Source organism: Periophthalmus magnuspinnatus, chromosome 3 (genome assembly GCF_009829125.3).
Source record: "Periophthalmus magnuspinnatus isolate fPerMag1 chromosome 3, fPerMag1.2.pri, whole genome shotgun sequence".
In the NCBI taxonomy this organism is placed as follows: domain Eukaryota; kingdom Metazoa; phylum Chordata; class Actinopteri; order Gobiiformes; family Gobiidae; genus Periophthalmus; species Periophthalmus magnuspinnatus.
In genome coordinates, this window is record NC_047128.1 from 1,280,896 (window position 1) to 1,391,929 (window position 111,034).

A 111,034-nucleotide genomic window follows, 5' to 3' on the forward strand; every position below is an offset into this window, starting at 1 on the left:
TACGATGGAACCTGTGATAAATGAGTCACATTTTAATAAAAGTGACCGTTAGCTTTGACACACATGAGCTAGCCTGTTAGCCGTGTGTGTGTCATTTACGTTTTCCACGTCCAACCAAAAAGTCACCCCTAACCTCACAGTTTTATGGTGTTTATAAAAGTGATTTTGGGGCGTTTGAAGGGTCCGCCGGCGCCCCCTGCTGTCTCTAAGCGGAAAAACAGACATTCAGCTGCTCTGATCATTATATTAAAAAGGAATAAACTGCAATTCATGTTCTTATTTTTAGTTTTTTATCCCTCGGTGCAGCATTTTTGAGCAGATCTAAAGATGTGTAGATGTGGTACTTTAGACGTCTGAGTTGTTTTATTTGGATAAACTTGATGCTAATTGCAAAAAAGAGCTTGAATATCATGATGTGACCTTAAATCAAACAAAGAAATGGTTAAAACGCAGAGGCAAAACATGGAAAAAGACTGGGTAGAAACAGAAAAAAAATTGAGTCTATGGAAACACTGGCTGGACTTTGTAAAACCAGTAAGATTTTTATTTTATTTTATTTTTATTGATTTATTTTTTGAGTTGTTATTGCAAATTTTCTTAATCAATAAAAACATGTACGTGTGTCAAAATATTTCTGATTGCACGCTGTATGTATATTTTGTCCTGCAAGATCAATAAAAATATAATAAAAAATAAAAAACAGAGAAAATGTTGATACAGTTTGCATTTATTCAAACATGCTGTAGTTCACACATACATGCCCTGTCACAAAAACAACAGAAATTAACACAAACTACAGTACAATTATTTGGATAGACTGATTGATTAGGAGGTATATAATAAACAAACAAACAAAAACAAAAAAATGTAAAAAACAACTAAACTAACGCACCCAAATCCCATTCATTTGCATTGTCAGGTTCAGGGCATGTTTACCAGCGGATCAAAACTTCAAGATAATTTGTCAAACTTTGCCCAAAATAATAAATTCTAACTCACAAATCTCGTAATAAACTGTAAATTTTCAGAACGTCATGGCGAGGGTTCGTGGTCACTGACGGGCAGTTCAGTTCGGCCCTGACAAAGGCGTTAAAACGTACATGAAATACTGTTACGAGGGAATGTGGGTCTGTCCTGTTACATTTATTTAACGTTAAGGAGAGGCCAATATGACACGACATTCAAACTAGGGATAATTTATCTATTTTTTGAGTATCCGATTTGTTTTAAATTGGTAGCTGCTACGGCAACGGCGCAATTTATTGATTTTTTTATCCCCGTGTGTATGAGTCGCGGGCTTATATCTGTGCGTAGAGCAGCGTTTAACAGAAAAATACTAAATAATAACAACATCCATGGGTTTCGGAGTAGTGAAAGTGGTTTTAAATAATCCAAAACAGTACTCAAAATGGCGCCCATGAACAGAAAACTAAAACTAGACCAAGAAATTAGCAAAACATCGCCGGGTCCGATTACAGTCAGTCATATTGGCCACTCCCCTGTCGACTTCACGCTATTTTACACGTACGCCGTCTCCCTATTGAACTGTAGACGAGGTAGAAACCAGAAGAGACCGATAACGAGAGCGTTTTCTCCCAACCTGGCACCTGAGCGAAGCACCGGCGTGGTCCATTTGAGTTTATGGTCGTTTAGCGTATGTGCGTGTGCAGTTTGGATCCAGGGCTGGGGACTGTTACAGCGTAAAAGATTCAGAGTTTGATGTTAACGTCACGACATTTGGAGCTGTTATTAGTGAGTCGGCGTGTCCCTCAGTCGTCCAGGTTTTCTTTAAGTCTCCTCTCAAACCGTTTCTTTTCTCTGACTCAGATCTGAACGTCACTCTTTTCAAAAGCAGACGTACAGCCGACTGCGGTCCTGAGCTGCTCTCTCGACGGCGTTGGTTCATTTTCTCCAGTGTGACTCAAATTTCATCTTTTTCTATGGATCAGACCTGAACGACTGACATTTTGCATAATCGTTCAGGCCCCTAATGGCTGCGCTCACGCCTATTAGCATACTGGCTATTAGCACGCGGGCTTTTTCTATGTATGAGCGCGTGGCAATGATATTTTCTCCCGCAAAAAGCTCAAAACAGTAAATTTAAAATGTGACAGAGCTGCTACAATTTAATAACAAATACAAAAGTCACAGCTCTGAAACAGTTTTAGTTTGTACCCGACGTTTAAAACAGGAAAATTTATGTTTGTGGAGTGAAAACAGCAGCGCCACAAACAGAAATGAGACTGAAAAGCAAATAAATACATTGCGTTTGTTGTTCAGGGGCGTTTTTCAAAATAAAATAAGAGCTTAAACTTTATATAAACGCGGGTTTTAAATGTGTAATGCCTGAACCGAACTATAGAAAAGTTACTGTTCCAGCGTGAGCAAGACAATAAAAAAGTAGGAACGCACTTGATCAGCACTTAATTTTGAGTACTCACCGATACCGAGTCCTGTTACCGAGTCTCGATACCAATAACATACATTATTTTTACAGAGATTCTATGTAATATCAAATACAGTTTATTATTTAGCCTATTCTTACATCATTTATCGTTTAATTAGCATCTAGCCTACTTTTTCACTGGAATACTGCGCTTATTTTCAGAGGCAGTTTCAAATTTCCGCTAAATTTAAATAACCGTTAGCATAACAGTGAGCGTGTATTTTCCCGCGGTCGCATTTTGACTCGTAACTTCAGACTGTTCCTCTTTTAAAAGCGCAATTCAGTCTCTACATTTGTGTGTCAATTACAATAAGTTAGCATGAATGAAGAAGCTAATAATCCCCAGTGCCACTTAGCGACGTTAGCATGATATCTGCCGTAAACTATAAAAAAAAGTCACTTGTGATTAAAGTTGTGATTTGCTACAGTGGTATCGGCTCTTGGTATCGGCTGCACATTGATGAGTACGAGGAATCAGTGATCTAATAAATACCGTAAATTTGGGACTATAGAGCGCACCGGAATATAAGCTAACCAGCTAAATTTGAAAAGAAAATCAATTTTGTCCATATATAAGCCGCAGGTTTTTGTGTCGTAACATGTGACATTTACACAAAAAGACGGTACACAGAAGGTTTTTTTAGTTTTAATTTAGGAAACGCTTTTGTTTTTTAAACTGTGTCTGAAAACCAGTTCAGCTCATAATCTTTCCCCATGTCTCACTTTTGCATTTACTGTTAGAGCGCCCCCAGTGGCCGTTAGCTGCGCTGTTGTATAAGCCGCGGGGTTCAAAGTGTGGGAAAAAAAAGTAGCGGCTTATAGTCTGAAATTTACGGTAAATAAAAGTAGTAAATACAAACACTTTTAATGTATTTTTAACATTAGCATTGTTCAAACTTGATTAACTCCATGATTGGTGTAAAAATAAACAGTCCTCAGCCCAAACTGGATCCATCTGCGGTAAATACGAAAAAACAAAACTAAAATAACGATTCAGCAGCAGTTTGTAACATCGATAACATGCTTTTGTCTCGGTCGGACTCTGAAAAGAGGCAGTGAACGCACCACGAACAATGACAAAACTGACACACGTTTAAAAATAAAACGACTGAATCCAGCTGCGGCGTAACAGACGAGAGTTCGGTTTGACGTGCGCGCCACAGAACGCCCAGGAACGAACGATTTAAAGCGGCGCAAACAACACGGGTACAACAGGAGGCACTGCCATGTCTAGAGCTGCAGGAGGTGAAGATGCGTTTGAGTTTAGGACGTCAAAAACTGCAGGAGCGGTGAACGTAAGGCGGAGGATTACGGCGTAAAGTAAAAACAAAAAAACTGTTCAAAATCGTCTAAATAAAATGCATAGTTGAATATTCCCACGGTGACGAGAGGGGGCGCTGTGGAGCCGCGGGCGTTCATCACAGCACGTGATCGCAGAGGTGGAAGAAGTACTCGGTTTTGTTACTTGAGTAAAAGTATCACATGAAAAAATGTACTGAAGTAAAAGTATTAAAGTACCTGTTTAAAAATGTACTTCAAGAGAAAAAAGTAAAAGTATTTTGCGTGAATTTTGAGGTCAAATGTGGTGATTTTCTGCTGATTTTTTTCAACAGAAACAATTAAATCAATCTTTTTTTTTTTTTTTCAATCTGATTTTATTTGTTATTTTTTTCCATTTTGTTCAAATTATGAAAATATTTTAAATAAACCCTCAGCCTTTTCAGCGGCTCTCACACAATAATAAGAAAAAGTACTTTTACTTTTCAGTCCTGTTCAAAAATGTACTTACGTAAAGTACAGATACTGCTCTCAAATGAAGTAAAAGTTAAAATATCCAGTTTAAAATGTACTCACGTAAAGTACAGATACCTAAAAATATACTAAAGTACTTTACTACTTTTACTTTTACTTACTTCACTGTAATAGTTTAATTTTTTATCGACATTCAAACTCGTCGTAGGCAGTGGGCAATATGAATAAACAAAAATAAAAATATCTCTATTATTTGGAGTGTCCCGAGAACGATATTTTGATATTTAGACGATATTTTGTAAATGCAACAGATTTGTTTTGAATTGTTACCGTATTTTCCGGAGTATAAGTCGCACCAGCCAAAAAATACATAATAATGAAGGAAAAAAAATCACATATTTCACATATAAGTCGCACCCTCGGCCAAACTATGGGAAAAAAGTGACACTTATACTCTGGAAAATACAGTAATTGCCATGACAACGATGCTAACACCACGTCTGACACCTGCGTTTGAGAACAGAGCTGCATTAAACTGAAACAAAACACAATATCCATGAGTTTCAGAGTAGTGAAAATGTCGAAAAGTCCTCAAAATGGCGCCTATAAGCAAGAAACTGAAGCCAAGCCGACACATTAGCGGGTCATCGCGGGGTCAAATTACACTTAGCCATATTGCCCACCGCTACTGGACACTAGTTTACGCCATAGACTGTATATACAAATGGACAGAGCTAACATGCTAGCTGCCGCGCGCCAAACACAGACTGGAAAAACGACTTAAAAACTGTAATTGCTGCTGTCGGGCTCGTTAATATGTGCTTAAAATGTTCGTATTAACCCGCTCTACATGATCCTGGGGTTGTTTGTTTGCTATTTTGTTCGGAAATCAAGATATGAACATAAATAAACCGACCAATCAGGCGAGTTCTTTCCGGCTAGCGTCACACTGACTCAGTCCACTTCTTTACACAGTCTGCGGTTTACACGTCGATACTGTCCACGTCCTGTAATATCGTGAGGGCGTATCGTAAACTAACGTACGTTTTTACACGGGAACACGTAGGACAGTGGTTACACGGCGACGGGAGCGCGCCGTTAACAGTCTGAAGGGCCCTCCACGCTCTCCCGCGCTCACCTCCGGGCCCCCGTCAGAAGTCTTTGAGCGACTTGACGGCTTTGGTTAAGTGCGAATAGAACTCGACCATGCTGGAGGGGAAGAACGACTCGACCACGGAGCGAGGGAGCAGCCCGCCCAAGTCCGTCTGGAACACGGTGAACACCTGCGTCTTGTTGGGCTCGCTGAGGAACAGAAAAACACACAAATTAGGGTCGGAAGTGGGTTTTATGGACCTAGATCTAGGATTTCTTCTTAGATTGTGCGAGTACAGTGTTTTCCGGAGTAAAAATCACACTTTTCCCACAGTTTGTCCACGATTTATATGTGAAATATGTTTTTTTTCTTCATTATTATGCGTTTTTGAGCTGGTGTGACTTATACTCCGGAAAATATGGTAAATAAATCTGAATAGTTTCCAATAGTTTCTAATCGTTGTGTTTTTACAGCCAAGAAAACAAGAGACGATATTAAAATTTAGTGTCACATTATCGTGGCCAAAATAATTACGATTAACCATTACAGTATTTTCTGGACTAAGTGTCACTTTTTTCATAGTTTGTCCGTGGGCGCAATTTTTTTTTCTTTTAAGTTTTTAATAGGTAAAGCAAAAATATATATATAACAATAATAATAATAGTAATAATAACAATAATGAAATCAATATACAACATAATTACATAAAAAAGACAACAGACATAAACTAAAACAATTATAATTATTATTATTTCATTTTATTTTTATTTTTTTTCTGATGCGATTTACATGTGAAATTATTTAAATATATAATTTTACATCTTCGTTATTGTCACACTGACAACCACACGAGGGCGCTCTAGACTTGCACCACTGAACATTTAAAATCTCAACATTACGGTGATTTAAAAGACGTCTGAAAAACACAGAACAAAAATACACCTAAAAGAAAATCATATTCTGCCGAGTTTGATGAGCCACGCAGAAGAGGAATCGGCGAATTCAGTGGATTTATCGATTTGGAGTGAGATCCAGAGTAAACTTGTTGTTTTTTCTTCTTTATTTATCTGATTAACTGTTAATATCTTACGTTAACAAACCAGACACGTGTTCAGTTCTGTCTGTGCTTCATGGAGCTGAATAAATATAAATATGTTACGTTAGCGTGATGTACTAATTATTTTTATTATTATTAGAACTTGACTTTAAAGATAAAATGTCTGTTCTTAGTCTTGGATTTTGTAAAATAAATTTCCCCCCAAAAATGCGACTTATATGTTTTTTTCTTCATTATTTTGCATTTTTTCACTGGTGCGACTTATACTCCAGAGCGACGTATAGTCCAGAAAATACGGTACAAGTTGAACAGTTTAAAATGTTCTGAATAATTATAATTTTAATAATAATATGAACAGATTCCATATTTAAACAGGCTTTTTCACTTATAACAAAGTACAATACAATAACCGCTGTGTTTTTTGAGCGAAGAACAGACTGTGCACGAACTAACTGACCAATTTTTTTTAATTTCACGGTAAATGACACTGATTAAAGCCCCATTATGTAACTTTTTAGGCAAAAACCAGACTAAAATAAAGCGTGTTCTCATGGCTATAACCTTCCACAGCTTGGCTTTTTCCATAGAGTTGCGAGAACGTTCCAAAGTTTAGTTTTAACTTTGCATTTCCGTGGGCGCAAATTCCACGGAGACGACCGGAAAGCGCCAGAAAAGTTACACAGTGCCCCTTTAACTGATCGTCATGCTTGTTTTTGAGACTAAAGCGAAGGAAGAGGGCGTTCATCACTACGTTTACCATAAATAAATGAGACTATGAAGTACAGATAGTGAAGTACGTGAAGAAGTACTGCTCCGGCGGACTCACCCGGGCGCGGGGACGCAGACACATCCACACGGGTGGTTGAAGCCCCTGATGAAGCCCGGCTGTGGAGGGCACGACGAGTGGAGCACGTTGGTGGCTTTGAATAGAACAAACAGCAGGAAAACATCATTTATTTATGGACGAGTGGAAATGACATTTAATATAAGACGGAGGCTGAGTGCGAGCGCTCGGGGTCAGGGGTGGAGCGCGGCGGAGGTCTGACGCTACGCACGTATTTAGGACTGAGTGATGTGGAAAAATAAATTAAATTGTGTTTGTAAATGTCTTTGTTAAGGCTCAAGTATTGTCCAAAATGTGACGAGGCTGTAAAACAAAACAGGACAATTATTATTATTATTAGTTGTTTTTTTTCCCAAAGTCGTTCAGCCCAACTCAAATTTTAAATAAATACTTAAAGATTTTGCTTATAAAATGCATAATTACATCCTTATTTTGCCATTTAATAGAAAGTTTATAGACAGTTTATACACAGACTCGATGGAGCAGGAAGTGCCTCATGATCACTTCCTGTTTGGAGCGCGGCGGCTAGCGGGTTAGCTCTGTCCATTTATACAAACAGGATATGGTCACCTCCAATCAAAAACATCTATTTTCCTTATATTCTATTTATTTTTTGTATTATTTTTTATATTACGACGATCCATAAACACGTTCCTACACAGACATCACTACGTCTAATTTAACTCGGCTCTTTTTGTGGTTTGCTTGATATTATAAACTATTTTTTATAAATTTTTTTTCTTTATTTATACTGCTCTGACCTTTACGCAGAATTTAAGTGTTATTAAAGAGACAGTAATAAAAATATCCAGTTGGTTATGACCGTAGACTGTTTGTATAAATGGACGTCGCTAACCTGCTAGCCACCGCGCTACAAACAGGAAGTGATCATGTTTGCACTTCCTGTTCCATCGACTCCAATTCACTGGTCTTAAATGTTCAACAAAAATGCTCCGAAATGTCTTTTTTTTTTATAAATTCTTATTAGTTTATATTTCAGAAATTGCTCAAATGTTGTGCATGTTTAAAATTTTTGTCAATTCAATCTTGATTTTGAAATATATTCTCCAATCTTATCACAATTGCAACGCTTTTTCAAAATAAATACAGTAATTACATATGTTTTTCAGCCCAACTCAACACATAACGAGTAAATACACACGATTTAGCAAATAAAAACGCATAATTACATCGTTATTCTACCGTTTTAACAGAAAGCCGGCTGTAATCGCCCCGTTATTTGCCCCCCGCGCTAGATTTATTTGCGATACTTCGATCTTTATTAGTTCAGCTGAGGCATTAAACGCAGCAGGGCAGGGCAGAGGTCAGTGGGACAAGTGTAAAGATGAAACTCGTGACCCAAACACAGACTAGAGTCCGTCATAAACGACATTATAAAACTGTCTTCACCTTTAAGCGGCGTCGGACTCAGCGCACGCGAGGTTAATCATTTGTGTTTAGGACAGATCTTATCAGCCGGATCCGAAAAGGCTGGAAAGTCCGGGTTAAATTACTGAAAATTATAAAAACGTGACCAATTTTGAAGTAAATCTGCTCACAAACCTGCTCCTCAATAGAGTAGTGAAGTATCAGCTTTATTTTTTACATTATTCTCTCTGTTTTTGCTGTAAAACCCCTCACCACACACTTTATACACTTTTCTCACACATTTTCTCACATTTCTCTCTCGTTTAAACTCTCTCAAAGTTCAAACCTTCGTAGGCGTCTTTGTCGGTGCAACGTACAGCACTTCAGAGTCACACTGAGATCCAACGTTTATGTAAATTTGTCTGAACACATTCTGTACTGGACAGGAGACACGGCACGGAGGAGACTGATGGACAATGGTCTACAGTCCAACAGCCAATCAGGACGCACGACACAATGGTCTACAGTCCAACAGCCAATCAGGACGCACGACACAATGGTCTACAGTCCAACAGCCAATCAGGACGCACGACACAATGGTCTACAGTCCAACAGCCAATCAGGACGCACGACACAATGCACGTTCATATTTACTTTCATATATCTGTTAATTATGGTTTATTTGAGCTAAAGACTGTTTATATAAATGGACATAGCTCATCAAAGCCACGGCGCTCCAAACAGGAAGTGATCATGGGCGCACTTCCTGCTCCATCGACTCCTCATTCTGGTCTTAAATGTTTGTATTAACCCTCTACATGATCCTGGGGTTTTTATTTCACTATTGTGTCTGTAAATCAAGATCTGAACATTAATAACAGACAAATCAGGTCCTTCTTTCCCCGACGTCGCTCCCTTTAGCGTTAGCAATGGGTTTGATTGACAGCGTTGCTAAGCGCCCGCTCCCTGTTAAACCAGCGGTGTGGGCGGAAAGTGGCGTTACCTTCAACAGCCTCTCTCCTGATTGGCTCTTTGGTTGCTATGATACTCATGGTCGGAATTCCAAATATGAAACTCTGCTCCAGATTAGCCGCTATAACTGCTAGCGTCGATGAGCTTCAACGCCGTGGTGACGTCACACTCACTCAGTCACTTCTTTAAACCATTTTAGTTCATTCCGTAAAGTGTATAAACACCTTTAAGACCAAAAACAACACAAAAACGCACACACAGTGAGAGTAGGCGGGCGGTTTACGCACCATTGGATGAAACGGTGCCGTCTTCGTACTTTTTAACAACAATGACATCGACAAAGTCCCGTGGGGAGATGATGCCCATGGCGGCGGAGGGCGTGACAGTACGACACACGGATACGTCCTGCACGAGACACAGAGCTCAAACAAAACGCCCTCTTTTACAGCTCCTCTGGGTTTAGGGCCACGCAGGTTCCCTAGAGGAGCTTTAAAAGGTAACAAAAAAACATGATCTGGTGCAATGGCAAAAAGAGGCTGCGCTTTAGAGCTCGAAATGTGATGTTTTAAACTCCACACACCTTCGATTTAGTGTTATTTGGATGATTTCAGCTGTAGAATATGACATTGGATAGTGTTTCTATTGTTAAACCGCCTCTCCACAGATCTGATCTATAACTCGGCCTTGTAGAGCTTATCGTTTCCACGGAAATTACATTTTTTTTGGTTGATTTTCCACATGGAGGTGTATGTAAGTGCGTCGGCGAGAATGTTCCGCAGAATGGCAACTCGTGTGTCGCTATGGAGACAAGCAGTGAGCGAGACAAAGACGTGTAACGGGTCAGATCTGCGGAGAGGCGTTTCGTATTATATTGTATTTTGCAGCTATAAAAACACCCGGTGCTGAAGAAGTACTGGAGAAATAAGTCATTCACACACGTTTAACACGCAAACAAACATGAATATATAAGCCGAGTTCTTCTCTTGAACTGAAAACACTCTGTTCCACCTTGTGATGTCATCGTGTGGTGATACAGGAAGTGCTCCGCTGTGTTTTTAAACTCCACACACCTTCATTTCTAGAATCATTTAGATCATTTCAGCCACTGGAAATCCTTGCAAATGTTTACTGAACTAATGGTAAAAGGAGCTGTTAGCTTGAAAAACACCACTTGATGACATCACAAGGTGGAACGTCGCATTTTGGTCTTTGGAGATGTAACAGACTAATAATAAAGTGTGACTCAAACATGTGTGAATGAAACAAAATACAACTCCAGATCTGTTTTTGACGCTCTAACATGGATTAAAGCTACAACAGTGAGTTTTGCATGATACGTGACCTTTAACCTCTACAGCGCAGCCCCATTGAACACATCTGAATGAGTTTACTGAACGAGTGAGTGAATAAAACCAAACCAAACCTCTGTGATCTGCTGCAGGAGCTCAAACTTCTTGACGTTGCTGTCCCATTTGACCCTCAGTCCGTTGGGGATGGGTTTGAGACACTCCCAGACTTTTAGGAGGCCGCCGTTCACCAGCGCCTCCCCTTTGTATCTGAACGAGACACAGACCGAAAACACGGCGTCACGTGGCACCAAATACAACGATTTTACAATTTCACACACAACTGAGGGTAAAAGTATCACTCTGTTACAACACATCACTGACAATCTTGTATTTTTACGTTTTTATGTTACAGTACCATAACTTGTGTGTATAAATGGACATGTGTGCACTTCCTGCTCCATCAACTCTGGCTCCAATTCACTTTCTGCGTAAAAACTGTGTCCCCTCTCTCTATAACTGCTATAACTTTTGTTTTGTTTGTTAAAGTTATTTATTATTATACCTTTTTTGTTATTTTAAGGTGTGTGTTTTTTTTAGTTTATTTTCTTTATTTTTTTTTTTGTTATTTTCAGATTTTTTTTGTTATTTTGAGGGTTTTTTTTTAATTATTTTGAGGTTTTTTTTGTTATTTTGAGGTTTTGTTTTTTTCCCTTTATTTTTAGTTTTTTTTTAAGTTTATTTTCTTTATTTTTTTGGTTATTTTCAATTTTTTTTTGTTATTTTGAGTTTTTTATTTTGAGTTTTGTTTTTTTATTTTGAGTTTTGTTTTTTTTCCCTTTATTTTATTTATTTTTTTGAGTTTTTCTAAGTTTATTTTATTTATTTTTTTGTTATTTTGAGGGTGTTTTTATTTATTTATTTTTTTTATCTGTCCTCTCTCTGTCTCTGCTGCTTCAGACTCATTCTGGTCTTAAATGTTCGTATTAACCCTCTACATGATCCTGGGGTTTTTATTTCACTATTGTGTCTGTGACCTCAAATATATGAGGTAAGATATATGAAGTTATGTAGCAAAGAAAAAAGTAAAATAACTAAATTTTACTATTGTTATCAAATAAATATTTCATACTGATATCTTCAAAGTAGCCAAAGTAGCTTTATCGGAAGAGTGACTACATTTTTTTCCTTTCCCACATAATTCCATATATCATGTTTCATATATTTGATGAGTTCCATTTGTATGTATGTATATTTATTTACTTCTATGTCGTATTAAAGAGGAGGTATTTACTTCTATGTCGTATTAAAGAGGAGGTATTTACTTCTACGGGGTATTAAAGAGGAGGTATTTACTTCTGTGTCGTATTAAAGAGGAGGTATTATAGAGGAGGTATTTACTTCTGTGTCGTATTAAAGAGGAGGTATTTACTTCTACGGGGTATTAAAGAGGAGGTATTTACTTCTACGGGGTATTAAAGAGGAGGTATTTACTTCTGTGTCGTATTAAAGAGGAGGTATTTACTTCTGTCGTATTAAAGAGGAGGTATTTACTTCTACGTCGTATTAAAGAGGAGGTATTTACTTCTATGTTGTATTAAAGAGGAGGTATTTACTTCTATGTTGTATTAAAGAGGAGGTATTTACTTCTATGTCGTATTAAAGAGGAGGTATTTACTTCTATGTCGTATTAAAGAGGAGGTATTTACTTCTCTGTTGTTTTAACTGTGACACTTCACATATTTAGATCCATGTTTCCTTTTATTGTTTTGAAAAAATCTATATTCGCCCAAAACAAAGTATTAACATATTTTATCAGTTTCAGTTTCGTTTTTGTGGCTCTGAGTCCAAAGCCCCGCCCCCTTCATGGCGCTATCACATCACAATCAGCGTTAATGAAACTACTGCACATCACACCAGGTTTGTGAAGCTGTAGTGTGTTGTTTTGTGTCATGTTTTTGTATATTTATGGAGGATTGTCGTGTGGGAGCGTGGGTGACGTAGACTTGTGGGCGGAGCCTCGTACAGAATCTCACAGCTAAACATAAGGAGGGTTTGAATAGGGCCCGGGAGAGATCTCTAGATTACTCAAACATGCATGGATGACATTTTAAACCTCTTCAGACGTGTTTTTGATGAGGACCAGTGTTATAAAGACGAGATATTTTTGTATTTTTGTATATATTTGTGTAGAATACCTCCTCTTTAACGACTGAAGAGGTGTTTTCTTTTCGTACAGCACATTACAGTGGCTCCTCTCGTGCGTTTCCTGTATCAGATTTATGATTCTATATATCGTCTTTCACTATCAGCAGAAGATACTGAGGTAAACGTGACTCACACATTCCCGGGATACTCCTGCGAGGGACGCCAAGACACAACCACGTCGTTCTGCGGAGAAAAAAGACCACAAACGGTTAAACTCTTGTCTCCATGGAGATGATAATAATAAGAATAATAACAGATTGGTTTTATATAACGGGTTAACTTCAATAGTTTAAGACAAAATGATAAAAGAACAGAGAAAATATGTAGTGATGAAGCCGTCGTTTGAGTTTTGAGCTGTTTTTTTGGGAATGATCCACTGTATGGCATTAAGTTTATAATCTCCTGTTTATTCCCTTATAGCTGAAGTGTTTCTATTGTTAAACAAACCTCAAAAAACATGATTTTTTCCTGTAAATGGGGTCGCCTCTCCACAGATCTGATCTATAACTTGCCTTGGTAGTGCTTGTCGTTTCCACGGAGATGACATTTTTTTGTTTTTCTCCATCAGGGGGCGTCAAACTCAAATTCACAGTGGGCCAAAATTAAAAAAACTGACACAAATTCACGGCCCAAACTCAATATTTATTTAAACTTTGGCTGCACCTGATGTGTAACCTTTGACCTTTTCATCTGGAAACAAGCTCAACAGAAAAGGAGGGGCTCTCGAGTACAAGCAAAGCATTCTGGGATTTGTAGTATTAGTGGTACATGAGGCACATTTGATAAGATCTCACGGGCCAAATATAATTACACCGCGGCCCAAATTTGGACCCCGGGCCTGAGTTTCCACAGAATGGCAACTTGTCTATCGCTATGGAGACAAGCAGTCAGCGAAACAAAGACAAGTAACAGGTCAGATCTGCGGAGAGGCGTATTGTATTGTATTTTTCAGCAATAAAAACACCCGGAGCTGAAGACGTACTGGAGAAATAAGTCGTTCACACACGTTTAACACACAGAGTTCTTCTCTCAAACTGAAAACACTCTGTTCCACCTTGTGATGTCATCGTGTGGTGATACAGGAAGTGCTCCACTGTGTTTTTAAACTCCACACACCTTCATTTATAGAATCATTTGGATCATTTCAGCTCCTGGAATAACTGTCAATCTCTACCTGAACTAAAAGGTAAAAGGAGGCGTTCACTTTAAAACTCCCACTTGATGACATCACAAGGTGGAACGTCGCGTTTTGATCTTTGTAGATGTGACAGACGAATAATAAAGTGCGACTCAAACATGTGAATGAAACAAAACACAACTCCAGGTCTGTTTTTAACAACGTTCTAACATGACTTAAATCTCACAAGAACACATGTAATATACAACCTTTTAATGCCCTACTGTGGTAAATTCCAGGCAAAGAAATAAGATCTCCATGTAGAAAAGTCACATAGAGCATTTTTACAGTCATTTCTTCTTAAATAATACATAATTTTGACTCGTGAAAGGCAATAACGTCAGATTTACTTACGTTATTTTACAGTTTCCAGTCCGTATTTTGTACTTTTATGTGTTTATTCGTTAGTTTTGGTGGGATTTAGGCAGTAGACAGAGTGAAAATAAAATAAATAAATAAAAAAACATTAGACTGTGGTGTAGGCCGGGACGATAACAGACTTTAACAGAGAATATTATGGATAAGCAGCGCCATCGACTGAAATTTAGAGGATCGGGAGCAATAAACCAAACATGGCTGCCCCGTAATATACTTGTGGCCCCCCTAAGACTCTGGGGCCCCTGACAACTGACCCCTTTGCCCACCCCGTTGACTCCCCCGTGGATAAGTCATTTTTTTCTGCAGATTCAGGTGATTTAAGGGCTTATCTGTTCTAGTTTGCGTCTCCAAACAGGCAAAGTGATGATGTAGAGACACAGAGAGAGAAAAATGAGCTCTTCATGTGGCAGGGCTCGTCCATTTTAAAAACAACGGGATGCAAACCTAAAATCTCAGCTATACTCACGGATTTCCTGCTATACTCACTGATTTTTTGCACACTTTCCACCCGGATGGGTCTTTGGTGTATCCCAGAAGTCGCTCTGCAGCAAACCTGGCTTTATCTTCATATTCCATGTTTAAAACTTGATAAAATCCCAAATTAATCCAGTTTACAGCAGAACAGGAGGATGCAGCGACGGCTACTGATGCCAGATGGATTTTCAGGTCAGTTTAAGATGTTTCCCTGGGTTTTAGAAGCAGAAACATGTCAGAAACATGTCCACGTTTGCAGGTGATCTCAGGTGAGTCGTGTCAGTTGATGCGGAGACATTTGCACATCATTTTGGAACAAATCGCACTGAAACGCTCAAATTTAGAGCAAAACGCGGAAAACAAGCGCGTTTATCCAGAGTCAGCGATGATAATGAAGCTAAAAAGGATGTTTAAACCACAAACGGTTGATTCATTTTTGTACAAATTGATTAAAAAGCTAAAAATCCCGTGAGGACTGGAGTAAACGTGAGGCTGGAGCCGGAGCCGCTGCTGAGAGGCCGGGGGGCGGGGCCAAGGCCGGGTGCTGCGCTGTGATTGGATGAAAATGAAAATCACGAGGTTAGAGTAACAGCCAATCAGATTATAGGGATGGGATGACTTCACAGTTGCCTGACAGGTAAAGAGCCAATCAGGAAAGAGGTTTAAATCTGAGTTTAGGGTAAATTTAAAGGAAAAGGGTCAATTATTTATTCTTTTAAATGTAGATTCTTAAAAAACAAACCACCAGGCCACAAATATCATAAAGAACTTTGTCTTTTTTTCTTATTTGTAAGTTTTATGGAAAAGAAAGATGCTATAAAACTTAAACTTAATGTAAAAGATGAGTTAAATCTTATGGAGAAACCTTAGGACTGTGAATGTGTATATATATATATATATATATATATATATATATATATATATATATATATATATATATATATATATATATATATATATATATATATATATATATAATATATATATATATATATATATATATATATATTTTTTTTTTTTTTTTTTTTTTTTTTTTCCTCATCTTCATTCCTATGTAATAATTTGTCTGTTCTCACTATTAATTGTGGAACTTTTCTGCTAAGTCACAAATGTTGTAAACCTTTATTATTATGAATAAAAACATAAATTTAATAAATAAATACATGAATAAAAACATACATTAAAAATATATAAATTAAAAATAATAACTAAATACATGAATAAATAAATAAATAAATGTATTTTTTTATTCTTAGCTCATAGCAGTACACCGTCTACAGATTAGAAACAGCTACAGACAAGAAATATAAAGAAGATGTGCTGTTTATATTTGCCATCGACTGTCAGTGGTGGAAGAATCAAAAAGTTGAAGGTTTGAGGACAGAATCCAGTTCTATTTTCCAAGTGTAAATGAAATCAGGATCAGGTGAAAAACAAAACACTGGTCCTCCTTGTTTAGGAAAAATGACATATCAGCCTAGAATAAACAAATTTATCTGGTCACAATTAAAAGTGTTTGTCATTTTTATTTGATTTAAGTCTAAACTGTGGCACACCGGGTTGGGAAGTTTGAGTTTAGTATAAATAAAACTGTGAAAACAGCGTAACTTTGTCCATTTTCCACTTTGTGTCAGTTTATCATTTCCCCAAACTTGTTTTTTGTGTGTTTTAGTGAAACAAATGACACTAAACCCGACTTTACTGTTGGCAGGTCAAACTGGTCAAAACAGTAACAGTTTGGACATTTCTTGTATAAAACTGGGACAAATCAATGGGTTTGTGTAAATATGTAGAGATAAAGGACAAAGGGCTGTCCCAGGTCCCCAGGTCCCACAGGGACGTGTGCCCATTACACAGGAATGAAAATAATGAACTTGTAGCATAGCATGTTAGCATAGCATAGCATATATATATATATATATATATATATATATATATATATATATATATATATATATATATATATATATATATATATATATATATATATATATATAATTTCATACATGTTTCAGGGCCATTTGTGTATTTTTACTTGATCATTTAACTTTCTTATTTCTTTGTTCTTTTAGTCTAAAGAGCTGAACTGTGATCACCTCATGATCTGGATCAGGCATCATCTCTCTTGTATTTATTTATTTATTTAATTTTTCTTAATTTAATTAAATAACTTGTATTTTATTTATTTAAATTACATTTATTCTAATACATTTATTTATTATTTTAATATTTATTTAATATTTTATTTATTTTTTTTCTGATTAGGTTTTGAGGACTTTTGGTCATTGCACTTTCTTTTCTCATTCCTTAATAAACTCTTTGTCAGTGCATATAGCGCCCCCTGGTGGTCCTGGAGCATACAGAGTGTCCGAAAATGACTTTTCAGTCGCGCACGAGCCCCGGGGAGGGGGGGGGAATCAGAGCTGGACCTGGTAAAAGACTCGGATCCCCTAAAACAAGTGAAAGAGCGCCCCCCAGTGGACACAGTGTCACATGACAAGAAACATCCAGATGCTGTTTTTGTTTTTAGTCATTTATTGATTTATTTTACAAAAGAAAGCTTTTTCAACATTTTTTCTTTAAAAACATATTTACAGGTTTGTACAAAAATACAAAAGTGATTCAAATCTTATAAGTCCTAGTTTTAAACATGGAGCTCATTTTAAGTCGACATTTTAAATCGTGTCTTCGGTGTTCTTCACTGTATCAAGGCGACTAAGTTTAGTGTTAATCCATTTTACTTAGTTAAAATAAATATATTTCACTTTATCAGATTAAATTTGAGTTACAATATTAGTATTACTAAATATTTTTTGGACTTAGCTGCAGTTCAGTTACAAACAGGCGCAGACGAGTCGGATATTGCACCATTTTCCAGATAAAAACACTAAACAAACCTTGATATTTTTGTCATTATTATGTTTGCCATTTACAGTCAATGCCTTTTATGAATGGAAATTATACATGACTTTCATTAGATCAAATTAAACATAATTTGGAGTCAGTTATGATATTGTTCCGTCTTTAGTGAAGCTGATTCTTTCTGTTTCCGACTTTCACGGCTCCAGCGACTTTAGGACCAGCACCAAAAGTGGATTCTTCCTCCATCGTTTTCTTTACATCGACGTGTGATTGTCCAGTGAGTAGGAGATATACAGTACAAGATTAACCCTTGTTTGTGAGCACGACTATACAGAACAGAATCAGCCAGACAGTTTGTACATCTATCGAACACACTATCGAACTAGACAAGTCAACAGAAAATACAACATCTCTTCTTGTGGCATGGAGACGTCCCTCAGAACAGAATGATACGATGGGGTCCATTTCTTTGTTCTTTTTTTCTTTACTTATTGCATGCTATTGTTAACACAACAAATCAAACAATAAACAGGAACAAGTGCTTTAGCAATATGATCAATGTAAAATTCTAATGTTAATTCACAGCTTTTTACGCCCTCCGTCTCGCACAGTGTCAGTTCTGCAGTTCAGATCCGCTGAGTTTTAAACTGTTGTGATTTTGTCTCTATCTCTATCTATCTATGAATTTACAATAAACAGTATTTTGTTTGCTGAAGTATTCACAGAATACAGTGAACGTTTTCTTTTGAAGTACAGTCTCGGCTTAAACGACCCAGTTTCCAAACTCAATGATGCATAGAATCATTTATGTAACTTTAACACTTAATCACACAGACCCAGAACAGTTTAGAACTTTACCTCTGTCAGACTTTTCCCAGGTTAAATATAAAATATCTTAACACTTTTATTAATATCTTACCCTGGTTATGTTTTAAAGTCACATTTTTAGCTCATTTTATTCTATGCTTGTGGAAATATAACATTTTTTCACCATGTCTGGGTTTGTCGGCTGTGAAAGGCAATCGGGCGATCAAAACTTTAACTGGACGCCATGAGAATTCAAGCCTGTGATGCTACGCTAACTACCGATAATGCTAACATCGCGACACCGACGTAGCCGCTAATTAAACATCGTCAAATGAAATAATTCCGTTTTAGTTGTTTTGTAAACATTTTGAAGGTCCCTGCACGTACACAGAACGAGGAAACCAACAAATGGTTTGAGACTGTAAAAGGCATGAGCGCACGGGTCACTCCAGATAACGGTCTGAAGCGCACCTGCGACCGCACCCGTCTGATCCGACAGGTGCGCACTACGGACAGGCAACACAGGAAGTGTTAGCGAGCGGTTAGTTTCATGTTAGTGAGACCTGTTCTTCTTTGCTACACTCAGTTATGTTTGATATAAAAGTTCTGCTTGTTGTTTTATATAGATATGACTTTGTTTTAGTACAAATATACATCGTTATTTCATTACAAGAAATATTTTATTTTCAAGGAATAGTCTTGAAGAATCATGAAGTGCAAAAGTAAGATTGGCTCTTGGAAACTCGTCCAAATGACCCTCTCGTCCTAAACCGATTGAAAACCTTCTAAAGCATCGAGACCATAGACTGTATAAAGAAGTGGACTGAGCGAGCGCGACGTCGCCACAGCGTCCGGCTCCAAATGAAGCTCACCGAGGCTAGCAGGTATAGCGGCTAATCTGGAGCTAAATCCCACATTTGGAACTTTGACCGTGAGAATTGTAGAAACCAAGGAGCCAATCGGGAGCGAGGCTGTTGAAGGTAACGCCGCTTCCCGCTCGCATGGCTGGTTTAGCAGAGAGTGAGCGCTGTTGCTAACGCTAGCGGGAGCAACGTCACAGAAAGAAGCCGCCTGATTTGTCTTTTATTAATGTTCATATCTTGATTTACAAACACAACAGTGAAATAAAGTGAATTAGAGCCAGAGTCGATGGAACAGGAAGTGCGCTCATGCTCACTTCCTGTTCTTGAACGCGTGGCGGCTAGCGGGTTAGCTACGCCCATTTACATATACAGTCTATGATTGTCACCAACTGCACGTAACAGCGTCTGCTTTGAAATGCACTTTTCAGTTTTAGCCTGAAGCACAATCGGCCAAAATGTTTTAAATCTACTCGAGGAAGTTGAGTTTGACCTGATCCATGGACCTGTCACGATAAAACGTCTAGAAGATCGATATAGACGACAAACGATATTGAACCCAAACCTTACAACAGAGCTATTCATTAAAAAAAAAATCTAAATCTACAAATAAATTATATATTGATAATAAATTAATAAAAGAATGCAATTAGTTTTGTTTTCGTTCAGCTCAGATCGTCAAATTGCAGGAAAAAAATGACCAAAAATGTCGCTCCTTCTACAAAGAAAAACCCCCACGATAAAAACTAACCCTCAAAACTGACGGTTCTGTTTGTAATATACTGAGCGTTGGACGTGGCGTTTACCGCGACAGGTCTAAGGTTCAAGTCCAGCCTCGACTTCCGTAAAAAGGCCTTTGTGCGATTGTCCAGAATCCCCCTGTTCTTCCACTCGCTCCTTTAGGCACAGACCTTGTTCCTACACGAGACGCTCCGAGATGCAGACGTCACTGGACCTTTCACAGTGACAGATTAAATATCCAACGATAAAATGGAGCCACGGAGGAGGTGGGCGGGGCTAGGACCTGGGGCAGGGGGCGGGGGGGGGGGGGGGGGGGGGGGGGGGACTCCTGTGAGGTCATGCACCAGGGTGAAAGGTCACATCATGTTCTGAGGCTCTACAAAAATACATGCATCGTGTTATTTTTGATATTTGTTTGAAGAAATATAGATGATTGACTCTGGGTGACCTCACCTCTGTCCACTCGTGAAGTTTAATACATAATTTGGTTTATTATTGAGCTCTCATTAGTATAAACAAAATAATAAACAGGATTATTCACTTTGAGCGTTTGACCTCGTCTTTGGGCCAAAAAGTTTTAAATTTTATGTTTATTTTTTTATAAGAAATTGCTTCTTAAACGACACCTTCACCCACAGTTTAAAACACAAGTAAAAATATTAGTAGATTTGCGTGTGCTCGTACATGCGCACAAACATTATTTTAATTATTTAAAAAAGGTATTTTTTCCATTTTTCTTATAAAAGTTTATTCAAAATAGTTTTTCCACTTTTGTTTTCTTTCAGAATTCTTTTTGATGCAGTATATTTTCAAGATATTTTAACTTTTTCATTAAATAACCAGTGTCTCGCTACACTGACGGAATAGAAAAAGTATAAACATTTGCAACAGTCTGATTTAGAGTCACTGGGGTTCACTGGCCCCGGCGACGCACTATTAAAGATTTAAAAAGAAGAAGAAGAAGAAGAAGGAGGAGAAGAAGAGGAGGAGGAGCTGTTTCAAAGACTGGACTGGCGAGAGGGGAGGGCATCTGGGTCAGGTGGCATTAGGAGGAGCGGTCGTCGTGGGGGCTGCCGTCCGAGTTCTCCGTGTCCCCCTCTGAAATGGCTTGCATGGGCGCGGTGTAGAGCCGGCTGCGCGTGCTGTACCGACTGCTGTTGGCCACCGGGGGGATCCGAGAGCGCCCCTGACGGGACGCGGCGGACATCGGCAGCGTTTTGGGAGTGAAGCTTTCTGTGTTCGCTCGGGGGAAGAGGCCGGGGATGTGGACCGGTTCCAGGTTGGATAAAGTGGCTTCCTGGAGCGTTGAGGACAGTTCTTCGGCCTGTCGCATGGGCCCTTCGTGGAGCGACTCCCCGGGCGTTTTGGGCGTGATGGGACTCTTTAAAATCTCTATTGCTGACATGCGGTAGCTGGTGTCAGACCGACTACCTTTCTTTAGCAACAGAAGTTTGAATTCCTCATTTGAAGTGCTGGACTTTTTGGCACTGCGGTAGATGGGCACTGGGACTCGCTGTGCCCCGGCTGCACAGGCCAGGGTCGCTGGGACGGTGACTGGAGGGGCAGGGGGCGCTGTGATGGTGGGCACACTACCACTGTTCACCGGGGCTGGAAGGCAGAGGCGAGACTTTGAGTTTATATCTCCAGAATCCTTACGGCCCAGCACCTTTCTCTTGGATCTGAAAAACAAAACGTAAGATTAGCATGTCGGGAATGTTTAGCACGTTTGTGGATCGCGAAAGAAAAATAAAATCTGTCAACTGGACGAAACGTTGTAGGAGTGAAGACGTTTGGCTGGTTGTCCAAGTCTCTTCTTCAGTTCCGGTCAGATCACTGCTGGACACGGCCTTATATCTGTCTGAAGGGAGGAGCTAACGACACTGAAACTGTAAACAGCTTTTGTCTCCAGTTTCAGCCTTATTCAACCTGTAATCATCCTCCTATTGCTCTCTTTGTTTCTGTGTGTTTGCTTTGGGTCTGAGGGTGGAATCATACATCTGTAAGTGGTGATGTCTAAGGCCTCCATTCTTGTTTAAGGAAGGATTGTCTTTTCCAACAAAAATAGCTTCTTTAACTCCCCTCTCAAACCCGTCACTTACCATCCTGGCTAGCTCTATTGTTCTCTTTGTTTTGCTTTGGGTCTGAGGTGGTTTGGATGAGCAGCGAAACGTCTTCACTCCTGCAACGTTTTGTCCAGTTGACAGATTTTCTTTTTCTTTTGCAATGGATCAAACCTGGATGACTGAGGGATTGCGCAGATATGTTTGTCGATGTGAATGATAGCGAGGTCCTCTTTGTGTAGAAAAAAGTCCTTTATTAAGACACGGACGAGCCTACGCTTTTCGACACCTGACTATTTTCACCAGGGCTTAAGAGTAGAAAAGTGTAATCGCTCAGTTGTCCAGGTACGATCCAGAGTTGTAGGTTGTAGCCAAACGTCTTCACTCCTACAACTTTTTGTCAGTTTTGTCGACAAACTCTGAAATCCATCGGTATTTCTGAGTAAAGTTTGCTACTGTATAAACGTTTCCTGCATGAGGTTAGCTTAATCTACACTCATGACATGTATGTAACATGGTTTGGGCCACTACGTCAACAAAAGTTTATTAACACCGAAGAAATGTTTAAGAATTATGACGGATCATTCACACAGATTATCCTCATCAGCTCGTTAGTTCAGAAAATACAACATTTTGGCAATATTTCATGTCCAAGTGTTTTATTCAGAACTTGAATGAAAACTTTTTTATGCTTAAACCTTTTCTACGAGACCTTCCTGAGACTTTTATCTTCACTTGTGCCAAACATCCACCAATCAAAGAACACTCAAAGGGCTCAACTTAGCACCTACCCTCAATTCTATTTCCAAACTGACTCTTTTAAAAGTTCTGATGAAATGTTGATTCATCCAAATGTTCAAATGTGTTATTTTGATCTAGTACCTGTGTATCATGGCGAACAGATCCTCGGTTGTACGACTCTTATTGGGCGATGTAATAATGATGTCGTCGTCCATTTTGGAGTCGTCCATCACGGGTGAGAGTGAGTTGTCACTGGGAGTAGAATCTGAAGGAAACAACACCACCATTTCATACGTTGCGATTTTTGGATGAATGATGAACCTTTGAACTCAACTTGGGAGTGTGAACTTACCTTTACTGAAGTAGTCCTCTGTGTCCGGAGTGGTCGAGTCGTCTTTGCTGTCTGGGAGCTGTTGCTGATGGGCACTTCTGGTAGCACCTGATGTCACCTCCTCCTCTCCGACTTGCTCTTCCAGTCCTCCTCGTCTCGCATCGCTGATTAGGTAAGGGTGCGATGTCTCTGCTGTGGAACCAGGCACTTTGAGTGGACTAGACCAGGGCCCTGAGTCAGAATGGTGCCCCCCGTAGGCTGGGGGTGGAGGGTGATCGGATCTCATGCTTATTCGGGAACATGCAGGTCGAGGCGGCTCTCGGACCGGCTCCTCCTCTTCTTCCTCTTCTTCCTCGTCGTCATCGTCGTCTTGCGAGAATGAACGCTCTCCCAAAACTCTGAACTCCGGGTGGCCTTTACTTGAATGTGAGAGCCCTCGGAACTCTGTGTGTGACTGGATGTGTGTGTGTAGATCGACTGGGGAAGGGTGGGGAGCCCGTGGCACAGGTCTATGCAATGGCGAGCTTTCGTCTGTATCCGATAATGGATCTATCCTCGTTCGGAACGCCGTCATTGACCAGAACGTTCCCGGCCCGTATCGATCGTGTCTGAATAGCAGGCTTTCGTAGGATGGGGGCCCGTCTGGGTGCCGGCCCGGGGGAGTCGGTTGGGAATGTTCTGGAGAGAAGGTGTGCTCATGTCCCGGGGGCCTTGGCGGAGGTCTTCGAGGAGGCAGAGGTCGGGCGTTGACGGGTGGAGCTAGGGTAGAGCTGGTGTGGGAACATTTGGGTCTGGTAGCGGTCTCTGGGACAGCGGTGGCGTCCTGCTCGTTGCTGCTTGAACTCTCCGTGGATTGGTTCGTTACGTGTTGCGGCACTGAACGCGGAACAGATGGAGCAGACGTTGTTGGATTGGAGTTTGAAACCGGAGCGGCGGAGACGGGACACGGCGGAGGGATGGTGTATGATGTTTCCGGACTTAGCAACTTAGCCCCCGAGTTAAATACGTTTCCAACCCTGTGCTTGCTGTAGTGTAAGGTATGCATGTGATGTGTTCTGTGTGTTAGCGTGTGCCTGACGTGACCGCCGTGAAGAATGCTGAGGTCGAGTTGAGAAGGTGGAGGCGGAAAGTCGGGGTCTCTTTTGTAGCCGCAAGTGTGTGAAGCGCCATCTCGGGGAAAGTGCTGCAGGGAAGAGAGAGACGATTTTCGCTCGGGCACTTTAGGCTTTCGTTTGCCTGTAGAGGGAGACAGCGGGCCTGGGAAGAACGCCGCCGACGAAGAGGGTAGGGTGGATGTCGGAGTCTCGGATTGACTCGAATAGCCACTCGACGGTGACGCGAGGCCAGCGAGTTTCTCAGGTGATCCCAGTTTAAAGTCTGGAGGTGGGGGACTCGTTGCTCTAGTTTCTGAGACCTGGACGGGAGCTTGTATTTGCGTGTCTGTGGAGGACGAAGAGCTCTCAGGTGATTTGATGCCGTCCATTACTGTTGTCCCCGTGGCTGTACTTGAGTTGGACATCGATGTGTATTCCCCATTTGTTTTTTCAGAGTTGTGAAGCCACAGGTCTGCATAGTCGGATTGTACTGCGCCTTCATCTTTGAAAGAGTGGGTGTCCGCAGAGCTAAAAGACATGGGCTCAACTATATCAACCGCTTCTCCGAGACCCACCCCCCAGGTTCCCAAAGGCTCTGCTACAAGACAGGACGTTTGCAGTTGATCTGGACCACTGCTTAATTCTAGCTCTAGCTTCATTTCCATGGAAGACGTCGTAAGTTCATGTTCACTACCCATCTTTGGTTGATCATACTCTATCTGTGTGTCTGTCCCGACATCAACACAGCTACTAGGCTCCTTCAGTGAGGAGGTGCGTTTTGGCGGCGGAGGTTTCACTTTTGGTTTTCTCAGTGGACGGCAACTCCTTCCCAAAGTCATAGTACCAGACGAGTAGTTGTAAACTCCATGTTGTAGTGGTGCTGCCACAGTGTTTTGGCCACTTTCATGCCCTTGTTCTGCATAGTTATACATGTAGCCTCTGTATGTTTGGTTACACTCCTCAGAATTCGCAGCGGAGAAGTAGAACCCATCCGTATCGACCGGGTAACCGTCTTTATCGATGCTGCAGGTTTGATCTTGCAGACCTTTGGAGTTGTATTCCTGGGATAACTCATGGCTCTGGTTTTGTGTCTGCTCGTGTTCGTGGTCCGGGTCCATCTGGTCCTGGTCTGGAGGATACGCCCACTCCCCTTCGCTCGCCGTACTAACGCCGGCATCATCCAACTGATCTGTAGCTGAGGACGTGAAGGAGCTGGACCTGTGACCCTGGCCTTGGGGTCTCAGATCGGAGTGGTACGCGGGGTCTAGCGAGTACCCTTCGTCACTGGCATTGGGCACCGTGTTGAGCGACAGTTCGGAGTCGCAGTGGGAAGAGCCCGTCAGCGGAGGGGACGAGGGGGGCGGGATCGTTTCGGACGTCTGCGAGGGACACGTTGAACTTGACCCGCTCCAGTTACCACTTGACGATTGGTGATCCTCCTTATGATCCACGTTGGTACCTAGCACTCCCGTCGTTGATACCGAATGAATCGGGCTGCTGAAGGTATCCGAGCTCGACGAGATTTCACAACTGCCCATGTCCGCTTTCCGTGGCAACCGGGACCGACCTCGCTCCATCCAGCCGTGCTCAGGACTACCCCCGCCCCCTCCTCTGTCCCCCGATCGCTGCAACCTCTTGAGGGTTCCTAGTTGCAAAGGCTCGGGTGCAGCTTGGTCGTCGGTGCTCTCCTCTTCGTCCTTCATCATCATCATCTTCATCCTGGGACTGGGCCCCGAGGGAATGAAGTCCTCTGCCTCGTACGGCGACAGCTCTTCGTCCTCCTCGTCATCGTCGTCATAGTTATCGTCGTCGTCGTCTTCGTCGCTGTCCAGCAGGCGGCCGCCCTCTCGCGGTAGGCTGCGAGATCGTAAGCGGCTATGGCTCGTGGCGCTGGTGTAGGTGGACTCCGATTGGTCGCCCAGAGCAGAGATGTTCCCGGTGGAATGGGACAGTGAGGCGGGGAGTCCTTGATGGCCACGCTGAGCTCGGATACGCCTCCTAGAGGGAGCTGCGGTACCTACAAGGGAAAATGCAAAGAGTGACATTTGTGCAAAGCAAGGAATTTTAGCACAGCCAGAAAAAAGACATTGATCAATAAGGCTGCAACTAACTTTTATTTTAGTAGAGGACGAGTCGGCAATCAATTATTTCACATGAATTTTATAATGACTTCACCTAAATTAGCTTTAATAGCATGAACAATGATTTAAATGGTAAACGGTCCTATTTTTATAAAGCGTTTTTCCACCGTCAAGGCACTCGAAGCACCAAAGAAGCACTCACCCATTTACACACACATTCATCCACCAATGTACACAGACGCTGGGGGCGAGGTGGGTTAAGTGTCTTGCCCAAGGACACAACAACGGTATTCATCTGTAGGAGCTGGAATCGCACCGCCAACCTGTGGCTCAGTGGATCTGACCGCTCAACCAATGACGTTTTTCTTATTCTTAATGTCGAGAGCGGGATTCAAAACATGAGCTTTCAGATCAGTGGACGAACAAACACTCTACCAACTGAGCCACCGTCGCCTCGTTCATTCATAATTCATAATGAACAAACAGTTTAGTAAGAATAGTTCAGCCTTAGTTGTTGTTAAAATGGTACAGGTGTTTCAGATTATTCCTAAACATGAGACGAAACAGAACATTATGGATGAGGAGGACCGTCTCACGTGGGCCCCTTGTAATACAAATTAATAGGAAGACGGTCCAATCGTGGGCCCCCTAAGACCCTGAGGCCCCAGAAAACAGACCCCTTTCCCCGCCTTGTTGACTCGCCTGTGGATAAGTCATTTTTTTCTGCACATTCTGGTGATATAACGGCGATTATCATTGTTGCCGCTTATCACGATTATATCAAATGTCCCACGAATCTCTACACTGGACCTTATTAAACACATTATCGACAAATGTTTACGGATAAAGTTTGTTTTAGTTCTGAAAGTCTGTGTGTTTTAGACCAGAACAGATCGCAGAGTCATGGTCGCAGCCTTATTGATCAACAGCATTAACAGTTTGAGCTTAACCCGTGTTCCTGTTTCATTCCTGTTGTGTATAAAAGTATCATTTTGGACCTCCCTTTGTCTGGTTTGATAGCTAGTGTTTCCTACCCTGATTTCTTTCGGGTTTTTTTGTACCTACCACGTCCTTCAGAAAGCCCTTTTGAAGGAGCTGCGTCTCATATTTGTGAGTGTTGCTTCACAGTTTAGCACTAATCTATTTGAGGAACTTACATGCTATAAAGAAGTCATCGGTCTGGCAGCCAGAGTCGCGGGTGTGTGAGAGGCCACTGACTGACAGGTCTTCTTCACACAAAGAGAGCTGGTGTGGGTTGGCATGAACAATCACGGTGCGCTCTCTTGTGGCCACGGGTGACTCATCTGAATCTAGATACAGACACATCTTCAGTTCTTATAATTTTGAATACCAAATTAGAATGCACAGTATTTGATTAGATTAGAGACATTTTGAGGGAGGTTATCTGGCCTTGCGTCGTTTACATGGTGTTGGGATAAGCTAATGGGTAAGACGTAACCCAAGGACGCTGGTCAAACACTCTAACGTACCCATGTCCTGCTGAACTCTTTTGGGGATCCCGGTGATGGTCTTCCTTCTCCTCAGCTTTCTCCGTCTCTGGAGCACGGATTGGGAATGTACCAGAGAGCAGCGAGCACTGGCTTCTCTGTCGAACCCAACTCCTGCAAAGAAACACCGAGCACAGACGTGTCCTGATGGTCAGAGATGTTTGTGGATGAGAAGAAACGGACCAGACACGAGACACGAGACACGAGACACGAGACACGAGACACGTTTGGACGCACAGACTGTGTAAAGACGTGACAGAGTGAGTGTGAACGTCATCCACAGTGTTCAGCTCCAAATGAAGCTCATCGGGGCCAGAGCAGGTACAGCGGCGAATTTAGAGACAAGTTCTAAGTATCATAGCAACCAAAGAGCCAATCAGGAGCGAGGATGTTGAAGGTAACGCCCCTTCACACCCACAGCACTGTCGTATGAACCATCTCACACTGAGGAGGGACCGGCCTCCTGCTGCCCAGAATCAGGACTAAACCAGGACTAAACCAGGACTAAACCAGGGCTAAACCAGGGCTAAACCAGGACTAAACCAGGGCTAAACCAGGACTAAACCAGGGCTAAACCAGGATTAAACCAGGACTGAACCAGGACTAAACCAGGACTGAACCAGGACTAAACCAGGATTAAACCAGGACTAAACCAGGGCTAAACCAGGACTAAACCAGGATTAAACCAGGACTAAACCAGGACTAAACCAGGGCTAAACCAGGACTAAACCAGGACTGAACCAGGACTGAACCAGGACTGAACCAGGACTAAACTAGAGCTAAACATCTGTAAAGCTCTTTGAATTAACTTTTGTACAAATTGTGCTGCACAAATAAATTTGTCTTGCCTCTGGTTTAACAGGGAGCGGATGCTTAGCAACTGTCAATCAAACCTGTTGCTAACGCTAACAGGAGTGACCTCGGGGAAAGAAGGACCTGATTTGTCTGTTATTAATGTTCATATCTTGATTTACAGACACAATAGTGAAATAAAAACCCCAGGATCATGTAGAGGGTTAATACGAACATTTAAGACCAGAATGAGTCTGAAGCAGCAGAGACAGAGAGAGGACAGATTTTACACAGATGACATCACAAGGTGGAACAGAGTGTTTTAGTCGTCCTCGCTGATCGCTCTCACCTGTGACGTTGATGGGGATGATGCAGGAGGAGATGGAGTTGGGGTCGGCTGTAGACTTGGGGTCCGGTGACGTATGGCTCTCCCTGGTCCAGTTGGTTTGTTTGTCCTGCATCACGGGCGCCGGAGGGGGCGGGGCTTTGGCTTTTTGACCTCCAGTGACCTCAACCACTTCACTCTCTGCTGTCGAGGTAGACTTAGGACACGGAGAAACGACAGTTAACATGAGCTGAAGGTAAAGAGAGAATATAAATGATCTGAGAACTTTATAATCATGTTTAAATCCTAAAAATCTGTGTAATGTGAAATTCAAATCCTTCATGTTTTCACTGTGTAACTTTTCTGATAGAGGCCTGTCTCCATGGAGATGTTGGAGATGCTTTGCCTGGAATGTTCCACAGTCTGGCAACAAAAACTTCTCTATCTCTGTGGAGACAAACACGTGATGCCACCGGGCCAAGTTACAGGCCAGATCTATGGAAAGGTGACCCTGCTCACAGTAAGAATGAACTTTTTTCAAGGTATTTCTGAGCAAAAAATTATAATTAATTAATTTACTAATGTAAGATAGTTGAGTTTAAAGTGCCCCTGACAAGTTAGACTATCTCATTTTACTAAAACAGAGATAAGATCATTATATCTAAGATTTTACAAAAAAAAAAAAAAAAAAAAAAAAGATTGGCCATTTTTTAGGTTTTAAACTTTACTTCCTGGTTGTAAATCATGACATCACACTGTTACCTAGCAACGATGTGGTACACAGGCCCAAAACAAAGACTATTAATTGACAAATATAAGAAAGCACATTTATTTAGTTGAAATCAAGTTCAAAATGTCAGAAAAAATGTGTTTCTTTTGTAAATTGGACCGAACTTTTGGACAGAATTCTCCCAGTGTGATGTCATCAGTGTGATGTCATCAGTGTGATGTCATCAGTGTGCGACTCTCTACTTCCTGTAATTTTCAGCGTCGTTTTTATCTCTTTTTCACAAACTGCTTTTTGATCGGTGTAAAACCACATTTTGCACTCGTGAATCGTGAAAACCTTCCATACGCACTTTAATGCCGTACTGTGGAACATTCCAGGTAAAGCAATAACATCTCCATGGAGACAAGCGTGTGACAGACGCAGCACCACAAATGTTACATAGTGCAATTTTATATCAAATCATAAATAATTGGTTTGTTCAGTTGGATTTTTTTTTCACTTTTTTGCCTAAAACAGCAGGTCATTATAAAAAACTATGGAAATATAAATAATTAACTCAGAATTATCTTGAATATTCCATCAGTGCAGCAGGTGACACAACCAGTGTTTCCCATGAATGTAGGACACTATGGCGCCCCCTAGAGTCTAAAAACAGCCTGAACTTTACACTGGCGTCACAACACCACAGTTTACTGCACATCGGCTTTTCATAAACTTTTAAAAGTGACTGTCCAGGGCTAAAAGTGCAACTTTAAGATTAAATACAGTCAATAAACTTCATTTATACTCCACAAACTGGCTGTGTGCACAACAGCGCCCTCTGCCTCACTGTTAGCGTCACTACTTCCTGTCCACTTTTATCTCTATGAGGTTTATGTCGAGTCTCGCTAAATAAATGGATAAATTTAAAGATCAGACAGTGGACAGGGAGGTGGGTCAGGGGTCAGAGGTCAGGTTAGGGGGTTAGGGTCGGACAGTGACAGCTGCAGGTGGGTCAGGGGTCAGAGGTCAGGGGCTTAGGGTCGCACAGTGGACAGAGAGCTGCAGGTGGATGTTAAACACGACGCAAATAAAACGAATACTTCACCAGACACTTTTGTGTTTACAAAGAGACACATCCGAGTCTCAATGCTAACGCTAATGCTAATGCTAATGCTAATTTTGAGGCATAATAAACATTAAAACAACGCCACAAACTGAAGCATTCTACATACAATGAAATAATAAAACAATCGTGTCGTCTTTATTTGAATTAATTAGAATTTTAAAAGGTTGTTTATGTTATATTTTCAGATTTTAATAGAAGCGGCTGTTAGCTAGCTAGCATGTTGCTGTGCACAGAGCCTGTTTTATAAGAATCTATGGGAAACACTGGACGACTAAGTTTATAAATGAGCTTTAGAGATCGACCGATATAGTTTTGTTTTAGAATCCAGAGCAACCAGTGTCCGATGAGCTCTGCCGATATTTTTAGACCGATATGTAAGGCCAATTTTGATGATTTTCCCCAAATTATGTTATTTAAATTCACTATAAACTCCCCAAAAAACGTAAAAACAGCAGTGTGGTCACGTTTGTGCAGCTGTCTCTTCATATTAAAGTCTTAAAATAAAGCTTTGTGTGGGTTTTTTTAGACAGCAGATCGACCGAAACAAAACATCGCCCTCTGCTGGAGATGTGAGCCCGACAGCTGATTCGCTAAAAAGTCAAAATATCGGTGTATCTCTAATGAGCACGTCAAAATAACGTCCAAATGTAAATGTAACTGATACCTTTCTATTCCATGGAATGAAGTTGCAACCATCGATTGGATGAAGTGAGTAAAAACACTCAAACTATAAAGATAGAGCACGAAAAATAAAAACACAACAACAGCAATGGGATCATGAGAAATGAGCAGTTCAGTGGAGCTCAGCAGTGCCCCCTACGCCCCGGTTCTGGAACTAAAAATCCCATTCATTTTTCCCATGGATTTTTTTCTGACAAACCTGGAGTTGTGTGTTTTTTGTTTCATTCCCACATGTTTAACACACAAACAAACTGCATATTTAGGCTGAGTTCTTCTCTCCGACGGAAAACACTCTGTTCCACCTTGTGATGTCATCAAGTGGCGATACAGGAAGTGCTCCGCTGTGTTTTTAAACTCCACACACCTTCATTTCTAGAACAATTTGGATCATTTCAGCTTCTGGAATTGCTGAAATCTACTACTGAACTAAAGCTAAAAGGAGCTGTTAACTTTGAAAACTACCACTTCATGACATCACAAGGTGGAACGGAGCATTTTTAGTTTTGGAGACGTGGACAAACCTCATCAAAAACACACCTGGAGTTGTGTTAACGGCATTATAACACGGCTAAAAACTCACAACACTGGACTTTTTGGACTTAAAACAGCCGTGTTTTGTATATTAGCTGGTTAGCGTGTAGCTGGTTAGCGTGTAGCTGGTTAGCGTGTAGCTGGTTAGCCTCCGTGATGCCTTGGACCTCTTAATATTTGAATGTTTTGGAAAGATGGGAAAAATGAATGGGAGATTAAAGCACACAGCCGGAGCGGGCGTCACTGTTGAGCTCCAAATATTACAAATTATAACAAAGTAGATATTTCTGGCTAAACATAACTTCAATAGAATTCAAAAGTACACACCGATCTCACAGCACATCACTGATTTACAAACTTTACACCTGCACGTCTGTGTGTGTCGTACCTTTCTCTGAACTTCCTCCCGGACTGATCGCTCCTGTTTGGAAAAAAAGTGGGATAAATGTGGGATAATTCTTTGTTTTGATCATAGACTAATAACAAAAAACAAAAAAAAAACACAAAAACACAAACAACTCAAAATAACTGAAAAAAAACCTCCCAAAAGAACAAAAAATAAATAAGTGAACTCAAAATGAACTAAAAAAAAAAAATAATAAACTAAAAAAAAACCTCAAAATAACAAAAAATAAATAAATGAATCAAAATAAACTGAAAATAACTAAAAAAAACCAACTAAAACCTCAAAATAACTGAAAAACCCTCAAAATAACAAATATAAATAAATAAATGAACTCAAAATGAACAAAAATAAATAAATAAATAAACTCAAAATATCAAAAAAATAAATATATGAACTCAAAATAAACTCAAAATAACTACAAAAAACCCCACAAAAAACTCAAAATAACAAAAAAAAAAACTCAAAATAACAAAAAATAAAAAAGTTAACTCAAAATGAACTAAAAAAATAATAATTATAAACTAAAAAAACAAAAACAAAAACTCAAAATAACTTTTTAAAAAAGACAGATAGCGGTGGAGTGGACCGGTTCTGAGGGTTTTACAGCTTCTATGAGATAAAACGTGTGATTTGTCTGTTATTAATGTTCAGATCTTGATTTACAGACACAATAGTGAAATAAAAACCCCAGGATCATGTAGAGGGTTAATACAAACACTTAGTTCATTCAGCAGTTACAGAGAGGGGACACAGTTTTTAGTGCGCTCATGATCACTTCCTGTTTGTAGCGTGGTGGCTAGCAGGTTAGCTACGTCCATTGATATAATCAGTCTACGATTCAGACAATGTGATTTATTTCACGCGTGACACTGATTTAATTCTGTAGATTTCTTACCTTTTTCTGCACCGTCTGAATGTCAGTTTCCCGAGCACTCATCTCTTTCCGGGGCTGATAGTCGTGCTCCTGCTCTCTCTCCGCTCTCTCCTGCTGCAACGCGACAAAACACAAACATTTTTGGACATGTAAAAGACAAACGTCACATTTTTAAACAGCTTCAAGTCACTCAAAGTTCTTCATCTGATTCATTTGTTTGTCTGTTTCCTTTTCATTGTTGATTTTCTAACTTTTTGGCGATTGCTGTTGTTGCGATTTTGGATTTTACACGAATAAACTGAGTTGGACTGAGAACGGGATTCAAACCGGCAACCTTCAGATCAGTGGACAAACGCTCTACCGACTGAGCCACGTGTTCTTTAATGATTGGTTGTTCAGGACAGAGGCGTGTTTATTCTGATTTGCAAAAAAAAACACCCAAGACATTGACTTTTTGCACTTTTTGCCCGCGATCGACGAGTGTGCGATACTTTTAACGAGAATGAGCTTCATCAGCCCCAGGGCAGCTGTGGCTACGACCATAATTTAGCAACAGAGCGTCCGGAAAAACACTAGATAAGACTAAAGTGTGCTGTCCGTCACTGTCTGTAAGAAGAGAAAAGCTCTGTATGTAGCAGTTCAATGGAGCTCAGCAGTGCCCCCTACGCCCCGGTTCTGGAACTAAAAATCCCATTCATTTTTCCCATGGATTTTTTTTCTGACAAACCTGGAGTTGTGTGGTTTTTTTTTTTGTTTCATTCCCACATGTTTAACACACAAACAAACTGCATATTTAGGCTGAGCTCTTCTCTGAAACGGAAAACACTCTGTTCCACCTTGTGATGTCATCAAGTGGCGATACAGGAAGTGCTCCACTGTGTTTTTAAACTCCACACACCTTCATTTCTAGAACAATTTGGATAATTTCAGCCCTGGAATTGCTGATCTACTACTGAACTAAAGCTAAAAGGAGCTGTTAACTTTGAAAACTACCACTTCATGACATCACAAGGTGGAACAGAGCGTTTTTAGTTTTGGAGACGTAGACAAACCTCATCAAAAACACACCTGGAGTTGTGTTAACGGCATTATAACATGGCTAAAAACTCAAAACAGTCCATTTTGTGTAATAAAGGAGCTTGAGATAATCGTTTGTGGCACTTTTTATATAATCGTGATAATCGCCGACAAAGATAATCGCCGTCGTTTCTCCAGAATGTGCAGAAAAAAACGACTTCTCCTGTAGATCACTGCTGTTTTCACTTATAATAAAGAACAAACTATAACAGATGTTTAAAAATGGAGCCTGTTCATGATAATAAAAGTGTAATTATTCATACACAGAACATTTTTAAACTGTCAGCAACAATAATTATCGTGATATAATCGTTAATCGCAGTTATTTTGGACATAATTAATCGTGACGCCAAATTTCAATATCGTCCCATGTCTGTAAGGGACGACCTCAAAAACTCCCAGAATCCCTCAGGATCTTTAACACCAGGTCACATGACTGCGTAAGGCTAAAGTAGTGCAAAAACTGAGACAAGAAACTGAAACAAACGCCAACTAAAAGTAAAACCGGAGACTTTAGTGACACAATTAATAATCTGATAATGAACTTTTATACACACAAACCTGCTCCTGTTTCTAATGTTTTGTATGGACTTGTTTATTTGTGCGTTTTATTTGTTTTCTCCTTATATTGTATTTTAAACAGAGCCCATAAAAAAAGAGAAAAAGAGAGAAAGAAAGTGAAAGAAAGAAAGAGAATGCATTAAATACATCAGAAAATGCAAAGTTTAATCCTAGAAGTTTCATTTTAATCCTAAAAAAATCCTTAGCGTACTGATACTTTGCGGTGACATCGCGCTGGAGGTGTTCTATGTGCACCTCTATGGCCGAAAGTTCAGCGGTTACCATGGCGACACAACGCACACACTAGCATACACTGACAAAAAGTTTTAAGATTGTCTGGAAACACAAGAGAAACATACGTAAGTGATTGGAAGAGCACGTTTTCAGGAGCCGGTGATCAGCCCGAGCGTTGGCTAATGCTAATGCTAATGCTAATGCTTGCTAGCTTGTGACTGTAATGTTATTTGTTTGGACTTGTTTCACCTGTTGTACTTCCAGCTAAGTACAGTTCTTTATGGTCAGATTAAAGTCTAACAAAGCCTCAGACAGAGCAGTGCCTCCAGTTAGCGTCGTCACAGCCCCGAGGGAATGTTAACGATGTCGTTCAGTCGTATTTTTTGTGGATTTTTTTTACTCACAGCTCTGGCCAGCCGACTCCTCTGCTGTCTGCGGATGGTGTGCGGCGAGGGGAACGTGGGCATAGGGGGCGCCACCGAGATCGAGATGGTCACGCGGCTCCGCTCTCGGCTCGTCGACCTCTTCTGCAGCTCGTCTACGGGGAAAACATTAAAGCGGACGTGTTATGTAAAACAGTAAACATGTTTTATAACCGTGTTCCTTCATTATTAGCGTATTGTTCTGTGATTGAGACGTCTAAAAATGTATGTTTTCACCTACCCCCTATCCCCGCCCACTTCTTGTTTTGTACTTGTGATCATTAAAACAAGTCAGATTCTAGGTCAGGGTCCAAAAATGTCATGTTTTGACAATAAAAAGGTGAATATTCGTGTTTTCGAACAGGAACTAAATATAAAATAAGGTGATGTTTTTGTTTATTTTACTTCCTGGTTGGAGCAGATACGACATACGTAGAGGTTATTCCTTAGCTGTTACCTAGCAACCGTAATTAAACAAGGGACAAAACAAGAGTTATGATTAGACTTATTAAAACATTAATGATAATAATGAAATAATTATTTTTAAATTAATGTTTAAACTGTCGGAAAAACGTGTTCCTTAAATGTAAGTAGCCTCTGTGCTCAATAGCGCCCAATACCAACCGCACTGTTAGCGTCACTACTTCCTGTCCAGTTTTATCTCTGTGTCCGTGTCTCATTTCGTCGGTTTCACACTTCGCTGGTTGCATTTGAAGGACAGTTACGTCACTTCCTGCGCGTCAAGGCCCGGCCCGTTTCATGCACCGACAAATGCGGCCAAAAACGCGGCGCATTTCCACGGAGATCGCCCGTGAACGAAGGGTGCATCTGAGCAGCTTCCTGTATCCCATCATGCACCGTGCGAGGAGAAAATGGAGTCTGCTGCCACTACTAATATTTTGTCTGGGTTTGGAATATACTTTTAAATGTAAGTACTGGTTTACGTCACCTGCGACATGAAACTGTTAAAATATGAATAAAGACATGTATGAGGCGACTCAACTTTAGTTTAGTCGTGTTGCTAGGCGACGTAACGTAAGCGATGTAACGTAAGTACACAGACAGCGATTGACGTACACTCCGTAGCATAGGCCTGGCCCGTTTTGGCACAGACTTTGCGGTCGACGGAGGACACGCCCTTCGTCGTCCGGGACCTTCGTGCGCAACCGTTGAATCAGGACACGGCAAATGAGTCACGCTAAAATGAATAAATATTTAAAAATCAACATGTGAAACACTAAACGAACGAGGTGAAAACGTCACCCGGGGACACTTCTGTGATTGTGTCTCAATGCTAACGCTAGTGCTAACTTTGAAGCATGACAAATATTAGAAAAACACCACAAACTGAAGTATTCTACGTATAAAAAACAACAGAGCAGTCTTTACATGAATCAGTTTAAACTTTAATAGGTTGTTTATTTAATATTTTATGTAAGATTTAGCCTTAGATTTAGCCTCGCGTTAGCTCCGCTCTCACAGCTATCGCTCTCTGATGTCACATGGTGGGAGGAGCTAGTCCATATTGAGGAAATAAAAGAAAAGAACAAGTATTTTGGGGGGGATTTTACGGCAATGATACAAGCCACAGAAAACAACGTGACGCCATCTTGATTCTCTTTCATGTTTGCGCAGTAAGCTAGCTAGCATGCTGCAGCGCACAGAGCCTGTTGTTCCCTTCATTTTGATTGGAATTTTCGGCATTGCTACGTACTTATTTTTGTATTTTTCTTCTCAGTTTTATTTTCCTCAAACTGACACTTAAGTGATGGAAAACTATGGTGAATTTTTAGCCGAACAGTGGCGCAAATCCACCGAACCAAGTCAGAATTCAAAATAATATGCACTTTAATACTAGATAAAACAAAAAAGCCTAATATGTCCTCTTTAAAAATGTTTTCCTGGACATCTCCGCATGTTTCCGTCGGAGCTGCGTTACCTTGTTGCAGGGCTCGGAGGCAGAAGTGGGCGTTGCGGTGCTGCTCCTCCAAACATGGCGGCCGGGTGCAGGGGTGAAAGACGTTGTGGAACTGGTGCCATGGAGCCTGGTAGTGAATGGACAACTTACTCTCCTTCTCGAGGTTAGACACGGCTGCGGAGAAACAGGAAGTACATTTGTTAATATGCGAGAGACGAGGTGAGAGATACTGGACGACATGATGGAGAAGTGAAGAAAACAAGGGACAGGGGTGAACGTAGACCCCAGGATCATGTAGAGGGTTAATACGAACGTTTAAGAGCAGAATGACGAGTCTGACAGCAGCAGGGACGGAGAGAGGGGACACAGAAACAAAAAAAGAACTCAAAATAAAAAAAATAAAATAAAAAAAACTCAAAATAGCAAAAAAAAACACAAAATAACAAAAAAAAGAACTCAAAATAACAAAAAATGGAAAAAAAAACTCAAAATAACAAAAAAAAAATAAATTCAAAAATTAACTCTAAATAAATAAATAAAAAAAACAATTCAAAATAACAAAAAAATAAAAAATTAACTCAAAATAACGAAAAACAAAAAAATTAAAAATTAACTCAAAATAGCAAAAAAAACAACAACAAAATAACAAAAAAACCTCAAAATAACTAAAAAAGGAAAAAAAACCTCAAAATAACAAAAAAAAGAAAAATTCAAAAATTAACTCAAAATAAATAAATAAATAAAAACAACTCAAAATAACAAAAAAATTAAAATAAAAAAATTAACTCAAAATAACCAAAAAACTAAATAACAAAAAAAGAACTCAAAATAACAGCAAAAAAGAAAAATTAAAAAATTAACTCAAAATAAATAAATAAATAAAAACAACTAAAAATAACAAAAAAGTAAAAAATAAAAATAAAAACCCAAAAAACAAAACAAACAAAACGCAGGATCATGTAGAGCGGGTTAATACGAACATTTAAGGCAAAAATGATGAGTCTGACAGCAGCAGGTACAGAGAGAGGAGTTACGTTTTTTTCAGTAGAAAGTGAACTGGAGCCAGAGTCGATGGAGCAGGAAGTGCACCATGATCACTTCCTGTTTGGAACGCGGCAGCTAGCAGGTTAGCTACGTCCATTTATACAAACAAATATTATATGAGTGTCAATGGAAGTAGTAGAAGCTAACGACGTACAAGTTAAATACATTTTACAGTGTGTATGTTTTACTTTTACTTCACTACAGCAGTATCTTGCGAGTAGTATCTTAGCAGTACTTTCTACTCCACTGAATTTTTGAACAGGACTGAAAAGTAAAAGTACTTTCATGTGATTTGAGGGGCCGGAGTCAACTAAAGAAAAGAACTTGAGTATTTTATGACCTGTCCTAAAGTACTTCAAGACTATATCCAAGTATTTATACAGTAGTAGCACAATTAAACACAATATTTGTATGTAAAAAAGCTGAAAAAATACGATTCACCTGCGTATAAATCCTTATATTCACACTAAAATGAGTAGTAGACTAAAAAAAGCTCGACACACTGTTTGTTTTTGTCTTTTGAATATCTGCAGTTCCGTCCCACACCAGCAGATGGCAGCATTAACCCCGTCACCTTCAAACACACATCTGCAGAACTCTTCTTCACATTTACATAGAATTATTAAAACGACAGAATCCGATAATGAATAGTGTCTTTTATCTCCCGTCAAAGAAGCCCCTTAAGCTTTTGTTACGTCACATGTTTGGCTGTTTTTTTGGTTTTTTTTGTTTTTTAAGTCAGGATTCAAAACACAGTTAAGTCCTTGAAGCGGCGGCGTGCACCGGTCTCCAGGCAACCGCCGAGCCCTCATCAAGGCCGCTTTGTCTACGATAAAACAGCCCCGCGTCACATTGAAATTCAGGGTCTGAGGATGAACACAGCTTCATTTACGCGACCTGAACAAACACTGGGTTTAAAGGCGACCGCGGACCGAACGGGAACGACCGCGGCGGCTCAGGCGGTACAGCGTTTGTCCACTGAGCTGAAGGTTACCGGTTCCAATCCAGTTCTGTTCTTGACGTGAACATTATCGGTAGAACGCTAAGATTCACTGACCCACAGGTTGGCGATGTGTTTCCCACAAACGAATGTTGGCGTCGTGTCCTTGGGCAAGACACTTAACCCTCCTCGTCACCAGTGTAGTTGTATAAAAATAAGACGATCCCTGATACCGACCGATACCAGAGCAGAGACTGAAAACGACACTTTTTATCCTTTAATTCACATGCGTCAAACTCGAGGCCCACGAGCCAAAAGTGGCCCATTACATCATTTTATGTGGCCGCGACAAAGTGAATGAAAAGGTTTGAGTGTATCAGTTTATCAGGAGATACACAGTTACACAGCCATTTATTTTATTTTTTTTACACCTATGTAAATGTAAACACAACATTAGTAATTTGTAAAAGAAAACAGTTAAACAACAAGTTAAAAAAAGTTGTTATTATATTTATTTTACATTATATTTGGCTGCATTTAGTCACATTTATACTGTCTTAGAGTTACATCTGGCTCATTTTGCTGAGGTGGCCCTTGGTGAAAATGAGTCTGACGCGTTAAACCAAAATAGAATAAAATAAAATAATTATCCGAACATGTTTTAGAGCTGTTACTTATCTCTCAGGTAACGACAGAACAGCTTTGTGTAAATAAAGAGAATTATACAACCAGGAAATGTTGTTTAATTGTCTTATTACATCAGTTTTTAGGACCAACCCGGATCCAGCTTTTCCGTTTGGTAAAAATGGTCAAATTTAAATACAGTGGTTCCTCGTTTATCGCGGGGGTTATGTTCTAAAAACAAACCGCAAAATACAAAAACCCCTCACCACACACTTTATACACTTTTCTCACACATTTTCTCACATTTCTGTCTCGTTTAAACTCTCTCAAAGTTCAAACCTTCGTAGGCGTCTTTGTCGGTGCAGAACGTTTCATCGACATTGTGGGTTTTGTCGGGGAGAAAACAAATTGCAAACGTACAGCACTTCAGAGTCACACTGAGATCCAACGTTTATGTAAATTTGTCTGAACACATTCTGTACTGGACAGGAGACACGGCACGGAGGAGACTGATGGACAATGGTCTACAGTCCAACAGCCAATCAGGACGCACAACACAATGGTCTACAGTCCAACAGCCAATCAGGACGCACGACACAATGGTCTACAGTCCAACAGCCAATCAGGACGCACGACACAATGGTCTACAGTCCAACAGCCAATCAGGACGCACGACACAATGGTCTACAGTCCAACAGCCAATCAGGACGCACGACACAATGGTCTACAGTCCAACAGCCAATCAGGACGCACGACACAATGGTCTACAGTCCAACAGCCAATCAGGACGCACGACACAATGGTCTACAGTCCAACAGCCAATCAGGACGCAGGACACAATGGTCTACAGTCCAACAGCCAATCAGGACGCACGACACAATGGTCTACAGTCCAACAGCCAATCAGGACGCACGACACAATGGTCTACAGTCCAACAGCCAATCAGGACGCACGACACAATGGTCTACAGTCCCTTAGCCAGTTAAAGACAGAGGGGACACAGTTTTTACACATAAAATCAATTGGGGCCAGAGTCAATGAAGCAGGAAGTGCGCCCATGATCACTTCCTGTTTGGAGCGCGGCGGCTAGCAGGTTAGCTACGTCCATTTATATAAACAGTCTGTGGGTTTGAGGCAGAGTTCAAACTTTGGTGGAAGAAATGTGTTTTTTGTTTGTGTTAAGTGGCGGTGTTCTGTTTATGTTCATCAAATCAACACTAACAGACATTTTCATTTTGTTTGTGTATCGCCCCCTGTTGTGTGGGAGACTGAACAACAGGGAATCAAAGAAACAAGACGCGCAAAACACACACCATGGGTCAAATTTCACTATTAGGGCAAATTTAAATACAGTTAACCTTAGGCTTCACAAAAACAAGTATTTACAATTATAAAACATATTAACATGATCAAATAAATGCACAAATTACACGACCAGACGAGGAAAAGTTGAAAAGTTCGACCAAAAATTCAAAACAAACTTCTGAATTTGTTAAAGGGGTTAAATATTACGCCATTTTCTGATCTCTGTTCTTTTGTTTCCTCATCACAAACATGTTTAACACACAAACAAACCTGCAGATTTAGACCGAGTTCTTCTTCTCTCAGACTGAAAACACTCTGTTCCACCTTGTGATGTCATCATGTGGTGATACAGGAAGTGCTCCACTGTGTTTTTAAACTCCACACACCTTCATTTATAGAATCATTTGGATCATTTCAGCCACTGGAGTTGCCAATTTTCTACTGAATTAAAGGTAAAAGGAGGAGGAGTTAACTTGAAAACTACCACTTGATGACATCACAAGGTGGAACGTCGCATTTTGATCTTTGTAGATGTTACAGACTAATAATAAAGTGTGACTCAAACATGTGTGAATGAAACAAAACACAACTCCAGGTCTGTTTTTGTGACGAGGAAACGACATTAGAACGGATCAGAAAATTGCGTAATATGGGCCCTTTCAAGTTTGTTTTTTTTTTTTTTTTACTTTCTACATTTTATTTACACACAAACGACATAAAATATACGCAGTAATATATTTATGGAATTTTCTAACAGTGAAAAAGTGTTAAAAATCTCTCTAAATATTTTTTAACAAAGCAAAAGTTGGGTATTTATTAAAGGTAAAAGGAGGAGTTCACTTGAAAACTCCCACTTGATGACATCACAAGGTGGAACGTCGCATTTTGATCTTTGTAGATGTTACAGACTAATAATAAAGTGACTCAAACATGTGAATGAAACAAAACACAACTCCAGGTCTGTTTTTGATGCACTAATGTCGTTCTAACCTGGATTAAAGCTGCAAGAGTTAACGTTACGTAACACAGGACCTTTAAACATTTTCATTCACTTGCAGATATTACACATTTCCTCATGACTCAGGTCCCATATGTCAATTAATTTTGTAAACGTAAATACTATTGTTCTGTTGATTCATTTTTCAATTTCCTCTTCATTGAAAGAATTTAAAAAAGTCAGATTTTCATATTGTTTTTTTGTTTTTTCACTTGTTATTGCTATTGACTTTAAACTATTGCTAAATATTCCAGAGAGGATATTTTACTAAAGATTATAAACTCATGAGCTGCAGAACTTCAGATATTATTTAATTAAATGTTTAAAAAAAATGTGTTAGCTGCATAAATGCCTGACTTTTTTTTAAATAATAAGGGCTGTAAAAACCTAACACAATCTGCATAATCTCTGTATAAATATTGATTATACTTCAAACATGTACTACGAAGTGTTTCTGATCTGGCCAGATACTTTTCTCATTGTTTACTTGCATAAAAGTGACTCAAAAGTACATTGGTTTTTATATTTTTCTTCTACTTAAACTGGTATTACACATTTATTAACACTACACTAAAGGAAAAATAAGGATGGACAGAGGTGTAAAATGGAGGTAGTTGTGCAAAAAAGGCAAAAGTACAGGCTGATACTTCCTTTAACTTGATTTTTATGGCTAAAAAAAAGAAAAAAGCAACAATTTTACCTAGAAATATGCAACAAACAAAGTGAAAATCTATGTTCATATATGTAATAGCGACACCAGCGTTTCTACTTTCACGTGATATTGTGTGGCCTGTAGCGCTTTAGCACCGAAAAACAAGATCCGGACACATTTGTCTTTTTGCCAGACCAGACGCTCGACTTCCCCGAGAGATAAAAGTCTTAATAAACAATAGAAACATCAGTGATCGATGACATTTACAGAGCGCCGCGTTCTCCCCGCGGTCCCTCCTGCTGCAGATGTGAGCCGTTAGCTGTTAGCGTCGTTAGCGGAGGATGTATGGGTGTGTATCTGGGTCAGGCTCAAGCTGCAGCCCTCACACTCCAGACAGATGTGTGAAGAGGAGGAGGAAGAGGAGGTGAAGAAGAAGAAGAAGAACTGCTGGATGGCCACTTTACACAGCGATGTAGATGTACACGATCGGGGAATATTGTTGATTTATTAGCATCAGCTTCAATCAATCTGTCTTATTAAGGACTTTGAGGCTTTCCCGGCGGGTCTGGGAACGCCTCGGGATCCCGCCGGAGGAGCTGGAGGAGGTGTCTGGGGTGAGGGAAGTCCGGGAGTCCCTGCTTAAACTGCTGCCCTCGCGATAAAAGCGAGAAAACGGATCGTATTTGCAAAACTTTACGTAAAGAAACCGCTCATCCGTTTACACACACTGGGGGTGAGGTGGGTTAAGTGTCTTGCTCAAGGACACAACGACTGGATTCATCGTGTGCGGGAGCTGGAATCGAACCGCCAACCTTCAGATCAGAAGGCGCTTGACCAACCCGAGCCACTGTCGTACTGTGAAACTAAATCGAACGATCGAACTTAGAGCCACATTTTAGGAAATAATCCGAACGTTTTCGACTGAACTGACGCAGTATGAACTTTTCAGAAGGAGATAAGCGTAATGCCACACTGCGGAACATACCAGGGACGCAATAACATCTCCATGGAGACGAAAAAGAAGTAATACGCATCTTTTGAACAAACGTAGCGCACCGGATTGGCACAGCAGGCTTCATCTGTTCCACCATCGTGACAAGAGGGAAAAAAATAATAAAAAAAACTTCGATTGATCCGTTTTTGCAAAGATCATATTATGTAAAAGTGAAAAGTGAAGCTGAGGCTCAGTGGGGTTCACTTTTACTCCTCTGTGTCAGAGCATCGTCTTTGAAATCACACGCAGGAATCGGTTCTTCTGTAAATTAAGGAGGAGTCGCTGTAACTTGAGCGTTTTCGGTTTGAATCGAGAGCGAATGTGACAAAGATGAGTCTGTTTGAGGAATAACAGTGTGGAATGAGCTTCATGATGAATTTAACTTAATTAAAACTGTCTAAATTTTTAAAAAAGAAAAGAAATATGAGTTGTAGGTTTATATAAATCAAGCCGTTTGTGTTTAAGATATTGATTAAAGTAAATGGATTCTGTTCTGTGACTGTTTTGTGGAGTTGTTCATTTCTTTTTTGGTTGCAGTTAATGAAGAAAATGTACGATTTTGTTTTGTTTTTTCAAAATTATAAGCAACCAAAAAAGTAAAATAAAAATCACTATTTATTTATAGACCTGTACGTACCAACGGATCTACAGCGCGTCCAAAAAATGACTAAAACGACGAAATAAAACGCTAAACTGGAGGAAAAGACTAACCCTGACGGACTCTTAAAGCGACAGATTCACAAAACAGAAACATAATTATATAAATCAGATGTTACTAAAAGTTTGTGTAGGTTTTATTTTGGTGAAGTTTATAATTTGACTTCCTGGTTGAACATCAGATATGTCGTAACCGTGGTGTATTATATGTATTCTTATGTATTTTCCTCAAAGCTCCTAAAAGTTAGCTTCATAAAGATTTAGCCTAGCCTCGCGCTAGCTCCGCCCTAGCCTCCATCGCTCTGATTGGTCAGAACTGGTCACACGGTGCACGCTTCTGTCAGCACATGGGTGGGAAGAGCGAGAGCACATGTGTCAAACTCAAGGCCCCCGAGCCAAATGTGGCCCTCCATCTCATTTTATGTGGCCCTCGACAGAGTAAATTTAAAGGTATGATGGTCTTAAAATGTCATTTCATCAGGAGATACAAAGATACACAGCTATATTTTTACATCTAGGCAAATGTATATGCAATATTTGTAACTTGAATAAGTAATAAATACAGAAACAGTGAATTAACAAGTTAAAAAAGTATTTACATTTATTTTACGTCTGGCCCTTTGAGAGCAGCCATTTTGCTCGGTGAAAATGTGTTTGACGCGCCTGAGCTAGACCAAACTGAGGAAATAATGCGGAGGAGAAAATATTTTGGGGGATTTTACGACGATGAGCTCAGACCACTGAAAACAACACGGCGCCATCTTTCATCTTTGGTTCTTTTTCAGATCTTATCATATCTCCATGGCAACAGGAAGCTGCGTTTACAGGAAAAATGTGATCAAATCCAAAAAATATAAATTGTGATATTATTTTGTTGGCGTATACCGCAGTACTTCCTCTCTCTGGTCTGTACTGCAGTACTTCCTCTGGTCCGTAGTGGAGCGCCCTGCTGGAGAGGAGTATTTTTACACCGGGTGGGTCTGATTTGTGCCAAGTGAAGCTTTAAAGATGAAAGTTCATCATTTATGTAACGCGCGGAGTTTCTGGGTCAGTGTGTTATGGTGACACCACTCCCTCACCTCACGGTCTCTGCAAAATATATTTACTTCTATACGACGCAGTACTGTAGTTCTGTCGTCAGGTATAAACTTTATAAAGTACTGGGCCAAGACACAAGAGCTGAAGTTGTATTTACTGAAGAAATAGATGGATAAATGTGAAATGGAGGCGACTATAGGCTTTTTGTATCTGTATTTTATCATGTGTCTTTTATAAAACCAGACGCACTTTTTTATGATTTAAAACTAAAAAACAAAACAAAAAAATATCTGCACAGGTTCATTTAAAACATTAAAAACAGAAGCATATTTCAACAATATAAGAATGAGCTCAAATGTGTCTGTAAATAAAGACGTTTCTGCTTCTTAATATTTCACACGACTCACATTTTTATACAGCACTTTTCGAGGTGGGGTGAGTGTCTTGCTCAAGGACACAATGACAGTGTTCATCTGTGGGAGCTGGAGTCGCACCGTCGACCTGTGGGTCAGTGGATCTGCGCTCGACCACTGATATTTTTTATACTGAAAGTGAGAATTGGTTCACCAACCTTCAGATCTGTGGACAAACGCTCTACCAACTGAGCCACAGTGTCCCCCGTGTTTATAAATGTTACTTTACTTTATTACTTTTTTTTGTTTTTTCATGTAAAGGTTTAATACGACACACGAGGACGTCATTTGAGTAGAGAGTGAATATTATATGAGGAAACCTTCAAATCGTCTCATAAGAGGGAGGGGCTGGTGTTTGGGGCTGGTGCTCGGGGCTGGTGTTGGGGGCTGGTGCTCAGGGCTGGTGTTTGGGGCTGGTGCTCGGGGCTGGTGTTGGGGGCTGGTGCTCAGGGCTGGTGTTGGGGGCTGGTGCTGGGGGCTGGTGTTGGGGGCTGGTGCTCGGGGCTGGTGTTGGGGGGCTGGTGTTGGGGGCTGGTGCTTGGGGCTGGTGTTGGGGACTGGTGCTCTGGTGTTGGGGGCTGGTGCTGGGGGCTGGTGTTGGGGGCTGGTGTTGGGGGGCTGGTGCTGGGGGCTGGTGTTGGGGGGCTGGTGTTGGGTTCTGGTGCTGGGGGCTGGTGCTCGGGGCTGGTGCTGGGGGCTAGTGCTCGGGGCTGATGTTGGGGGCTGGTGTTGGGGGGCTGGTGTTGGGTTCTGGTGTTGGGGGCTGGTGCTGGGGGCTGGTGTTGGGGGGCTGGTGTTGGGTTCTGGTGTTGGGGGCTGGTGCTTCGGGGCTGGTGCTCGAGGCTGGTGTTGGGGGCTGGTGTTTGGGGCTGGTGTTGGGGGCTGGTGCTAGAGGCTGGTGTTGGGTTCTGGTGTTGGGGGCTGGTGTTGGGGGCTGGTGTTTGGGAACTGGTGCTCGGGGCTGGTGTTGGGGGCTGGTGTTGGGGACTGGTGTTGGGGGCTGGTGCTTGGGGCTGGTGTTGGGGGGCTGGTGTTGGGGGCTGATGTTGGGTTCTGGTGTTGGGTTCTGGTGCTCGGGGCTGGTGCTCGGGGCTGGTGCTCGGGGCTGGTGCTTTCGTTGAAAATGCGTCGACTGATACAAAATCAAACGTGAATAATTTAAACATGATTAAACTTTTAGCCCAGATCCATAGCCTCCTCTCTCCATGTTTCTATTCACTCTATAAATGTATAAATCATGTTAACCCCGTTCTGGACGCCCCATCGTTCACGGGCACACCTGCACCACTGCTGCCCCCCCCCGTCCCTCCACGCACCACCCACCCCGCCCCCACCTACCCCACCCTCTTCCACTAGAGACGTAACGTGTCCAAATCTGTAAATATGCTGCTTTTTTCCTTTTAAAACGCCTTGAACTGATGTTTCTTCATGTCGTCTGCCCTGAAACGCAGCAAAGCATCATGGTCTATGTAGTTCCCACTGTGTAAATTATAGCACAGAGATGAGAACCATAGAGACACAAGCTCAACAGGACTGATTTAAGTTCATTGTTGTGGCGCAGTAGCTAAAACACAGTGGGAACTACATAGACCATGATGCTTTTTTCCTTTTAAAATGCCTTGAACTGATGTTTCTTCATGTCGTCTGCCCTGAAACGCAGCAAAGCATCATGGTCTATGTAGTTCCCACTGTGTTTTAGCGACTGCACCACAACAATGAACTTAAATCAGTCCGGTTGAGCTTGTGTCTCTATGGTTCTCATCTCTGTGCTTTAATTTACACATTTTAAATCACAATATTCGTCTAAATCCACTTAATAAAAGACTCAAGTCCAGTGGGCGTGTCCCAGTGGGCGAAAAACAAAATGGCGTCTTGAAAATAGTGGATTAAATCTTAAACTCAAACATGAATCAGTCCAAATAAAACTCCAGAGGCTCAACGAGAAGAAACGTCCAGAACATGGATAAACGTCTGATTTAATTCGATGATGATACTGTGACGTCCCACGTTGTGACGTCACGACGCGGGTTACGGTTCTATCCTCCGCCGCCGCGTCTCAAACGGCTCCAGTCCCGTGTGATCGGAGGCGGCCCAAACTCCGGTGTATTTTTAGGCCGACGCGTCACAGACAGAGGGGGAAAAAAACAGACTCGACTCAGGCATCGACAGATTAAACTCGGAGATTATTTCAGGTCTCACTCTGGACTCACTGTGTTACAGCAGAAATACTGCCCCCTGCTGGATCACGCGCTCACTGCACACGTCACACAGTTTTTACGAGTTATGACGTGATCCTTAGACTTAAATCAGGACGGAAACGGCTCAGACTAGTCAAATATTTTATCTTTGTTGTACAGTTGGCATTAGTGATGTGATGATTTGAATGATTCCTTAACTTTTTTTTTCTAGTTTTTTGGAGTTTTTTTATTTATTTATTTAGTTTTTACCAAGAACCAACACAGAAGTAGATCAGATATTATTATTATTATTATTATTATTTATTTATTTATTTATTTATTTATTTATTTATATTTTTTTAATTATTATTGTAGTGTTTTATTTACATTATTCATAATTCCAAGGGTAAACTCATTCTCAGTTTAAACCATTTTAAACACATTTTAAAAATAATTATAAATAAATAAATAAATCACTTTCATTCATTTGTTTAACTTTTAATATCTTCACATTTTTTATCCTCTAATGTTCCAGATTGTATTTGGGATTGGCTCCACAAACTTCCCATATTAGAGTAATCTTACGGTTTGAAGTCCGTTTGATAACTATGACATAAGTTTTGAAGCTATTATTTAAAAAAAAATAAAATTGAAATACATTTAAACTGACAGAAGACTTTGAACATTGTGCCAGTTTCAGTTTCATGTGGATAAACCCAAGAATTTACACAGATATTAACCATAAACCAGGTCCACACATCTGCATTTAAAATACTGATACTGTGCAGCTGGGGGTGTGACGCTAACTAGAGGCACTGCTCTGTCTGAGGCTTTGTTAATCTGAGTTTTATTTTAACACGATAAACACAAGAAAGAACTGACTTATCTGGACTACAACAGGTGACTTGATTTGTGCTGTTAAACAAGTCCAAAAAAAATAACATTACAGTCACGAGCTACCTAGCTTTAGCATTAGCATTAGCATTAGCCAACAGTTTTTCAGTGTAAAATCAAACTCTTAAACAGGACCATGAACGCTCGGATTGATCACAGACTCCTGAACATGTGCTCTATAAATCACTGGCCTTGGGGGTCCCACTGGAGGAGCTGGAGGAAGTGTCTGGGGTGAGGGAAGTCTGTGAGTCCCTCTTTAGACTGCTGCCCCCCCCCCCCCCCCAACCCAACCTCACATAAAAAGAAGAAAATTGATGCATGGATGGATTTTTTTCTTGCGCTCTAACACTTAAACGTCTTTTGACAGCGTCTGCTAATGTGTGCATTGTGTCACCATGGTAACCGCTGAAAATTCCACCACGGAGACACGCGCAGAACACCCCCAGTGTTACATCACGGCAAAGTATCAGTACGGATTTGGGAACGTTACGATGACAAATGAACCCAACCCATTGCACTGATGTTGACAAGTTTACGTTAAAATACGGCATTCTTATGTCACATGACCTCTGAACCCAGTGTCTTCAAACGTCACATGACCTCTGAACCCAGTGTCTTCAAACGTCACATGACCCCTGAACCCAACGTCTTCAAATGTCACGTGACCTCTGAACCCAACCTCTTCAAACCGTGACCTCTGAACCCAACCTCTTCAAACGTCACATGACCTCTGAACCCAACCTCTTCAAACGTCACATGACCTCTGAACCCAACCTCTTCAAACCATGACCTCTGAACCCAATGTCTTCAAATGTCACATGACCTCTGAACCCAATGTCTTCAAACGTCACATGACCTCTGAACCCAACGTCTTCAAACGTCACGTGACCTCTGAACCCAACGTCTTCAAATGTCACATGACCTCTGAACCCAACCTCTTCGATAGTCACGTGACCTCTGAACCCAACCTCTTCAAACCATGACCTCTGAACTCAACGTCTTCAAACTGTGACCTCTGAACCCAACCTCTTCGAACAGTACTACTACAATCCTCCATGTTACTGCAGTACTTGTACTCCAGTACTTGCTCACAGTCTTCTCTCATCTCCTCTCTTGGCTGACCTACATATTCTGAAGCTAACTGACTGCTACCTTGAGTCGACAGCGGCGTCTCCTCTTTGTCTCCCTGATCTCGCACATGCAGAGTGGAGGGAGGGTGGGGTAGTAGTGTAGTAGCGGGGGGAGGGTGGGGCAACAGCGGAATGTGGGGGGTGGTGGTGGTGGTGGTGGGGGGGGGGTATCGCCAGAGAGCGCCGCGTTGCATTTTCACGTTCGCTCGACTGGAGTCAAACGAGCTCCAGACCCTCGCAGTAGAATCGAGATCGACATGAGCGGAACACGAAACACTGTGATGAGGAAAAGTTGCAGGACCGTTGCCGTAGCGATTAATTATTCAAAACAAAATGACATGTTTTGATGTTTTGAATGGTCAACCGCCCTCAAGGTGGCGCCGTGTAGCAGGAAGCTGAATCCCAACAATACAAGACGACGGACTGAATATCTTCGAAAACACGTGTGAAGAGGTTTTAGATACATGTTTGAGTAATCTAGAGATCCTATTCAAACCCTCCTTATGGTTAGCAGTACGAGGCTCCGCCCACAAGCCTACATCACCCACGCTCCCACGCGACAATCCTCCATAAATATACAAAAACATGACACAAAACAACACACTACAGCTTCACAAACCTGGTGTGATGTGCAGTAGTTTCATTAACGCTGATTGTGATGTGATAGCGCCGTGAAGGGGGCGGGGCTTTGGACTTAGCATTTTCAAAACAATAAAAGGAAACGTGGAGATCTAAATATGTGATGTGTTAATACAACATAGAAGTAAATACCTCCTCTTTAACACGACATAGAAGTAAATACCTCCTCTTTAATACGACATAGAAGTAAATACCTCCTCTTTAATACCTCCTCTTTAATACAACATAGAAGTAAATACCTCCTCTTTAATACAACATAGAAGTAAATACCTCCTCTTTAACACGACATAGAAGTAAATACCTCCTCTTTAATACAACATAGAAGTAAATACCTCCTCTTTAATACGACATAGAAGTAAATACCTCCTCTTTAATACGACATAGAAGTAAATACCTCCTCTTTAATACGACATAGAAGTAAATACCTCCTCTTTAATACCTCCTCTTTAATACAACATAGAAGTAAATACCTCCTCTTTAATACAACATAGAAGTAAATACCTCCTCTTTAACACGACATAGAAGTAAATACCTCCTCTTTAATACAACATAGAAGTAAATACCTCCTCTTTAATACGACATAGAAGTAAATACCTCCTCTTTAATACCCCATAGAAGTAAATACCTCCTCTTTAATACGACATAGAAGTAAATACCTCCTCTTTAATACAACATAGAAGTAAATACCTCCTCTTTAATACCCCATAGAAGTAAATACCTCCTCTTTAATACAACATAGAAGTAAATACCTCCTCTTTAATACCCCATAGAAGTAAATACCTCCTCTTTAATACAACATAGAAGTAAATACCTCCTCTTTAATACAACATAGAAGTAAATACCTCCTCTTTAATACGACATAGAAGTAAATACCTCCTCTTTAATACGACATAGAAGTAAATACCTCCTCTTTAATACCTCCTCTTTAATACCCCATAGAAGTAAATACCTCCTCTTTAATACCTCCTCTTTAATACCCCATAGAAGTAAATACCGCCTCTTTAATACCTCCTCTTTAATACACCATAGAAGTAAATACCTCCTCTTTAATACCCCATAGAAGTAAATACCTCCTCTTTAATACGACATAGAAGTAAATACCTCCTCTTTAATACCTCCTCTTTAATACAACATAGAAGTAAATACCTCCTCTTTAATACAACATAGAAGTAAATACCTCCTCTTTAATATGACATAGAAGTAAATACCTCCTCTTTAATAGCTCCTCTTTAATACAACATAGAAGTAAATACCTCCTCTTTAATACAACATAGAAGTGTGATACCTCCTCTTTAATACAACATAGAAGTGTGATACCTCCTCTTTAATACAACATAGAAGTAAATACCTCCTCTTTAATACCTCCTCTTTAATACAACATAGAAGTAAATACCTCCTCTTTAATACGACATAGAAGTAAATACCTCCTCTTTAATACAACATAGAAGTAAATACCTCCTCTTTAATACCTCCTCTTTAATACAACATAGAAGTAAATACCTCCTCTTTAATACCTCCTCTTTAATACAACATAGAAGTAAATACCTCCTCTTTAATACAACATAGAAGTAAATACCTCCTCTTTAATACGACATAGAAGTAAATACCTCCTCTTTAATACGACATAGAAGTAAATACCTCCTCTTTAATACCTCCTCTTTAATACAACATAGAAGTAAATACCTCCTCTTTAATACAACATAGAAGTAAATACCTCCTCTTTAACACGACATAGAAGTAAATACCTCCTCTTTAATACAACATAGAAGTAAATACCTCCTCTTTAATACGACATAGAAGTAAATACCTCCTCTTTAATACCCCATAGAAGTAAATACCTCCTCTTTAACACGACATTGGAGTAAATACCTCCTCTTTAATACCCCATAGAAGTAAATACCTCCTCTTTAATACCCCATAGAAGTAAATACCTCCTCTTTAATACCCCATAGAAGTAAATACCTCCTCTTTAATACAACATAGAAGTAAATACCTCCTCTTTAATACGACATAGAAGTAAATACCTCCTCTTTAATACCCCATAGAAGTAAATACCTCCTCTTTAACACGACATTGGAGTAAATACCTCCTCTTTAATACCCCATAGAAGTAAATACCTCCTCTTTAATACCCCACAGAAGTAAATACCTCCTCTTTAATACCTCCTCTTTAATACCCCATACAAGTGTGACACCTCCTCTTTAATATCTCTGAATCTCCTTTTATAAAAATAAACCAGTTAAATACAGTTTTTTGCCGGTGGAGTTGTGTTGTTCATATCCAGATGCTGCAGCCGTGTTGGAGGGGATGGCACGAGACACGCCATCGCCCCGTGTTATTTTTAACCGTGTGTCTCCATGGAAACGGGAGGCAGAGGGTGGAGGGGTGATGGGGTCTCCTGCTGTGAGCCGCGAGGAGGGCGACGCTGGTCACTGTGAGGACGTCAGTGCGGGGACGTGCTGGGCTACAGGACTGTGAGAGGTATCGAGAATCAGACACTAATCGATACCGGGACTGGTGTCGATGCTGGAGACTCGTTTGAGCGGGAATCGATACTGAAAGAGTCACATTCACAGGACAGAAGTGAAGCTTTACTGAATGTGTTTAAAATGATCTGTATGAGAACGAGTATAAGACACATAGACTAGAATACACACATGGACCAGGACTAAACCGGGACTAAACTAGGACTAAACCAGGACTAAACCAGGACTAAACCGGGACTAAACTGGGACTAAACCAGGACTAAACCAGGACTAAACCAGGACTAAACCAGAACTAAACCTGGACTAAACCTGGACTAAACCGGGACTAAACCAGGATCACACCAGGACTAAACCAGAACTAAACCAGGACTAAACCGGGACTAAACCGGGACTAAACTGGGACTAAACTGGGACTAAACCAGAACTAAACCAGGACTAAACTAGGACCAAACCATGGACTAAACCGGGACTAAACCGGGACTAAACTGGGACTAAACCGGGACTAAACTAGGACCAAACCATGGACTAAACCGGGACTAAACCGGGACTAAACCAGAACTAAACCAGGACCAAACCAGGACCAAACCATGGACTAAACCGGGACTAAACCTGGACTAAACCTGGACTACACCGGGACTAAGCCGGGACTAAACCAGGACTAAACCTGGACTAAATCAGGACTAAACCTGGACTACACCGGACACCGGGACTAAACCTGGACTACACCGGGACTAAACCGGGACTAAACCGGGACTAAACCAGGACCAAACCATGGACTAAACCAGGACTAAACCAGGACTAAACCAGAACTAAACCTGGACTAAACCTGGACTAAACCGGGACTAAACCAGGACTAAACCAGGACTAAACCAGAACTAAACCTGGACTAAACCAGGATCACACCAGGACTAAACAAGAGTTAAACCAGGTCTAAACCAGGACTAAACAAGGGCTAAACATGAACTAAAATGGGACTAAACCAGGACCAAAGCAGGACTAATCCAGGACTGAACCAGGACTAAACCAGGACTAAACAAGGACTAAACCGGGACTAAACCAGGACTAAATCAGGACTAAACTAGGATTGAACCAGGACTAAACCAGGACCAAACCAAGACTAAAACAGGGCTAAACCAGGACTAAACCAGAACTAAACCAGGACCAAACCAGAACTAAACCAGGACCAAACCAGAACTAAACCAGGACCAAACTAGGACTAAGCCAGGACTAAATCGGGGCTAAACCAGGACTAAACCAGGACTAAGCCAAGACCACAGATGAGAACTGTAGAGACCCAAGTCCAATAGGACTGGTTTTGTGCAGAGGGTCTGACACCTGCCTGTCTCCATGAAGATGCTATTGCCTTTACTGAGAATATTCCACAGTACAACATTAAACTGATCCATTTTCACAAAGACAAACATGTGACGCCACCAAGCCAAGTTACCAAGTCACATCTGCGAAGAAACGAGCCAGCTCACAATAACAATGCAGGTTTTTTAAATGTATTTTTGAGAAACAAAACATCTGTAATCGAATTAATGCAAGAGGAGTTTAATGCTATACCATGGAATGCTTGTGTAGTTACCATGGAGACACAATTAACACATTCACAAACACTGGCAAAAAGGTTTTAATATCGTCTGAAAAATCAAGAAAAAAACACAATTGATTTAAAGAGCACAATTTCAGGAGCCTGCGATCAATCTGCGCATTCATGGTCCTGTTTAGGAGTTAATGCTAATGCTAATGCTAATGCTATTGCTAGCTTCTGACTGGAATATTCTTGTTTATCAGCACAAAGCTCATCTGTTGTATTTCAGATAAGTTTTTTTTTTTTTTAAACAAAGCTCAGATCAAAGTCTAGCAAAGCCTCAGACAGATCAGTGCCTCCAGTTAGCATCATACCCCCAGGGAATACTGACAACAAACCCCGAAAAGTTCCATAGTGCTGCTTTAAAGTTACCAGAGATACGTGTAGTCTGTTGCCTCACTGAGCTCGGCAAAGTTCTCCTCATTAAAGATTCTGTTTCGTGTTTAGGCAGATACACATAAACATCGGAACGTCGGAACATCGGGCTCTCTCTTCCTCTTCCAGCTGGCTCCGAACGCGCTTTGATAAATCACATGACATGAATCCAGCCCGTGGACGTTCGGCGAGGGGAGGGAGCGAGAGGAGAGAGGGATCTTCAGGTGAACGCTGTGCCCACCTCACATAACCCTTCCTCTCGCGACGCACAAACCCATCCACCCCGCGCCCTGCTGGCCACGTCAGGACACTGCGCTAAGTGCGTCCCAAACCCTCCGGAGAAACGACGCATCAGCGACGTCGAGCGCGATCCACGTGCCGATCAAAACACTCTCACAAGAGTTCATTTGGTCCCCGGGGATTGGACGGGTTATTGACAGAGGGAAGAGCTATAGTTACTTTTCCAGGGCGATTTTTACAGCACGTATAAAGAATCCGTTGTTTTTTTTAGTTGGACAAACGCATAAATGTGACGGATCATGTGACCCTTTACCGTAGCGTTTATTTGAACATAACTACTATTAAATATATTGGTTTTGTTTTGGCCTAATCCTCGTTCGCGGCATCTTTTTGTCCAGTTTTAGTCCTGACTGTAGACTGTTTATATAAATGGACAAAGCTAACCTGCTAGCCGCTACGTTCCGAACAAGAAGTTAGCATGTGGCGCACTTCCTGCTTCATTGACTTTGTGTTTATTTTATGCAAATGTTTATATATTTTACAACAATGTCCAGTCACGTCTTTGCGTTTGAGTAAAGGCGCCACTCTCTGAAGCTATGGACCGTATTCAGCCCCGCCCATTTTTGCCGTAAATACAGCGGTCCCTCATTTATTACGTTCTAAAAAATAACCCGCAGAAGTATCAGCTTTATTTTTTTTTTACATTATTCTCTATATTTTTGTCTGTAAAACCCCTCACCACACACTTTATACACTTTTCTCACACATTTTCTCACATTTCTCTCTCGTTTAAACTCTCTCAAAGTTCAAACCTTCGTCGGCGTCTTTGTCGGTGCAGAACGTTTCATCGACATTGTGGGTTTTGTCGGTGGAGAAAACAAATTGCAAACGTACAGCACTTCAGAGTCACACTGAGATCCAACGTTTATGTAAATTTGTCTGAACACATTCTGTACTGGACAGGAGACACGGCACGGAGGAGACTGATGGACAATGGTCTACAGTCCAACAGCCAATCAGGACGCACGACACAATGGTCTACAGTCCAACAGCCAATCAGGACGCACGACACAATGGTCTACAGTCCAACAGCCAATCAGGACGCACGACACAATGGTCTACAGTCCAACAGCCAATCAGGACGCACGACACAATGGTCTACAGTCCAACAGCCAATCAGGACGCACGACACAATGGTCTACAGTCCAACAGCCAATCAGGACGCACGACACAATGGTCTACAGTCCAACAGCCAATCAGGACGCACGACACAATGGTCTAGAACCTTAAAGAAGCGACTAGGCTAGCAGTTATAGCGGCTAATTTGGAGTCGAGTTCTGACCGTGTGTATCATAGCAACCAAAGAGCCAATCTGGAGCGACGCTATTGAAGGTAACACCCCTTCACATTCACAGGAAGCGGGAGCTTAGCAACGCTGTCAACCAAACCTGTTGCTAACGCTAACAGGAGCGACCTCGGGGAAAGACGGACCTGATTTGTCTGTTATTAATGTTCAGATCTTGATTTACAGACACAATAGTGAAATAAAAACCCCAGGATCATGTTTAGACGAACATTTAAGACCAAAATGACGAGACACAATAACAATAATGCAAGAATAATCCCAGTGAACCATTTTAAACAAACAGAAACATTCAAAACAAACAGAATGAGCTAACGATTAGCCGTAGCAGTTAGCAGTTCCACTCTCTACAGCTCAAATCTTATTTTATTACGTAAAAATGGCAAAATCTTGAATGAGAGGTTGTGTCCAAACTTTTGACTGGTCTTTAGGAACAACGGCAAGACTCCTGTGTGCCTATAGGGGGCGCCATTCGCATAATCAGTCACATTTTCTACGGTATTTTGGATGAATAAAACCTCTGGTCAGTATCACACTGACTCAGGCCGTCCTCCCTCACTCGTCTCTTTACGTCTCGCTTTAAGACCGTTATCAAACCGACGGCCCTGTTTCTATGGCAACTACTTAAAGATTAAAGCTGTGAAAACCCGGCCCGCGCGACTCCCAGAATGCATTGTGCCTGGGGATCTCAGGGAAAGAGGGAGAGAGATAGAGAGAACGGAGCGGAGGAGAGGAGCCACTCTGCAAATCCTCCTCTGTCACCAGCCGCTCGTCTTCGGGATTATTTTTGGGAGTCGGTTTGGAGTCGTTGTTTTTCCGCGCTGAGGTTATGGCGGAAGATTATGATTGTTTTTGTGGAAGAGTCAGCGTTTATTTTTACGATCAGAAGTCAAACGATCACTGAAACAAATGATTACAAAAGAAATAAGAGGCGTGTTCAAATGTTTCCTCACACAAGTTTAACACACAAACCTGCAGATTAAGGCTGAAAACACTCTGTTCCACCTTGTGATGTCATCATGTGGTGATACAGGAAGTGCTCCGCTGTGTTTTTAAACTCCACACACCTTCATTTATAGAATCATTTGGTTGATGTCAGTCCTGGAGTTGCCAATTTTCTAGTGAACTAAAGGTAAAAGGAGCTGTTCACTTGAAAAAACTACCACTTGATGACATCACAAGGTGGAACAGGGCATTTTTTGAGCAAGTAACTCTGCCTGTCAGTGTTTGAAGAAGAAGAAGAATATAACTGCTTTTAAATGTATAGTTTAAATGTATTGGGGCTTGTTCTTTAAACATCTTTTACTTCAGTTTTAAATAAATGGACGTAGCTAACCTGCTAGCGTCACGTTCCAAACAGGAAGTGATCATGGTGCACTTCCTGCTCCATCAACTCTGGCTCCAATTCACTTTCTATTGAAAAACTGTGTCCTCTCTCTGTCTCTGCTGCTTCAGACTCATTCTGGTCTTAAATGTTCGTATTAACCCTCTACATGATCCTGGGGTTTTTATTTCACTATTGTGTCTGTAAATCAAGATCTGAACATTAATAACAGACACATCACACATGTTTTATCTAATTTTATTAAATTATTTTGAGGGTTTTTTTTTAAAGTTATTTTGATTGCATTTATTTATTTTTTTGTTATTTTGAGTTTTTTTTATTTTTATTTTTTTTATTTTGAGTTTGTTTTTGTTTTTTTGAAAATCTGTCCCCTCTCTCTGTCTCTGCTCTCAAGACATGAACATTAATAACAGACAAATCAGAAATGTTTTATCTCATTTTATTAAGTTATTTTGAGGTTTTCGGTTTTGTTGTTTGTTTTTTGTTATTTTGAGGATTTTCTTTTTTTTTCTTTTTTTTTAGGTCAATTTGAGTTTATTTATTTATTTTTTGTTTATTTTGAGGGTTTTTCTTTTGTGGGTTTTTCTTTTGTGGTTTTTTTTAAGTTACTTTGAGGGTTTTTTTTGTTATCTTGAGCTTTTTTAAATTATTTTTTTTATTTTTGAGTTTGTTTTTGTTTTTGTTTTTTTATTTCACTATTGTGTCTGTAAATCAACATATAAACATTAATAACTTTAGCATTTGTCACGTTTATAGAGGCTAACGCTCTCAGTTCAACCTCAAAAACCTCATTTATTTATTTATTTTTTCATCTGCCGCAGACGCAGCCTACAATCTACAAATGTCCAGTGTTTTATCATTTTTATCTATTACGTCTGACCTGACCTGCCTCTGCGTGACCCCCGTGAACTCCTGCGGTGATCCGATTGGACGAGAGCGCGTCAGGTCAAACGGGACGACGCTAAACCTCTGGACGTCCGTATGCTAAAGATGAGCTTATATATACATCACTATGATTAAAGCTCATTTAAACGCCGCAAATCTGCACCTTCGCCATATGTTTCCATCACTGACGACGCAATAAAGCTAACGTAATAGCATTTTAGCTAGCTGTTATTATTGTTCCAACTCTGTTCCTCATCAAAAACACGTCTGAAGAGGTTTTAGAGTCATCCATGCATGTTTGAGTCATCTAGAGATCTCTCCCCGGCCTATTCAAACCCTCTTTATGTTTAGCTGTAAGATTCTGTACGAGGCTCCGCCCACAATTCTACATCACCCACGCTCCCACAGGACAATCCTCCATAAATATACAAAAACATGACACAAAACAACACACTACAGCTTCACAAACCTGGCGTGATGTGCAGTAGTTTCATTAACGCTGATTGTGATGTGATAGCGCCGTGAAGGGGGCGGGGCTTTGGACTAAAAATGAAAGTGAAACTAAGAAAACATGCTAATACGTCACAGTTAATACCCCATAGAAGTAAAATACCTCCTTTTCCTTTTTATAAACCATTCTTTTTACTTTCAAAATGGCCGCTTCAATGCAGTTTCTCGTTTTTTTTCTAGTTTTATCGATTTGTTTCTCGGTGAACGCCTCTTATATTGTCAGAACTACATTCTCATTTTATATACTTTTTAATAAATACATCATTCAAATCTGTTTTTTGTCATTTTATTTACTCAGATCACCAAACGTACAGCCTTCTCCGTCTCTCTGTTGTGATCCATACGTTCGTACAGCGTGAGCCGTTTGCATATTTTGTTCATCTTTTGGCTTTAATGTACGTCCCCCCTCCCCCCTCCGTGCCTCCCCCCCCCCCCCCCCCCTCTCCCCGTGGGTGATGTTGTGCGGATGGAGCGCGGAGATCGACCAATCACGTGCGTCGGTGCTGGGGGAGCTGTGGGTGATGTGAGGCAGTTTCACGCTTGTACCATGAGCTCTGCCAAATGTAGGTCATGGCTCGCTCTCCTCTTTCTCTGTCTCTCCCCCCTCGCTCTCCTCATTCTCTGTCTCTCTCCTCCTCTCCCCCTCTCTCTCCTCTTTCTCTGTCTCTCTCCCCCTCTCTCTCCTCTTTCTCTGTCTCTCTCCTCCCTCTCCCCCTCTCTCTCTTCTTCTCTACCTCTCCCCTTGTGCTTCCTCTCTTTCTATATCACTCTCCTCCCTCTCTCCCTTTTTCTCCTCTTTCTCTGTTTATCTCCTTCCTCTCTCTCCTCTTTCTGTTTCTCTTCTCTTTCTCAGTTTCTCTCGTCCCTCTCCCTTTTTCTCCTCTTTCTCTGTCTCTCTCCTCCCTCTCTCTTCTCTTTCTCTCTCCTCCTCTCTCACTTTCTCTATCTCTCCCCTTATTTTGTCTCTTCTCTCTCTCTTTTACTACCTCTCCTCTTGCTCTCCCCCTTTCTTTATCTCTGTCTCTCCCCTTACTCTCTCTCTCTTCTCTCTCTTTCTCCACCTCTCCCCTTGTCTCTCACCCTTTCTCTTGCTGTCTATCTCTCCTCTCTCTCTTTTGCTATCTCTCTCCTCTCCCGCTTTCTCTACCTCTCCCCCCTCTTTCTTTATATCCCCCTTTCCCTCTCCTCCCTCCCTCTCTTGCCGTTCCTCTCTCTCCCCCTTTCTCTCTTTTCTCCTTTCTCTTCTCCCTCCCTCTCTCTTTCTCTATCTCTTCCCTTATTCTGTCTTTCCTCTCTCTCTTTGCTTGCTCTCTTCAATTATTTCTTTATCTCTATCTCTCCTCTGCTCTCTCTCTTCCTTTACATCTTCTTTCTCTTCCCTCTCTCCTTCTTTCTTTCAGTTCTCAGGGTTAAAGTCGTTTCAGTCCAGATCCATGTGTTTCATTGTTGTGGATTTTAACATTTACGTAACCATGGCAACCATACACTAGTTTATGTAACAACATTATGATATTATGTTCTCTCTCTTCTCCCTCGCTCTCTTCTCTCTCTTCTTTGTGTGGTTCACTCTCACTTTTCTGACCGTCCAGGATCGAACATAAACGTTGATGGTCATTGGTCAGTTTTATTCTTTTACATGTTCATCGTAATATTTATTTATTTACTTATTTATTTACTTATTTGTTTATTTATTTATTTACGTATTTATTTATTTATTTACTTATTTTTTTATTTTTTAACTTATTTGTTTATTTATTTACTTATTCATTTATTTATTTATTTACTTATTTTTTTATTTTTTAACTTATTTGTTTATTTATTTACTTATTCATTTATTTATTTATTTACTTATTTTTTTATTTTTTTATTTACTTATTTATTTATTTATTTACTTATTTTTTTATTTTTTTACTTATTTGTTTATTTATTTACTTATTCATTTATTTATTTATTTACTTATTTGTTTATTTATTTATTTACTTATTCATTTATTTATTTATTTACTTATTTATTTATTTATTTATTTATTTATTTTTGGATTTTGAGTGGCGTCTGTTTATGATCGTGGAGAAAAAACCTTGAGCCTCGGATCAAAATGGCGGGTCTTTGTTTTCGGAGCTTAGACCAAAGACGAGCCGCGGATTTAAAACTCAAAGACGTTTATAATGTTTTTGAGTTTCATTCGCAGAGAGAGGCTCCGCCCACTGCGTGTACGATCGACCATGTGACCCTCAAAACGCCCGACTAACAGCAGAAGAGCTCAGCCATGAACCAGACCACGCCCCCCCCGCCGTCATCTTTCATTCAGCGACTTTTACAAACGTGAAAACACTGTTAGCATGTAGCGTTAGCATTAGCCGTCAGCTACAACTTCTGTGACTTCACCACACGACGCCTCGAGATTCACTCTGACCACAGACGATATAAAGACGTGGACTGAGTGTGACGTCAACCACAGCGTTCAGCTACAAGTGAAGCTAATCGAGGCTAGCAGTTATAGCGGCTAATTTAGAGCGAAGTTCCATATTAGGAATTCCAACCATGAGTATCATAGCAACAAAAGAGCCAATCAGGAGCGAGGCTGTTGAAGGTAATGCCTCTTCCCGCCCTCACCGCTGGTTTTTAGCAGCTTAGCAACGCTGTCAATCAAACCTGTTGCTAACGCTAACAGGAGCGACCTCAGGGAAAGAAGGACCTGATTTGTCTGTTATTAATGTTCAGATCTTGATTTACAGACACAATAGTGAAATAAAAACCCCAGGATCATGTAGAGGGTTAATACGAATAAAAAAATAAATAAAAATAACACACAAAAAAAAACTCAAAACAAAAAAAAAAAAACTCAAAATAACAAAAAAACACAAAAAACAAACACAAAAAAAAATCTAAAAATAACTGAAAAATAATAATAAAAAATAAAAACAAAAAGAGCAAAACAAAAAAAAAACTCAAAATATGTAAAAAAAAAAAAAAAATCCTAATAATAATAATAAAATAAACTCAAAATAACTAAAAAAAATTTTAAAAAATGGAACCCCAGGATTGTGTAGAGGGTTAATACGAACATTTAAGACCAGAATGAGTCTGAAGCAGCAGAGACAGAGAGAGGACATAGTTTTTCAATAGAAAGTGAATTGGAGCCAGAGTCGATGGAGCAGGAAGTGCACACATGATCACTTCCTGTTTGTAGCGCGGTGGCTAGCAGGTTAGCGATGTCCATTTATATAAACAGTCTATGTTCTCATGTTGACACATTCTGATGTTCGATATATCGCTGAAGTAAATGAAGATGATAAACGATAATAATGAAACAAAACGTGAAAGAAAAATATGAAACTAAACTATTTTAAATGTAGAGAGAGAGAGAGGAAGTGGGGGTATAGAGAGAAAGAGGGGAGATAATCAGGGAGGCAGTGACAGAGAAAGTGGGATAAGAGAGACAGGAGAGGGAGAGAGAGAGAGAGAGAGGGAGTGACACTGAGAGCAAAAGAGAGAGAGGAGGGCGTATAGAGAGAAAGAGGGGAGACAATGAGGGGGGAGAGAGAAAGAGGGGTGAGAGAAAGAGAGAGGAGAGAGGTAGTGGGAGTATAGAGAGAAAGAAGGGGAGGGAGGGAGAGAGATAACAAAAGAGGAAGAGAGAGCAGAGCAGGGGTATAGAGAAAAAGAGGGGGAGGGAGGGGGAGAGCAAGAGAAAAAGAGGTAAGAGAGAGAGAGGAGAAAGAGGAAGTGGGGGTATAGAAAGAAATAGGGGAGTCAATGAGGTGGAGAGGAAGAGGGGGTGGGAGGGAGCGAGCAAAGGAGCTAGAGAGAGAAAGAGGGGTGAGAGAGAAAGGAGAGAGAGAAGAATTGGGGTTATAGCAAGAAAGAGGGAGAGAATGAGGGGAGAGAGAGAGGACGTTGGGGTATAGTGGAAAAGACGGGGAGGGAGGGAGGGAGAGAGAAAGAGGGATAAGAGAGAGAGAAAGAGGAAGCTGGGGTATAGAGAGAAAGAGAGGAGATAAAGGGAGGGAGAGACAGAGAAAGAGGGATAAGAGAGAGAAAAAGAGGGATAAGAGAGAGAAAGAGGAAGTTGGCATATAGAGAGAAACGGGAGACAATGAGGGAGGGAGAAAGAGAGAATGGGTACGAGCGAGAGAGAGAGAGAGGAGAGAAAGGAAGTTGGAGTATAGAGAGAGGGAGGGAGAGAGCAAAAAAAGAGGGGTGAGAGAAAGGAGAGAGGGAGAAGAAGTGAGGTTACAGCGAGAAAGGAGGAGGGAGGGAGAAAGAGAGAAGAGAAACTATGAGGGAGGACAGGAGGTAGGACAGGAGAGAAAGAGGGGGAGCGAGAGGGGAACGGGGACAGTGACGGAGAGAGAGAAGGACAGAAGAGACAAATCTTATAAAACTGAATCCACCAGACTCAAGACCACGCCCTTTTTTATCAACATGGACTCTACTGCCCCCTGCTGGACACGAACGATAAACGTCCACCTTACACACACACTTTACACACACACACACACTTTACACACACACACACACTTTACACACACACACACACATACAGCAGTGTCTTGCCCAAGGACACAACGTCAGTATTGATCTGTGGGAGCTGGAATCGCACCATCAACCTCCGTCATAACGAGTCATTTCTTTACGCCATGAATCCAAATCTCTTCGTGAATCTGACGTCTTTTGTTTGTATAAAATGTAAAACGTGGTAAACATGAAGGACATGGCGGCGTGAGGGCGTGTCCAGACGGTCGGCGGGTCGTAAACACGGCGCCGCGGGGAGAAGTGAGACTCGCGGCTCATTAGACTTTGTGATTCCGGCTCCTTCTTCTTCTTCTTCTTCTTCTTCAGATGATGTTAAAATATTGATCAGATGTTGAAATCTCTCCGTGAGCCTCCCCAATTCTCCCCGTCCTCCTCGTGAACTCTGCGTGAACTCCGGCGGCGGCGGCTGGATGCTCCGTTTAGGATTTGAGTCGATTTTTGTATTCGGGTTAAAGCTACACCGTGTAACTTTTCTGGCGGAGACTTCGCCACGTGCTGGTCTCCGTGGAGATGACGTTGCTTTCCAGGAACGGGTTTAAAACGGCGCTATTCCGCAAAATCGACCTTTTTGTGCGTCTTTCTTCCATGTTTTAAAGCAACACTGCGTAACTTTCCAGAGATAGTACGTCACCTGCAGGTCTCCATGGAAACGGGAAGTTAAAACCACACTTCAGAACATTCTCCGTGGACATACGTAGGTGAGATTTACGTCAGAGCGTTGGGTTTTACAGCCAAACGAATCACATTTCCATGGAAACAAGCAGGTGCTGAATTTCCTCCAGACCACCAGAGTCGTGTTTGCGGAGAGGCGAGCCCGCGCAGACTAACAACGCACTTTTTTATACATTTTTCATGGCAACGACTTCTACAAAATCGGCTTTTTGTATGTTTCTCCCGTGTTTTAACGTCGTTCCACGTGTGAAGAGGTTTTAGAGTCACCCATGCATGTTTGAGTAATCTAGAGATCTATTCAAACCCTCCTTATGTTTAGCTGTGAGATTCTGTACGAGGCTCCACCCACAGGCCTACATCACCCACGCTCCCACGCGACAATCCTCCATAAATATACAAAAACATGACACAAAACAACACACTACAGCTTCACAAACCTGGTGTGATGTGCAGTAGTTTCATTAACGCTGATTGTGATGTGATAGCGCCGTGAAGGGGGCGGGGCTTTGGACTCAGAGCGGCAAAAACGAAAGTGAAACTGATAAAACATTTAGCACATTTAGCGAATTTAGCATTTTTAAAACAATAAAAGGAAACATCTATCTAAATATGTGACGGGAGAGTTTTCCACTGATGTGACGGTTGCCGGTTCGATTCCCGCTCCCACAGATGAATGCTGTTGTTGTTGTTGTTGTTGTTGTTGTTGTGTCCTTGGGCAAGACACTCCACCCACTGAACTGAGCGTGTGAGGGTTTCCTTGATGTAAAGTTCTTTGAGTTTCTTGAACTTGGAAAAGCGCTGTATCAAAATGTGCCTGTTTACCATTTACAAAAATAGTTCGGCTTGATATTCCGCAACGTTTTCATTCCCAAATTTGTTTCCAGTGTGGGAACGGGTGAACTGCGGGTGAACTCCGGGTGAACTCCGGGTGAACTCCGGGTGAACCGCGGCGGCTGTCATTGTCAGCGCTCGTCTATAGGAGCGGGTTTATATAGACGCCTTTGACTCTGACAGGATTTAGAGGAAATGGATTTGAGGAGCTGCACTCGGCTCAGCTCGGGGTTCGCTCCCGGACATGGAGCGTTTGAGCGGCGTTCCGGAGGAATTCTGCAGGTGTTTTTCTGGAGGTGTTTCTGAGAGTTTAATGAAATGAGTCAAATGTCTCATCAATATTTCATTTTCAAATAAATCTATACTTGTAATTTTTTTATGATCCAAAACCCAGAATAACACAGACAAATGTGCCTTAGTACTACTACTACTACTACTACTACTACTACTACTACTACTACTACTACTACTACTACTACTACTACTACTACTACTACTACTGCTACTACTACTACTACTACAACTGCTACTACTACTACTACTACTGCTACTGCTACTGCTACAGCTGCTACTGCTACTACTACTACTACTACTACTACAACTGCTACTACTACTACTACTACTACTGCTGCTACTACTACTACTACTACTGCTGCTACTGCTACTACTACTACTACTACTACTGCTACTGCTACTACTACTACTACTGCTACTGCTACTACTACTACTACTACTACTGCTACTGCTACTACTACTACTACTACTACTGCTACTGCTACTACTACTACTACTACTACTACTACTACTACTGCTACTACTGCTACTACTGCTACTACTACTACTACTACTACTACTACTACTACTACTACTGCTACTGCTACTGCTACCGCTGCCACTGCTACTGCTGCTGCTGCTACTACTACTACTACTACTACTTCTACTACTGCTACTGCTACTACTGCTACTACTACTACTACTGCTACTGCTGCTACTGCTACTACTACTACTACTTCTACTACTGCTACTGCTACTACTGCTACTACTACTACTTCTACGACTGCTACTGCTACTGCTACTGCTACTGCTACTACTACTACTACTACTGCTACTGCTATGACTACTGCTAATACTACTACTAGTGCTACTACTATGACTATTGCTACTTCTACTGCTTCTACCTCTACTATTAATGCTACTACTACTACTACTACTGCTAATACTAGTGCTACTGCTACGACTATTGCTACTACTACTGCTACTACTACTCACACTACTGCTACTACTGCTAATACGACTGCTATTGCTCCGTCTTTTACTACTGCTACTACTACTGTATTACTACTACTGCAGATACTTTCTTTGTTGCTTTTACGGAACATTCCAAGTTTTGACGTTTAAAATTAAAACCAAACACGTGTGATTTAAATTTTACATAATATTTGAAAAGAAATACATTTACTTTGTCAATAAACAAAAATGTCTACGGCTCCAGCTCTTATCTGTCGCCATGGAAACGAGGCAAAAGCACCAACAGGTCACATTACAGGTCAGGTCTGTGGAGAGGAGACCCACTCACAGTAAGAATCAGAATCAGACGTGTTTAATCTCATACTGTAATACTGCAGATGAAGTACACAGACCCTACACCACAAAAGTTCCACAGTGCAGCTTTAAAGAGACACACTTGACCCCGGATGAACCGCCGGACTTCACCAGAGTTTGGATTTATTCATGTGCCTCTGCGGCGTCTGGAGGATACAAATGTGATTCAGACGCACTCGCCTTTAAAAGTTTGAAAATAAAATGTGAACGAGGAGCGAGGTCCTAATGAGGTCCAAGGAGAGACGCCTCGGAGTCTGGGGAAGTCCAAGGACCTGAGCCCGGAACAAGACCGGAATGAGCCGGGATTGAACCAGGACTGAACCAGGACTGAACCAGGACTGAACCATGAACCAGGACTAAACCAGGACTGAACCAGGACTGAACCATAAACCAGGACTGAACCAGGACTAAACCAGGACTGAACCATAAACCAGGACTGAACCAGGACTAAACCAGGACTAAATCAGGACTGAACCAGGACTGAACCAGGACTGAACCAGGACTAAACCAGGACTGAACCAGGACTGAACCAGGACTGAACCAGGACTGAACCAGGACTGAACCAGGACTGAACCATAAACCAGGACTAAACCAGGACTGAACCATAAACCAGGACTGAACCAGGACTAAACCAGGACTGAACCATAAACCAGGACTAAACCAGGACTGAACCATAAACCAGGACTGAACCAGGACTAAACCAGGACTGAACCATAAAGCAGGACTGAACAAAGTCTAAACCAGGATTAAACGAGGACAAAGCAGGACTAAACCTGGACTAAATCAGGACCAAACAAGGCCAGATCTCCTTTATTATTAGTCTGTTACATCTCCAAAGCTCAAAACACTCTGTTCCACCTTGTGATGTCATCAAGTGGTAGTTTTCAAGGGAACAGCTCCTTTTACCTTTAGTTCAGTCGAGATCTGTGAGGATTTCCAGGACTGAAATGATCCAAATGATTCTATAAATGAAGGTGTGTGGAGTTTAAAAACACAGTGGAGCACTTCCTGTATCACCACATGATGACATCACAAGGTGGAACAGAGTGTTTTCAGTTTGACAGAAAAAGAGCTCTGCAGGGTAAGTGTGTTAAACATGTGTGAATGGACTGTTTAAACAGTGTAATATGGGCCGTTTAAACAGTGTAATATGGGCCTTTAAACAGTGTAATATGGGCCTTTAAACAGTGTAATATGGGCCGTTTAAACAGTGTAATATGGGCCTTTAAACAGTGTAATATGGGCCGTTTAAACAGTGTAATATGGGCCTTTAAACAGTGTAATATGGGCCTTTAAACAGTGTAATATGGGCCCTTTAAACAGTGTAATATGGGCCGTTTAAACAGTGTAATATGGGCCCTTTAAACAGTGTAATATGGGCCGTTTAAACAGTGTAATATGGGCCTTTAAACAGTGTAATATGGGCCTTTAAACAGTGTAATATGGGCCTTTAAACAGTGTAATATGGGCCTTTAAACAGTGTAATATGGGCCTTTAAACAGTGTAATATGGGCCTTTAAACAGTGTAATATGGGCCTTTAAACAGTGTAATATGGGCCCTTTAAACAGTGTAATATGGGCCTTTAAACAGTGTAATATGGGCCTTTAAACAGTGTAATATGGGCCCTTTAAACAGTGTAATATGGGCCGTTTAAACAGTGTAATATGGGCCGTTTAAACAGTGTAATATGGGCCCTTTAAACAGTGTAATATGGGCCCTTTAAACAGTGTAATGTGGGCCGTTTAAACAGTGTAATATGGGCCGTTTAAACAGTGTAATATGGGCCTTTAAACAGTGTAATATGGGCCCTTTAAACAGTGTAATATGGGCCGTTTAAACAGTGTAATATGGGCCCTTTAAACAGTGTAATGTGGGCCTTTAAACAGTGTAATATGGGCCGTTTAAACAGTGTAATATGGGCCTTTAAACAGTGTAATATGGGCCCTTTAAACAGTGTAATATGGGCCTTTAAACAGTGTAATATGGGCCCTTTAAACAGTGTAATATGGGCCTTTAAACAGTGTAATATGGGCCTTTAAACAGTGTAATATGGGCCCTTTAAACAGTGTAATGTGGGCCTTTAAACAGTGTAATATGGGCCTTTAAACAGTGTAATATGGGCCTTTAAACAGTGTAATATGGGCCCTTTAAACAGTGTAATATGGGCCTTTAAACAGTGTAATATGGGCCCTTTAAACAGTGTAATATGGGCCTTTAAACAGTGTAATATGGGCCTTTAAACAGTGTAATATGGGCCCTTTAAACAGTGTAATATGGGCCCTTTAAACAGTGTAATTTGGGCCTTTAAACAGTGTGATAGGGGCCCTTTAAACAGTGTAATATGGGCCTTTAAACAGTGTAATTTGGGCCCTTTAAACAGTGTAATATGGGCCTTTAAACAGTGTAATATGGGCCTTTAAACAGTGTAATATGGGCCTTTAAACAGTGTAATATGGGCCCTTTAAACAGTGTAATATGGGCCTTTAAACAGTGTAATATGGGCCTTTAAACAGTGTAATATGGGCCCTTTAAACAGTGTAATATGGGCCGTTTAAACAGTGTAATATGGGCCGTTTAAACAGTGTAATATGGGCCCTTTAAACAGTGTAATATGGGCCCTTTAAACAGTGTAATGTGGGCCGTTTAAACAGTGTAATATGGGCCGTTTAAACAGTGTAATATGGGCCTTTAAACAGTGTAATATGGGCCCTTTAAACAGTGTAATATGGGCCGTTTAAACAGTGTAATATGGGCCCTTTAAACAGTGTAATGTGGGCCTTTAAACAGTGTAATATGGGCCGTTTAAACAGTGTAATATGGGCCTTTAAACAGTGTAATATGGGCCCTTTAAACAGTGTAATATGGGCCTTTAAACAGTGTAATATGGGCCCTTTAAACAGTGTAATATGGGCCTTTAAACAGTGTAATATGGGCCTTTAAACAGTGTAATATGGGCCCTTTAAACAGTGTAATGTGGGCCTTTAAACAGTGTAATATGGGCCTTTAAACAGTGTAATATGGGCCTTTAAACAGTGTAATATGGGCCCTTTAAACAGTGTAATATGGGCCTTTAAACAGTGTAATATGGGCCCTTTAAACAGTGTAATATGGGCCTTTAAACAGTGTAATATGGGCCTTTAAACAGTGTAATATGGGCCCTTTAAACAGTGTAATATGGGCCCTTTAAACAGTGTAATTTGGGCCTTTAAACAGTGTGATAGGGGCCCTTTAAACAGTGTAATATGGGCCTTTAAACAGTGTAATATGGGCCCTTTAAACAGTGTAATATGGGCCTTTAAACAGTGTAATATGGGCCTTTAAACAGTGTAATTTGGGCCTTTAAACAGTGTAATATGGGCCTTTAAACAGTGTAATATGGGCCTTTAAACAGTGTAATATGGGCCCTTTAAACAGTGTAATATGGGCCCTTTAAACAGTGTAATGTGGGCCTTTAAACAGTGTAATTTGGGCCCTTTAAACAGTGTAATATGGGCCTTTAAACAGTGTAATATGGGCCTTTAAACAGTGTAATATGGGCCTTTAAACAGTGTAATATGGGCCTTTAAACAGTGTAATATGGGCCCTTTAAACAGTGTAATATGGGCCCTTTAAACAGTGTAATATGGGCCCTTTAAACAGTGTAATATGGGCCGTTTAAACAGTGTAATATGGGCCTTTAACCAGTGTAATATGGGCCCTTTAAACAGTGTAATATGGGCCTTTAACCAGTGTAATATGGGCTTTTAAACAGTGTAATATGGGCCTTTAAACAGTGTAATATGGGCCTTTAAACAGTGTAATATGGGCCTTTAAACAGTGTAATATGGGCCCTTTAAACAGTGTAATATGGGCCTTTAAACAGTGTAATATGGGCCCTTTAAACAGTGTAATATGGGCCCTTTAAACAGTGTAATATGGGCCGTTTAAACAGTGTAATATGGGCCGTTTAAACAGTGTAATATGGGCCTTTAAACAGTGTAATATGGGCCGTTTAAACAGTGTAATATGGGCCTTTAAACAGTGTAATATGGGCCCTTTAAACAGTGTAATTTGGGCCTTTAAACAGTGTGATAGGGGCCGTTTAAACAGTGTAATATGGGCCCTTTAAACAGTGTAATATGGGCCTTTAAACAGTGTAATATGGGCCGTTTAAACAGTGTAATATGGGCCCTTTAAACAGTGTAATGTGGGCCTTTAAACAGTGTAATATGGGCCGTTTAAACAGTGTAATATGGGCCTTTAAACAGTGTAATATGGGCCCTTTAAACAGTGTAATATGGGCCTTTAAACAGTGTAATATGGGCCCTTTAAACAGTGTAATATGGGCCTTTAAACAGTGTAATATGGGCCTTTAAACAGTGTAATATGGGCCCTTTAAACAGTGTAATGTGGGCCTTTAAACAGTGTAATATGGGCCGTTTAAACAGTGTAATATGGGCCTTTAAACAGTGTAATATGGGCCCTTTAAACAGTGTAATATGGGCCTTTAAACAGTGTAATATGGGCCCTTTAAACAGTGTAATATGGGCCTTTAAACAGTGTAATATGGGCCTTTAAACAGTGTAATATGGGCCCTTTAAACAGTGTAATATGGGCCCTTTAAACAGTGTAATTTGGGCCTTTAAACAGTGTGATAGGGGCCCTTTAAACAGTGTAATATGGGCCTTTAAACAGTGTAATATGGGCCCTTTAAACAGTGTAATATGGGCCTTTAAACAGTGTAATATGGGCCCTTTAAACAGTGTAATATGGGCCTTTAAACAGTGTAATATGGGCCTTTAAACAGTGTAATATGGGCCTTTAAACAGTGTAATATGGGCCCTTTAAACAGTGTAATATGGGCCCTTTAAACAGTGTAATATGGGCCCTTTAAACAGTGTAATGTGGGCCTTTAAACAGTGTAATTTGGGCCCTTTAAACAGTGTAATATGGGCCTTTAAACAGTGTAATATGGGCCTTTAAACAGTGTAATATGGGCCTTTAAACAGTGTAATATGGGCCTTTAAACAGTGTAATATGGGCCCTTTAAACAGTGTAATATGGGCCCTTTAAACAGTGTAATATGGGCCCTTTAAACAGTGTAATGTGGGCCTTTAAACAGTGTAATATGGGCCTTTAACCAGTGTAATATGGGCCGTTTAAACAGTGTAATATGGGCCTTTAACCAGTGTAATATGGGCCCTTTAAACAGTGTAATATGGGCCTTTAAACAGTGTAATATGGGCCCTTTAAACAGTGTAATATGGGCCCTTTAAACAGTGTAATATGGGCCCTTTAAACAGTGTAATTTGGGCCTTTAAACAGTGTGATAGGGGCCCTTTAAACAGTGTAATATGGGCCTTTAAACAGTGTAATATGGGCCCTTTAAACAGTGTAATATGGGCCTTTAAACAGTGTAATATGGGCCTTTAAACAGTGTAATTTGGGCCCTTTAAACAGTGTAATATGGGCCTTTAAACAGTGTAATATGGGCCTTTAAACAGTGTAATATGGGCCTTTAAACAGTGTAATATGGGCCCTTTAAACAGTGTAATATGGGCCCTTTAAACAGTGTAATATGGGCCCTTTAAACAGTGTAATGTGGGCCTTTAAACAGTGTAATTTGGGCCCTTTAAACAGTGTAATATGGGCCTTTAAACAGTGTAATATGGGCCTTTAAACAGTGTAATATGGGCCTTTAAACAGTGTAATATGGGCCCTTTAAACAGTGTAATATGGGCCCTTTAAACAGTGTAATATGGGCCCTTTAAACAGTGTAATGTGGGCCTTTAAACAGTGTAATATGGGCCTTTAACCAGTGTAATATGGGCCGTTTAAACAGTGTAATATGGGCCTTTAAACAGTGTAATATGGGCCCTTTAAACAGTGTAATATGGGCCGTTTAAACAGTGTAATATGGGCCTTTAACCAGTGTAATATGGGCTTTTAAACAGTGTAATATGGGCCTTTAAACAGTGTAATATGGGCCTTTAAACAGTGTAATATGGGCCTTTAAACAGTGTAATATGGGCCCTTTAAACAGTGTAATATGGGCCTTTAAACAGTGTAATATGGGCCCTTTAAACAGTGTAATATGGGCCCTTTAAACAGTGTAATATGGGCCTTTAAACAGTGTAATATGGGCCCTTTAAACAGTGTGATATGGGCCTTTAAACAGTGTAATATGGGCCTTTAAACAGTGTAATATAGGCCTTTAAACAGTGTAATATGGGCCCTTTAAACAGTGTAATATGGGCCTTTAAACAGTGTAATATGGGCCTTTAAACAGTGTAATATGGGCCCTTTAAACAGTGTAATATGGGCCTTTAAACAGTGTAATATGGGCCTTTAAACAGTGTAATATGGGCCTTTAAACAGTGTAATATGGGCCCTTTAAACAGTGTAATATGGGCCTTTAAACAGTGTGATATGGGCCTTTAAACAGTGTAATATGGGCCCTTTAAACGCACTGTAGTGAGCTAATCCTTTATTATTTCAAATTTAGTATTGAGCCATTTCTTTCGTATCAAAATCGAGTTTGAAACGATCGTCTTGTGACACACCGGAGCCGTTTGTTTCCAAACAGACGCGTGAATAGGTTATCGTGGTTAAACATGATGTTGGTCGTTACACAACCGCCGCGCTCCTCGGAGACGCCGCCGTTCTTCAGAGGACAGTTTGACCTATTTTTGTCCAGACCGCTCTCACTCACCCTCCGCACGCACAGCTCCACACATCCTCAATAATTCACTTCAGCTTAATAAACCTGCAAGAGCCAAACTGCAGCGCGCTAACAGGAGGAACTACAGGGTCTACGAGACACAGATACAGATACAGACGACACGTTCCCCCATAACAGAGAAGACAAGTCTCACCATAAACTGTATCGTAATTTATGGACAGTAAATCACGCTTTTTTTCATAGTTTGGCTGGGTGTGTGACTCATACTCAGATGCGACTTATATGTTTTTTTCTTCATTATTATGCTGTTTTTTTCTTTTTTGGCTGGTGCGACTTATACTCCAGAAAATATGATACATTTTTTTAATATTTGTGGATAATTTAGGATTATATTGTGTCTGTAAATCCAGATATGAACATTAATAAGAGACAAATCAGGCGACTGTTAGCGTTAGCAACAGGTTTGATTGACAGTGTTGCTAAGCGCCCCCTCCCTGCTAAACCAGCGGTGAGGACGGGAAGGGGCGTTACCTTCAACAGCCTGGTTCCTGATTGGCTCTTTGGTTGCTATGATACTCATGGTTGGAATTCCAAATACTCGGTTCCAGATTAGCCGCTACACCTGCTCTAGCCTCGTGGGTGACATCATTGTTCTGCCCCGACTGGAGAAAGATATTTGTGTTTTGAGTTTGTGTGTTTTGTCTATTCAGAGCCACCGTAGCTGTCATATTGTTGCAGAATTTCAACAGTTCAGTCATTTTTCTCTGTGTTTACGCTCTGTAAACTGTCATTTGGTCCCATGCACATATCTGTCTGTGAATATTGTAACGTTATAACATGTTAGCTCGCTCTATAAACACATTTGAGGCGTTTTAAGATGATTTACAGTGTTTATTCGCACTAAAACAGAAGACACTAATAGCTCTAGCATGTCTATGGGATTTTCCATTCATGTTAGCATCAGGCTAATCAATGTTTTAACACACTTTTTCGCTTGTTGTAGCTGCCTTTAAGCTAATGTTGTGCATATATTATATTACAATAAGATACTAGATGTTGTTTTATGTAGCTCTGCAGAAAATTTGTTTATAGGAAAATAAAAACATGATCGTAATGAGCAGATATGTTTGTACGTTACAATTTTACAATCTGCTCTTGGTTAAATGTCCAAAACAGCGAGAGACGTCCTGGATGTTTATTGGAGAAACTGTTTGCTGTTTGTAAAACTAGTTCCCAAACACTAGCGGAGGCAGAATAGTCACACTCACAGTCTAACACAGTCCGAGTATCCTAAGTATTCACCATGATGAGTTTATAAGCAGTTTTCACACACACTCAAGAGCAGGTTTTCAAAATAAAACGTTTTAAAATGAGATGCAAACAGCACATCGTGGTCTCATTTTGACCCTAAGAGCTGGGATATTTCAGTTTATTACTCGGAAAACAAACGCGTACGGCCCCTTTAACGTCGACTGCATGTATAATGTATAATGTATGATGTATAATTTATGATGTATGATGTATACGATGTGCTTTTTGTGGTCTGATGTTGTGCGATCTTTAAATAAATTACAAGGTTGTTTTCTAAGAAGAGTCCTTAGATAGAACACCGGAGAACGAACGGAGAAAAATGAGCCAGATTAAAACACAAACAACATTTTAGTTACATTACCGGGTCAGTCTGCGGCTCAACCAGGTAAGACATGCATGACCTTTGACCTGGATGATGTAAAAAAAAAAAAAAAAGCTATGATGTAGTTTAAAGAAGAGGTATTTACTTCTATGGGTTATTAAAGAGGTGGTATCTGAGTCCAAAGCCCCGCCCCCTTCACGGCGCTATCACATCACAATCAGCGTTAATGAAACTACTGCACATCACACCAGGTTTGTGAAGCTGTAGTGTGTTGTTTTGTGTCATGTTTTTGTATATTTATGGAGGATTGTCGTGTGGGAGCGTGGGTGACGTAGACGTGTGGGCGGAGCCTCGTACAGAATCTCACAGCTAAACATAAGGAGGGATTGAATAGGGCCCGGGAGAGATCTCTAGATTACTCAAACATGCATGGATGACTCTAAAACCTCTGCACACGTGTTTTTGATGAAGGAACAGCGTTAGAACATGGGAGAAACATTCCAAAAAAAAGTTGATTTTGCAGAATACCTCCTCTTTAAAGATGTACCATGTAACTTTTCTGGTAGAAGGTAAACAAAAGTGTGATGTCATCAATGTGCGACTCTCTACTTCCTGTAATTTGCGACATATTTTTCACCTTTTCTTCACAAAATGCTTCTTCATTTGTGTAAAAATATCATTTATATTTACAACTTTTAACTTTTTTTTTTTCTTTTTCCACCAAAATCATCAAAATCTTCCATGCGCACGTTAAAAATAATGTAAAACGGCGCGTACAATCTCCATGGAAACACGCGATGGACGCAGCGGGCCACGTTACAGGTCTAATCTGTGGAAACACCGCTCACGATTTCACTTTTTTTAGGTTTCAAATTTGACTTCCTGGTTGCGGATCGTGACATCGCACACGGGAATTCCGCTTTTTCCGCAAACGGCGTAAACCTCCCCTGTCGTACGCGCTTTAAGTCTGATCCTGAACACGTTTCCAGCGCCGCCGAGCTCCGAGAGTCCGATCAAATGACGGACCCGCATCATCAGCGCATCATAAACGAGTCTTTTTTTTCCCTCTCTTTTTGCTGAAATATCCCATTGTTTTGATGCCGTGTGTATCCCTCTCTCCCCGGAGCCACGAAAGAACAAAGACGCCGCTCTAATGTATTCAGCCTCATTGTCACTGCATTATAAATAACTCCACCTGGTGAATCTACGCCGAGGGGGTGGAGGCGAGAAGGAGAAGATATACTTAAAAAAAAAACCTATTAAAAAACACGTCTGAGGTCCTGGAGTGTGTACTACTTGTTGCATCAGCCGAGAGTGACATCACGAGTCAGCTGACCTCCACACACACAGTTAATCCTATAGTGTGTGTGTGTGTGTGTGTGTTCTATGGGCCACACACAGCAGAGCAGAGCGACAGGCTTACGGTGCAGTTTAAAGCTACTGTCTGGATGTAGAATCAGCTTTATTTTTTACATTATTCTCTCTGTTTTTGTCTGTCAAACCCCTCACCACACACTTTATACACTTTTCTCACACAGGCGTTAACATTTTCTCACATTTCTCTCTCGTTTAAACTCTCAAAGTTCAAACCTTCGTAGGCGTCTTTGTCGGTGCAGAACGTTTCATCGACATTGTGGGTTTTGTCGGTGGAGGAAACAAATCGCAAACGTACAGCACTTCAGAGTCACACTGAGATCCAACGTTTATGTAAATTTGTCTGAACACATTCTGTACTGGACAGGAGACACGGCACGGAGGAGACTGATGGACAATGGTCTACAGTCCAACAGCCAATCAGGACGCACGACACAATGGTCTACAGTCCAACAGCCAATCAGGACGCACGACACAATGGTCTACAGTCCAACAGCCAATCAGGACGCACGACACAATGGTCTACAGTCCAACAGCCAATCAGGACGCAGGACACAATGGTCTACAGTCCAACAGCCAACACATCTGCCATCTACTGGTGAAAAAAATATAAATAAAGTTAAAGCTCTACTGTGGAAACTTTTAGCCTAAAAAAAAATACAAAAATAATTTGCCATGTTTTGTTTTTGTCTTGTTTTTCCTCATTTTGTATGTTCTTATTTTTTATTGAGTGGGATCAATATTCTCTGTCTCTATGGAAAATGGTCCAAAGTTACACAGTGAGTTGTTCTTGTATTTGTTTCTGTAGTAGTAATAGTAGCAGTAATTGTAGTAGTGGTAGTGGTGGTAGTAGTAATTATGTTTTTGTAGTAGCAGTTGTAGTAGTAGATATAGTGTTATAGTAGTTATTGTGCTTGTTTTTGTAGTAGTAGAACTGGTAGTAGTAGTAGTAGTAGAACTGGTAATAGTAATGATATTCTTGTAGCAGTTGTTGTTGTTGAGATTGTTTTTGTTGTAGTAGTAGAAGGAGTAGTAGTATTTTTGTCGAAGTTGTCGTAGTATTAGCTGTAATAGTAGTAGTAGTAGTATTTGTAAAATAAATAAATAAATAAATAAAATACACACAAAAAACCTCCTCTAAACCTTTTTTTAATAAATAATCCTAATTTCCCTCCTGTTTTCTTCCACCTGATTATTCTGAGGCAGATTCAGCTCAGGGGCTTCCACCATCTGCCATTTTAAATATAGAATTATTACATAACACACTGTCGACGTGTAGGGGCCTCCACTCATTTAAGACGTTTCATTAAAGTTTAGTGTGTGCCAAGTCCCAGAATCACCTCCAACATCAGAACATCAGAACATCAGAACATCAGAACATCAGAACATCAGAACATCAGAACCTCAGAACATATATGGACCTTTAAATTATGACATTATTTCAACACTATTTGCTTCATTCTTTTAAAATAACGTGTCGTTTTCTGCTGGTCCTGTGCATTTCGAGCCACACAGCAGCACCTACACATGTTCTGTCCCTGAACACACACAGGTCACGCACACGGCTGCGTTTCACGTGTTTTGGCTGAACCTGAAGCTTAGAGCGTCTTAGTGAACATGGGATTGTTCAGTGGAGCCAAACGGGATTAGACGCAGGAGTCAAATTCTTGAAATTCTGCTGCAAAAACTGACTTTTAAAGAGCAGGTGTTCAACAAAGTCAACTGTCTGTATGTTTCTGACATCAAAAACACGTGTGCAGAGGTTTTAGAGTCATCCATGCATGTTTGAGTAATCTAGAGATCTCTCCCAGGCCCTATTCAAACCCTCCTTATGTTTAGCTGTGAGATTCTGTACGAGGCTCCGCCCACAAGCCTACATCACCCACGCTCCCACACGACAATCCTCCATAAATATACAAAAACATGACACAAAACAACACACTACAGCTTCACAAACCTGGAGTGATGTGCAGTAGTTTCATTAACGCTGATTGTGATGTGATAGCGCCGTGAAGGGGGCGGGGCTTTGGACTCAGAGCGACAAAAACGAAAGTGAAACTGATAAAACATGTTAATACTTTGATTTGGGCGAATTTAGCATTTTTAGAGAAGAAGTAGAAGTAAATACCTCCTCTTTAATATCTCACAGAAGTAAAACACAGTGACTTGCTCTACAACCGTCTCCATGGCGATTGTTGTTATTGTTTTGCCTGTAATATTCCACAATATGGCATTAAGCATCTCTACCTCGCTCATGTTTCTTATTTATCCAGTTAAAGTTGTTTTTACCACTAAAAACGTACCTCAAAAAAACATACCTAAAAAAAAAAAAATGTTTTAGCGCCTCTCCACAGATCTGACCTGTAACTTGGCTCGATGGTGTCACCTGCTTGTCGGCATGGAGACGGCAGCTTAGGTTGTATTTTAAATGTGCCGTATAAATAAAATCGAACTGAACTTAATGGAGATAAGTTTAACGTCACATTGGGCGACACTTTATTATTAGTCTGTCTCTGTTCCACCTTGTGATGTCATCAAGTGGTAGTTAGTGGCGACGATATTTGGACTTTTCTGAGTGTCTGCTGTTAAATTAAGTCTCCAGCAGAGGACGATGTTTAGTTTTGGTGGATCTATGAACGTGACCACAGCTCTCTCAGGGGATTGTGGGTAAAAAAAAAAGTGAATTGAAATCATAGAATTTGGGGAAGATAATACTAAAAAAAAAAAAAAAAAAAAAAAAAAATCGGTATCGGACAAACACATCGTCCAATCTCTATTTAAAAGCACACATTTAGAGTTTTACCGCGCTGGTTCCCGCCCCTTTTTGTCTTGCGCCGCCTCAAAGAGTCAACTTTTCTATTTACTTGTTTTAATTATATTTATGCCAAAATTATCCTAGAAAAATTTTATTAAGAGACGGGAAACAAAAATGGAAACACACTCGAAGGAAAAGTAAAATTGGAGACGCCGGTGACATAATCGCAATTTAATAATGTGGTAATGAACGTTAATCCACACACCTGCTCTGTAAAGTCCATATAAACAGGGAATAAATAAAGAGAAATGAATATAAAACTAAGAATATTTTAGATTCAGATTAGATTTAATTCAAGTCCTCACCAGCAAGTGTCCTCCGAACCACCAGGGGTCACTGCACCACCAGGGGTCACTGCACCACCAGGGGTCGGGACATGCAGTGTCAGACCTGTCCTTATTATTACATACTATACAGGTTCTGACCTGGTTAATGACCTCAACAACCCACGAACCCCAACAATTCAACCGATCCCAGCAACCCACCAATCCCACTAACTCCACCAACCCCACCGACCCCACCAACCCCAACAAATCAAGCAACTCAGCAACCCCAACAACCGTACCAACTCCAACAACCCCAACAACCCACCAATGCCACCAACTACACCAACCCCACCAACTCCAACAACCCCACCAACCACACCAACCTCACCAACCACACCAACCTCACCAACCACACCAACCCCAACAACCCCACCAACTCCAACAAATCAAGCAACCCAGCAACCCCAACAACCCACCAATGCCACCAACTACACCAACCCCAATAACCCCAACGACCTCACCAACTCCAACAACCCCACCAACCACACCAATCACACCAACCCCAACAACCCCACCAATGCCACCAACCCCAACAACCCACCAATGCCACCAACTACACCAACTCCACGAACTTCACCAACCCCACCGACCCCACCAACCCCACCAACCCCAACAACTCCAACAACCCCAGTGTTCTCCAGATGCCATTCTTATTGTGTCTTCAAAACCCTCATCAAACCTGGATGTTGCTCTCTCTTTTCCTACAAGTCGAAATGTCTAATGTCTTTTTTTTTTTTTTATTGTCTCTAATAACACAATAATAATAAAAAAATAAATAAATAAAAAAAAACCAAACTATCCTTAAGCTACTGCTACTACCATGTATCCTCCAACATAGTAAAAGGAGATGTGAACCCAAGTCCATCCGTGGAGCTTTGTGGATGATCTTTATAAATATGGACAGGTCAGATTACAGCGGTCAGATTGGGATTAGACGTAAACAATGGTATGGTCCGGTCTCCTGAAGCAGATGGACAGCTTCAGTGTTGTGCTGTTTAAAGGATTGAGCTGCTCTTAAAGACGCCCTAAGAAACAGATTGTCCTGATAAGATCCTTAGCTCGTCGTAAAGAAGCTAGCCAGGCTAATTGGACTAGCATCTGACCCGGTTGAACATAAGGCTATAGGCGTATGCTAGGAGGGGGGGGCGAAACGTAAACATGACACTAAATACGTCAGATTATTACCGTAAAAAAAACTCGAAAACCAGATTTAGTTCATTTTTGTAAACACTTTGCAGTTCTCCTCACTGACTTTAAGCATTCTGAGTATCCTAACTACTCACCACGATGAGTTTACAAGCACTTTGCACAACTTTCAGAGACCGGAGCGGAGTTTGGCCATGACGTAAAGCTAATCACAGCTAGCATGCTAACGCGGACATCGTTATTGGCCAAAATTACACACGATCAACACAAAAAACAGACCTGGAGTTGTGTTTTGTTTCATTTACACATGTTTGAGTCACACTTTATTATGAAATGCAATAATAAAGTGTTCCAACCTCAAAACGCTCTGTTCCATCTTGTGATGTCATCGAGTGGTAGTTTTCAAAGTGAACAGCTCCTTTTACTTTTAGTTCAGTCGAGATAAGTGGCAACTCCAGGACTGAAATGATCCAAATGATTCTATAAATGAAGGTGTGTGTAGTTTAAAAACACAGTGGAGCACTTCCTGTATCACCACATGATGACATCACAAGGTGGAACAGAGTGTTTTCAGTTTGAGAGAAGAACTCAGCCTAAATCTGCAGGTTTGTTTGTGCGTTAAACATGTGAGAATGAAACAAAAACAAAAAACAACAACAACACAACTCCAGGTCTGTTTGTGACGAGGAAACAACATTCCCGAATGAATTCCCGGTTGAATTCCCGGTTGAATTCCCGGTTGCTGGCTGAATTCCCGGTCTAAACCAGAGCATCACGGATCACATGAATTAATCCAATTTTGCAGCGGCCAGTGAGACGTGAGGACAACAGGACACTAATGACCTGTGTGTCAGAGCGGATCAGAGTCTATAACACCAGAGTCTATAACACCAGAGTCTATAACACCAGAGTCTACAACACCAGAGTCTATAACACCAGAGTCTGTAACACCAGAGTCTATAACACCAGTCTATAACACACAAGAGTCTATAACACCAGAGTCTATAACACCAGAGTCTATAACACCAGAGTCTATAACACCAGAGTCTATAACACACGAGAGTCTATAACACCAGAGTCTATAACACACAAGAGTCTATAACACCAGAGTCTACAACACCAGAGTCTATAACACCAGAGTCTATAACACCAGAGTCTATAACACACGAGAGTCTATAACACCAGAGTCTATAACACACAAGAGTCTATAACACCAGAGTCTACAACACCAGAGTCTATAACACCAGAGTCTATAACACAAGAGTCTATAACACACAAGAGTCTATAACACCAGAGTCTATAACACCAGAGTCTATAACACATGAGTCTATAACACCAGAGTCTGTAACACCAGAGTCTGTAACACCAGAGTCTACAACACCAGAGTCTATAACACCAGAGTCTATAACACACAAGAGTCTATAACACCAGAGTCTATAACACCAGAGTCTATAACACATGAGTCTATAACACCAGAGTCTGTAACACCAGAGTCTGTAACACCAGAGTCTATAACACACAAGAGTCTACAACACCAGGGTCTATAACACCAGAGTCTATAACACCAGAGTCTACAACACCAGAGTCTATAACACCAGAGTCTACAACACCAGAGTCTATAAAACCAGAGTCTATAACACCAGAGTCTATAACACCAGAGTCTACAACACCAGAGTCTATAAAACCAGAGTCTATAACACCAGAGTCTGTAACACCAGAGTCTATAACACCAGTCTATAACACACAAGAGTCTATAACACCAGAGTCTATAACACCAGAGTCTACAACACCAGAGTCTATAACACCAGAGTCTATAACACCAGAGTCTATAACACCAGAGACTATAACACCAGAGTCTATAACACACAAGAGTCTATAACACACGAGTCTATAACACCGGAGTCTATAACACCGGAGTCTATAACACCAGAATCTATAACACCGGAGTCTATAACACCGGAGTCTATAACACCGGAGTCTATAACACCAGAGTCTATAACACCAGAGTCTATAACACCAGAGTCTATAACATCAGAGTCTATAACACCAGTCTATACCACCAGAGTCTATAACACCAGAGTCTATAACACCGGAGTCTGTAACACCGGAGTCTGTAACACCGGAGTCTATAACACCGGAGTCTATAACACCGGAGTCTACAACACCGGAGTCTATAACACCGGAGTCTATAACACCGGAGTCTATAACACTGGAGTCTATAATACCGGAGTCTATAACATCAGAGTCTATAACACCAGAGTCTATAACACCAGAGTCTATAACACCAGAGTCTATAACACCAGAGTCTATAACACCAGAGTCTACAACAACAGAGTCTATAACACCAGAGTCTATAACACCAGAGTCTATAACACCGGAGTCTATACCACCGGAGTCTATAACACCGGAGTCTATAACACCAGAGTCTATAACACCAGAGTCTATAACACACGAGTCTCTAACATCAGAGTCTATAACACCGGAGTCTATAACACCAGAGTCTATAACACAAGAGTCTATAACACACGAGTCTATAACACACGAGTCTATAACACACGAGTCTATAACACCAGAGTCTATAACACCAGAGTCTATAACACACGAGTCTATAACACACGAGTCTATAACACACGAGTCTATAACACCAGAGTCTATAACACCAGAGTCTATAACACCAGAGTCTATAACACACGAGTCTATAACACCAGAGTCTATAACACCAGAGTCTATAACACCAGAGTCTATAACACACGAGTCTATAACACCAGAGTCTATAACACCAGAGTCTATAACACCAGACATTTTACAGCGTATCCTTTTTACTTTTACTTCAGTACATTTGAGAGCAGTATTTGTACTTTCTGCAAAATTCAAGATGAAAAAATAAGAAATGGATTTGTATTGTTACTGTTGAACCAAGTATATGTCATTTTTAATCTATTTTGCTTTATTTGATACTTTTACTGTTTACTCTTAAAGTACATTCTGAAACACGTACTTAAATACTTTTACTTGAGCAGATTTCTTCATGTACTGTTTTTTTTTCAAACAGCAGAGATGGTTTTGGTCAAAGCTTCACGTTATAAATCACTTTTTACACTGATTTAAAATACTCTGCCTGGAGATTCTGATCCAAACACGAATAAAGACTTTTATCAGTGCTGGAAGAAGTACTCCATTTTGTTACTTAAGTAAAAATACAGATACCAGAGTAAATAAAAGTAAAACTGCTTAGGTGATATGATTTAAGTACTTGTTTAAGAAATGTACTTAAAGAGTAATTTTGAGTCCTTATAAAGCTTCAAATGTAGTGATTTTTACATTTACGTGTGGAGAGAAAAAATACAGACGTCTATATTAAATACATTCATCATTTTGTGTCTTTTTTTACTGTTATATTTAAATTGTTTGTTTTTTAAATAGTTTAAAACCATGAAAAACACTTGCAGAAGTTTGGCTGTTTTAATAAAATGAGTTTATAGTTTAATTTTCTAAAGTTATGAAATAATAGTTATTTATGGTACAGTTTTCAGCAGACACAATCAGCAGATCAGCCACAAGAGCAACCCTCAGTTCTGTCCCTGCGTCATAACTCAGACACAGCATGAGACAAAACACGGACTGGATTTGTGTGAATACAGTGGTTTCTTATGGAGAAGTGGAACGGATTCGGTAACGACGTGGCGCATCGTTTTGACTGACAGGGCGGGGGCGCTGTTCCCGAGGCGTAGGGCCCTGTAAATATAATGATTGGGGGGAAAACTTGATGTTATATGGTTTAAATAAGACTTCTTTATCATACTCTTGTAAAAAATGGTAAATGGTAGTGATGGGAAGAATACTTTTATATCGATTTTCATTTAAATGTGCTGGATTTATACAGTTAAGACGCAGTACATGTATTTAGTTACTTCACAACACTGATGGAATTTTATTTTTATATTTTTCCTGCTTTGTTGGACTGGACAAGTGGAGGAGTTGCAGTAAAACGCCTGGATTCAAACCCTCAAACGCTCATTTTAAGTATTGTGTGAGCAGACGGTTCATGCTCCTTTTCTGTACCGTAGCCTTATTATCTCCCATGATCCTCTCTGCTCCTGTAGTTTTTGATCTGACAGTAGTAACGTGGCGCGTCTCAGCCGACAGCTTCCTGTGAACTACAAACAGACCCAGAATCCCACGCTGCACGGGGGGTTCCTTCAGAAGAGGCCGGCGGTAATGAGAGACGCGATTCAAAATACGCTGAGAAAACAAGAGTATTTGGGTTTGAAATAGATCACTGTGTTCGTCTTGTTAGCACGAGCGCTGTCAAAAAGTATCGCAAAATCACATTCTAATTGATACGAAACTGGATATTCAAATGAACAAGTATCGATACTGAAAAGAGTCACGTTGACAGGACAGAAATGAACCGTTTTTTAATCGGTTTGGGACGATCTTGAGCTGAACAGAACAAGTATAAGACGCGTAGATTAAATAAAAGTGATAAAAGGGCTCTGCGATATAAAGAACGTGTTTCAAATCGAACTGAAATCCACGTCAGACCAGTAACTATTTGATGTTTTGGCCAAATTCGCTCAGATTTGGTGATAGAACACACACTTTTTCAATTCTTTATGAAGATGTGTGTCACTGGTAAATCTCCCTGAGTTTAAATGGCCATGATTGACAGGTGGATTAGCCAATCAGGGACAGGCATGGTCCGTCTGAAATGGGAATAATAAAGCACTAAACTGTTAATCTGAGGCGAGGGGAATGTGATTTTGTTTGTAAATGACAGTTGACCAATGAGCTCCTTTGTTTCATTTGTGTCACTGAAATAAACAAATGTGATTGGACGATGACGTTTGACTGGATTGGATAAGGGATTGTAGACCATTGTGTCGTGCGTCCTGATTGGCTGTTGGACTGTAGACCATTGTGTTATGTTTTAGAACGTAACCCCTGCGATAAATGAGGGACCACTGTATTTACGGCAAAAATGGGCGGGGCTGAATACGGTCAATAGCTTCAGAAAGTGGCGCCTTTACTCAAAAGCAAAAACGTGACTGGACATTGTTGTAAAATATATAAACATTTGCATAAAATAAACACAAAGTCAATGAAGCAGGAAGCGCGCCACATGCTAACTTCCTGTTCAGAACGTGGCGGCTAGCAGATTAGAGGCTACATTTGGAATTCCGACTGCGAGTATCATAGCAACCAAAGAGCCAATCCGGAGCGAGGCTGTTGAGCTAACGCCCCTTGCTAAGCGCCCGCTCCCTGCTAAATCACGCTTAGCAACGCTGTCAATCAAACCTGTTGCTAACGCTAACAGGAGCGACGTCGTGGAAAGAAGGACCTGATTTGTCTGTTATTAATGTTCATATCTTGATTTACAGACACAAAAGTGAAATAAAAACCTCAGGATCACGTTAAGACGAACATTTAAGACCAAAATGACGAGCTAGAATCGACGGAACCGGAAACACGCCCGTGATCACTTCGTATTCGGACCGCGGCGGCTAGCGGGTTAGCTATGTCCGTTTATATCTACAGTCTACGGCGTGAACGTGCGAGCGGTTCCCTGACGATTGGTTATTCTTTGCGGCGCGCGGTCACATCTGCCCCGTCCCTCTGTATCTCCGTGTTTAACATCGCGTCGATAGCGTCTTATCTGGTCCAGCGTCACGCGTCGTCCGCTATCTCCGCTCTGCCCTCGGCTCCTTCAGTGTCTGTGTGAAATCAAAGTACATTAAACATTAAATAAGTCTCCTCCTCTGCAGCGGAGGGAAAGTAGGCCAGTGGGGGCAGTGAACAGGACACGGCGGACAGCACAACAATAGACCGCATACCTCTGAGGAAGTATCTGCATATGAACGAGGGCGAGCCGCTGATTTTATTTAAAGGTTTTATATCACACAAAACTGACTCTTGTGAGCTTTAAGACGTGTTATAATGGTGTTACCTCCTCAAAAACAGACCTGGAGTTGTGTTTTGTTTCATTCACACATGTTTGACTAATCCTGTGTTAAACCCAAAACGCTCTGTTCCACCTCGTGATGTCATGACGTGGTAGTTTTCAAGTTAACAGCTCCTTTTGCCTTTAGTTCAGTAGAAGGTTGGTAATGCCAGTGTTAGTCCTGATCATAGTCCTGGTCCTGGTCTAGTCCCAGGCTTGGTCCAGTCCTGGTGTCGTCCTGGTCCAGTCCCGGTCTAGTCCTGGTCTCCCTGTGGTCACATCCTCCTGGTCTAGTCCCGATCTACTGCTGCTTTACTCCTAGTCCTGGTTCTAGTCCAGTCTTTGTCTTTCTGCGGTCACATGGTCCTGGTCCAGTTCCTGTCTACAATCACATGTTGTCCTGATCCTGGTTTAGTCCTGATCTAGTCCTGGTCCAGTCCTGGTCTAGTCTCGGTCCAGTCCTGGTCCAGTCCTGGTGTAGTCCTGGTCCAGTCCTGGTGTAGTCCTGGTCCAGTCCTAGTCCAGTCCTGGTCCAGTCCCGGTGTAGTCCTGGTCCTGGTATAGTCCTGGTCCAGTCCCGGTGTAGTCCTGGTCCAGTCCCGGTGTAGTCCTGGTCCTGGGGTAGTCCTGGTCTAGTCTCGGTGTAGTCCTGGTCCAGTCCTGGTGTAGTCCTGGTCTAGTCTCGGTGTAGTCCTGGTCCAGTCCCGGTGTAGTCCTGGTCCTGGTTCAGTCCCGGTCCAGTCCCGGTGTAGTCCTGGTCCAGTCCCGGTGTAGTCCTGGTCCTGGTGTAGTCCTTGTCTAGTCTCGGTGTAGTCCTGGTCCAGTCCTGGTGTAGTCCTGGTCCAGTCCTGGTGTAGTCCTGGTCCAGTCCTGGTCTAGTCCTGGTACAGTCCTGGTGTAGTCCTGGTCCAGTCCTGGTGTAGTCCTGGTCTAGTCCTGGTGTAGTCCTGGTCCAGTCCCGGTGTAGTCCTGGTCCTGGTATGGTCCTGGTCCAGTCCCGGTGTAGTCCTGGTCCAGTCCTGGTGTAGTCCTGGTCCAGTCCTGGTCTAGTCCTGGTACAGTCCTGGTGTAGTCCTCGTCCAGTCCTGGTGTAGTCCTGGTCCAGTCCTGTTCCAGTCCTGGTGTAGTCCTGGTCCAGTGCTGGTGTAGTCCTGGTGTAGTCCTGGTCCAGTCCTGGTCCAGTCCTGGTTCAGTCCTGGTCCAGTCCTGGTCCAGTCCTGGTTCAGTCCTGGTGTAGTCCTGGTCCAGTCCTGGTTCAGTCCTGGTCTAGTCCTGGTGTAGTTCTGTCCAGTCCTGGTGTAGTCCTGGTCCAGTCCTGGTGTAGTCCTGGTGTAGTCCTGGTCCAGTCCTAGTGTAGTCCTGGTCCAGTCCTGGTGTAGTCCTGGTCCTGGGGTAGTCCTGGTCTAGTCTCGGTGTAGTCCTGGTCCAGTCCTGGTGTAGTCCTGGTCTAGTCTCGGTGTAGTCCTGGTCCAGTCCCGGTGTAGTCCTGGTCCTGGTTCAGTCCCGGTCCAGTCCCGGTGTAGTCCTGGTCCAGTCCCGGTGTAGTCCTGGTCCTGGTGTAGTCCTTGTCTAGTCTCGGTGTAGTCCTGGTCCAGTCCTGGTGTAGTCCTGGTCCAGTCCTGGTGTAGTCCTGGTCCAGTCCTGGTCTAGTCCTGGTACAGTCCTGGTGTAGTCCTGGTCCAGTCCTGGTGTAGTCCTGGTCTAGTCCTGGTGTAGTCCTGGTCCAGTCCCGGTGTAGTCCTGGTCCTGGTATGGTCCTGGTCCAGTCCCGGTGTAGTCCTGGTCCAGTCCTGGTGTAGTCCTGGTCCAGTCCTGGTCTAGTCCTGGTACAGTCCTGGTGTAGTCCTCGTCCAGTCCTGGTGTAGTCCTGGTCCAGTCCTGTTCCAGTCCTGGTGTAGTCCTGGTCCAGTGCTGGTGTAGTCCTGGTGTAGTCCTGGTCCAGTCCTGGTCCAGTCCTGGTTCAGTCCTGGTCCAGTCCTGGTCCAGTCCTGGTTCAGTCCTGGTGTAGTCCTGGTCCAGTCCTGGTTCAGTCCTGGTCTAGTCCTGGTGTAGTTCTGTCCAGTCCTGGTGTAGTCCTGGTCCAGTCCTGGTGTAGTCCTGGTGTAGTCCTGGTCCAGTCCTAGTGTAGTCCTGGTCCAGTCCTGGTGTAGTCCTGGTCCAGTCCTGGTCCAGTCCTGGTCCAGTCCTGGTGTAGTCCTGGTCCAGTCCTGGTGTAGTCCTGGTCCAGTCCTGGTGTAGTCCTGGTCCAGTCCTGGTGTAGTCCTGGTGTAGTCCTGGTGTAGTCCTGGTCCAGTCCTGGTGTAGTCCTGGTTCAGTCCTGGTGTAGTCCTGGTGTAGTCCTGGTCCAGTCCTGGTTCAGTCCTGGTCTAGTCCTGGTGTAGTTCTGTCCAGTCCTGGTGTAGTCCTGGTCCAGTCCTGGTGTAATCCTGGTGTAGTCCTGGTCCAGTCCTAGTGTAGTCCTGGTCCAGTCCTGGTGTAGTCCTGGTCCAGTCCTGGTGTAGTCCTGGTCCAGTCCTGGTGTAGTCCTGGTCCAGTCCTGGTGTAGTCCTGGTGTAGTCCTGGTGTAGTCCTGGTCCAGTCCTGGTGTAGTCCTGGTTCAGTCCTGGTGTAGTCCTGGTCCAGTCCTGGTTCAGTCCTGGTCTAGTCCTGGTGTAGTTCTGTCCAGTCCTGGTGTAGTCCTGGTCCAGTCCTGGTGTAGTCCTGGTGTAGTCCTGGTCCAGTCCTAGTGTAGTCCTGGTCCAGTCCTGGTGTAGTCCTGGTCCAGTCCTGGTCCAGTCCTGGTCCAGTCCTGGTGTAGTCCTGGTCCAGTCCTGGTGTAGTCCTGGTCCAGTCCTGGTGTAGTCCCGGTGTAGTCCTGGTGTAGTCCTGGTCCAGTCCTGGTGTAGTCCTGGTCCAGTCCTGGTGTAGTCCTGGTCCAGTCCTGGTCCAGTCCTGGTGTAGTCCTGGTCCAGTCCTGGTGTAGTCCTGGTCCAGTTCTGGTCCAGTCCTGGTCCAGCCCTGGTCCAGTCCTGGTCCAGTCCTGGTGTAGTCCTGGTCCAGTCCTGGTCTAGTCCTGGTCTAGTCCTGGTGTAGTCCTGGTGTAGTCCTGATCCAGTCCTGGTGTAGTCCTGGTCCAGTCCTGGTGTAGTCCTGGTCCAGTCCTGGTGTAGTCCTGGTGTAGTCCTGGTCCAGTCCTGGTCCAGTCCTGGTCCAGTCCTGGTCCAGTCCTGGTGTAGTCCTGGTCCAGTCCTGGTGTAGTGCTAGTGTAGTCCTGGTGTAGTCCTGGTCCAGTCCTGGTGTAGTCCTGGTGTAGTCCTGGTCCAGTCCTGGTGTAGTCCTGGTGTAGTCCTGGTGTAGTCCTGGTCCAGTCCTGGTGTAGTCCTGGTGTAGTCCTGGTCCAGTCCTAGTGTAGTCCTGGTCCAGTCCTGGTGTAGTCCTGGTCCAGTCCTGGTCCAGTCCTGGTCCAGTCCTGGTGTAGTCCTGGTCCAGTCCTGGTGTAGTCCTGGTCCAGTCCTGGTGTAGTCCCGGTGTAGTCCTGGTGTAGTCCTGGTCCAGTCCTGGTGTAGTCCTGGTCCAGTCCTGGTGTAGTCCTGGTCCAGTCCTGGTCCAGTCCTGGTCCAGTCCTGGTGTAGTCCTGGTCCAGTCCTGGTGTAGTACTGGTCCAGTCCTGGTGTAGTCCTGGTCCAGTCCTGGTGTAGTCCTGGTCCAGTTCTGGTCCAGTCCTGGTCCAGCCCTGGTCCAGTCCTGGTCCAGTCCTGGTGTAGTCCTGGTCCAGTCCTGGTCTAGTCCTGGTCTAGTCCTGGTGTAGTCCTGGTGTAGTCCTGATCCAGTCCTGGTGTAGTCCTGGTCCAGTCCTGGTGTAGTCCTGGTCCAGTCCTGGTGTAGTCCTGGTGTAGTCCTGGTCCAGTCCTGGTCCAGTCCTGGTCCAGTCCTGGTCCAGTCCTGGTGTAGTCCTGGTCCAGTCCTGGTGTAGTGCTAGTGTAGTCCTGGTGTAGTCCTGGTCCAGTCCTGGTGTAGTCCTGGTGTAGTCCTGGTCCAGTCCTGGTGTAGTCCTGGTGTAGTCCTGGTGTAGTCCTGGTGTAGTCCTGGTGTAGTCCTGGTCCAGTCCTGGTCCAGTCCTGGTCCAGTCCTGGTCCAGTCCTGGTGTAGTCCTGGTGTAGTCCTGGTCTAGTCCTGATCCAGTCCTGGTCCAGTCCTGGTCCAGTCCTGGTGTAGTCCTGGTCCAGTCCTGGTCCAGTCCTGGTGTAGTCCTGGTGTAGTCCTGATCCAGTCCTGGTCCAGTCCAGGTCCAGTCCTGGTCCAGTCCTGGTCCAGTCCTGGTCTAGTCCTGGTCCAGTCCTGGTCCAGTCCTGGTCCAGTCCTGGTCCAGTCCTGGTCTAGTCCTGGTCCAGTCCTGGTGTAGTCCTGGTGTAGTCCTGGTCCAGTCCTGATCCAGTCCTGGTCCAGTCCAGGTCCAGTCCTGGTCCAGTCCTGGTCCAGTCCTGGTCCAGTCCTGGTCTAGTCCTGGTCCAGTCCTGGTGTAGTCCTGGTGTAGTCCTGGTCCAGTCCTGATCCAGTCCTGGTCCAGTCCAGGTCCAGTCCTGGTCCAGTCCTGGTCCAGTCCTGGTCCAGTCCTGGTCCAGTCCTGGTCTAGTCCTGGTCCAGTCCTGTGTTACTCTCAGAGCAGAGGGATTGACTCAGCTAAAAGGTGGGGCCCACGTGGCCCGCGCTGTTACTATGCAGACTATAGAGACAGAGGCCCACGCCACGGGCCGCACACACACACACAACACACACACACACACACAGCACCACACACACACACACACACACACACACACACAGAGCACCACACACACACACACAGCACCACACACACACAGCACCACACACACAGAGCACCACACACACACACACAGCACCACACACACAGCGCCACACACACACAACACACACACACACAGAGCACCACACACACACACACACTCAGAGCACCACACACACACTCAGAGCACCACACACACACACAGAGCACCACACACACACTCAGAGCACCACACACACACTCAGAGCACCACGCACACACACAGAGCACCACACACACCTCCACCCAAGAACACAGAGGTGTGGACACACGTCTGTGGACACATGTCTGTGGACACACGTCTGTGGACACACGTCTGTGGACACACGTCTGTGGACACACATCTGTGGACACATGCTGCCAAAGCCCGTCTCACCTTTTCACAATGACAACGGATCAGAAATAGTTTTAAAGTGGAAGTGTTATGAAAAATCTATTTTATTTTTGTATGTTTCTCCCATGTTCTAACGTTGTTCTTTCATCAAAATCACGTCCATGCATGTTTGAGTAATCTAGAGATCTCTTCTGGGCCCTATGGAAACCCTCCTTATGTTTAGCTGTGAGATTCTGTACGAGGCTCCGCCCACAAGCCTACATCACCCACGCTCCCACACGACAATCCTCCATAAATATACAAAAACACAAAACAACACACTACAGCTCCACAAACCTGGTGTGATGTGCAGTAGTTTCATTAACGCTGATTGTGATGTGATAGCGCCGTGAAGGGGGCGGGGCTTTGGACTCTTTAAGTGTTTGACTGTTACTGAGCAAAGGATCATGGTCTATGGAGTTGTTCTTTTTTTTTTTTTTTTGTTACCATGGCAACACAAAAGGCACAGGAGATTCCAGAAACACTTGATATGAGAATTAAAAGCTGCAAAGTTAGTGACTCCAATGTTGGTGGTTAGATCCCTGATTGCTGTGCCCTTGAGCAAGACACGTCACATGACCCACGACGGCTGTAGCTACTGGAGAGTGTGACCCTAGCAACAACAGACAGAACCATGAACGAGCATAAAGGTCCACAGTGGAGCTTTCCCTGCGTGTAGTCCGTCAGTCCAGATGTTATTCTTTGCTTAAAATGTCCCGCAGTGTGGCATTAAACCTACTGCGTTCATAGAGACAACGAGGAGACGCCAGTGAGGCAAAGTAAAGTGTGTGTGACAGATTTGTGCGATTTATTCATGATCATTCACACACACACACAGACACCGGGGTCGACGAGGGTTAAGTGTGTTGCCCAAGGACACAACGACAGAATCACACCGGCAACTTTCAGATCAGTGGGTAAACAGTCCATTTTAAAAGATAAATGATGGTTTTACACAAATCAAGGAGCAGTTTGTGGAAAAAAAGTTGAAAAATGTGTTGAAAACTACAGGAAGTAGAGAGTCGCACACTGATGACATCACACTGATGACATCACACTGGGAGAATTCTGTCCAAAAGTTAAAAAGTAGAGAAAGAAACACATTTTTTCTGCTTTTTTAAACAAAATTTCAACAAAATAAAGGTGTTTTCTTATATTTTTATTTGTCAAATCATTAACTTTGTGACGTTAGAGGGGTTTTTGGTCCAGTTCACTACATCGTTGCTCGGTAACAGTTATGGAATTCCCCAGTGTGATGTCATGATTTCCAACCAGGAAGTGAAATTTTAAACTGAAAAAAATGGCCAAATCTTCCCAGTTTGGCCATTTTGTCAGTGTAAAAAAATCTTAAATACAAAGATCTTAATTGTTTTTTAGTAAAATGAGTCGTCCAACCTGTCAGAGGCGCTTTTACCAAACGAGAAAGATAAGAACAAACTCTGTGATACTGCAAAGAAAATGCATCTACAGTTGGGTAAAGTTATTGTTCTATTTGTCTAAAACGCCGCTGAGTTGCCAGTTTGAACAACACATGACTTTTGTTTGTTCTGAATCAGCAGACGCAGAGTCTCGCGGCGCCGTCTGAACAGTCCCACACTCCGGCATATGGAGCGCCTCGGCCTCCCAACACTCCCCCGGGAAAACCGACGCTCCGGCAGCCGATCGGACCCCGGCTCGTTCGCACGCAGCGAGGTATCTCCACAAGTCCACAGTCTCCACGCTACAGGAGGAAGTAAAAATATGTCAAAGTTTGGTGCGCGTCCAAAAGCGCTGGAGTTCGGAGGAGCTGGAGTCACCCACGTCGTGTTAGCCCGTCTGACACTTCGCGCGTGTGATCCGACTCCAAGGGCTTAAACTATTGACGAAGACAGAAAATCCAAAATACAACAGACGCTTTGGAGACGTTTGTTCGAAATCTCTGTATTTGATCCGTCCAAATCCATATTTACACCAGTCAGATACAACGTCACCACAGCGTTCAGCTCCAAATGAAGGCTAGCAGTTATAGCGGCTAATCTGGGGCAGAATTCCATATTTGAGATTCCGACCACGAGTATCCTAGCAACCAAAGAGCCAATCAGGAGCGAGGCTGTTGAAGGTAAGGTAAGGTCTCGCCGGCACCGCTGGTTTAGCAGGGAGTGGGCGCAATCAAACCTGTTGCTAACGCTAGCAAGAACGCCTGATCTGTCTGTTATTAATGTTCATATCTTGATTTACAGACACAAAAGTGAAATAAAAAAAAAAACAGGATCATGTAGAGGGTTAATACGAATATTTAAGACCAAAAACGACGAGTCTGACGCAGCAGAGACAGAGAGAAAAGTGTAAAGTGAATTGGAGCCAGAATTAATGGAACAGGAAGTGCGCCCATGATCACTTCCTGTTTGGAACGTGCTCCAGATCTTGAGCTATTGGTTATGACCGTGTAGCTGGAGCTGGAGTCGAACCCTGAACCTTCTGCTGTGAAAGTTACACACTGATTAATTTGTGCATTGTTTAGTCCTGCACATTTGTTACATCTACAAAGCTCAAAATGCGACGTTCCACCTTGTGATGTCATCAAGTGGTAGTTTTGAAGGAGTTAACAGCTCCTTTTACCTTGAGTTCAGTAGAGATTTGAGCAACTCCAGAAGCTGAAATGATCCAAATGATTCTATAAATGAAGGTGTGTGGAGTTTAAAAACACAGTGGAGCACTTCCTGTATCACCACATGATGACATCACAAGGTGGAACAGAGTGTTTTCATTCTGAGAGAAAAAGAACTCAGCCTAAATCTGCAGAGTTTGAATGAAACAAAACACAACTCCAGGCATGTAGTCCGTTAGCATATAGCCGGTTAATTTATATTTTGATTAGCACGCAGCTGGTTAGCATGTAGTCCGTTAGCATATAGCCGGTTAATTTATATTTTGATTAGCACGCAGCTGGTTAGCATGTAGTCCGTTAGCATATGGCCGGTTAATTTATATTTTGGTTAGCACGCAGCTGGTTAGCATGTAGTCCGTTAGCATATAGCCGGTTAATTTATATTTTGATTAGCACGCAGCTGGTTAGCATGTAGCTGGTTAGCCTCCGCGATGCCTTTGAACACTTCATATTTGAATTTTTCTATAAGTCTGTGGGAAAAATTCATGGAAAATGTACTTCCTGAACCGGGTATTCCTGAGTATTTTTACTTTTCTAAAATCAAATGAACACATGGCAACTCTGTGTAAAAGTATTTGAAGTATTCAGAACACAGTACTCAGATTGGCTCGTGTAACAAAAAACTTTACAAAATATATTTTACTTTGAGTATCCAGTAGTAACTAAAGTACATTTTCAAAGTTTTCTCCCGTCGCATCATCCGTGTTTTGACCCTGCAGTAACAACAGAGTTTATAGTAAAAAGTACTATGATGTGCAGTATATAAAGGTGCATTATGTAACTTTCCTTGTGAGATGGTTTCATTATCTGTCGCCGAGCCAAGTCAGATCTGTGGAGAGGTGTTTTTTGTTTTCACATCTTTGTTTTGTTTGTTCAGCTCCAAATGAAGCTCACTGAGGCTAACAGTTATAGCGGCTAATCTGGAGCTGAGATGCAAAGTTGGAATTCTGACCTCGAGTATCATAGCAACCAAAGAGCCAATCAGGAGCGAGCGCTAAGCAGGTTAGATATGTCCATTTATATAAGACTGGGGTCGAGGGTTAGCAGTGACACACACACACACACCCACACACTGATCCCCCCCCCACACATACACTGACACACACTGACCCACACACACACACCCCGACACACACACACACTGACACACACACACACACACACACACACACTCCGCTCCATTAAAATACCACGGGGCCTTTCCACAGTCGCTCTCTCTGTTTCTAAATACGTCCAGTGTCTGCGGCGGAAATAGCAACCGGACGATAGAGACGGAATCTCCAGTTCATTAAAGAGGGACAGAGGGACAGAGGGACAGCGCTCCATTCACACAGCTCTGGATCAGGGTCAAAGTGGGTCAAAGTGGGTCAAAGTGGGTCAAAGTATCGACAGGAGCTACAGGGGAACAGGATCCACCCAAACCAGCTCCACAACGACGTCTCTGCGTGTGAACTACTGTGTGAAACGCTCCTGCTGGAGGGTTTGCCACCTGCTTGTCACCGTGAAGATGCTTTAACTTTTTTTGGAGGGTGTTCTACCTGCTTGTATCCATGGAGACGCCATCATTTTGCTTGTAATATTCGGAGGGTCTTCTACCTGCTTGTCGTGGCGGAAATGCTGTCACTTTGTCAGGAATATTTGGAGACTCTGGTACCTGTTTGCCGCTTTCACGTTTCTTGGACTGTTTGGAGGGTTTGCCACCTGCTTGTATCCATGGAGACACTATCACTTTGCTTGGAATGTTTTCTGAGTACGGCATTAAATCTCTACTTTTATTCCATCAGGCTTGTCACGATTTTTTTTTTCATATTTTGTGTAATATTGAGCTCATTTCATAACATTTGGACTGCGGTTTCCAAAATCGTTAGCATCTACGACACTTGACCGATACGAGAACACGAACTACGGCGCGGCGTTTGATTCTCGCCGGTCGTTTCGCTCCGGCGTCGTTCGCTTTAGGATCATTGTGTCACGTGTAAAAGCGTAAAGTCGTAGAGTCGAGCTTCAGACGTCGCTCTCGTGACAGTTTTTACGGCAATATTTAAAAACGTGTAAACAAAAGGCACCTTCGAATCGAGAGGGGGGTCGCCTCTCCACAGATCTGACCCATAAACTGGCCCCGTCCCACAAGAAAAGTTACATAATACACCTTTATCTATATCTCAATGCTTTTTTTATATGTCACACTTTTGTTTCATAGTTTGTCCGAGGTGCGACTTATACTCAGATGCGACTTATATGTGATTTTTTTTGTTTTTTTTTCTTCATTATTTTGCTTTTTTTTTGTCTGGTGCGACTTAAAAAAAAAAACGGTAACTTTATTATCACCGCAGAATCAGAACATGGATTTTTTTTTTTTTTTTTAAATATAACATGACCAGTCAAAGTTTGTACATGTTTAATTTGTATTTCTTGTTTATTTTTGTAGGATTTTTTACACTGCTAATTCTCACTGAAGCACCGCCCCTTTAAGAGTAATCGACCAATCAGAACAGTGCAAAAAACTACTGTATAATATATAATAATACTGTAACTAATTCACTTTGCAGCAGTGTTTTTTGAATGTATTTAAATCAAAAAGTAGTAAAAATAAAGAAAAAACACCCGGACCGAGCCTGTGTCCAAACTTCGTGTATATTTTTACCACTTTACCATTGAGTTGCTGTTTCTTTCCACAGATGGAGCCTGAATGTGGATTTCAGTGATAAGTCGTGAACATGTTCGTTTAATCGTCCCAAAGATCGATCGATGGCAGTGATTGTTCCAGAGCCAGGAGTCACATCGAGGAAGAATTTAACTCAAACTTGTAATTTATGTGGGAAAAAGTTTAGACGAAAGAGTTAATATTATTAGTTTTGTTTTATTAGTAAGAAAGTTCAGTCAGAAACAGTTTTTATTATTTATTTTTCTAGATTTTTCTTTATTTAGTTTATATAAATGGACGTAGCTAACCTGCTAGCCACCGCGCTACAAACAGGAAGTGATCACGGACGCACTTCCTCCTCCATCGACTCTGGCTCCAATTCACTTTTTATTGAAAAACTGTGGTCAAACAGTACTGTACTTAAGTAAAAAATTTTGAGGTATCTGCGCTTTATTAAGTACATTTTACAGTGTGTACTTTTTACTTTTACTTGAATACATTTGAGAGCAGTATCTGTACTTTTTATTCCACTACAAACACAAAAAATACAAATAAACCTTTACTTTTTACTCTTAAAGTACATGTTAAACAGCTACTTTAATAGTTTTATTGAAGTACATTTTTTCCATATGATACTTTTATTTGAGTATTTTTTGCTCCAGTATCTGTACTTTTACTGAAGTAACAAAACTGAGTACTTCTTCCACCTCTGTTCATGTTTCCTGTGTATTTTTCTTTTGAGTAATGAACATTCAGACTCAAATATTTGTCCAAATCAGTGGTGGAAGAAGTACTTTTGTTACTTGAGTAAAAGTACAGACACTGGATCAAAAAAAAAAAAAAAAAAATCCTGAAGTATCAAAATGAAAAATCTACTTAATCTACTTGAAGGGAAAAATATTTCGTGCAGATTGAAATATTAATAAAGATTTGAGCTGAATTTTTTTCAACAGAAACAAATTAATCAATATTTTTTCCAGCCTTTTTTATTTGTATATTTTTATTTCGCTCAAATTCTGAACATGTTAAAAAAAAAAAAAAAAAAAAACCCTCATCCTTTTCAGCAGGTCAGACACTTAAAAATACTTTTACTTTCCAGTCTTGTTCAAAAATGTAGTGGAGTAGAAAGTACAGATACTGCTCTCAAATGTAGTGAAGTAAAAGTAAAAATATCCACTTTAAAATACAATACAATACAAATACTGCTGCCAAACATGTGCTGGAGCAAAAGTATAAAGTACAAATGAAAAATACAACTGAAAATACGTGCTTTTTGTAGTATTTTCGATATTTTACTCTTAGTACTTACTGTAAAATGTACTTAATTAACTGTGACTTTGTGAGGGGCCCCCTTGCTGCACCGGGCCCCGTGGAAACAGCCCCCTGTACCCCCCCACAGTCCAACGCCCCTGGACACTGTTCTCAAAGTTAGTGAAGTAAAAGTAAAAAATATCCACTTTAAAATACAATACAAATACAAATACTGCTGCCAAACTTGTGCTGGAGCAAAAGTATAAAGTACAAATGAAAAATACGACTGAAAATACCTGGTTTTTGTTGCATTTTAGATATATTTTTTCTTAGATTTGAAGTGTTTATGCAAAAATATCTTTAGTTAAACAGTTGGATTTGACAGTGGACAGGGCATCTGGGTGTTTTATGGTTCTTTTACTATGTGTTGTGTTGTCTGTATATTTGTTTTGTGTTGAAGTACAAGTACAAAACTGCAAAACAAACAGAACAACCCAAAAAACTACTACTACTACTACTACTACTACATCCCTGGAAACAGAACTGAGATCTGCACTGGAGCAAAGTTTGAATTTAAAAAAAAACGTCACTATTCACAAACTTCATTCATGATTTTGGAGCCAAGTGACTGTACTTTTCTACTGTGGACAGTGAAATATGGACAAGACGCAGCCAACAGAAGGTTTAAAGTCCAAACTGGGACTAAAATCTGGACTAGAACTGGACCAAACCAAGTCTAACATCCAAAAAATCCAAATATTTGTATAAAAACGTCACTATTCACGATCTTCATTCATGATTTTGGGCCAGACTGAAGTGAAAACTGAACAAGAAGCAGACGACAGGACGGAGACGAAGGTTTAAAGTCCATGTGAGTACAAACTGGGACTAAAATGGGACCTAAATCTGGACTAGAACTGGACCAAACCAAGTCTAACATCCAAAACATCTAAATAGTTGTATAAAAACGTCACTATTCACAATCTTCATTCATGATTTTGGAGCCAAGTGACCGTACTTTTCTGCTCTGGACAGTGAAATATGGACAAGACACAGCCAACAGGAGGAAGACGAAGGTTTAAAATCCAAACTGGGACTAAAATCTGGACTAGGACTGGACCAAACCAAGTCTAACATCCAAAACATTCAAATATTTCTATAAAAAACGTCACTATTGTCAATCTTCATTCATGATTTTGGGCCAGACTGAAGTGAAAAGTGAACAAGCAGCAGACGACAGGAGGAAGACGAAGGTTTAAAGTCCATGAAAGTCCAAACTGCGACTAAAATGGGACCTAAATCTGGACTAGAACTGGACCAAACCAAGTCTAACATCCAAAAAATCCAAATATTTGTATAAAAACGTCACTATTGTCAATCTTCATTCATGATTTTGGGCCAGACTGAAGTGAAAACTGAACAAGAAGCAGACGACAGGACGGAGACGAAGGTTTAAAGTCCAAACTGGGACTAAAATCTGGACTAGAACTGGACCAAACCAAGTCTAACACCCAAACCTGAGCTCAAACCATCGCAGCTGTAAACACGTCCCATTGTCTCCTCACTCGCTCCGACTAAAACGTAAGTTCATTCTCTTCATCTACAGTTCCCCATGTTCATAATACAACTCTTTTTTAAAAAATCTGGTTCGTTCCTGCGTCTCTCGTCTGGCCTGGGAACACCTCGAGGTCCCACCGGAGGATCTGGAGGAAGCGTCTGGGGTGGGGGAAGCGTGGGAGTCCCTGTTTAGCTCGCCGCCCTCGGATAAAACGGACAAAAACGGACGTACGGATGAGTTTCTAACGGTTTAAAGTTTAGAAGCTTCGTTTTACGGCTTAAACGCATCGACTGGATCAGTTTGGACACATAAAAAAATAAATAAATGTGTTTGTTTTTTTTGTACTTTTTAAATTCTGCTCCATATTTGTCGTTAGTCCGAGTTTAACCCCAGTTTAATCCCACTCTGTTTGGATTAGCTGTAGCCTGTTAGCCTGTTAATCTGGCCTATTGAGCACATTATTGCAGGAAAAAAAAAGCCTGGACCGCACATACATTCCTCCACACGCTGTCCATCATCTTCCTCATCTCCATCATCTTCATCACGCATCACATGTTTTGTTTTTTTTTGTTTTTTTTGCGCTCAAACGGCCTCAGAGCGCACGCAAATCAGGTGAAACGCGCGCCTTAAAACCCCCTTACTGCAGAGGACATAAATAATACTGTTTTTTCCCCTCGCGCGCGGAGCCACATCACGCGCAGCGACGTGAACAAGGACAGCTGCGCGCGGCGTGGACGTTGCTGGGGCGCCTCTGCGTGTGGAAAGGGTGTTTTTTTGTTTTTTTTGCGCACGAAAAGGAAGTGCAAGTGCAAAAAAAACAAAAAAAAACCTCAACACGCGCCACAGCCACCCCCAAAACCACCTCCTCCACCTCCTAAAAGCACAATGAGGACGTGTGATTCTTATGAAAGGCCTACAGGGAGACACGAGATTCAAAAAAATAAATAAATAAATAAATAAAATAAAAAAAATACATGTTGTTGTCTGCAGGTGAGCGCGCGCGTCCCGCAGTAACGCACAGATCGGTGATGGTGTGGAGCCAACGCAGCGGCATCACACGCCCCTCCACCGCTGGATGCTGCTCTCTCCGCGCGCACACACACACACACACACCACAGCCAAACATCCAAGCGTCCTCCATCCACCCCCCCCAACTCCACATCGCTCCGTTTCGACGCTCCACATCCGAGTCTAGACCCAAAAAACAGCGCGGCGGCTTCGTGTCACAGGGAATTCTGTCCACAGCTCTGGGCACGCGCGCGGTGAGGAGGAGACATGAGGAGGGAGGGAGGAGGGAGGGGGGGGGATTCTGGGGGAGCGTGGCCACACGAGGAACACATGTAGAATATGAATGATGCTGGGGAGGGAGGGAGGGGGGACGCACATGACGGGTGGATGCGTTTGGCACGAATTGGCCAAGGTCCTACTTACGCACGGCCTCCTTTTTGGGGTCGAGGGCACTGGCAGTCTGCTGGATTTGGCCTATTTTGCTCTGGAGCGCCCAGACCCTTTGGTTGGTGCTGACGATGTCGTTCTCCAGCTCTTGGAATAAAGAGCAGGCGTGTCGGGCCAAGTCGGACAACTGTCGCAAGGTCCGCGCGAGCACCACGTTACTGATGGAGCACAGGTCCTCGAAAAGCACGCCGTCGTCACTGGGGATTTGGTGCCTGCACAGAAGCTGCGGCTCCACGATCCGCTTGGCCAGAGGCATTTTGTCCAAAGATAAACCGGGTGTGAAGTCCCAACGCCTAAGAAAAACACTGCAAAGGGCGAAAGAGACAACATCCAAATGCGTAAATCCACCAGGAGCCGCGCTGATGCTCGCGTCCACGGGCGTCAATCCAAAGTTCCCATGTTCTCCTTGAGACCCTCCATCCCCGGTGATGCCGAACGCGCCGCTGCCTCAGATGATTCTCTGTGTTCGGTCTCGTTCGCGGTTATTTGTGGGTTTTCATTCACACTCCCTCTCACACACACGCGCACTCATGCACACACATGCGGGACGCAGGTCAGTGGCGCGAGGATGCGTGCTCAGTCTGAGCTCCAGCCTCGTCTCCGCGCGACGTGAAGCGGCCAGAGCAGACCGGAAGTGCTGCCGGAGCTGTCACAATAAAAGCCCCCGACGGGTCCGTGGGTTCAAGGCGTTTGGGACGAATATAGAAGCAAATATGACACCAAATAAAACCTAATATAATACAAAATATAAGCAAATAAAACACCAAATAGCACCTAATATAATACCAAATATATCACCAAATATAAGCAAAAATAATATAAAATATAATACCAAATAAAACCTAATATAATACCAAATATAAGCAAATAAAACACCAAATAAAACCAAATATAATACCAAATATAACCAAATATAACAAAAAATAATACAAAATATGACACCAAATAAATCCTACTATAATACCAAATATAACACCAAATATAAGCAAAAATAATACAAAATATAATACCAAATATAACACCAAATAAAACCTAATATAACCTAATAACTCTACAAATATGAGGCAGTGTAATTTGCTCATATGTGTGTATATTATATATTTTGTGACCAAAGATCCACAAAAAAAAACCCCACCTGTATTTCATTTTTTTCTGTTCTTTATTTATTTATTTATTTTTTGCTTTAATTTTTTTTATCATTATAGTACTATCTTATTATTACGGAGCCCGACATAGGACATTCACAAAATATAATATTAATGCGAGACCACGAGATAATATCACGTTCTCACAGGTTATATTATCTTGACATTATTAACGACTTAATTATCAAGAGGGAATGAGATATTATTGAGATATTATTTGTATTCAAGGTACTATTTCGTCCCCTCAAGATAATATATTTTAATTTTTTTTTTTTGGTAAATATTATTCTTCTCCTTTCCATCATTTGAGGAAAACATATATTATCTTGTGGGAACGGGTTATTTGGGGGACGAAATATTATTTTGAGGGAATGATATAATTATCTTGAGGGAACATAAATTTATATGCATACATTTTTTACGAGCACAAGATATTTAACTTAAAATATAAAAGTAAAATCTCGTTCCCTTGTGATAATAAAGTCGTTCCTTCAAGATAAAATGAGAACGTGATAGTATCTTGTCCATGTATTAATATTTTATTTTGCAAATGTCCTATGAAGGGCTCCGTATCTTTACTATTACTGGTACTGGTATTACTCGCTCATATTAAACTGGTTTTACACTTATTTGATGCGTTAAAGGAAAAATAAGTCTGGACAGAGGTGTAAAGCAGAAGTAGTTGTGCAAAAAAAAAGGCAAAATTACACACTGATACTTCCTTTAACATGATTTTTATTGCAAAAAAATAAAACAAATTAAAGTCTAGGTGAGATAAAATGGTCAATGTGTGTATAAAAACTATTTGACTCAGAATCGACACCATTAGTCGTATTAAATTATTGCGTTTAATTAAAATATCACATGATTACTACAGAAAAGAACATTAAAGTCTAAAGCTGTTGGGCAGGACTGACCTGACTCTTCCTCGGGCTTTTATTTTGTCGTCCACAGTGTGATTTCCGCTGCTGTTAATCATGAAAAATGCACTTTTATTGTGTTTTCAATTTTCCTGTTTAAATTAAAAAGATTAAAACAGGATCAGTATAATGTGGCTTCACTTAAAGGTCCAATATTCACCAAACGGTCCTGGTTTAGTCCTGGTTTAGTCCTGGTTTAGACCTGGTTTAGTCCTGGTTTAGTCCTGGGTTACTCCTGGTATAGTCCTGGTTTCGTCCATGGTTTCGTCCTGGTTTAGTCCTGATATAGTCTTGGTCTAGTCCTGGTTTAGTCCTGATATAGTCTTGGTTTAGTCCTGGTTTAGTCCTGGTTTAGTCCTGGTTTAGTTCTGGTTTCGTCCTGGTTTAGTCCTGATATAGTCTTGGTCTAGTCCTGGTTTAGTCCTGATATAGTCTTGGTTTAGTCCTGGTTTAGTCCTGGTTTAGTCCTGGTTTAGTCCTGGTTTAGTTCTGGTTTCGTCCTGGTTTAGTCCTGATATAGTCTTGGTCTAGTCCTGGTTTAGTCCTGATATAGTCTTGGTTTAGTCCTGGTTTAGTCCTGGTTTAGTCCTGGTTTAGTCCTGGTTTAGTCCTGATATAGTCTTGGTCTAGTCCTGGTTTAGTCCTGATATAGTCTTGGTCTAGTCCTGGTTTAGTCCTGGTTTAGTCTTGGTTTAGTCCTGGTTTAGTCCTGGTTTAGTCCTGGTTTAGTTCTGGTTTCGTCCTGGTTTAGTCCTGGTTTAGTCCTGGTTTCCTCCTGGTTTCGTCCTGGTTTAGTCCTGGTTTAGTCCTGGTTTAGTCCTGGTTTAAAGAGTAGGGCTGAGTATCATTAAGAAGTTACCGATACGATAAATACCTCGATACATCGGCCACGATACGATACACATCTCGATACTGTGCTCTGTCGATTTGATACAATACAATACGATATTACAAATCGATTCAATATGATTCAGTGAAAAATACTTTTGGGACACTTAATGATTCGCCCCATTTTAACTAAAAATAAATATTAATTGTATTTTTATTTTTTATTTTTTTAGCTTATATTTATTGAAGGTGAACGAACATAACAGTGAATTTAGTTTTGTGCATTTTACCAACTATAAAAACACATCAGACTGTTCCATGTGTCAGTTTTATTCATCCACAGTTTATACGAGCTCCACATTTACATTTACACAGAGACATGTGCAGTTTAACGACTGAAGGAGCAAAACATCGACTAAAACACAACTGTGACACTAAAAGTCTGTGTTAAACCAAAGTTAATATGAAATAAACTGATTTTAATCATTAAAACAGTCAATTAAATGTCAAATGTTCTGCATAAATTAATTTCTTTCCTCTAAAACAGTGGTCCCCAAACTACGGCCCATGGGCCGGATACGGCCCGCCTCCACATTTGGTCCGGCCCCCTGAACAATACCAGAGAGCATTTTGATTTTTTTCATATATGTGTATTTGTATTTGATAATAAAGTTGGACTTTTGCAATAAAATGTTGCTTAGTTATGAACTATTTTCATTAGTAACTATTTAGTTAGTAACATTTTCACACATGAAACAATCAGATCAAGATCGACAGATGAACATCTGCATCAGTGTTTGACAGTGACTAAAATGGAACCTGACATTCACCTTCTCACCAGCCACATGCAGGTCCACAGTTCACACTGATGAACATACAAAGGTGAGCTCACTTTTCTGACTTTAATGAGTCATTCTGAGTATAAACAAATATAATCAAAATAAGATCTACTGGGGTCAAATCCATCTCCACACCTCACTGGTAGTGGTCCTGGTTGTGCTGTGTCACTTAGTTCAGTTTTTCCTGTTTGCTTTGTGGTTTTCACAGGGAAGTTGATGAGAGAGAGCTGCAAACAGCAACGTCTACAAGCCTACTGGAACCTACTGGAACCTACTGGAACCTACTGGAACCTACTGGAACCTACTGGAACCTACTGGAACCTACTGGAACCTACTGGAACCTACGAAAGTATAAAGAAGGAACACGAGAACTTTGAGCGACTGCTCATATGAGTCATTTAAGTCAAAGATTCTGCTCTGACAACTGAGCTGAACTTTGACCTGTTAAGTTTGTGCACGGCACAACACAAAGTTTATGTTGTGAAAGTTTATGTAAAGGACTTTTTTTCTGTGAAGAACTCAGGGAGGGTCATTTGATTATTATTTATTTCATTAGTAGTGTTATCCTGATGGCTTCTTCAGGACCTGCAGCACTGGGGCGGTTTGCAGCCGAGTGTGAAGCGGCTGGGATGAGAATCAGCTCCTCCAAATCCGAGGCCATGGTTCTCGACCGGAAAAAGGTGGTTTGCTCTCTCCGGGTGGTGAGTCTCTGCCCCAAGTGGAGGAGTTCAAGTATCTCGGGGTCTTGTTCACGAGTGAGGGAAGGATGGAGCGGGAGATTGACAGGCGGATCGGTGCAGCGTCTGCAGTGATGCGGTCGCTGTATCGGTCCGTTGTGGTAAAGAAGGAGCTGAGCCGGAAGGCGAAGCTCTCGATTTACCGGTCAATCTACGTTCCTACCCTCACCTATGGTCATGAGCTCTGGGTCATGACCGAAAGGACAAGATCGCGGATACAAGCGGCTGAAATGGGCTTCCTCCGCAGAGTGGCCGGGCACACCCTTAGGGATAGGGTGAGGAGCTCGATCACACGGGAGGAGCTCGGAGTAGAGCCGCTGCTCCCACACGTTGAGAGGAACCAGCTGAGGTGGCTCGGGCATCTGCTCAGGATGCCTCCTGGACGCCTCCCTAGGGAGGTGTTCTGGGCATGTCCCACCGGGAGGAGGCCCCGGGAGGAGGCCCCGGGGAAGACCCAGGACATGCTGGAGGGACTATGTCTCTCTGGCCTGGGAACGCCTTGGGGTCCCACCGGAGGAGCTGGAGGACGTGTCCGGGGTGAGGGAAGTCTGGGAGTCCCTGCTTAGACTGCTGCCCCCGCGACCCGGCCCCGGATAAGAGGAAAACAATGGATGGATGGATGGATAGTAGTGTTATTATTTATTTCCTGACTTTTGTTCTGTGAAGAATCCACAAAGGGTCATTTGATTATGTGTGGCTTTCTGGAAAACAATACATTTTTACGTTTAGGCACTCCTGCAATTGTCACTTTTTCTGTTACAAACTGACCCCGGCCCCATCAGAGAAGAGAAAAGTTATGTGGCCCTCACAGGAAAAAGTTTGGGGACCCCTGCTCTAAACCACATGTGTCAAACTCAAGGCCCAGGGGCCAAATGCGTCCCGCCATGTCATTTTATGTGGCCCACGAGAGGATAAATTAAAAAGCATGACTGTCATTTTAAAATAAGTCTGTGCTGCTTTAATGTTTGCACTGATGATAAAATAATGAGATTTTACCAACAAGTGGAACTGAGAAATATTTACAAATAATCATCACAAAATGTTTATGAAGAGGAAAATTGTCGGCGTGGAAGGAAGTTTGGAGGAAGAAAAGTGAAGGTGAATACAAGTTTGTGCTTTGAGGAGAAAAACCTGTGTGTTTTTTTGTGTTATGAGGTCGACATTTTGACTCCAAACACGGAGCTAAGTGTGAAAAAGTGAGTCTGCGAGAAAAACAACAAACTGTCCAATAATTAAAAGTCTGTAAAAGTCCGAATTTGAAGCAGAGCTGAAGGTCTTTGGTCCTTGACGGCGGCCATTTTGTTGATGTGGCCCTCGGTGAAATTGAGTCTGACGTCCCTGCTCTAAACAAACGACACAAATGTAGCGCTGTGACAGAATAATTTGGTAAAATACACAAAAAAATACCCTTGGCGATATATCGATACAGCAGCCCACGATATCAATACTGTATCATTAAATGAAACAATACGATATATCGATACTTTGATATTTTTGCACGACCCTACTACAGAGAGACTTTGTACTGCACCAAGGCCACTCTGGACCTGCAATGAGACGACCGCTGCCCCCTGGAGCCTAAATCCTGCACGAACCGGACGGACGCGCCGTTTGACCGAGCTCCAGGACGCGCCGTTTGACCGAGCTCCAGGACGCGCCGTTTGACCGAGCTCATGGTCATTTACTTTAAAGATTATTTTAATTTACAGAAATTCTATTTTTTAAATGTTCTGTGTGTGTTTTATATAATTTTGGTTCACATTTGTCAAAGTGGCATTGAGACACATAGCTTTAGCGTTAGCATTGAGACACATAGCTTTAGCTTTAGCATTGTGACACATAGCTTTAGCGTTAGCATTGAGACATATAGCTTTAGCTTTAGCATTGTGACACATAGCTTTAGCATTAGCATTGACACAGAGAGATAAGCTAAATTAATCTTGAAATGATCAGGTTCAATATTTGTGAATTTACTTTTTAGATATTTCGACTAAACATAAAGTAAAATGAGGGAAACTGTCCAGAATCTGAAAACCACCAGTGAGTCTCATCATTAAACCAGCTGAGCTTCACGTCCCCTGAACAGTCACACGCACACGTCTTTAACGCAGCGGTCAGTGGTATGTGGTCAGTGGTCAGTGGTCAGCGGTCAGCGGTCAGTGGTATGTGGCGTCCGGCTGTGGGGGGTGTCCAGGGGGCAGATTTGCTGAGTGCGAGCTTCGTCCGCGGCTAACCCCTTCTGTTGTGCGTTTCATTCACGGTGATTAGCTCATCGCCGCGGGCCCCGGCTCCACACGGACCTGAGACCGGACCAGGCCGAGGTTTTGCTGACGCGGTGAATGTCCAGCTCCACAGACTGACAGTGACCGATCAGGGGCCGTCGCTCGACTCATGTACACGCACACGTCTGCCACTAGGGGGAGGTATTTGTGTTTACCTGGTTTAATTAATCATTAGTTACACAAATGAATGTTCTTATTTCAAGTGCAACTGTTTTGTAGCTGCTCAGAAATATATCTACACACATATACACACGACTTTATATTTTGCTAATTGCTAATCAAGTCTAAACCAGGACTATAACTGGACCAAACCAAGTCTAAACCAGGACTATAACTGGACCAAACCAAGTCTAAACCAGGACTATAACTGGACCAAACCAAGTCTAAACCAGGACTATAACTGGACCAAACCAAGTCTAAACCAGGACTATAACTGGACCAAACCAAGTCTAAACCAGGACTATAACTGGACCAAACCAAGTCTAAACCAGGACTATAACTGGACCAAACCAAGTCTAAACCAGGACTAAAACTGGACCAAACCAAGTCTAAACCAGGACTAAAACTGGACCAAACCAGGACTATAACTGGACCAAACCAAGTCTAAACCAGGACTATAAGTGGACCAAACCAGGACTATAACTGGACCAAACCAGGACTATAACTGGACCAAACCAAGTCTAAACCAGGACTATAACTGGACCAAACCAGGACTATAACTGGACCAAACCAAGTCTAAACCAGGACTATAACTGGACCAAACCAAGTCTAAACCAGGACTATAACTGGACCAAACCAAGTCTAAACCAGGACTATAACTGGACCAAACCAAGTCTAAACCAGGACTAAAACTGGACCAAACCAAGTCTAAACCAGGACTATAACTGGACCAAACCAAGTCTAAACCAGGACTATAACTGGACCAAACCAAGTCTAAACCAGGACTAAAACTGGACCAAACCAAGTCTAAACCAGGACTATAACTGGACCAAACCAAGTCTAAACCAGGACTAAAACTGGACCAAACCAAGTCTAAACCAGGACTAAAACTGGACCAAACCAAGTCTAAACCAGGACTAAAACTGGACCAAACCAAGTCTAAACCAGGACTATAACTGGACCAAACCAAGTCTAAACCAGGACTAAAACTGGACCAAACCAAGTCTTTTTTTTTTTTTTTTTTTTTATGTCGAGAGCAGGATTTGAACCACTAACCTTCTGATAAGAGAACGAGCGAACTCTACCAACTGAGCCACCGTCACCTGGAGCTTAAGTACCCTCAGTGTCGTTCTGTTTTCGGCTCTCCGTGGGTTTCAGAGCTACGCCAAATTACCACTGTTGCCATGACGTTTATCAATTTCAAATCAAAATCCCACTTTTGTTGAATGAGAAAAAAAATGCTCAAAATGTTCAAACCCATGAAAAATACAACAAATCGAGGAGTTTTGTCATTGTCAAAAATCAGCCGTAGGAAGCAGGAACAGAGCCATAATAACCATGTCCTGACAGTGTTTTTAAAGGTACAGTGTAACTTTCTAGAGGTGAGTCAGGTTTGTGGAGATGCGAGCCCGCTGACAGTAAAGATGCACATTTTAAAGTGTTTTCAGTGCAATAAACACAACCAAACTGAGTCTTTGGCTGAAAAGTTACACACTGTGGCTTTATCTAAAGTCTCATTCGTGACCTTCTCCAGCTGAAGATCCAGGACACGACACAACGACAAAAAACACAACACAAAATACAAGAGGAAATCAGGAGAAAGAAGCATGAACAGAGGTGTAATAAACATGTAATAAAGTCATAAAAGTGTAATAACAAAGAGTGGGTGATAGGGCAAAAAAAAAAAAGTTAATAGCAAAAATAAAAATAAATAAAATAATTTTTAAAAAATCCA

At 41.7% G+C, this 111,034-nt stretch overlaps 2 protein-coding genes and 1 long non-coding RNA gene across 3 annotated transcripts; 1 reads left to right on the forward strand and 2 right to left on the reverse strand.

Moving 5' to 3' along the window:
* Positions 1-4,797: 4,797 nt before the first annotated feature.
* stard5 (StAR-related lipid transfer (START) domain containing 5) lies at positions 4,798-15,516 on the reverse strand. Its single transcript, XM_033988500.2, has 6 exons — positions 15,068-15,516; positions 13,160-13,209; positions 10,956-11,088; positions 9,820-9,937; positions 7,175-7,268; positions 4,798-5,500 (listed from the first exon to the last, which is right to left on the reverse strand). Exons 1-6 carry the CDS (start codon positions 15,155-15,157, stop codon positions 5,350-5,352), a joined length of 636 nt encoding a protein of 211 aa, XP_033844391.1. The 5' UTR covers positions 15,158-15,516; the 3' UTR covers positions 4,798-5,349.
* A 5,854-nt stretch (positions 15,517-21,370) lies between these two features.
* nhsb (Nance-Horan syndrome b (congenital cataracts and dental anomalies)) lies at positions 21,371-102,645 on the reverse strand. Its single transcript, XM_055229162.1, has 12 exons — positions 102,366-102,645; positions 37,821-37,973; positions 35,864-35,997; positions 33,609-33,701; positions 32,696-32,728; positions 31,760-31,822; positions 29,282-29,474; positions 28,123-28,254; positions 27,790-27,942; positions 23,479-26,568; positions 23,268-23,391; positions 21,371-22,004 (listed from the first exon to the last, which is right to left on the reverse strand). Exons 1-12 carry the CDS (start codon positions 102,643-102,645, stop codon positions 21,371-21,373), a joined length of 5,082 nt encoding a protein of 1,693 aa, XP_055085137.1.
* On the forward strand, positions 37,658-53,742 carry LOC129457150 (uncharacterized). Its single transcript, XR_008649111.1, has 3 exons — positions 37,658-37,704; positions 37,831-37,962; positions 53,588-53,742. It is a non-coding gene; the product is annotated as an uncharacterized LOC129457150 (long non-coding RNA).
* Positions 102,646-111,034: the final 8,389 nt, after the last annotated feature.

What these genes read in the sequence shown, in the direction of transcription:
- stard5 (XM_033988500.2), bottom strand. Translation starts at nt 15,157, where the DNA reads ATGGAATATGAAGATAAAGCCAGGTTTGCTGCAGAGCGACTTCTGGGA. An exon ending in CAGGAGTATCCCGGGAATGT is followed by an intron (nt 11,089 to 13,159) that starts GTGAGTCACGTT and finishes TGTCTCGTTCAG; the next exon opens with ATACAAAGGGGAGGCGCTGG. An exon ending in CGGCACCGTTTCATCCAATG is followed by an intron (nt 7,269 to 9,819) that starts GTGCGTAAACCG and finishes TTCTATTCAAAG; the next exon opens with CCACCAACGTGCTCCACTCG.
- nhsb (XM_055229162.1), bottom strand. Translation starts at nt 102,645, where the DNA reads ATGCCTCTGGCCAAGCGGATCGTGGAGCCGCAGCTTCTGTGCAGGCAC. An exon ending in GGGAGGAAGTTCAGAGAAAG is followed by an intron (nt 31,823 to 32,695) that starts GTACGACACACA and finishes CTATCTTTATAG; the next exon opens with TTTGAGTGTTTTTACTCACT. An exon ending in AGAGGACTACTTCAGTAAAG is followed by an intron (nt 23,392 to 23,478) that starts GTAAGTTCACAC and finishes TGTTTCCTTCAG; the next exon opens with ATTCTACTCCCAGTGACAAC.